Source organism: Mesocricetus auratus, unplaced genomic scaffold (assembly GCF_017639785.1).
Source record: "Mesocricetus auratus isolate SY011 unplaced genomic scaffold, BCM_Maur_2.0 Super-Scaffold_100003, whole genome shotgun sequence".
Classification (NCBI taxonomy): domain Eukaryota; kingdom Metazoa; phylum Chordata; class Mammalia; order Rodentia; family Cricetidae; genus Mesocricetus; species Mesocricetus auratus.
Genome location: NW_024429188.1, coordinates 42,193,137 through 42,337,315, shown reverse-complemented (window position 1 = coordinate 42,337,315; position 144,179 = coordinate 42,193,137). Strand labels below are relative to the sequence as shown.

The following is a 144,179-nucleotide window of genomic DNA, read 5'->3' as shown; positions in this document are numbered from 1 at the left end:
GAGATATCTATAGAACATTTTACCCAAACACACACAAATGTGTTTCTTCTCAGCACCTCATGTAACTTTCTTCAAAATTGGCCACATACTGGTCCACAAAGCAAGTATCAACACATACAAAAAAATCAATACAACCCCCTCAAATAATCTTATCAGATCACCACAGAGTAGAGCTGGATTTCAAAAACAACAGAAAGCCTACAAATCATGGAAACTGAACAACTCTCTACTGAATGACTACTACTAGGTCAAGGCAGAAATAAAGAAATTAAAGACTTCCTATAATTCCATGAAAATGAATGTACAACATACCCAAACTTAAGGAACACAATGAAAGCAGTGAATATGTAAATTATCGAAATCAGAAACAAAAAGGGGGGCATAATAACAGACACCAAGGACATCCAGAGAATCATAGGATATACTTTAAAAAGCTGTAATCCATAAAATTGGAAGATCTAAATAAATGGATTATTTTTTCAATAGATACCACTTACAAAAGTTAAATCAAGATCTGATGGGAGATGTCATTCTGTAAATATGCCTCTCTTATTGGTTGTTGAATAAAGCACTGTTGGCCAATAGGGACTAGGAGTCGAGGAGGGTTCTGGGAAACAGAGGCATAGTCAGTCACCATGTAGGACACAAGAGAAATAACATGTCCGTACCCTTCCTCTGGTAAGAGTAGACCACATGGAAATACTTAGATTAGTAATTATGGGTTAAATACTTAAGTCAGAGCTAGCCAGTAAGAAACCAAACAAATGGCCAACAGCTTATAATTAATATAGTGTCCTGTATGTATGTAATTTCGGGGCTCAGACAGCTTGGCAGGGGCCCAGGCAGTTGGCGGGAAGACTATACGTTACAAAGATCAGATAAACAACTTAAATAAACTCATAACAACAAAGGAAATAGAAGCATTCATTAAAGTCTCCCAACCAAAAAGTCCCAGAGCCAGAGAGTTTTGGAGTTGAATACTATCAGACTTTCAAAGAAGAGCTATTGCCAATACTCTTCGATATATTCCACAAAATAGAAACAAAAGAACATTACCAAATTTATTTTATGATCACCCTGATACCTAAGCCACACAAATAGCCAACAAAGAAAGAATTACAGACCAATTTCCTTCATGGAAATAGATGCAAAAATACTCAAAAAATACAAGAACACATCAAAAAGACCATTCACCGTGATCAAGTAGATTTCAAGCCAGAAATGTAGACCTTGTTCAACATACAAAAAACAGCAAATGTAATCCACCATATAAATAAACTAAAAGAAAAAAACCACAACTATCTCATCAGATGCTGAAAAAGCCTTCGACAAATTCTAAAATCCCTGAATAATAAAAGCCCTGCAGAAATTCGGGATACAAGGAACATACCCAAACACAATGAAAGCAATATACAGCAAACCAACAGCCAACATCAAATTAAATGGAGTGAAACTCAGAGCAATTCCACTAAAATCAGGAACAAGGCAAGATGTACACTCCATTTCTATTCAATATAGTACTTGAAAATCTAGCTAGAGCAATAAGACAACAAAAGTAGATCAAGTGGATACAAATTTGAAAGGAAGAAGTCAAAGTATCACTTTGTAGACGACATGACAGTACACATAAGTGACTCCAAAAATTTACCAGAGAACTCCTACAGCTGATAGACAATTTTAGCAAAGTGGCTGGATACAAGATTAATTAAAAAAATCAGTAGCCCTCCTCTATTAAAATGACAAATGGACTGAGAAAGAAGTCAGAAAATCAACACCTGAGAGGGGGGAGAAGAGGAAGAGAGAGTAGGTCATGGGGGAACAGGAAGGTTGATTGGGGGGTAGAATAGGGGGAAGAGGGAATCATAGGTTAGAAGACAGATCAGGCACCAGTGTGACCCCTAATGATCTAAAGGGATGACACCAACTGACAAGCTAAGCAATAGTGGAGAGACCACCTCGAATGCCCATTCCTGATAATGAACTTCATGTCTGTAAACATCCTGGAGCCTTCATCCAGTGACCGATGGAAGCAGAGGCAAACACCCACAGTTAAACACTGAACTGAACTCATGGAACCCAGTGACAGAGAGAGAGGAGCGATGAGCAAATTGGCAAAAAAATAGGCTAGCAAAACCAGCAGAGACAGCTGATCTGAACAGGGGGAGAGCTCTTGGACCCCAGACCAACATCTGGGAGGCCAGCATGGGACTGATCCAGACCCCCTGAATGTGAAAGTCAGTGAGGAGGCCTGGGCAACCTATGGGGCCCTGGGCAGTGGATCAGTGTTTATCCCTGGCATACAAATAGACATCGTGTGTCCATAACACAAAGAGGGATACTGTCTCAGCCTGGACTCTTAGGGAAGTGCCTGGACCCTGCCCTGAGTGAAATGACAGACTCTAGATATCCCCTATGTGGAAGGAAATGGTGATAGGGTGGGAGGCTGGGGGGGATTGTAGGGGGTGTGTGGGAGGAGGGGATGGAGAGGGAACCAGGATTGACATGTAAAACAAGATATTTAAAATTAAAATAATAATAAAAAATATTGCCCCCCCAAAAATGACAAATGGACTGAGAAAGAAATCATAAAATCAACACCCTTCACAATAGTCACAAACAATATAAAAATACCTTGGGGTAGCCTTAGCAAAGCAAGTGAAAGACTTGTTTGACCAAAATGTCAAGAATTAGAAGGAATAAATTGAAGTAGATCTCAGAAGATGAAAATATCTTCCATGCTCATGGATCAGTAGGCTCAACATAGTAAAAGTGGCCATTATACCATAAGCAATCTACAGATTCAATACAATTCCCATCAAAATTCCAATGGAATACTTTACAGACATTGAAATGACAATATTCAACTTCATATTAAACAATATTCAGGATAGCTAAAACAATCCTGAAGAACTAAAGAACTTCTGGAGATATCACCATCCCTGATATTAATCTCTAAAATAGAGCTATATTAATAAAAACTGTACAGTATTTGAATACAAACAGACAGGTGGATCAGTAGAATTGAGTTGAAGACCCAGAAGTACATTTACACATCATGGATACTTGATTTGTGACAAAGAAGCCAAAATTATACAATAGAAAAAAGAAAGCATCTTCAAATGGTGCTGGTCTAACTGAATGTCTGCATGTAGAAGAATACGAATAAACCCATATCTATCACCCTACATAAAACTCAAGTCAAAGTGGATAAAAGACCTCAATATTAAACCAGATATACTGAACCTGATAGAAGAGAACATGGAGAATAGCCTTGAACTCATTGGCACAGGAAACAACTTCCTGAAGAGAACATCATGACACAGGCACTAAGATTGACAATTAATAATGGGACATCATGAAACTGAGAACCTTCTCTAAGACAAAGGATACCATAAATAGGACCAAATGGCAGCCTACAGAATGGTAAAGAATTTCTACCAACTCTACATCTGACAGAGGGCTAATCTCCAAAATATGAAAAATCTCAAGAAATTAGAAATCAGCACACCATATTATCCAACACACCAAATAATTTAAAAATGGGGTACAGATCTAAACAGAGAATTCTAAATAAAGGAATCTCAAATGGCAGAGGAACACTGAAAGAAATGTTCAACATCCTTAGCCATCAGGGAAATCAAAACAACTCTTGACGGTCCATCTTCCACCTAACAGAATGACTAATATCAAAAGCACAAGTGACAGTTTATGCTGGAGAGGATGTGGAGCAAGGGAACATTTCTGCATTGCTGGTGGGAGTGTGAACTTGTACAACCATATGGAAATCAACAGGGCAGTTCCTCAGAAAGTTAGGAATCTATCTACCTTAAGACTTACCTATACCTAGGCAGTGATGGTGCATGCCTCTAATCCCAGTACACAGGAGGCAGAGGGAAGCCAGCCTAGTCTGCAAGAACTAATTTCAGGACAGCTAGGGCTACATGGACAAACTATGGTTCCAAACAAAAAACAAACAAACAAAAAAGACTCACCTATACCACTCCTGGGCATATCCCCCAAAGAATATTCCATCCTGCCACAAGGACACTTGCTCAATGATGTTCACAGTGACTTTATTAATAATATTCAGAAACTGGAAACAACCTAGATCTCCCTCAACAGAAGAATAAATAAATAAAAAGTACATTTACACAATGGAGTATTACTCAGTTGTTAGAAAATGCCATCATGAAATTTGTAGGCAAATCAATGGAACTAGAAAAAAAATCATCCTGAGTAAGGTAGCCCAGACACAGAAAAACATTCATGGTATATATTCACTTATAAGTGAATATTAGCTGTAAAGTAAAAGATAAACATGCTACAATCCACAGACCCAGAGAGGTTAAGTAATGCTAAGGGCTAAAGTGGGGGATACATGATGAGGAAATAGAGTAGATTTTTTTGGGTAGATTAGGGGCAGGTGGGATGGGAACAGGCAGGAACAGTTGGTGGGGTGATGAATGGAGGGAGAGAGTACAGGGAGAGGCAACTTGGATTGGGGAGCATTGTTGAGGAGCAATGTGGAAACCTAGTGTATTGGAAACTTCCTGGAATTCACAAAGGTGACCCTAGTGAAGACTACTAGTAATGAGGGATATGGAGCCTGAACTTGACATCTTCTGTAACTAGACAAACTTTTATTGGTGGGATTGGGACTCACCACAAAACCTTTGACTTATAATTCATTTCTGTCTGCAAGATATGCCTGAGTAAAGGTGGCACAGAACTTTTGGAGTGGCAAACCAATGACTGGTCCAACTTGAGGTCCACACCATGTGAGGGAGCCTATGCCTGACACTGCCTGGATGGCCAGGAACCAGAGCCTGGATAGCCCTGAGACCTAGGAAAGAATCAAATAGGACTGTTCAAAAGTCAATGAAATGAGTCCTAATGATAGTCTGCTATACTCATAGATCGTGCCTAGCCCAGTCATCATCAGAGAGGTGTCATCTAGCAACTCATGGAATCAAATACAGATACCCACTGCCAAATATTATGTAGTACTCAGGAAACCCGTAGAAAAGTGGGGAAGGATTGTAAAAGTCAGAGGGGTCAAGGATACCACAAGAACACAGTCCATAGCATTGACTAAGCATGGCTCATAGGGACTCACAGACATTGAAGGGACAATCAGAGAGCTTATACATATCTGATCTATGTATTCTGTATATGTGTTATGGGTGTTAGCCTGGTGTTTTTCAGAAAATACCCATAGTGGTAGTGGGAGGTGTCTGACTCTTTTGCCTGCTCTTGGGACCCTTTTCTTCTTACTGGGTTGATGCACCCATTGTTAATATGGGTATTTGTGCCTAGTCTTATTGTACCTTACCAGGCCACATTTGGTTTATGGCCCTGAGAAGCCTGCTCTTCTCTGAAGGAAAATGGAGGGGGGTTGGATCTTGGGGAGGAACTTGGAGGAGTGGAAGTTGGGGAGGCTATGATAGGGTTGTAATGCATGAGAGAAAAATTTTAAAAGGGCTTAGTTATTTGCATGAATGACTTTGGCCTTTTTGTCTTAAATCACCATTCATATTAGAAATAGAAGCAGATGGGTTTTATTCCTTTGGAATTAGTGAACGAGGAAAAGTCTTATTACTTGTGAAATTATCTCCCTCCCTGTGGAGATAAGATTGTCTAGTCAGTGAGCATCAAAAAAATGGAAAGAATTATGATATAATAGAGCAGAAGTAAATAAAATATGCAGTACAACTAAATTAGTATATTTGAAAAAAAATTCATTTTCGCCTGACTTGAATCTCAGGGAGAAGCATTTAACTTTCAGTCAGAAGAACAAGACAGCACTGGCTTTTGTCATGCAAAAGTGTGCCTATGTGTGCCTTTTGTCTTTGTGTCTTGTATGATTGAGCTCCAAATCCTTTTCTCCATTAAGAGATGTTCTTGTGGAGAAAAGAAATGTCAGCTGGCAGGCAATGAGAAGTATCAGCTTTCAAAGATATGGGCAGTAAGTTTCTGAAGGGAATGAACTCAAGATTTACTTTAAAAACATACTCACCCACCTCAATCTCGGAATCATTCAAGCAGAAACAGAGTACTGTAAAGGCTGTTTCAGGTGTGAGAGTAGGAAATTTCAGCAACATATTATTGTGAAAATACCTCTTACATTCTAAGAGACTAGAACTTCTGATGGGCCTCACAATAATGACACACCTTGAGGTATACGTATAATGAGGACACTTAAAACTTAAACTGATATCCTACTGTGTACTTAGCCTGTTTGTTTAACCTGCCTTTAAAAGAATAATCATTTGCTTTGTTTGAGAATTTTAATCTAACTGGTCTTTTGCTGTTATATAACAATTTCTGATTTTGTATTTTTAGGGGTTTTGTTTGTGTTTCTTGTGGAGTTTTTGCAGGTTTTGTTTTGTTTTAAATTCTGGTTTCTTTGCTTTTCTTATTTACCTGCTTGTTTTCTAAAGAGAGAGAAAGAAGGACATAGAGTTGTGTGGATAGGAAGGTGGCAATGAAATGGGGGAGGGGAAACTGTGATTAGAATATAGTAAATAAATTTTCAATTAAAAAGAGAGAGAGGGGGGAGGGTCTAGGCCCTGCCCTGGATTGACACCCCCATGGAGGGCCTCACCCTCCCTGGGGAAATGAGGGGATATTGGGGGATTGGGGGGAGGGCACAGGAGGAGGGCAGGGAAACGGAGAGGGACCTGGAATTGACATGTGAAGCAACCTTGTTTCTAATTTAAATTTAAATTGAAAAATAAATAATAATAAAAAAAGCATCTCATATGTATGGGCTTCCACATCATAATGTATCTGCAGCTAACAGAAAAAAAGACCTCTACTTGTCTATAATTAAACCATACTTAATGATGCAAATGTATGTCTTACCTAAATAAATAAATAGATAAATAAAAATTTTAAAAAAGACAGAGAGAATAATGTGTGGAGAAGCAATGTAACAACCAAAGTTACTTGCTTTGTTTACAACCTAATGCACAAATTTTATCTTAAGATGTGTACTCTTCTGTGACCCTAACCCAAAGAGCAAATCTATATGTCTCTGTTTGCCTGCTAGGATAATCATTTACTGAAAACAATAAATGGGGTAAAACAAATATCTAGTATAAATGTTGAAAGTAACATAGCTTGACAGTGTTATCTGTGTCAGTTGGAGTCCCTGGCTTAATCCATTGTTAAACTTTGTTAATGATTTCTCTAAAGTATCCTTCATTTCTTCCTCATCTGGTTCTTTCTGTACTGTTCGACAAATAAAGAGTCTTTTGCGAGGGATGGACACAGGGACAGGGATCGGAACAGACACAGACAGCGTTCTGGTAGACAAAGGGAAACAGATCGAGACCCATAAGAAACAGATGAAAAACACATGGAGAAAAGTAGAGAATTCAAACTATGGCTCACTCTTGGTTAAACTACCCCAAGGGTAAGTGCTTTGATTCCTTTCTTTAATGTGATGCTAATGTATACTGGTGACTGATTTTCACTAATATATTTAACAGAAGGAAAAGGCTGCTATGTTATGTTAGAGTCCATTCTATGCCTTCTATTACTGTGATTCTAAGAGGTGTCTAGGAAAGTGAAAGATAGGAAGAAATTGGGAGAAGAGGTTGAGATGTTCAAATCAGTGGGTCTTTTATATACTACCTGCCGCTCTCAAGTTTATGTTATGCAGAATTGTTTGGGAGTTTAGTTTGTAGCATGCTCCCTTGGTGGAATAAGTCCAGGTGGGTTTAAGGTCCCAGTTTTATTCTGGCAATGCCTTTCATTTGTTAATCACTGGCATCTCCTTCACCACCCTAATTGTTATTCTCATGCCTCTGAGTGATATCACACCACAAATCAATCAGAAAGGGCTTTACTGATTTCCATGGGTAAGATATTTGTTCATCAGATGGGCATAAGGAGCTGGTTTGTGGTAGCTCTGTCAGAAAAGGACAGGCTGGAACAGGAATGCATTTGTCAGAGACATGGACAAATAGCTATACAAACAAAGCCAGTGTGCCAGAGAATAAAAGACTACAAAGTTTAAGATACAAAATACCTCAATTGCAGCTTATATAATGGGAAAACATCTTCACCAATCCCACATCTGACAGAGGGCTAATATCCAAAATATATAAAGAACTCAATAAACTACAAATCAACAAATCAAATAATCCAGTTAAAAATGGAGGTATAGATTTAAACAGAGAATTCTCAACAGAGGAATCTCAAATGACTGAGAAGTACTTAAAGAAATGTTCAACATCCTTAGCCATCAGAGAAATGCAAATAAAAATGTCTCTGACATTCCGTCTCACATCTGTCAGAAGGGTTAAGAACAATAACACAAGTGGCAGGTGATGCTCATGAGGATGTGGAGTAAGGGGAACACTCCTCCGTTATTGGTAAGAGTACAAACTTGTACAGCCACTTTGGAAATTAATATGGTGGTTTCTCGAAAACTTGGGAATCAATTTACCTGAAGACCCAGCTATACCACTCCTGAATATATACCCAAAGGATGCTCAATCATTACACAAGGACATTTGCTTAAGTATATTCATATAAGTTTTATTAATAATATCCAGAAACTAGAAACAACTTAGATATCCCTCAAATGAAGAATAGATAAAGAAAATGTGGTACATTTATACAATGGAGTATTACTCAGGTGTTAAAAAATAACATGAAGTTTGCAGGCAATGGATGGAACTAGAAAAATTATTATGAATGAGGGAACCCAGACCCAGAAAGACAAACATGGTATGTACTCATTTGTAAGTGGATATTAACTGTAAAGTAAAGGATAATCATGCTCCATTTCACAGACCCAGATAGCCTAAGAAATTAGGAGGGCTCACAATAGGAGAGATTCCATAGGTATACTGGGGGCAGATAAAGATATCAACTGGATGTATTTGGTAGGGGTGGGGTGTGAAAGAATAGAGTACTGGAGAGATTACTGGAATTGGGGGGCATTTCAGAGGTGAAGTAGAAACATAGTGTGATGGAAGTTCCAAGGAACCCATGAGGGTGACCCTATTGAAGACTCCTAGTAATGTGTAATAAGGAATCTGAACTAGCCATCTTCTGTAACCAGGCAAGGCTTCCAGTAGAGGGACTTGAACACCAACCCCAGCCACAAAACCTTCAGCCTACAAGATGTGCTGGGGTAAAGTTTGCACAGAATTTGCTGGAATGGGAAGCTAATGACTGGTCCAAATTGAGACCCATGCCACAAGAGGGAGCCTATGTCAGTCTCTACCTGGAGGGCCAGTAACCAGAACCTGGATAGCCCAGAGAGGTAGGATAGAAACAAACATGACTGGCAAGAAAAAGCAAACAAGCAAGCAAGAAATAAACAAAGAAGCAAAGAAAGAAAGAGAGAGAGAGAGAGAGAGAGAAAGAAAGAAAGAAAGAAAGAAAGAAAGAAAGAAAGAAAGAAAGAAAGGGAAGGACAGAGGGAGGGAGAGAGGGAGGGAGGAAGGAAGGAAGGAAGGAAAAGAAAAAGTCAATGAAATGATTCTTACTGATGCTTGGCTACACTTGTAGACTGGAGTGTAGCAACTAATAGGAGCAGATACAGACAGAGCTTAGGGAATCAAGGGAGAGGAAGGATTGTAGGAGCCAGAGGGGTCAAGGTACCACAAGAAAATGGCCCATAGAATCAACTAAGTGGGATCATAGGTGCTCACAGAGACTAAACTGACAACTAGGAAGCCTGTATGTGTCTGACCCACATCCTCTGCATATATGTCATGGCTGCATATTTTGGTGTTCCTGTGTGACTCCTAACAGTGGGAGCGTGGACTATCTCTGACTCTTTTTCCTGCTTTACAAAACCGTTTCCTCCTAATGGCTTGCCTTTTCCAGCCATAATATGAGGGTAAGTGCCTAGTTTTATTATAACTTGACATGCTATATTTGATTGATATTCCTAGGCGGCCTTCCCTTTTCTGATGGAATAGGTGGAGTCACTCTTGGGGGCAAGGGAAATGGTGAGTGTAAGGAGAGGAGGGAAGGGAAACTGTGGTCTGGATGCAATATATGGGGGAGGAATAAATTAAAATAAATAAATGAATGAGTTCATCTTTCTTTTAAAGAAAAAAAGCCATTCCTGGTAAGGTGGCTTCAGGAAAAGTAATTAATCTTTGTGTGTTTCTTGTACTTTCTTATCACACAAAAGGTTTTTTTTTTTTTTCGAGACAGGGTTTCTCTGTATTGATTTGGAGCCTGTCCTGGAACTTGCTCTGTAGACCAGGATGGCCTCGAACTCACAGAGATCCGAATGCCTTTGCCTCCTGAGTGCTGGGATTAAAGGCATACAACTCCAATGACCATGTCATACAGAGATTATTTTCATTAGATTTTTTCAACTTAATACAAACTAGAGTTTCATGAGAAGATGGAGTCTAAAATTAGGAAATATATCTGCTGGATTGAACTGTGGGAATGTCTATGGGAGCATTTTCTTTATTAATGATTGATGTGGGAAGTTTCAGCAAGCTATGGGCAGCAACACAAATCAGTGGTCCTGGGTTGTATAAGAAAGCAAACTTGGAAAGCATGAAAATCAGCATTCCTCCATGATCGCTGTTTCAGTTTCTGTCTACATGTCACAGTTTCAGCTCCTTCCATGACTTTCCTCAGTGACAGAGTATGATGTGGAAGTGTAAGTCAAATAAACCTTTTCCTTCCATAAGTTGGTTTGTCCAGTGTTTATCACAACAATGGAAAGCAAACTACAACAGAAATTGATACCAGAGGGTGGGATATTGTTGTAATGGACCTGACCGTATTTAGGGGGGAAGGATTGATTGTACATGTGTTTGGAACTTTGGGCTGGAAAAGTCATTGAGTGCTCAGAGCTAAGTATGCTGCTTTACAGGGATATGGAAGATTATGTGGAAAACCAGAGATGATGGAAATCTGGCTCCTTAAGCTCCAGAACGAAATTTAAGCATCTCTCTAAAACAATCAGATCTGTCCATTTGCTAATTTGTGTTAAGAGATTGCAGAAGCAAAACCTATGCTTTACTGAGAAAATACATACTGATTTGTTAGGGCCCAAAATTCAGCTATGACTGATAAGGGATCAGCATCATTGAGGTGAAATCTTCTGAGAATTATTTCCTTAGGGTCAGCACAAAGAAGCTGTAGTTGAGGGGATCCACTTTTCAAGCTGTCAGCCAAATTTGCTAATGTGTAACAGTCTCCCATGCTGCACTGGTTTGGGTGACATGAAAGATTGAAGGAGTGAGGGCTCATGGAGAGAAGCTGAATCCTGGAACTATGTGGTAAGGCTGGAGTTCTAACAGAAAGGCCATGTGGTAAGGCTGGAGTTCTTACAGAAAGGCCAGGAGGCCGTTGGTCAAGGTTCGACCTCAGTTGAAGTGGAAACCCCAAGAGTGAAGTGGTCATCCAGAGAAGCTGAGGCTTGGAATAATGTACGAGGGCCAAAATTCCTGAAGAGAGACTAGCAGGGCATTGGTGAAGGTACAGGTTCCAGGTTAGCCAAGGCTACATAATGTGACCATGTCTAATTAAAAAAATAAAAGAAGAATCTTTGTTGTAATTCAGCCTTGCAAGCCCTCACCCTCACAGCAGCAAGATAAATTTACGGTTCAATCCAGTACCTGGAACCTCATCAGTTAGGCTAAACCAGACTAAATCATGTGATTTGGTAGTTCCAGCCACACCCCAACATGTAAAGAAATCAGAAAACCCCTTTCTTCAATGAGTTCCTAGGACCCCTACCATGTTGTACATGACTACTATCTCTCCTACTCCACTAATTTTCTTGTTGTTGTTGTTAAAATAAGTAAATCATTAAATCATTTTATTTCTTTTTTGTTGCATTCTTTTTTAGATTGTTTAAATTAAATTAGAAACAAGGTTGCTTCACATGTCAATCCCAGCTCCCTCTCCCTCCCGTCCTCCCTCGCCCCCCCCAACAATCCCCCAGACTCTCACCTAATCCCCACACTTCCACTAATTTAAGTGAACTCTTCTAATAAAACTCTTCTCCAGGTTTCTAAGGGAAGGATTTCTCTCCCATCAAGGCCTCCACATGCTGCCTTGGGTATAATAGTTTGTCTCTACTAATCCTCTTACAATGTTCTTCCACCTCAAGGTCAGATTGTGCCCCACAATGATTGCAAGGATTTCTCTTTTAATAAAGCTCACTCTGAATGATAATTTCATGTCAGCTCCTTTACCAACCCCCCCCCACACACACCACAGCACCACAGAGAAAGTGGAACTTGAACTTCAAAAAGGGTGAGTGATCTCCACAGGCTACAAAGAAATATGAATTATTCACAAATCCAATGACCAAGGAATTGCTAATTGTCTGTAGAAATAATATTTGTAAGGAAATAGTGGAAAGAATTTGAACTTTTAGAACAGATCAGGTGACATAAAATATTCTATCCAGAAAGGATGGGACTACTTTAGATCAATGCAGATTTTGTCATAATCCTCATGACATGAAACTCTGACATGGGAGGCTTGACTATTAGTCAGATTTTGTGGATAACCTACAGAAAATCCCCACTTGAGGTACTTGAATGTGAAGCTAAATGTGGTTTTGCCATTCTTTAATTTTTTTCTTCGGGACTGACTATCCTGAATTGCCCCATCAATTAATGCAGGATGTGTTACAGTTGCCAGCTGGCTGTCTTGGCTAAAAATCCTCTTCCTCTGCATAGTCCTAATTCCAATACTTCTCTGGATATGATAGTCATAAAAATATTCCAAGGTTATTACTTAAACTAGCTGATTAATGTATTAGTCTATTATATTTTCTATATTAATATCTTTCATTTTGTAATGTGTTATGCAAGGTAATTAATTTATATACAGAACCATAGGAAGCTTGTTGAACATGCAGATTTCCAATAAAATTTCCCTAAAAGCTCTGATTTAGTAGATGATTCTAGTAGTCCATACTCCATATTTGAAAAAAACTTTTTTTCTTTTCTGGAATATTTATTAATAAAAAAACCTGAATTCCTTGTATAACCTGACCCTATTTGACAAGAAAACTACTTTTTAAACAAACTTTTAAATATATACTACAATTTATAAACATAAGCACAATGTTATACAGCAGTGCTCCAAAATGTATTATTCATCTCACATAGTCGTAAAATGACACAGCATTGTTTAGGTAGTGAAGAAGGGTTGATCTGGGGGAAATTGAGAGGTGGAGAGTAAATATGGCCAAAATGTAGTGTACAACTCACCCAAACGCATACTTTAAAGAGGGAATGGAGTTGGATGCATGATATGGTGGGGAGATCTGGGAGGCATTGAGGGAAGGAAAACTATGATTAGAATATAGTGTATGAAAATTTTCTTTTTCAATTCAGAAAAAAATAAAATAGAATACTGACCATTATTTAAAAACAACTAATTCTGAGGTAAGATAGAAAACATAGTTTGCCTTCCTAAGACAAAAATTGGATTGTATCAACTTGTTTTCTTGGTGCTACTTTTTTGAGAGTGACAACTAGAAATTGTTTATCTTATATAGTCAAGTACTGGCTGTGCCACAGTAGGCCAAATGTCATCAACATGAAGATAAGATTGTTGGCTGCTATAACTGTGACAAAGATCCATTATAACCTGACTATTTTTATTTATTTCCTAATGATTTAATATGAACATTTGAGAAACAGAGGTAGAAGAAACATAAGTTTGAGTTCAACTAGACTACACAAAATAAAGAATTAAACACAAACACACATCAGTGCAGTATCATGTGCTTAATTACAACACCCCAGAAGCAAAGGCAGGAGGATTTCTATTACTTCAAGACAAATCTGGGATACTTAGTGAGTTCTTGGTCACCCTGGGCTAGGGCAGGGCAAGACAGTTCCTGTCTCAAAAAAACTAAAACAGCAAGCAAACAAAAAAAAAACACAATTACTGTGCTATTTCTTGTGAAATTTACATTAACATGCTGAAATGGGGAAGGATTACAAAATAAGCAGGATGTAATAGAAAGTTTTCTTCCTTTTATAACCTGTGTGTGTGTGTGTGTGTGTGTGTATGTATGTAGTCATTGATCTATACTTCAATATATAAGTGGTGCCAATATAGTTTCTTTCTATTATATAATTCAGACTTACCTTATTGTAATGTGTAGGCTTCCCACCAACCACCTGGGTCACATTGCTGCTTTAGCCCCCAAATAACCCACGATACACTATATTAATTATGAAGCTGTTAGCTGTTTCCCTGGTTTCTTATGGGCTAGCTCTGACTTAATTATTAACCCATAATTACTAATATATATTTTTATAAGGCCTTATCTTATCAAGGAGGCAGCCTCATGCATCCTATCCCTGCTATCACATGGTGATAACTCTCTTCATTACATTTCCTAGACTCTTCCTAGAATCCTAGTCCCACCTATCTTGCTTCCCTATTGGCCAACAGTGCTTTATTTACATATACACAGAAGGACGTCCCACATCATCTCCTCTTTTCTGTCTAAATACAAAGAAAGGTTTCAACTTTAAAATAGTAAAATATATAACAAGGTAGTTATTAAGCAGGAACTATAAATGCCATATTTATTCCATTAATATTTAGCAAGATTTAAAGAAAATATCATCTATCCTATCTTTTTGAGTCTAAAATCTTATATGTAACTTATCTTTTATCATAACTAAGGAAAAATATAATTATAACTATCTGTCTTTAACTCCATCAAAGACCACAGAAGGATAATATATAAACACTAGAATTGACAGACATCTCGCTACCTGGACAATCACCCGAAGTTCCTCTGTAATGTTGAGGCATCCATCTTCAGCCCATAGGCCACAGTGTGTCTGCCAGACTTCTCAGCAAAGCAGGAAATTTTAAACTGTCCATCTGCATTGGCAGTTTGTCAGTCATTTTTCTGTGTCCTGTAGAACATCTGGCAGACTCATTCATGAAGCAGAAATCCTTCAGGACTGTCCATCTTGTTTTTGAAGTTCAGCAGACACTTTCTTGTGGGTCCTGCTTGTCCAGATTATACAGCAACAGTCAAACAGTTCGGGAGTGCCAGGAGCAGACATTTGTTATATTGTTATAACTATTTAGCTTTCTCTAATCAATACAACCCATAGCAGAAGTTTCAGCTTTGATTGCGAAATCTATGGAGGATATTCTTACTATGGCCTATTAGAAGACAAAGTGAGGAAGATGACTAGGGTTCAAAAATGATAAGCACAAAGGTTGCAGAGCAGGAAACTAAAGACTCAAAGTGCCTCTAGTTTTTTGGGGTTGGGGAAATAGAGAAAAACAGAGGATTGAAATTCTTCAACTTTGTACTAATTACTTCTCTATTACTGAGATAAAAACACAATGACTAAGGCAACTGAAAGAAAGAAGAGTTTATTTGAGGTATGGTTCTATCTTCACAAGAGTTCATTATCATCACAATGGGGAAGCATGGTAACAGACAGACAGGCAGTGCAGTTGGAGCAGAATATGAGAGCTCACAACTTAAAGCATAAGAACAAAGCAAAGAAAGTGAACTGGAAATGGCATGAGGCTTCGAATGTCAAACCCAGTCACCAGTGGCATGCCTTCTCCAGCGAGAACACACCTGCAAAATCTACACCAACTGTCATCACCTGGAGGCCAAGTACTCAAATGATATAGAGGATAGCTCATTCAAACTACTACAGCTTCAAACTGCAAACTTCCTTTAATCAATTGCTTTTGATAAACCTGATGCCTGTTTAACAAACAAACGAAAGAGTAACTCCCTTTAAAAAATCAATTCAGAATGAAAGAGGAGGGCACTGAAAAAGTAGAAAATTTATGGAGAATATCTTGAACAGGTTTTAAAGGTATATGGAAAGATAGAATACAGTTGTAAAAGATACAAATATTCTATGGCTCTGTCTAACTTTTACCATATAGTAGATGCACAACCAGTATCTCTTAAGAGAACAGAAGGATCTAAAGAGTTCCCTATCAGCCCTCCTTTATTGGGAGGCTCTATTTTGCAGATAAGGCTGGAAAGAAGTTTAACAATTCTCTTCTGAATCCACAGAGACAAAAACAATCTAAAGACGAAGGCATATGGATCTAGAGGTTTCAAGTCCAAAGAGTAACTAAGAAGATTGTCACACTCTTCTTCTTTATGATAAGTTGTAGAGGAAGAAAACAGAATGAATCCAACTGCTTTAATTAAGACTCAGGTAAGGTGAGGTCACTCTCAGAGATCAGAACTCCTTTTTCTTTTTCCCAAAGCCTGGGCTCGGTAAATCTTGGAAGCATCTATGTAGACTAGGGGATAGACACTCTCCCCTGATTCCACATTCCTTAACCAGGAAGGAGAGGGTAAAGGACAATCACTTCCCACCAAAGACACGTCCACTTACACTAATGTAAGCATGGCAGGAGGATTATGACTCACATATTGTACATGTTCACTCCTGGAACTTCTAGGCTGAAAAAACACCAACTCTGAAAAATCTATTAGGGCCCTAAAATGAGCTGTGGAATTTTGCCGCTCATGTTATGAGTTAGGAGGGCCTTTTGTTCCAGACATATTGCACAAATATTTTAATCTAGTATCAACTGTGATCATCTTGGGCCCCAAAGAGAAAATGTTCCAGTTTTCTCCTTCCCTCTTTAGTACCAAGGCTCCATGTGTTCATGGAGGTCTGAATCTACAGATGAGAAAAGGTCCTGATGCTGTGGACAGATACAGGGTCCAGTAACCCCACTTCTTAATGGGTTTCTCTATTAATTACTTATAAGTAATGCCAATGAAGGCATTCTGCAAAAGGGCAGGAGAGCCTTCCACACCATCTCACAAAGTAAACAGAGACACTCACACCAGGCCTACACCTCCCGTCTGTAGTGCTTGGCTCATGGTACTCCAGCTTCTATAGCATACTGCTGCTCTAGCATAAGACATTTAGCATAGAAGGAGCTCATCACGAACTATCATGCCCAGTATGTGAGCTCCACTAGTCAGGAAATTCCATATGGAAGATGACATGGCTTCTCCAGATTTCCTGTTGTATTCTATTCAGCTCTTCCTCCAGTCTGCAATTCACACTGTCCATGAAATGACCTGAATGCCTAGGAACTCATTATAGTACATTAGAATTGGCACAGTAGCATAGCTACATGTGTCAAAAGAACATCTGGACAACTGGGGTCCAGCAAGTATAGCAGCATATAAGATAAGCACCACCATTCAGGCACCAGTCAGAACCTCCACTGAGGACATTTTCAGAAACAAGGATTTAGGTCTAGAATTTCTGATTCAGAACATTTAGGATTAAGAAGAATTAGAAGCAAGAATGGGAGAAAGTTAGTGCTATTCATCTGGGAATTCAAATTCCTGTTAGCAAAGGAATAATGTGGTAAAGAGTTATTTGCAATGCAAAAATGTAAAAATTATTGAGGTGAAAATTCATTGGTGGTGCAATTTGTTTTGTTGGAACTAAATTCTTTAGATTATGCTGATGCTTTTATCTGGCACAGTGCAACTGAGCATGATGAGTGTAGGGAATAAAATAAATGACTTTTTGGCATTATCCACAGTGTAGCTTTGGACATTAAGTGAAATAATGTGCTGATGCATTTAAGCAGTCTCTGAGGACAATTTTGGAGAGACATTCATTGGAGGCCATCAAGAACTGATCTAACCACCCAACCACATAATTGGTCTGAGGCATACTGCCAATTACTGATGAGGAAGTAAATTTTCTGATGTTCTGGTGTCTCTCACCTTGTGGAAAGAAATTAAAGCCTAGTTGACAGCAGGCTCTGCTGACATACCATTTTGCTTAACTACAGGGAGAATAAACTGTAGAGGCTTGGCTGCTATATATGTTAGCATGCAGGGAGTGGTCAAAATTGTCACTACCATAGTCATCACTGTAGAGGGGTAGCTAGGGATTGGGGGTACTGTACAATAGGATATTGCTTCTAGTCACTGTGCCTTTCCATAGTTTTCATTTTGTTCTCTCTTTCCACTGTCATGTAAACAATGTGCTGAGCTCATTGGGCATGATATTTTCCCAGATGTGGGATTTCCAGAAGTCTTGACAGTATCTAGAATACTGCCTTATTTGTTTTAGTATCTAGGCGATATAAAATTTCTTTGTACAGTATCCTAGGAATCTTGATGTTTCCCACTGGCTGATTTTCCACATGTTACAAGCTTTGGTAACGTATTATATGCTTATTTCAGCATTGATTCATTGTTTGACTTTAGTAATTTACTGTCTAATCTCTTCTTTGCACATCTTCATGATTCATCCCAATTTTGCCTTTGTAAATGTCAATCTCTTTAAGAAGAGCAGGAAAGAAAAAGAGAAAAATAAAAAAAAAAGAGAAGTGGTATAAATTGTCTGGGTATCTGAGAATTTTCAACTAGTGACAAATAGGATTTGGAAGACTCAGTATTTGTGGTTTAGGCCCTCATATTTTCTATCCTAGCAAAAGTCAGGCAAGTGACTGATGAGCTTCCATGTACCACTACAAATGTCACAGGATTCAGGCCTTTTAAAATGTCTAATTTCACCCCAGATCTTATTTGTCACAGTAAACCAAGCAGTTCCCTTTTTTCTTTCTCACAAAGTGGACATTTGCTGGCTTGCTTCCTTCCATCATCATAGTTTTGCTGCCTTGAATACTAAATTTCCATGAGGCTCACCTTGTCAAGGCCCAGGACAAAGAGAATAGGACCTAATTCCACATTTCAGTCTCTGTGTTAGCTCTCTTAGTTTATCAAATGTAGGAAGTCATGCCTGATAAAAAAGAAATAATAGCATTCTACCAGAGCCTTGCTGAGCAGTGCACAGTTACCATTCCACAGTGGGTGAAAAAAGTGTTTTCTGAACTTTACTATGAAATTTTGTCTCTAGTTTATTTTGCACATAAAATCTATGTGCAAAGAGAAATCCCAATACACACTTTTGTGCCCACATTATGTTTTTTTAAATCTTAGGTGTAAAAGTTAAGTAGTAACCACAAGCATATCCTTTAAAGAATAATTTCTGCAATGGTCATGAGTGGTGCCGTTCTGTAGATGATGTCTTGTGATGTTTATGGGGAAAACCTTTATTTATTAATGAAAAGGTGACTTTTCTTTAATGAGAGCCTATGGAGGAAGTTTGTAAATTACATCATTCACTTATCTCTAGGGTTTTCATGTAATAGTCTCAGACCTCATTCCTTTTGAATTACAGAAGAACAAGCTGAATCAAACTAGTGTAGGATGTAAATACACATGAATAGGATTTTTTTATTATTTTATTTTATGTGAATTGGTGTTTTTCCTGCATGCATATCTGTGTGAGGGTGTCATATCCCCTGGAACTGGAGTTCAGATTGTTTTGAGATGTGAGGTGGGTGCTGGAAATTAAACCTGGGTCCTCTGGAATGGCAACCAGTGCTCTTAACTCCAGTCCCCATGAATATGATTTTAATCTTCACATGGCCTTCATTTTTATCATTTATGATGATTGTGGATACAAAGAAAATGCAATCAATAATGAAAATAATTGGTTCACATAGTGAAATCGAGAAATGGGGAGAATCTTTCAGGGTGATCTTGTGGCATAAATTTCATTTCTCTATAAACTTATCATATTGTCTCTTCCATGACTTATAATCTATCATTAAAAAAGTATTATGTCAATTCTGTACTGTTATATAATTTTTTTTAATTCAGATGTCCTCACCATCCTGTTTCTGAGCTGGCTGCCATTAATTCTCAACCTTGGCCAGGGGACCTGTCACCAGATGCAAGCTCTTGGCCTCTCTGTTTTCCAGTAAATCTTGGGTGTGTCAAGTGCTGTACCTGCCACCCCATAGCCTAACTCTGTTCTTTTTTAAGTTGGCCACACAACAAAAAAACTGTCCACTTATTTGGAAAATGGAAAGAACCATGTAGAATGTCAACACCCAAACACATATTAAGACTGTATCTGGTCAGAGTGGCATGTTTTCTTTTTTGCCATTTTTTACTGAGCTATACATTTTCCCCATCTCCTTACCTCCTAAGGAAATAGAAGTAGTCATTAAAAGTCTCCCAACCAAAAAAAAGCTCAGGTCCAAATGGTTTCATCACAGACTTCTGCCAGAATTTCAAAGAAGAGCTAATACCAATACTCTTTAAATTGTTCTACACAATAGATAGAAACAGAAGGAACATTGAAAAATCTTTTTATGAGTCTATGGTTATCTTGATACCTAAACCATACAAAGATGTAACAAAAAGAGAATTACAGACCAATCTCCCTCATGATCATTGATGCAAAACTATTCAGTAAAACACTGACAAATCCAAACCAAGAATGCATAAAAAATCACCCAACATGGCTAAATAGGTTTCATTCAACAGATGCAGGGATGTTTCAACATATGAGAATCCATGAATGTAATCTACCATATAAACAAACTGAAAGGAAAAAACTACATGATCATCTCATTAGATGCTGGAAAGACCTTGGACAAAATCTGCCACCTATTCGTGATAAAATTCTTGGAGAGATCAGGGATACAAAGAACATATCTAAATATAATAAAGGCAACATACAGCAAGCCAACAGTCAACATCAAACTAAATGAAGAGAAACTCAAAGCAATACCAATGAAATCAGGAACAAAACAACTCTCTATATCTATTCAATATAGCATTCAAAGTTCTAGCTAGAGCAGTAAGAAAATGAAAGGAGATCAGGGGGATACAAACCGGAAACGAAGAAATCAAACTGTCATTATTTGCCAATGATGTGATAGTTTACATAAGTGACCCCCAAAATTCTATCAGAGCACTCCTACAGCTGATAAACACCTTCAGTAATGTAGCAGGATACAAGATTAACTAAAAAAAACAGTAGCCCTCTTATTTACAGAAGATAAACGGGCTGAGAAAGAAATCAGAGAAGCATCACCCTTTACAATAACCACAAATAATATAGCCTATCTTGGGGTAACTCTAGCCAAACAAGTGAAAGTCCTGTGTAACAATAGGTTTAAGTCTTTGAAGAAAGAAATTGAAGAAGATATCAGAAAATGGAAAAGATCTCCCATGCTCTTGGATAAACAGGATTAACATAGTAAGAATGACAATCTTATGAAAAGCAATCTACAGATTCAATGCAATATACATCAAAATCCCAGCAAAATTCTTCACAGACCTTGAAATGACAATACTCATTTTTATATGGAAAAAAAATAAACCAGGATAGCCAAAAGAAACCACCCTGTACAATAAAGGAACTTCCAGAAGCATCACCATCCCTGGCTTCAAGCTCTATTATGGAGCCATAGTCCTGAAAACAGCTTGGTATTGGCACTAAAATAGACAGGTAGACCAATGAAATAGAATTGAAAACCCTGATATTAACCGGCACACCTACAAACATCTGAGTTTTGACGAAGAAGCTAAAGTTATACAATGGAAAAAAGAAAGTATCTTCAACAAATGGTGCTGGCACAACTGGATGCTGACAAGTAGAAGACTGCAAATAGATGTGTATCTATCACCATGTACAACAGTTAAATCAAAATGGATCAAAGACCTCAACATAAATCCAGCCACAATGAACCTCTTAGAAGAGAAACTGGGAGGCACCCTTGAACAAATTGGTACAGGACAATGCTTCCTGAATATAACACAAGTAGCACAGACATTGAGATCGATAATTAATAAATGGGACTTACTGAAACTGAGAAGCTTCTGTAAAGCAAAGAACATAGTCCGCAAAACAAAATGGCAGCTGACAGAATAGGAAAAGATCTTCTCCAACCCCACATCTGACAGAGGGCTGATTTCCAAAATATACAATGAACTCAAGAAGCTAGGCACCAAAACACCAAAAAAATTCAATTAAAAAATGGGGTGCAGAACTAAATAGAGAATTCTCAATAGAGGAATCTAAAATGGCCAAAAGACACTTAGGAAAGTGCTCAACATCCTTAGCCATCTGGGAAATACAACTCAAAACAACTCTGAGATATCATCTTGCACCAGCCAGAATGGCTAAAATCAATAATACCAATGACAGTCTGTAGCTGTAACAATAAACGGCACACTTGAGATAGGGTTCCAATCCCTAAGAGTTAAACATTTACGTCTTTCTGATTTATGATAGTGACGTCATCTTCAGTATCTAAAATGTTGTTAATCACCATATTATTTACTTTAACTGGTAACTTGTGTCTATGATCTTGTATAGAAGTTTGCCAAAATATAAGTTTTGTATTTCCTCCTGATATAATTGATTCATTCTCTGGAGCTAATGTATTATCCAGCGCTGTATTATTTACAATGGGCAGTGGATCTTCTAATTGTCCTGGGAGAGGCTGTCCTCCACTGTTACTGGGAAAGGCCAGACCACCTTGGATCTTGGGGCCTTCAAGAGGCTTCTGGACCTATTTCCTGGCTGTAAAGGTTTACCTTGTCTGTCTGTGGTCGACCAGCATTCCTTGGTCCAGTGTCTGTCTTTGCCACACCTCCTGCAGAGACCAGAAGGTTGAGGCCTTCTGTCCGAAGAATTCCTGGTAGAAGCATTATTTCTAGGAATGCTTCATCTACAGTTACTGCTCAGATGTCCTATTCTACCACAGTTAAAGCACTTAGCATCTTCATGTCTGTTGAAATTTTTGGAGATCATCTACCCTACCCAGGCCTCTATATCATCACAGGTAAGGCATTTGGCATCCTGGTGCCTCCTCAAACTGTATCCTGACTTTTATATTCAAGGTTAGCCAGATATAGGACCCATTCCTCCAATGGCGCTGATCTTATTTTTAATGGCCAAAGTACCTGCTTGCATTGTGGATTTGTATTCTCCTATACCAAAGATTCTATAAAGAGTCGCCTAGATTCTGGAATTGTTACTTGTACTTCTATTGCTCTGGACTATCTTTCTAAAAATTCAATGAACCTTTCCCTTGGACCCTGTACTACTTTGGTATCGGGTTGCATTGTCTCTCCTGTTTCATAAACATTATTCAAAGCATTCAAAGCAGCTGTATGGCATAAAGACAACATGTGCTAGTCATATGCAGCCTGAACTTGTGGGTCAGCATAAGCACCCTCCCCAAGAATCTTGTCTTGGGGCACTTCATAGCCGTTCTTTAATCCCTGAATCTCTAGGGCTTTTGCCTCTTGCCTCCATAAAGCTCTCCATTAAATTTGACATGAATATTCAAGCACTGCTAAGGCAAATTGGCTCCAATCTCTAGGGGTTACTCTATTAGCAATGGCCCATGAGGTCAGGAGCTCTCTGACATAGAGAGAATGAAGACCATATGAAACAATGGCCTCATTGATTCCCTTTAGGTCCTTCATTTGCTCTCAGACATGGAACAAATCTTTTCTGTTAGCATTTCAGACTTATGTTCCATTCTTTGTAGTTTGCTAGTGAAATCATCAAACATGGAACAGTTTTTTGGTTAAACGTTTCAACATTATGTTCCACGTTTTCTGTTTTGTCTGTTGAATCAATAGATATGGAACACATTTTTCCTGAAAGCAAAGTGAGATTGATGACTACCTTGGTTACCATTCCTAGAGCTTTGACCCAGTAGCTGAACAAAGCAGAAACAGGAACCCATAGCTGAGCACTGACCCATACTCCCAGAATCCAGTTGCAGAGAGGGAGGAGAGATGACCAAATGAACCTAGACAGAACTGGAGATACTTGAAGAAACAGTTGACCTGACGTAACGAGAGCACGCAGACCCTACTTGTAAAGTGGGGGAATCAGCATTGAACAAACAAAGCCCTCTGAATGTGGGTACCAGATAGGAGGCCAAGACAGTCTATGTAATCTCTAACAGTGGAGCCAGGGTTTATTCCTAGGCCACAAATGAACTTAGGGAGCCCATTCCCAATGGAGGGATACTATTGAAGGCCAAATATGGAAATGGGGGCCTGCTTCACCCCAATGATGTGATGGACTTTGACGATCCCCCATGGAGGGTCTAACTATTCCTGGGGAATGGGTGGTGGGTGCGTTGGGGGATCATTGTGGAAGTATGGGAGGATGACAGGGTGAGGGAATGGGGGGGACTGATATGTAACTGAGAGTGTTTCTAAAAATAAATCAATATATATATAAAAAGAAAGTGCAGAACATCCTTAGCCATCAGGGAAATGCAAATCAAAACAACTCTGAGATACCATCTTGCTCCTGTCAGAATGGGTAAAATAGAAAACCCCAATGACAGCTTATGCTGGAGAGGATGTGGGACTGCTGGTGGGTGTGCAAACTTGTGCAGCCACTTTGGAAATCAGTATGGTGGTATCTCAGGAAAATGGGAATCAGTCTACCACAAGACCAAGCAATTCCACTCTTAGGCATAGACCCAAAAGATGCACTTTCATATAATAAGGACTTATGTTCCAATATGTTCATAGCCACATTATTTGTAATAGCCAGAACCTGGAAGCAACCTAGATGCCCCTCAACTGAAGAGGGGATAGAAAAAATATGGTACATTTACACAATGGAATACTTCTCAATGGAAAAAAAAACAATGGAATCTTGAAATTTGTAGGCAAATGGATCAAACTAGAAGAACCCATCCTGAGTGAGGTAACCCAGTCACAAAAAGACAAACATGGTATGTACTCACTCATATATGGATTTTAGATATAGAGCGAAGGAATACCAGCCTACAATCTACTGCCACAGAAGCTAGGAAACAAGGAGGACCCTAAGGGAGACATAAATGGTCCCCAGGAGCAGAGGAAATGGACAAGATCTCCTGAGTTTATTAGGAGCACGGGGGGGAGGGGAGATGGAGTTAGGAGAAAGAGAAGGGGAGAAAAGGAAGGGAGCGGAGGACACTAGAGAGCAAGAAGATAAAATCAGGGGAAGAATAGAGGAGAGCAAAAAAAGAGAAACCATCACAGCTGAAAGCTCTAGAACACAAAGAAGCACACTCCCCCAGGAGGAGTAGACGCCAGGAAATAATCAAATTGAGGGCTGAAATCAATAAAGTAGAAACCAGGAAAACAATACAAAGAATCAATGCAACGAAGAGTTGGTTCTTTGAGAAAATCAACAAGATAGACAAACCTTTGTCCAAACTTACCAAACAGCAGAAAGTGAACACGCAAATTAACAAAATTAGAAATGAAAAGGGGGACATAACAACAGACTCTGAGGAAATCCAGAGAATCATTAGGTCATACTTTGAAAACCTGTACTCCACAAAATTTGAAAATTTATAGGAAATGGATGACTTCCTGGACAGCTATCAATTGCCAAAATTAAATCAAGAACAGATAAGCAATTTAAATAGACCTATAACCCCTATGGAAATAGAAGCTGTCATCAAAAGTCTCCCAACCAAAAAAAGCCTAGGTCCAGATGGCCTCACTGCAGAATTCTACCAGAAATTCAAAGAACAGCTTATACCAATTCTTCTCAAAGTGTTCCACACAATAGAAGCAGAAGGGTCTTTGCCAAACTCTTTCTATGAGGCTTCAATAACCTTGATCCCCAAGCCACACAAAGATACAACTAAGAAAGAGAACTTCAGACCAATATCCCTCATGAACATTGATGCAAAAATACTCAATAAAATACTAGCAAATCGGATCCAAGAACACATCAAAACAATCATTCATCACGATCAAGTAGGTTTCATCCCAGGGATGCAGGGATGGTTCAACATACGAAAATCCATCAACGTAATCCACCATATAAACAAGCTGAAAAACAAAAATCACATGATCATCTCACTAGATGCTGAAAAAGCCTTTGACAAAATCCAACACCCCTTCATGATAAAGGTCTTGGAGAGATCTGGGATAACAGGGACATACTTAAACATAATAAAAGCTATATACAGTAAGCCAACAGCCAACATCAAACTAAATGGACAGAAACTCAACGCAATTCCTCTAAAATCAGGAACAAAACAAGGTTGTCCACTCTCTCCATACCTTTTCAACATGGTACTTGAAGTTCTAGCTATTGCCATACGACAACAAAGGGGGATCAAGGGGATACAAATTGGGAAGGAAGAGGTCAAACTTTCACTGTTTGCAGACGATATGATAGTTTACATCAATGACCCAAAGAACTCTACCAGGGAACTCTTACAGCTGATTAACACCTTCAGCAAAGTGGCAGGCTACAAGATCAACTCAAGAAAATCAGTAGCCCTACTATATACAGATGATAAAAGGGCTGAAAGAGAAATCAGAGAAACATCACCCTTTACAATTGCCACGAACAACATAAAATACCTTGGGGTAACGCTAACCAAACAAGTGTCGTAAGAACTTTGGATCTTTAAAGAAAGAAATTAAAGAAGCCCTCAGAAAATGGAAAGATCTCCCATGCTCTTGGATAGGTAGGATCAATGTAGTAAAAATGGCAATCCTGCCAAAAGCAATCTACAGATTCAATGCAATCCCCATTAAAATCCCAGCACAATTCTTCACAGACCTTGAAAGAACAATAATCAATTTTGTATGGAAAAACAAAAGACCCAGGATAGCCAAAACAACCCTGTTCAACAAGGCAACGTCCGGAGGCATCACCATCCCTGACCTCAAGCTCTATTATAGAGCTATAGTCCTGAAAACAGCTTGGTATTGGCACAAAAATAGACAGGTAGACCAATGGAATCGAATTGAAAATCCGGGTATTAACCCACACACGTACGAACATCTGATCTTTGACAAAGAAGCTAAAAATATACAATGGAATAAAGAAAGCATCTTCAACAAATGGTGCTGGCATAATTGGAGACTGGCATGTAGAAGAATGCAGATCGATCCATGTTTATCGCCATGCACAAAACTTAAGTCCAAATGGATCAAAGACCTCAACATAAATCCAGCCACACTGAACCTCTTAGAAGAAAGTGGGTGGTACCCTTGAACGAATTGGTACAGGAGACAGCTTCCTGAACATAACACCAGTAGCACAGACAGTGAGATCAACAATTAATAAATGGGACCTCCTGAAACTGAGAAGCTTCTGTAAGGCAAAGGACACAGTCAGCAAGACAAAAAGGCAGCCCACAGAATGGGAAAAAATATTCACTAATCCCACATCTGACAGAGGGTTGATCTCCAAAATTTACAAAGAACTCAAGAAGCAAGTCTCCAAAACACCAAAGGACCCTATTAAAAAGTGGGCTGCAGAACTAAATAGAGAGTTTTCAATAGAGGAGTCTAAAATGGCTGAGAGGCACTTGAGAAAGTGCTCAACATCCTTAGCCATCCGGGAAATGCAAATCAAAACAACTCTCAGATACCATCTCACTCCTGTCAGAATGGCTAAAATCAAAAACACCAATGACAATTTATGCTGGAGAGGATGTGGTGAAAGGGGGACACTCCTCCATTGCTGGTGGGAGTGCCAACTGGTTCAGCCACTTTGGAAATCAGTATGGAGATTCCTCAGAAAAATGGGAATAAACCTACCACAAGACCCAGCAACTCCACTCTTAGGCATATATCCAAAAGATGCCCATTCATACAACAAAGATGTCTGTTCCACTATGTTCATAGCAGCTTTATTTGTAATTGCCAGAACTTGGAAGCAACCTAGATGTCCCTCACCCGAAGAGTGGATAGAGAAAATGTGGTACATCTACACAATGGAGTACTATTCAGCAGAAAAATAATGGAATCATGAGATTCGCAGGCAAATGGACGACACTAGAAGAAACCATCCTGAGTGAGGTAACCCAGTCACAAAAAGAGAAACATGGCATGTACTCTCTCATATATGGATTTTAGACATAGATCTGGGGAGTGCCAGCCTTCAATCCTATGGCCAGTGAGTCTGGGAAACAGAACTTCATTCAGTGGCTGATGGAAGAAGAGGCAGACTCCCACAGTTAAGTACTGAGCTGAACTCAAGAAAGCCAGTAACAGAGAGGGAGGACTGATGATCAAAGGGATTAAGACTGGGCTGGTTTAACCCCCAGAAACAGCTGACCAGACAAAGGTTAACTCTTGAATCCCAGGCATCAGCCTGGGAAGCCAGCATGGGACTGATCAAGACCCCCTGAATCTGGGTGTCAGTGAGGAGGCCTAGGGAATCTATTGAGCCTTGGGCAGCAGATCAGTACCCATCCCAAGTATACACACAGACTTTGGACTCCCATAGAACAATGTGAGGTGCACTCTCACCCGAACTCTTGGGGAAGGGTCTAGGCCCTGCCCTATATGAAATGACAGACTATGCACACCCCCATGGAGGGCCTCACCCTCCCTGGGGAAATGAGGGGATAACGGGGGGGGGGGAGGGCTCGGGAGGAAGGGAGGGAATGGAAGAGGGACCTGGAACTGACTTGTGAAGCAACCTTGTTTCTTATCCAAATTTAAACTGGAAAATAAAATTTAAAAAAAGAAAAAAGAAAAAAAAAAGAATAATTCTGTGGTAAATGTCCATATAAATGTTTTTCTGGGAACATTTGTTGCGTTTTTCTTTGTTATATACCTAGAAGCAGAATTTTTAGATCATATGGTAATTCAGCATTTAGCCATTTAAGAAATTGCTAGAATGTTTTCCAAAGTGACTGAACCATCCATATTATAGTCAAAGACTTTCAACACTTGTTTGTTTGATTTTTATAATTTTCATCTGTTTTCACTGTGGAGTGAGTGGGCAATGTTCCTTACATTATTATAAACAGGGTTTGTTCCAGGAATACAAGAAAGTTTAGATAGATTTTTAGAGAAAAAATTCCATTAATGTAATGATGTGTCTTAATATAGGTTCAAGTATGTTATTATCATAGACATTAAATAAGCATCTATGATCAAAATTCTTTCTTATAACATCATTTAATTGGTAGTAGTCTTTCTTATCATGATGAAATAAAATTAAATGAAGCAAGCCTCTTAATAGGGATTGTATTACAAGTACACCCACTCCTGCTGAAACTGGTTCTGTGAACATCATGCTGGAAGGATTAGACAAAACAATTAGACAAAAACAAACTATTTGACAGAAAAAAAGATTTTGGAAGGAAAATCACAGCAGTGTGTTTTAAATTGTATGAACACAACTGGAGGAAAAATGTCAATGTAATGATGTCTAACTCAACTGTCATCACAGAGGCTTCATTCAGTATCTGATGGAAATAGATGTAGAGACCCACAGCCAAACATTAGGTCAAGTTCAGGGAATCCTGCTGATAAGAGGGAAGAAGGATTGTAGGAGCCAGAGAGGTCAAGGACACCACAACAAAACCTATAGAATCAAGCAATCTAGACTCATAGGAGCTCACAGAAATTGTACCAACCCTGCATGGGACTAACCTAGGACCTCTGCATAAATCACTATTTTAAAGGATAGAGGGGAAGGCCTCTATGAATTAAGTAGAATAAACTCCAGAATATATTAGGATGAAGGAAATGATGGCAGCAGTATATACAATACATATAGTATGTACAGTAGGCTAACACATAGGTAAGAATGAGGAAAAATAAAAATACTTGTGCAAAAACAATCACCAGAAATGTAAATTAGGACATTTAAAGGGTCAAATTCCTCTTCATATTTTTATATAAGTTTTGATAAATGAACTGTGTGCTTTACTGTATCCAAAAATAAAGAAGTTTCTCAAGCGGAAAAAAAAGAGAGACCATAATAGAGGGCCCATCATAGGTTTAAAGAGAAATCTGAAGCTAGGGAAATGTCCAGAGATCAACAAGGTTGACTCCAACTAACAATCTCAAGGTTGATCCCAACAAATAATCTATACAATATTTGAGAGGCTACCTTAAATGCCCTTCTCCAGGAATGAAATTGATGACTACTTTATATGCCATCCTAGATCCTTCATCCAGTAGCTGATGGAAGCAGAAGCAGACAACCACAATTAAACAATGATCTGAACTCTGGAATCCAGTAGCAGAGAGGGAGGAGTGATGAGCAAAGGGGTCAAGGCCCGACTGGATAATCCCACAGAAACAGCTGATCTGACCAAGCGTGAGCTCATGAACCCCAGGCTGCTGGGAAACCAGCATAGCACTGTTTCAGACCCCCTGAGCATGGATGTCAGTTTGGAGGTTTGGATAATCTATGAGGCTTCTGATAGTGGGTCAGTATTTATCCCTAGTACACAAATGGACTCTGGGAGCCCACTCCACAAAGAGGGATATTCTCTCAGCCTGATCACACGTGTGAGAGTCTAGGCCCTGCTCTAAATTATGACAGACTTTGAAGATCCCCATGGAAGGCCTCTCCCTCCCTGGGGAGCAGAAAGTGGATGGGATGGGAGTTGTGGGGGGCAGAGGAGGAGGGGAGGGAGAGGGAACTGCAATTGACATGTAAAACAAGCTTGTTTTTAATTTAAATAAAAATAAAAATAAGCTGGGCGTTGGTGGCACACACCTTTAAAACCATCACTTGGGAGGCAGAGACAGGCAGACCTCTGTGAGTTCGAGACCAGCCTGTTCTAAAAGAGTGAGTTCCAGGACAACTTTCAAAGCAATACAGAGAAACCCTATCTCAAAAAAAAACCCAAATGTTACTCATTGCACGAATGAGACAGATCTTGGAAGAGATGGGGAGGGATGTAAATATTACCAAATTCAATATATGAAATTATGAAAGAATTGATAAAATATTTAAAAAGAATGAGACAGAATTTGGCATCAATCATATAGCTAGTTTTCATTTCTTGCATAACTGAGCTCTGAGTAAACTCTTTATATAAACAAAATTGGAAATGGGGGGCGTTGACTAGAGAAATGGCTCAGGTTAATAGCACATATTTTCCTTGCAGAAGACCTGAGTTTGGTTCCCAGAACCCACATCAGACAGCTCACAACTGCCATGACCTCCAACTTCAGGGAGCCAACACCTCTCTGACCTCCCGGGGCATATGTACAGACACACATATATGCACATAAATAATAAGTATTAAAGAACAAATGGGCATTTTTTTTCTTGAGCCGAGCTGGGTCAAGGTTGATGTTGGCAGGCGATTGAGATATAAGAGCCTGTGTGGTGGGGGAAGAGCTTGTTTGGGCCCACACATTTCTAAAGGTTTGTAGACAGTTCACTGTTGTCAGGGGCGGGGGACCATGATGCACCAGTCTCCCTGAGAATCTCTATACAGCTAATGATTGCTGAGGGAGGGAGAGAAATTTCCTTTAGTGGTATACCATGAGTCCCAGCACTTGTGAAGCAGAAGCAGAAGGATCTCTGTGAATCTGAGGTCAGCTTGCAGTACACAGCAAGTTTCAGGCCAGCTAAGGCTACATAGTGAGACCCTGTCTTTAAAACAGTGAAAAAGGGCTAGAATACAGTTTAGTAATAGAGTTCTTGTCTGGCTTCCACAAGGCGCTGTAATCAATACCAGCCCTGCAAACAAAAAAAGAAGCTAAGAAACATCGAATCACTGACAACTCAATTTATGATTTTCATTTATTTTTGCTGAAAACAAAGACTTGAATTAACTTCACATGTAAAACAATATGTTACTGTGCTTTTAAGGTCTGTTACTTTCCATTCATTAGTGTCAATGTGCACTGTATGTGCACTGTATTTGAAATTGTCCCATCTATTTGACTGCAAATTTCATTATGGGGTTGAGGGGCACCTACGTTGTTTCCAGGTTCTGGCTATTATGAATAACGCTGCTGTGAACATAGTTCAGCAAGTGTCCCTGTGGTATGATTGAGCATCCTTTGGGTATATTCCCAAGATTCTTGATGTATACTGATTCTCAGTTTTCTGAGAAACTGCCATACTGATTTCCAAAGTGGCTATGCAAGCTTGCACTCCCACCAGCAGAGGAGGAGGGTTCGCCTAACTCCACATCCTCTCCAACAAAAGATATCCTTAATAGTTTTAATCTTAGCCATTCAGACAGGCATGAGATGGTATCTCAGTGTTTTTTTTATTTGAGTGAGTAACCCAGACCCAGAAAGGCAAACATGGTATGTGCTCACTCATAATTGAATATTAGTTGTAAAGTGAAGGAGAACCAGCTACAGTACACAGCCCCAGTGACAAGGAGAGGACAAAGAGGGACTCATAGATCTCCCTGGTAAGGGAAAATAGAAGAGACCTCTGGAGTAAACTGGGGCTGGAGGATTTGGGGGATGAGAGCATAAGGAATCAGGTTGGGCTGATTGAGGCTGGGATGGACAGGGAGAGTAATGGAAGAGATATCTTGATGGGGGGCATTTGGAGGTTAGGGAGATACCTGATGCCAGGGAAACTCCCAGGAGTCCACAAGGAATCCAGCTAAGACTCCTGGCAATAGTGGAGAGGATGCCTGAACTGGCCATCTACTGTACTCAGATTGGTGACTACCCCAATTGTCATCAGAGAACCTTCATCCAGTAACTGATGGAAGCAGATGCAGAGATCCACAGCCAAACACTGGGCTGAGCTCCAGGAGTTCTGTTGAAGAGAGGGAGGAGGGCTTGTAGGAACCAGGAGGGGGCCAAGGTCATCACAGGGGAACCCACAGAGGCAGCTGACATGAGCACATGGGAGCTCATAGGCTCTGGGCCAACAGCTAGTGAGTTTGCAGGGGACTGACCTAGGCCCTCTGCATGTGTGTGACAGTTGTGTGGCTTGTTTGTGGGGCTCCTAGCAGTGGGATCAGGACCTGTTCCATGCACTTGACCTAGCTTTGGTAACCTCTTCCCCATGCTGCTTTACTTTGTCCAGCCTTGATGCAGGGGGATGAACTTGGTCCCGCCTCAACTCCATGTGCAGTCTTTGTTGAGTCCCATGGGAGGCTGGGCCCCTTCCTGAACAGACAGAGAATTGGATGGGGTGGTGTAGATGGGGGGTGGGGGTGGCAGGGGGAGGGAACAGGAGGAGAGAGGGAGGGGAAACTGTGGTTGGCATGTAAAACAAATGAAAACATTTAATAAAAAGAAAGCAACTAGAAAATTTGTCCTTTTTTGGTTTTTACTTTGGGGTAACTTCTAGTGAATTTAGAAAGGGAAAACTGTGAAAGGTCAAGCAGACATGGGAGCCTGGTCCTTTATCACAGATGTGCTTTGGGAAGGTTAATTTTAGAAAAGTGGAAAATTAGGGATTCCTTTCCATTTGCCTTCATGAACTGCTTGGGCAGTCCTTACATTATCACACACACACATACACACACACAGATGCACACAGACACATACACACACAGAGGGATAGAGAGACACACACATGTACACAGACACAAATACAGACACACACACAGATACACACACAGACACACACACACAGATGCATACAGACACACACAGACACATACACACAGACACACAGACACATACACACATAGAGGGAGAGAGACACACACACAGACACAAATACAGACACACACATACACACACACACACACACACACACACACACACACACACACCACTTGTCTTGAGATTTTATGCTCTATTATCTTGAATCTCAACTCCAGAATCTCACTGTGAGAAGACCCAAAATATCATTCTGGTGGTCACAAGCACAGGAAGGAAGAGAGCAAAAATTTTTATGCAAAATTGAGAAGGGAAAAAAGGCAGAATTTACTATTTAATATTTAGCTTACAATTTGTGTGATATTAAACACAAATATATAACTAAATAATTAAATACTGTAACTTGATATTTTACTGTGTTATCAACATCTATCTTGGATGTCTTAGGGTTTCTCTTAGTGCAATAAAACACCATGAACATAAGCAACCTGGAGAGGGGAGGGTTTATTTTCCTTACTTCGATATCATAGTTCACTGTCACAGGAAGTCAGTGCTGGAGCTCAAAGCAGGATACTGGAGGCAGGGAATGATGCAGAGGAAATCTCAATTGAGAAAATGCAGAAAAAAACAATGGAATCCTGAGATTTGCAGGCAAATGGATGACACTAGAAGAAACCATCCTGAGTGAGGTAACGCAGTCACAAAAAGATAAACATGGCAAGTACTCTCTCATATATGGATTTTAGACATAGATCTGGGGAGTGCCAGCCTACAATCCCATGGCCAGAGAGTCTGGGAAACAGAAACTTCATTCAGTGGCTGATCGAAAAAGAGGCAGACTCCCTAGGTTAAGTACTGAGCTGAACTCAAGAAAGCCAGTAACAGAGAGGGAGGACTGATGACCAAAGGGATTAAGACTGGGCTGGTTTAACTCCCAGAAACAGCTGACCTGACAAAGGTTAACTCTTGAATCCCAGGCTGATGCCTGGGAATCCAGCATGGGACTGATCAAGACCCCCTGAATGGGGGTGTCAGTGAAGAGGCCTAGGTAATCTATTGAGCCTTGGGCAGTAGATCAGTGTTTATCCCGAGTTTACAAATGGACTTCGAACTCCCATCCAACAATGTGAGATGCACTCTCACCCTGAACTCTTGGGGGAGGGTCTAGGCCCTGCCCTGGATGAAATGACAGACTATGAACACTCCCAAGGAGGGCCTCACCCTCCCTGGGGAAATGAGGGGATGTTGGGGGGTTGGGGAGAGGGCATGGGAGGAGGGGAGGGAAAGGGAGAGGGACCTGGAACTGACTTGTGAAGCAACCTTGTTTCTAATTTAAATTTAAATTTAAAAATAAATAATAAGAAAAGAAAAAAGTTCCATCTTCTCCCTATTTTCCTGAAGAATCCTAATACAGTGTCCTTGAATGAATAATGGGGTTGGGTGTGATGATAAATGTTTAAAATTCCAAATCTTAGGAGGCAGGGACAGGAAGGTTATGAGTCCTGGCTGTCCTGGTCTGGCTACATAGCAAGACCCTGTCTCAGACAAACAAAGAACAATGTTAAACTGTGCTGCATCCATACCTTGAACTACTGCTCAAAAGCCAAACACATACCCCTGCCCACAACTACTGTTATGTACAGCTTAAGCGAGTCTCAGAGGACTTGTACTGAGTAAAAAGACTGATCTTGGGATGGAAAAGCAGCCGTTCCAGGTGTGTAACAGTTTGGTAATGCCACAATTGCAGTGATAAATAAGAGTTTCCAAAATTCCAGGAGTTGAGAAGAGGTGTCACTGTGGTTGCAATGGATAGCACAAGGGACTCTTTGTGATGGACTTTTAAAAAGGAAGAGAGCAATTTTAGGTTCTTTACACACTCTCATTTTTCTTCTTTATGGGCAACTAATTTATACTTAGGCCTAAATCAGTGAAACAAAATATAAATAGAAGACATAAATATTTGAGGAGTTCCACATTCTATTTAATTTGCTGAAATTGAACTCTATATTTTTAAAGAAAATATTCACACTTATTCTTTTAGGGAGGTTTTCTTAAATATGTACGTGTGGCAAAATGCATCAAACACTGCAATTTTAGCATGCACATATTTGGTTTCTTTTCAAAGATGACACTACCTTCATGAATGAAAAAATTGTAGAAAAGTAAAGGTTGGATAGGCAGATGTATTATTTTAAAATTCCCTATAGAGTGTAGACCATGTTCCTTGCTTTATTTATTGTATTAGAGGCAAACCTGCAGCCTAACCCCACCTTAAAGTCCAAAGATTTGAAGGAGTGACTATTTAAACACTATTTTCCTGGAGGGGGTGCTATTAGTCCTCTATTTATTTAGACAGGTTCTCATGTGTCAAGGCTGTCCTGAAACTTGCTATGTAGCCAAAAATGACCTTGAACCTTTGATCCCACTGTTTCTACTTTCCAAGTGTATTTCTTGAATCCTAGACATGCAACTAGTTTATGCAGTGCAGGGGTTCAAACCAAGAGCTTCATGCATGTTAGGCAAGCTATGTTCCCAGCATTTACTGATATTTTTAATTAGGGTGATGCGTTTGGCCCTTCTGAGGGTTTTTAAAATGATTAATATAGGGCAGGGTATAAAAAGGTATCTTTGATACTGACAACCCCATGTCTCTCATTCTGTAGGTTCTACACTTCATATCCTGAAGCAGTGTTCCTGCCTCCTGCCAGAAGACATAGAAACACCCAGTCCTGAGGTCTGGGAAAATGGCTCAGTGGTAAAAAAACATTTGCTCTACATACATAAGGACCTGAGTTTGGATCCCCAACACCCACAAGTAGCCTGTAACCTAGCATTGTGGGGTGGAGACAGGTGAACCCCAAAGGTTGCAGGCCTAGATGAATTGGCTATGGTCTACTCATGCAAGGGCATAGACGAATGCACCTGCATATTCAAATGCATGTAACCTCCCCAACCCAAGAAATGCACAACACTTTTCATCCCTGGCCTGTGGGATAAAGCAGCAGGAAGAACTGTGTCTCCATCGCGAAATGCTGGTTGAGTTTCAACCCTCCAGTGTCTGTCAGACATGGGATTTGCTTGGGTGGCCCTCACCCCTGCAGGTCCCAATATTCCCGGCTTCTTTTTCTCCTTTCTTCCTCCCCACGCCTCCTCCCTTCCCCACCCCTCCTCCCTCCCCCACCCCTCCTCCCTCCCCACTCCTTTTCCTTCCCCACCCCTTCTTCCTTTCCCATCCCTCCTCCCTCCCCATCCCTCCTCCCTCCCCATCACTCCTTCCTCCCATCCCTCCTCCTCCCCACCCCTCCTCCCTCCCCACCTCTTCTTCCTTCCCATATCCCCTTCCCATCCCTCCCTCCTCCCTCCTACCTCTCCTCCCTCCCACCCCTCCTCCCTTCAATCCCTCCTCCTTCCCCACCCCTCCTCCTCACCAGCCCTCCTCCCTCCCATCCCTCTTCCCTCCCACCCCTCCTCCCTTCCTACCCCTTCTTCCCTACCCCTTCTTCCCTCCCATCCCTCTTCCATCCCATCCCTCCCATCCCCCTCCTTCCCATCCCTCCTCCCTCCCATCCCCCTCCCTCCCATCCCTCCTCCCTCCCATCCCTCCTCCCATCCCTCCTCCTTCCCATCCCTCCTCCTTCCCACCCTCATCCTTCCCATCCCTCATCCTCCCCATCCCTCCTCCCTCCCATCCCTCCTCCTTCCCACCCTCATCCTTCCCATCCTTCCTCCCTCCCATCCCTCCTCCCTCCCATCTCTCTTCCCTCCCATCCCTCCTCCCTCTCATCCCTCCTCCTTCCCCACCCCTCCTCCCTCCCATCCCTCCTCCCTCCCATCCCGCCTCCTTCCCCACCCCTCCTCCCTCCCATCCCCCTCCCTCCCATCCCTCATCCTTCCCATCCCTCCTCCCATCCCTCCTCCTTCCCATCCCTCCTCCTTCCCACCCTCATCCTTCCCATCCCTCCTCCCATCCCTCCTCCCATCCCTCCTCCTTCCCATCCCTCCTCCTCCCCACCCCTCATCCTCCCCACCCCTCCTCCTTCCCATCCCTCCTTCCCATCCCTCCTCCCATCCCTCCTCCCATCCCTTCTCCCTCCCATCCCTCTAACCTCCCATCCCTCCTCCTTCCCACCCTCATCCTTCCCATCCCTCCTCCCACCCCTCCTCCCTCCCATCTCTCTTCCCTTCCATCCCTCCTCCTCCCCACCCCTCATCCTCCCCACCCCTCCTCCTTCCCATCCCTTCCTCCCCATCCCTTCCTTCCATGCTTCATCATTAGAAATTCTCAGGGATATATTGATTTCATAACAGATTGTTTTTATTTTCGTTGAACTACTGTGTAGTAAACATTCAGTCTACACAGTTTGACATTTTTCGGATGCCCGACCTTTTCTAGGTGTCTGGTGGCATTCTGAAGCTACTGGCTTTCCTGATCACATGTTGAGGTGCTCGAACTCCCTAAGTAGCTTTGTTCTGGCTCAGTCTCAGTACTTGTCTCCTCTTCCATCAGGCGGTGGTAGTGCCCAAACAGTGGGTTCTCGTTAGCCTTTTTGGTGTTTTCTGTAGGGATTACGGTGTTCTCAGACGCTCCTCTCTTTGTGCTCCGTGGTGGGGCTTTCTTGTCCTTCTTGGATGTCTTTTGCTCCTGGAAGGACAACAGAGTACAGTGACAAGGCATATGGGTCTTCAAAAAGATAGAATACACGAAGGAGGCTGAAGGAGAAGGGCTATGGGTTGAGGAGGGGCTAATGTCAGGTCAAGAAAGGTTAGGAGTGCTAGGGGAGGGGAAATCACCAGGAAAGGAGTAGCTTACCTTGGCCGGTCTTATCTTTCCACTGTTTCTGGAACAGGGCGCAACATGAACCTTTCTAGAAGTTCTGGTTTTGGGCTCACGACGAATCTTGGCTTTCTTGTACTTGGTACTTGATGTTGATGGTTTTGTGTTTGTGATAGGCTGCTGCGATTTCTTGCTTGTCTTTGCCATACTGAAGCCTCGGTTCGTCTGGCTCAGAGCTCAGAGGCACTTTCTTATGAAGCCACCCAGAACAATGGAAGGCCACACCCCTGAGTCCTGATAGGCCAGCAAGATTTGACATCACAAAGCCCAACTGAGGACACCTTGTAGCTGTGGTCTGAGCAGGCACTGGACTGGAGATTACGGTGGCTCAGAAATGGAAAGTACCATCCTTGACAAATCTGGTTGGGAAAGATGCTATGAAGGCAATAGTGCCTGCATCCAGACAGGAGGCCAGACTCATGCCACCTTTTTTTCGTATTCCCATGTTGTGATAGAACATGTGGCAGAGGGTTTGCTCCAGGGAACTCTTCCTGAAATCTCCCTCCACTCAATGGTTCATTCCTCCATGCCCCTTCCGTAGTTATTAAGTTTGGTGTTTTTTACTTTAAGCCCTTCCAAAATTAATATCGAAGTATCAGTGCATATGTCAATCACCCCATAAGTAAGGACAAAAATAATCTATGCATGAATGAATATCTCCCTGGTGAATTTGGCATTAAAAACGGACAGTTTTGGTTACATGGTATGCTGGCTAGTTTTATGTTAACTTGACATAAGCTATAGTTACCTGAGAGGAGAGAGTCTCAATTAAGAACATGTTTCCATAAGATAGGGGTAAAGACAAGACTGTAAGGCATTTTCTTAATTAGTGACTGATGGGAGGGTGCAGTCCATGGTAGGTGGTGCCATTCCTGGGCAGATGGTACAGGATTCTATGAGAAAGCAGGCTGAGCAAGCCAGTAAGCAGCATCCTCCATGGCCTCATCAGCTCCTGCCTCCAGGTTCCTGCCCTGCTTGAGTTCCTGTCTTGACTTCCTTTCACGATGAATGAACTGTGATGTGGAAGAGTAAACCAAACATACCTTTTCCTCCCCAAATTGCGTTGGCTACAGTGTCTCACCACAACAGTAGTAACCGGACTGAGACACATGGTTCTCCAATTATAGGCAGGGATTGCAACACTGTATGTTTACAAGGAAACCCAGTGTGAGGGGTAGGGTCCCAAAAGCCAGCAAAAGAGCCAGAGGCAGCCCCTGAAACCTCTGCTATGAGTCCCACAAGAAGACCAAGCTACACAGCCATCACATAAATGCAGAGGGCCTAGGTCAGTACCATGAAGGCTCCCTGGTTGTCAATTCAGTCTCTGTGAGCTCCTATGAGCCCAGGTTAGTTGATTCTGTGGGTTTTATTGTAGTGCCCTTAACCTCTTTGCCTCCTACAATTCTTCCTTCCCCTCTTTTGCAGGGTTCCCTGTGATCCATTTAATGTTTGGCTGTGGGTCTCTGTATATGCTTCCATCAGTTACTGGATGAAGCCTCTCTGGTGATGATTGTGCTAGGCACCAATCTATGAGTATTGCAGAATAACATTAGTAATAATTTCATTGAATTTTTTCCAGTTCTATTTGATTCTTTCCTAGGTCTCTGGGCTAGTCAGTCTCTGATTCCTGGCACTTCAGGCAGTGTCAGAGGTGGACTCACTCTTGTTGCATGGATCTCAGGCTGAGCGAGTCATTGGTTGGCCACTTCCACAATTTCTGCTCTGCCTGTACCCCAGCACATCTTGTAGGAAGGACAAATTGTAGGTGGAAGGTTTTGTGACTGGGTTGGTGTCCCAGTCCCTCCACTGGAAGTCTGGCATGGTCACAGGAAATGGCCAGTTCAGGCTTTGTATCCCCTATTGCTATGAGTCTTACCTGGGTTCACCCTTGTAGCTTCTTGGGATTTTCCATTGCACTAGGTTTATACCGTATCCTGAAATGCCTCCCTTTTCCGGTCTTCTCTTTCAGTTCTCTTCTCCTCCACTCCTACCTGATCCCTCATGTTCCCATCCCCACGCAGGGCCACATGCAAAATATACTCTATTTCCCCTTTCCAGAGAGATACCACTCTTGGGCATGTACCCAAATGATGCTCAATCATACCACAAAGACACTTGTTCAACTGTGTTCATAGAAGCATTATTCATAATAGCTAGAACCTGGAAACAACCTAGCTGCCCTTCATCTGAAGAATGGTAATTATTTAGGTTAAAAAAACCCAGATGATATGGGATGGAGAGATGGCTCAGAGGTTAAGAACATTGACTATTTTTCTAGAGGTCCTGAGTTCAATTCCCAGCAACCACATGGTGGCTCACAACTGTCTGTAATGAGATCTGATGCCCTCTTCTGGTGTGCAGGCACACTTGCAGGCAGAGTACTATATACATAATAAATAAATAAATAAATAAATAAATAGAAAGACTTATATATTAAAAAAGAATGATGACACCATGAAGTTTGCAGGCAAGTGGATGGAACTAGAAAAAATAAACACGGTATGCACTCACCCATAGGCAGTTATTAGGAGTACAGTATAGGATATCCAATCTACATTCCATAGCCCCAGAGAGGCTAGATAACAATAAGAGCCCAAAGAGGGATGATGAATTCCTCTTTGAAGGGGAAGTAGAAAAGATCTCCTGGGTAAACTGGGGGTAGGTGTTAGAGGAATGGAGGGATTGGAACTAGAGGGAGTATGTTGGTTGTTGGAGGCAGGATGGAGGGGGAGAGTAACTAAAGAGATGTCTTGATGTGTGGGACCATTTGGGGATTAGGGAGAAACCTGGTACCAGAGAAACCCCCAGGAACACATAAGGATGACCCCAATTAAGACTTCTAGAAATGGTAGAGGGTTCCTGAACCGACCATTTACTGTAAGGCAGATTGGTGACTTCCCTAATTGCTATCAGACATTCTCTATCCAGTAACTGATGGACGCAGAGACAGAGATCCACAGAGAAGCACTGTGCTGAGCTGAGAGTCTTATAGAAGAAAGGGAGGAAGATTGTACCAGCCAGGGGGATCATGATGAGGAAACCCACAGAGATAGCTGACCTGAGTTAATGGAAGTTCACTGATGCTGTACCAACAACAGTCAGGAGCCTGAGTGAGACCAACCTAGGCCCTCTGCATGTGTGTGATAATCATGTAGCTTAGTCTCTTAGTGAGTCTTCTACCACTGAGAGTACGACCTTTCCTTGACACTTAGCTGACTTTTGGTAACTTGTGCCCCATGATGGATTGCCTGACCCCGCCTGGAAGTGAGGGGAGGAACTCAAACCTGCCTCAACTTGATGTGCTATACTTTATGTAAACCTGCCCCTTTCTGAACATAGATGGAGAAGGAGTGGATGGGGAGGGGTGCAGACGGGAAAGGGAAAGGGACAGGAGGAGGAGGGGGAAACTGGTTGGGATGGAAAATAAATGAAAATGTTTTAAATAAAAAGAAGTCAAAACAAAAAAATAAAATCTTCAAGGGTATCTTTCATTCCACTTACTTCCTGTTTGCAAGGTAGAATTTTATCTGTAAGTGTTACTCCACCTGGTTTAGTCAATGGCTTAGATTATCACCTTGTCCTGTTTTCTTGACATAGCTATGCTGGAAGTAGGCTCAAAGGTTCAGGACTAAACAAACAACAAACTCCCCTACATCTGGATTCTCTCTCGCATCCATGGCCTTACATCCAGGAAAGAACTGTATTTCTATTCACTGTTTCAAAAACCAGACCCACCTCATTAACATGTTAAAATTTTCTCCAGTATAATTAAAAGTGTTTACCATGGTCACACAGTTACTAGACATTCATCTTTTCCCTGTCTGTAAAACTCCTTTCTCATTAACATTATCTTTTTTGATTGCTTCTTAGTAGAAAGCAAAACAAAACAAAATAAACACAAAAACACAAAGATGTGGATTTATTGTGCAGTAGATCCCAAGATAAGAGCACATACAAAGCCTGGCGGAGGTGGTGAATGCCTTTAATCCCAGCACTCAAGAGGCAGACGTAGTCAGATCTCTGTGAGTCCGAGAGCAGCCTGACTGCAAAGTGAGTTCCAGGACAGTTAGGGTTGCTACACAGGAAAACTTATCTCAAAAAACCAAAGGGGGGGAGGAATACAGCACATCCAAAACTCCACGGAGAGGGCTATTCACACACGTATTTATTATTGAACCTGCATTCTTGCTCACATATGTACTTATCATTGAACCTGTATTCTTGCTTGCTTAATGATTCAATGAAAGTTTTTGAGCCTCATTTGTGAATTAACATGAGTACAAAATATTGGCACTCGCTGTTCTAAATTAGTGAGGCCTATATTCTGCTATATTTGACCTTTTTCTGGATAGTGGTGATGGACATCTAGCCATTTCTCATCTGGAGAAGATTACAAGTTGAAACAAGTGTGTTGGTCCTCCTCCCAGCAGATGCAGTAGGTGTAGGTGGTCTTGCAAGTGTGCAAAGGCTCTCTGGATCTTTCCCTGGTACAAGAACGGAGGGTCCAAGTAATACCTTGACCTTTTTAAGTTATATGAATCAAGGGGTAACAAGAAGAGAGCTCTGAAACAACAAAATGGGATCAGACTAGGAACAACCAACAAAGACTACTCTCCATAGAGGTAAAAGTATAGCATAATAAATCTTTTTCCTCAACTCCAGTCAGTGGGATAAGTATCCACTGATCTCACAGCAAGGAGAAAGGTGAGAGCCACAGAAATAGGGGAAGGCAATGTGTAACAGAACATTTGGAGAGATGGTATTTTGCATTAAGGTCTTTAACCTTTGTTCCACCACAAAACATCATTTGATCCTCTCTATATCATCTGCCATATTGTGTCTTCTGTAGGGGTGGATTCATAAAGCCCTCCCCTTCTCCTACTAGAACAGAAACTCCATGTTCACCTATCCTTCCATCTCAACATAAAAATACAAGACCAACATCATAGGAGGCCCTTGTAACTTCATGTTCATTCATTCACTCGTGCTTTCAATTAAAACTTTTTAATCACCTGTTATGTGCTAGGCATCTTGCTAGTCACTGGAGTTAAAGCAGTCACTTTATCCATCAAATATCTATATTATCATGCCACTTACATTCTTTTAAAGGACACAGACAATGAACAAGTCGTCAATACAGGAAATATGAGGTTGTAAAACTACTATTAAATACAAAGGCAGGGTAAGAATAATAGAATGATGAGTGTCTACATTTCTATACTATGGAACAAACAATAGTAAGCTTTGTTGGAAATGATTTACATTCTAGCTGTTCTCAAGGGTGCAATTCTTTTAATGCCCTTAGTAATTTTCTGTTTTCCTTTCTGTTTGTTACAAAGTTAGGGGGCAGCTTACTCCAGGACAAGGAATCTTGGAGGACACTTGGAATAAACGTTCTGTTGCAAAGAAGTCCTTTTGGCTCCCAGAGTCTACTTTCAACAAGCTTAAATAACACATAAAATTTATCTATGTATTTTATATTGCAAAGATAATAAAGCAAAGGTTGAAAATTAATCATAGATACTATTATGATCTGCATTAATGTATTGTTTACCAATGTGGTATTCAAAAGTCTTAATGTGGTGACTTTTACATAGGGTAAGATCTCTTGAATCTAAAGGACTTCATTTGTCCTGCTGCATAAGAGGTCAACGCTGAGGTAAGACTATCTACTTGCATAGCCACTTACTGGTATTTCTCCCAGGACAACATTTCTATATATATGAGGATGATGATGACAAATGAGAATTCTCTTTCTGCTGCTTAGATAAATTAGCTACTAATGTTGGAGATGATGAAGGGAAATAAATGATCATCAATAAGTTCCCCACATTCTTTATCAGTTAAACTGTAGGAAACCAAGAAAAAAGCTTGACTGAAATATCTTTGAATCAATAATTTGTTATGCATGCCATTCATTTTAATCATCCAACTAGTTGTGTATTATTTAAGAGGTGTCTATCACAAAAACGTATTAAAATGGCATTTATTGTAAAAGAAGAATTGGGAAACTTTTGGGCTAATAAAAGAAAGGAAATATAGTAAGGACTGAAAGCTGAAAGTATTAATGTTATGAGAAAGGTATCAAGAACCAAGGCAGGTGAATCCAGGGCCTAAGGAAAACTTCTCCAAATATGAGGAAAGAGGCAATGTCCTTCAAGGCCTAGGGCTTGGTGGCTAGGACTAGAAAAAATGGGTAGGATATGTGTTAAAGATTGTTAGACACTCCTGAGAACACCATAGGATAAATTGTGAAATATATCCAGAAAACAATGAGTTCAGTGTGGCTGACCGTATAAGAGAGGGAAAGTGGATGGTATCCGACGAAGATTAAGAGTAGCTTGTTTTTTTTAGATATTTATTTATTTGTTTACTTATTTGTGTATGTGTGTACACAGATATGTAGGTGACACGGCACATGTATGAAGATCAGAGAACAACACCCAGGAGTCAGTTCTTTCCTGTCACCTATGGGATCTGGAGATTGAACTCAAGTATTTGGGTCTGTGAGCAATCACATTTACTCTCTGAGCTGTGTCATCAATCTAAGATTAGCTTCCTAAGTGACCTGAACGTCACCATGACCACCTAAAACAAGATGAGCTCACTGGGTGGACCGGGAAAAGATGATTCCTCCAAGTATAACTCAAACTTCCCTGCTCTGGTTTTGGATCTTCTATTGCTGCCTTTCCCTGATGTCTTCAGGAAATACAAGAGCTCCATCAGTTTCTTTACACTTCACTTCAGGTATATTTATACAAGTCACATTGAGATTTCAGAGGAAGACTTTACTGTATCAACAGACTAGGACCTAGCATGATCTAGCAGTTAGTGTTTCTCTGGCTGACAAGGACAAGATTTTTTACTAAGTGCACCCCTCCCAAACACACATATACCTGGGCTTCCTTCTAGTTTCCAGGCTATTTTCATTGGGACTTAGTGGTCTGAAGGTCCAATTAAGGTAGGGAATCTGGATACCGAAGACTGTCTTCTAATGATATTACAACTAATCGGCAAAGCCATTTATCTCCAGTGCCTCTACTTTCTTCCCACGAGAGATAAAGGTTGCTTTGTTAGTGACCTTATACCTGAAAAGAGGGCCTCTGTCAGATGCCCGTGCTGGGATCCCAAGAAGGCAATGGAAAATTAAAGACATTCTCATCAAGGAAATTGTAGTCAAGCTAGGAAATAAAATTAAATGTGCATGCCCAAAGTAGAAAGGAACACCAAAACTTCATCTAAGGAACATTGAATAGGGTATGATTAAGGGCAAAGAAACGACCCAGGCTGCTGTGCTTTAGTTCAACCAAGATTAGTCCAAACAGTTAAGGTGGTCAGAGAGGACACCTTTGACAAGATGACGCTTAGGCTGTTCTTGAAATTGTGTGTGTGTGTGTGTGTGTGTGTGTGTGTGTGTGTGTTGTCTGTGTGCTGTTGTTGTTGATATAAAATTCTGTTTCCAGAGCTTGAAGGACCCTGAGACTCTTGGTGTGTTTGCCATTGTATAGATAAGGAGACTGAAATCCCAAAAGAGAAATCTCAGTAAGAAAAGTTAGAACTAGATTCAAGATGTTCGTGTTCCCAGTCCACTACTCTTCACAAGGAGCTGTGAAGGGAAGGATTGTATTTTAGATGTAAAAATGCAAACAAAGTAAAAGAGAAAAGGCCTAGAAATCTGATGGAGCAAGTCAGTGGTTTTCAACCTATGAGTCACGACCCCTTTGGAAGGGTCAAACAACATGCATATCAGATATTTACATTACGACTCATAACAGTAGCAAAATTATAGTTATGAATTACCAATGAAAATAATTTTGTGGTTGGAGGTTCTCACAGCCTGAAGAACTGTATTAAAAGGTTACAACATTAGGAAGGTTGAGAACCACTGGTCATAAGGAACTCTTCAAGCTACATTCCTGTCTCCATTCTCAAAGACATTTACATGACTTAAAATCATGTATGGAGTCTTCTTAATTCCTCAAGAATAAGTTAATTTACCAGGTGAAATATATAAAACTGAATTCAAATTGCAGGTCAAACATCAGGTCATTTTATTTGCTTAGCAACGGGCAATTTGTTGAAGAATGGCCTCTCTCATGTAGCCTGCTATCTCAAAAGCTTTGAGATTGAGAGGTCCTCCTTCTGTCCCCTTCTTTCCCATCACCACGAGGTACACAGATTCCATCTGAATCACTGTTACTGCCTGGCTTCCTCTACTTTGACCTTTGGTGCGCAGGTCCATGCTGTTGTTGCCCTCAGTGAACAGGTTGTCTCTGATCAACAGGCATTTGATTCCAGCAAGGGTGACTCCGTGGAGAAACAGTTTTTCTCTCTCATCTTTTGCCAGTAAGGTCTGAACTTCTTCCTGGGTCATCTGAATAAAGTTGCCTTCTGGGGAAGAAGCTAGTATCCAGGGGGGACAATTGGTGACAACTGCTGCATCACTGCAAATCTCAGTTTGGAGGAACAATCTGATACAGTCTTGCCAGATGTCCTGGCTGGAGCCTTCTGTGCGCTCCATAATTGAAGAACGCAGTCTTTATAAGGTGAATATAGAGTTCCTAGAAGGTTGATTCTCACAGAAAGTTTGTTGATAGTTGGCTCAAGAAGTTTGACTAGCTAAGACTGACAGAAGATAAAAAAACAACCTCCACTGTTTCTTGAGTGTTCTCTGAGCAGCAGGGTAGTGGAGGTCTAGGATGAAGTTGTGCCCCAAGCTTCCTGTGCTGGTTTTGAAGGGGCGGTGATGTCACTATGGCTTTATGACTTTTATGACAGTCATCACTCACTACATCATTAGAAACCTCTGGCAGTAGCATTCTGGGGCTGCCTCTCTGGTCAGTAAGATAAGGGGATGGAGTAAACCAACTTATTCTCCCAATTACTATGGGAAGAACACCAGCTTCCAATAGGTAAGTGGAAGGCATATATGTAATAACTAAATGGTAAACTTGAGTGTAAAGCAAGACAGGTGAAATTTACTGTAATAAATAGTATTTAACATATGGTCTTATCTTTCAGGAACCTGAGCACTATGTATAAAGTGAAAAAACATTACATGCTTACCAGTTTACATCTTCTGATGGGACAACACTATCACACTCTTATCTGCTTCTTCTAGCCTTTATTTTGCCCTCTAATCTACACTAGCTATAAATTTAGGAAAGTTTATTCTCATCACTTGTTCAGCTAGTATCAAGTGTTTACTATGTGCCAAGCACTTTCCTAAGCATTCGAGTAGTGAATTAAATAGACAAACCACAGGAGTCATGTAACTGACTTTCCAAAAGAAAGAAAAGATTATCTCGTACTGGAAATATTTGAGGAACCCTGCATTTTCTTCTAAGTTTTCTCATTCATTCCCTGGATTTCCTACTCACATGAGGGGCCATTTCTGAATTTTGACTTTCCTACATTCATTGGTAAGACATTCTGCTTCAATTTGCCTTAAAGAGAACCACTATAAGGAACCACTAATAGTAACAGTTGTTGTAATTTAAGAAAAAGCACTGTACAAGAGAAAGATGTGTTGAGATAAGGTTCAAGCAGAGATATTTTTTAAATCGGGGAAAAGGATCATAAAAGGGGGAAAGGGAAGAGGGGAGACTGGCCTCTGGAGACAGGAGCAGCAGGACAGAGTAAACAAGGGGAGAGAGGGGGAGGAAGAGAGAGAACGGAACAGAGACATGGAGAGAAAGAAAGAGAGAGAAGGGTGGGGAGTGGGCAGGGCCCTTTTAAAGGGGAACACAGTGAATATGCACAGGTGGTAGTCTTAGTGTCTGCAGATGAGGGCATATCCTGTCAGAACCCCAAAGACAGGCCAGTACAGATGCCTGAATATGAACAACAATGTCAAAATCTGTGGCAGCTCTGAAAATTCATTCATTCATTTAGTAAGTACTTACTAATTACTACATGCTACTAACTACTGCAAGCCACACTTGTTCCAGACTTTGGAAAAATCCAGTTTTCATGAACATGATTTAACAGAAAGAAAAATCAGTAGCAAACGACAGATATATCTCTATTTTATCACTATTCTCTAACATTCACTATTTTCTTTGACACAAAGAAAATAGTGAATGTTAGAGAATCAGGAATGGCTTTGTTTTTTATAATATTTGGATAAGGATTCTCTGATACAGTAACATTTGGACAGAGATCTGATATAGATAAGTAAACAAATATGTACATATGAGAGGGAAGAAAAATCCTTCTCAGGAAGAAATAGCAAATGTAAAGGCCTTAGGAGAAATGGCAAGGAATTCAATATGACAACGAAAGAGAGAAAAGAGTAATGGAAGATGCAGTTGAGAGGTACTAGGTAGAACTCCTATTTATATCTTCATTGTCTGTGATTAAGCATTTTGCTTGTATATAGAGATGGGGAGCCATTATAATATTTTTTCAAAATAATAACATACTACAGAGACTAAAAGATACTGTGCAGCAAATAGATTCTATGAGGACTAGAGCCAAAGCAAAGAGACCAGCTAACATGCTCAACCCAGCTAAAAAGTCCTGAGTCCTGGGTCAGGATACAAGTTGGAAAATGATTAGATTTGGAGCACATTTCAAAGGCTGTGTCCCATATAAAACAAGAGAAAGATAATATATCTAAGGATTAGAGTCTGAACAACTGTGCTATGGATTGCATATGTGTGTTGCCTCTGAAACTATGTTAATCCTTAATCCCCAATTCCAAAATACTAAAAATTAGTTGTGATAGTGTAGGCTTATAATACCAGTACTTGGGATCTTAAGGCAAGAAAATCGAGCCTTTCAGATCCAAACAGACTACATGGTTTGAAACTGAGTAAACATATAGCAACATCAACAACAAAGCTATTCAGAGAATAAGAAGTAAATCAGCAACTCCACTCTCATGTATGGATTATTGCCCATAAAAGAGATAATTTGAACTACTTAGGCCATTTTTATTTCTATCCCCTTCTTCCACACAAGTACAAAACATTCAAGATGTCCTGTAGTACCCAAGACCCTGTCTCAAAAGCAAAAGCCCAAACGAACAAGCAAGGAAACATATCAAAAAGGGGATCTGGGGAGGTAGCTCAGTTGGCAAAGTGCTTGTAAAGCAAGTTTAGGAATGTACTTTGGTCCTCAGAACCCACATACAAAGAAGCCAGACGTGGCATTGCTCAATTGTAATCTGGGTCCAGAGACAGAGGTCCATTCCAGACCTTAAAAAAATAAAATAGGTGGCATCTGAGGTTATCTTTTGACCTCCACATACATGTACCCATTCACACATACATGATAACATGATAACACACACACACACACACACACACACACACACAACTTGAAAACACAGAAAGCAGTCTTCATATACCCTTTTCATTATATCAAACAACTCCAAAACCATTTTTTCACTGATCAACTAGAAATGTGGTGGTATGAAAAAGTTACACTTGAGGAACAGCAGATGGCAGAGGTAGGAGAATGAAGAAGTCAAAGGGGGATGTGAAGGGAAACTAGAGTTTGATGTGAGCTACCCTATCTTTAGTGAGCTACCAGGGATACATAAACAGAACTCTTAGATTGAGTTCACAGGATCTGAGATATAAATTTAGGAATTCCCTACCAAAGAATAAGAGTTGAATTTGTAGAAGAGCTGGGCAGCTGAAGGGAAGGGTCACTCGAGGATGTGCATGCACAGTGAGTCTGCTTTATGACAAAAGCTAAAGGAAGAAAGCATGTTGAATACCACTCAATCTTGCAAAAGAAAGTTAAGTACCAAGAGGAAAGTGTATTAAGAAACTAGAGTTGAATGGATACAGAAGACCGAGTAAAGAAAATGATTAGGAAAGTGAGTTTATTATTTACTAAAGATGGTAAATAGATAATTCTTTTGAGGTTTGAACAGTGAAACATGTGAGCCTCTTCTTCAGGTTTGGACTAGGGAGATGACAGCAGACATTTGAAGGTAGGAAATTGAAGAGCCCTTCCTGTCATTCAAAAATTATTCAATAGTGACTAGACCAAGGTTTCATCACAGAAAGGCTCTTTAGAAGCCCAGCTGCCAGCATAAGATGACCTGTTGCTTAGTGTCATGCACTTGTAACAACGATAGCAGTGCAAAAAGAGCTGCACCAATCAAATCCGTGGTTCCAATTCTGTTGTTTGAAACAGTCACAATTTGCTATGTGGTCAACGATGACCTGAACTATTGGTTTTACTGCTTTCACCTCCTAAGTGTTGTGGGGGAGGCAGGCATTCACCACCATGACTGGTTTTATGCAGTACTGGGGTGGAATCCAGGGCCTTGTGAATGCTGCTACATCTCCAGACTTGGAGTCTGGAGTCTTAAGAACTGTGCCAAACTTCGAGCCTGAACCAGAGTACTTAACTAGCAAAATAAAAATGCACTTGCCAGAAAGTAAGATGCTGGTATAGATGTGGACTAAGTATCTTGATAGGAGTTTTTGTTAGTATCGGGAGATGCAACTTTGATCAGGAGCAAGGCTAAGAAAGCCCTGGATAAGAGGTGGCAGCAGCTAGAGAAACAGCAGCGGGCTTCTGCTGGCAGCATTGATATTCGTGAACCCTTTATTGGTGCCCAAGGTAAGGAAAAGAATCAGCTTGGACTCCCTGCTGCTCGGGCACACTCCTCTATGCTTCTCAGGTTGCTCTCTGACTCGCACTTCCAACTCCTGCATCTGGGTTCGCTTTCTGAACCTACAGCCCCACTCAGCCAAACTGTGCTCTCCTCCTCAGGACCCACTTGGGAGCTGAGTGAAGCTGAAAAGGGTGGTTTCCTGTTCCAGTCTGTAACATACCTGGTGAGTACTTGCCACTTTACTGAAATTGCCGTCTGGCGCCTTACAAATCCAAGCTGGTATCTCTCACTATCTTCACCTTAGTTTCCTAGATTGGTAGTCGCCTTTACTAAATACCTTCCTTTTATGGTGCTGCACCACCCTGGAAAGCTTCCTTCTTCAACATTTATTTCCTTTCCCCCTCCCTCCTTTGGATACTGCCTGTCTACAAACAGGCTGCCCAGATCCCCATTCTGCCCTCAAATCAAGTGTATGGATTTGAAAATGCCTCCAGTTCTAGCCTGGCAATCAGAAAGAAAGCAGGTAAAGCTCAGTGCACCTAGCTCAGCTCAACTGAGGGAAGAAATACAAGAGGTAGCGTTACCAACTCAGTTGACACCTGTTTGAAGCCTGCTCAACCTTTAGAACTACTTATTTATTTTTAACTTTTTACACATATTACTCTCAGTTCCCTTTCCCTCCCCTTCTCCCCCGGCCTCCTATTTCTCCCAAGCCTCCATTTCACTCCATCTCCCTTCTGTTCCCCTGGGAGGGTAAGGCCTTCCATGAGGAATTTTCAGAGTCTGTTTTATAATCCTGGGAAGGACCTAGGTCCTCCACCTTGTGTCCAGGGGGATGGGAGAGCATCCTTCCATGTGGAATGGGCTCCCAGAGTCCATTTGTATGCTAAGAATAAATACTGATCTACTCTCCAAGGTCCCATAAGTTGCTGAGGCCTCTTCTCTGACACCCAGGTTTGGGGATGGGGGTGTCTGGATCAGTCCCATGCTGGTCTCTCAGTCATCAGTCTGGGGTCCATGTGTTCATCCTTGTTTAGGTCAGCTGCCTCTGTGGGTTTTGCCAGCCTGGTCTTGATTCCTTTGCTCATCACTCCTCTTTGCAACTGGGTTCCAGGAGTTCATTTCGGTTTTTTAGCTGTGGGTGTCTGCCTCTGCTTCCGCCAACCACTTGATGAGGGTTCTAGGATGGCATATAAGGTAGTCATTAATCTCAATATGAGGGAATGGCATTTAAGGTAGCCTTAATGCCAGTTGGTGTCATTTTTGTAGATTTGTGAAGATCTCACTAGTGCCAGATCTCTCCTCCAACTTAAAATGGCTCCCTCTATTATGGTATCTCTCATCCTTCTCTCCTCTGCTCTTGCCCTGGCTCAACCTTCCTGCTTTCCCGTGTCCTCCTCTCCCCTCCTCTTCTCCACCCCCTGTCTCCCTGTGCTCCCAATCTGCTCAGGAGATCTTGCCTCCTTCCACCTTCTCTGGGGTACCATGTATATCTCCCTTAGGGTCCTTCCTGTTTCTCTGCCTCTCTGGCAGTGGGATTGTAGGCTGGCACTCCCCTGATTCATGTCTAAAATCCATATGTCAGTGAGTAGGCTGCTTCCTGAGCACCAGTAGCACAGACACTGAGATTGACAATTAATAAATGGGACCTGCTGAAGTTGAGAAGCTTCTGCAAGGCAAAGGACACAGTCAACAGGACAAAAAGGCAGCCCACAGAATGGGAAAAGATATTCGCTATTCCCACGTCTGACAGAGGGCTGATCTCCAAAATCTACAAAGAATTCAAGAAGCAAGTCTCCAAATCACCAAAGGATCCAATTAAAAAGGGGGCTACAGAACTAAATAGAGAATTCTCAATAGAGGAGACTAAAATGTTTTTCTTCCATTTCTTGCATTTTTGGGTTTGTTTTTTCTTCCTTTTTTGGTTCGCTTTTTCTTCCATTTCCTGCCTTTTTTGGTTTGTTTTTTCTTCGATTTCTTGCATTTTTTGGTTTATTTTTTCTTCCATTTCTTTGAGGGATTTTCCTATATCCTCTTTTAGGGCCTCTATCATTTTCATGAAGTTGTTTTTAAGGCCATTCCCTTCTGTTTCATTTGCATTGGAATGTTGGAGTCTTGCTGGTGTGGAGTCTCTAGAATCTGGTGGTGTCATATTTGTTTTTCTGTTGCTGAGTGTGTTTTTGTTTTGTCTCTTTCCCATCTCTTTTTCTAGTGGGTGAAGAAAGAGCCCCTTACTGGTCTGGTGGTAGGGGACCAGAGTTCCCTTTCGGTGGGTGCAAGCAAGTCCAATACTCTGGTAGTTCTTCTATTCCTCGTCCCAGTTCTGGTTCTGGTCCCATTGCCGGACCCGCTGGTCCCCTGGTCTCGTTGGTGGAAGAGAAGACCTGGGATATGGGGTGCTTGGCTCCTACCGGGATGGGAAGCTCTGCGAATTTATCAATTTTTAAACATCATTTCTTTATTGATTTTTTTGGGAATTTCACATCATACACCCCAATTCTGCTCACCTCCAAGTCCTCCATGTCCATCCCTCACTCCTGTGTCACGCCTGCTGCGCGGCCTGTGTCCGAGAACGTGTGGAGGGTGTCGGGGATTGACAACACAGAGACTCGTTCAACGACATAAAGAAAACTTTAAGCAGGCCCCAAAAAGGTTCAAGAAAACTTCCTAAGAAAGGCTCCCACCAGAGAAGCTTCTGCTCTCTCCTCTTCCCTGGCTGGTTCTGCTCTGACACCAGAGGTAGATGTGTGTGGGTCTGAAGGTGCGGTTAGTCTTTGGACAAGGTGGAGGTCAGGGCGGTTTCCGTGGGCAGGCCTTTTCCAGAAACTTATTGCCCCGGGCATTGTATTGTTTTTAGTAAACATGTTTTAGTAAACATTGTCTTACAGCTGCCTACTACCAGGCCATGGGGAAGTGGGTCTCTGCTCAAGGTCTGGTGTTCCCACACTCCTGTAGTCCAAGATAATTTTAAAAAATCAAAACAAAACAAAGCAATCAAGCAAACAAAACCAAAGAATGAAAAACCTCTTCATATCCTCTTTCCCACATGTCCAACACCTCTTCATTCATCATGGTGGCACATAGTACACCTTACCTTTTTGTTCAATCAGCTTAATTATCAAATGTTCATTGCAATGAGTCACTGGTCTGGTTCAAGGCCTCTGGTTTCTGGTACACATTCATCATTGGATCCTCACTTAAACTCTTCTGGGATATCCCAAAGCTGTCCTGAGTCATGGGGATTTTGTGGGTATTTTTCCACAGGACCACTCCGTTCATGAGCTCCAGTAGGTCTTAGATAGGGTAGATGCTAGGGTGAGCTAGTCAGTACAGTCCACTGAGGCTGCCTCACTCAAGCAAATGTGAGGTGTAGCCAGCTCCCCTATGCCCATGCCATCAGGGTCAGTTCTCCCTCACCTAGGGTGAGGGGTGGGGCCAGTTCTACCAAGTATAAGGTCTAGCTCTCCAGGGAGGCCTGGGGCCTGCTCTCTTGCTGCAGTGTCTAGTGAGGGCCAGGGCCAGGTGTTCCATGGAAAAGTGCAGGACTGGCCCAGTATGACCTTCTGATTTCATCATGCATGGTTCCTATGGCCCCCTGAGGTGACACAGGCCACAGACATCAACACAGACCCCAGCTGAAGCTGTATTGTGGACCCAGATATGGTCCTCAGCAGTAGCTTAGGCCCAGATGACATCTTGGCTCTTGGTGGAACATGGAAGCACTAACCACTCAGATCAGGATGGCTCTGGTAGTGGCATGGCCCCCAGACACCAACATGGCCAAAGGTTTTGGCCCCAACACTGGGCTTCTGTGTGACCTTTGGTGGCAACATGGGCCTCAGACTTCAACACAGACCCCAGCCATGGTAGGACCATGGACCCAAACAGTCCTCGGCAGCAGCTGGGTCTGAATGTAATCATTTTCTCAGGTGGCAGTGCAGGCCTCTCAGATCAGCATGGCCCCAGCTACTGTGTGGCCCTCAGACACTAACATGTCCCCAGACCTCTGATGTCCACACGGACTTTGGTGGTAACAGGAACCTTGGACAGCTCACAGACCCCAGCTGCAATAGGTTCATGGACCCAGAAGTGGCCATCGGCTGCAGCTCTGGCCTGGACATCACCATGGCATTGAGTAGCAGCTTAGGCCACTCAGATCTGCATGGCCCTGGCTGCAGCAGTTAAACTGTTGGTTGGTAATATTTTTCATAGTGCTAATCATTCTTTATTCCAAATTTATTATATAAAATATGTTTCAAAATAAATTAAGTAGAAGACCTGATTTTAGAGATACACAGGCTAGCCTAGTCATCCTTGAGGCTTTAAGCATGCTGAACAGGCACCAGAAGCTTGTATGTTTAATTTGCTTATATTTATTTTATGTGTATGAGTGTTTTGTCTGTGTGCGTGTATGTATATGTACCATGTGTGTGCCTGGTGTCCACTGAGACTAGAAGGTGATGGATCTCCTGACCTGGAATTATAGATAGTTATGAGTTGCCATGTGGGTTCTGGGAACTGAACCCAGGTCTTCTGCAAAAAGCAACAAACATGCTAACTGAGTCACCTGTCTAGCCCCAACAGTTCGTTTTTTAAATGATCTCCTTTCTAAAATTTTAAATTGAACAGATAAAAATCTTGAGAAATTCTTCACCCCCTTTTTGCCTGAAAGAGGATAGGTCAGGTAAACAACCAATATATTTTGTATTCCAGTATCATAATTTTGAATTAAAATTTGTCTCAAAAATGTAAAATAGTATTTATTGTTATTTCAAGTCATTTTTAGTGGATGTTAACAACATAGCCATTTCTATTTCTATTATATAGAGAGTAAGCTTACCTAGATTTTGAGAATTAATGCTGTTGGTGATTATATATGCTATGAGTTTTATTATGAAAAGGAAGTTTAAAGAAAAGACCTTTGACAAAGATATGTGTAAGTTTATATGCATCACAGTCTTAAACTTACCATTTGTATATGTTTAAGTTAGGGTTTCTATTGCTGCGATGAAACACCATTACCAAAAAGCAAGTTGGGGAGGAAAAAGCTTAATTGATTTACACTTCAGCATTGCTGTTCATCACTGAAGGAAGTTGGGATAGGAATTCAAACAGGACAGGATCCTGGAGTTAGGAGCTGATGCAGAGGCTTACTGCCTTGCTCCCTATGGCTTGCTCAGTCCACCTTCTTATAGAACCCAGCAGCCCAGGGATGGCACCACCCACCATGGCCTGGGCCTCCTACACTGATCATTAAATGAGAAAATGCCTTATTGCTGGATCTCAGGGAAGCATTTCCTCAACTGAGTGGTTCCTTTCTCTGTCTCTAGCTTGTGTCAAGATGACACACATAAGCACCCAGTACAGTATATAAGAATATTCCTGAAAGGTAAATGCATAACAATCTAATAAATTTTAGTGTACATTATGACATACTTGAGATTATTATTGCAAAACATTTTAATTAATTTTCATTTATTTTATTTGATTTATTTGGGTTCTTTTTGAAAAGTATCTTTCTACATAGTCCTGACTGTCCTGGAATTCATTATGTAGGCTGGTCTTGAACACACAGAAATCTTTCTGCCTCTACCCAACGACCCAACGAGTGTTGGAATGTTGGGATTAAGGGTATATGTAACGAGTCAGCCCCCAAATAATAAAATGGAGATGTCTTATTAATTATGAAATATTGGCCTGTAACTTAGGCTTGTTCCTAACTAGTTTTTATAACTTAAATTAACCCATTCATATGAATCTACATTCTACCATGTGGTGTTACCTCTCTTCCATCTTGTACCCCCAGTTTCCTCTCGGTGTCTCTTGGCATCTCCTGCGTGCCTAGATTCCTCTTCTTCCTTTCTCTGCCCGGAAATTGCCCCTATACCTCTGCCTAGCTATTGGCTGCTCAGTTTTTTCTTGCAACATTCACAGAAATACACATTCACACGGTGTACAAATACCCCACAATAGACCTGGCTTATAATTTTATGTTATGAGTATTGTACATATTACATAATATATATTTTGTCACCCATAAAATAAAATAATTATTATTTTTTCTTTCTAGAGGAAATCTTTTCAAAATCCATTCTATCCAATCTAAAATTTCAGTTCAATTAGAATCAATTTTTATATATGAATAGTACTATTTTGAGACTATGAAAAATTACAAGAATTAAAGATACCATGTTAATAGGTTTTAAGAAGGTCAAAGTATAGTTTTACAAGGTAATATGCACTTATCAGGCCTTTTCATATATCTCCCAACACATTACATACATTGTTTCTACACATTAAAAAACCCAACATTTCTCTTTAACATTCATTTGACTGAAGTTATCACCTGTTTCTATCGTGTTTACCTGTTCCCTTGCACGATGCATCCCTGACAAGTGCTTTATATCCATGTTTCTCTTGCAGCACTACTTTGCAGCTTTTACTTTATTTTCTGCATTCCTCTAGCCTGTATCTGAATGTTAGCATGTGTTACTCCCTAACCAATTTTTTCCCTTACTCAGTTTCTAGCCCTCAATTACCTCCTGAGTCTTAGGAGTCTTTTCAGTATTTTTTAGCAGACCTTAATGGTCTTTTGTTAACTTCTTATTCCTTTGGTCTCGTCTCTCCTTTCTTCCTTCCTCTGTAATTGGCCACTTGTTATTTACTTGCTCTCTTACCTGTTATTGACCTACCTACCCTTTATCCAACTTCAATACTGATTCAGACCTGTAACCCCAAGCTCTCTGGAGGTTGAACAAGAAGACGTCAAGTTCAATGCCAGTTACCTTTTTCGGAAAAGAAAAAGTAAAACTGGATTGATGATATAAATACCTTAGTAGCCTGGCTGAGGTGATTGCAGGTTCTTTTATCCCAGTCTTAATTACTATTATTTCCTCATATCACACAGCACACAGTGAATATATCTATGTATTTATATGCATATATTCCATTTAAATGTTATATGTATCATTTGCTATATCAAAATAATGATATATGGATGTATAACATGCATATAAATAATTTTATGATATAAATATATAATACCTTAATATTATACACACACATACATATATAGGTTAAATAATACTTGTTAAAGTGGCTACAGCAGAGTTTAAGAAGTTTCAAAATTGAGCTGAGAGAGTCTGTATTGGTAAGATAATTAACCAGACCAGTTCTGGGAGAGAGCTGCTACAGGAGACATTTTAGTCCAGTTTGAGAGTGAAACTGCAGAGATTAACTGGTATATGAAGATTGAACCATTCTAGTGCAAGACAGGCTAACAGGTTAAGTGAGCAGGACGTTTTAGGCTGCATCAACATCAGGTTACCCTGTGGAGTTTTGTAAGGTTCCAGGAATTGTTGGGGAGTCCTCAGTCCTTAGTACATACTCAAGGTATCAGGAGATAGTTTGATGTTGGAGCTTTCTAGAACAGTGTTAGCTGCCCGTTACTTTATGGGATCCAGGTCAGGGAGTCATACTTTTTCCTTGATAGTCATGCTTGGTAAGTTCTTGTACCTGGTTTCTTTTCTTTAATGGTTTTTAATATACCCATATATACTATGTCCCTATAGTCTCAATTCCCCTCAGTAAACTTACAAGCTGGGTTCTGTTTCTATTCTCAGGAAAAGGTCACTTATTAGTCTGTATTAGATAGGTGATGCCCGACAGATGGTGCTGTTTCTGGGTCTGCTCAGGGGCTGCAATCACCTGCTGCTTGGAAAATAGAATCTCTTAGGGCAATGCACATCCTGAAAAAAACAAAACAGAACATTTTTCGTACAATATGCGGTAATGTAAAGTAGAGCACTGCCTGATCCCAACAAGTACAGACATTAAGAAGGGGAATTAAGAAGGGGATATGGAATTCCTGAGTCCTTCATCAGGGTACTAGCAGAGAAGTTTTGGGTTTCAATGGATGTCACGACCACCTCGACCAGCAAGGAAGACGCGACTCAGGAATCCTTCTCACAAGCAGTTTATTCAGGACCTTGAACAAATCTTCTGACCCCAGGGAGTGCCCGCCCACAGCTTAAAAAGGCCCTTGGGCGGCCAACCCCGGTAAGCCATGTGGCGACAGCAGATAGGTCCACATACGAGGAAGCAAGCCAGATATCCAGCCTTGACCAAATAAGGAGTTGTTTATCACAGAGAGCACTTGCTATCGGGCTAGCAGAGGCGGAAGCCAGCACCATCTTAAGGGTGCGGCACTTCGCAGCTCTCTACAAATGGAGAACAAGAAGTATGCATAATGAAGCCATCCTGGTCAAGGTCTACTCCTTCAAGGTGTCCCAAGGTAGTTCATGTTGATTCAGGGTATACATGGTTACCCCTCTTTTAGTTTGTGGCCTTCCCATCACAAATAATTGCCTTCATCTGGGAGACAGAGTCTAAGAGTCCTCTGTGGGGAGATTCTGCTATTCTGGGGATCCAGAGTGACTGGAAAAGAGGTTAAGGACAGTCTCTGTGCTTTCAGACAAAGGAGGCAACCACAACACAAGTGAAGAGATGTAAGCCGTTGCTGGACTTTTAGTTACATGTACTCCTCAGAATCAATTCCTTTTAGAAGACGTGCCTCCTGAGCACAATCACACCAAGCATAGATCTAATTCATGAATAGAAGAGTCTCTATTAAACAAAACAGAATAAGATCTCCCAGGCAACAAGAGGACAGAGGGCTTTGTATGATGAAAACAAAGAAACAAAGAAATGGGAGAAAAGAAAAAGAAAGAAAAACTACTCTGATGCAGGTTGACTGGAATTTTGTATTTTCAGGAAAAATTAGTTTGCTTTGCATTTTTAAAATTTGTGTTTAACTGGAATATAGCATGAAGAAGTCCATTGTGGTTTCATTAGGTTAGCTGTGCTAGCCACTGAATAGAGATGGTACCTTCAGCGGCATTGCACTTTCAAAGAACCCTTTCCTTTATTTTCAGCCAAAGTTTTATGGTGCAAGCTGAGCGAGCACATAGCCATTGCTGTCTATTACTTTAATGTTCATGTTTTTACATTTGCTTATTTACTTCGTATGTGTTTATGGGGATGCTTGTGTGCTTCAGTGTGCATGGAGAGGGCAGAGGGCAATTTGCAGGCTCGGGGGTTCTTTCCTTCTACTATGTGGATCCCAAGGTTTGCACTCAGGCCATGAGGCTTAGACACCAGTGCCTTTCCTCTGAGCCTGCTCAAAGAACGGGCTAACTCCCAAGTGAGTATATATAGACTCTAAATAAAACGCTGATGTTCTCTTGAAGTGATAAAGCCATTTTATAAAGAATTTGCCAATAGACTTGCTTAGAGAATACTAAGTTACACAAAAGTTAAAGCTTAGCTGAAGTGGTACTCTGCTTTTGTCAGGCAGTTTAGACAACCCTGCCAGACAGCCACTAATCAAGGCTGTGCGGCTTATCAGGAACAGCATTATACTGCAGGCAGGCAGGGTGAGCCTGGTTACCAGCTGCCCCAGAAGAGCAGCCCTGCTCTGTCTCAAGATAACCATGGCGATAGTTTTACATTGTAAATCTTTCCGTTTGTACAATCAACCAAACTTTGGAATTTCTGTCTCTTAAAACACGTTTAATTGCTCAAAGCATAACTTGGGGCTGTGCGGCTCTAGAAGTTGAGGGGGATTCCTGCTCAGGGTCTGTTCCCCTTTGTGGATTAGCCAGAACTGCTTGCCAACTATTATTAAAGCACTTTCCTTTTATTAGTCTGTAAATGCTTAGAGAGATTTCTCAGTGGGGAGACTAAAGATACTTTAACACTCTTTGTTCTTGGAGGGCACTGTTCTATGACCTGCTGGAGGTAATAAATCTGTCTCCACTCTGTTATCTTGTTGTGTTTGTTTCAGCTTTGTACTCACTGAGATGTGAACCCGGTGTGTCTAGTTATAAATTGGCCTTTCTGAGATCAGACCTTCCTTTTGATGGTCTATTGTTTTCCAATTTCCAGCAGGTGATGCAATAAATGAAAAAACAAATCAACAACAACAGCAAAAAAAAAAACCAGAACAAAAAGTTCATCTTCAGCCCTTCTATATTACTGGAGCTGAACCCTAAATTATTATGAAGAATAACTTCTTGAAATCCTAACTCTAGACTCTGACATGGCTACCATTGTCTTAAGAAAACTGTGACCACTTTACATCTTTGTTCAGCAGTTTTCCCAGACTGGTGAATAGTATAGGACTCTTTGTCAGCTAATAGAATTTTTGTTCTGTTTTGTTTTTTCGAGACAGGGTTTCTCTGTATTGTTTTGGAGGCTGTCCTGGAACTTGCTCTATAGACCAGGTTGGTCTCGAACTCACAGACATCCACCTGCCTCTGCCTCCCATGTGCTAGGATTAAAGGTGTGCACCACCACTGCCCAGTTTAACACGGAATAGATTAGAGAAGTATAAAAAGAGTCAGCTATAGACTTCGATTGATAGGTCTGGAAAACCGAGATTATTACCATCCAGGCTAACAAAAAGATTCAAGAGACAGCAAGTCTGTATGGAGGTAAAGAGGGTCCTGCAGGAAGTACAGGCCTATTATTGTTCGTTTGGCTTTGTTTTATATTTCATATCATATATATAGTTTCAATGGTGTAAATCACCAAAATGAGGTTTTTTGTGGGCAAAAGTATACAAATAAACAAACTAATACATTGGTATTTCAATTAACCGTTCTTTTCAAACTTCTTCTTGATCTCCTTGGTCCTTGACAGAGATCGGAGAAATTAGTGGCCATCTGAGGGTCTTTCTGAAACTTTTCCAGCATCAGAATCTGGGATTATTAATATATATGTTCAGACATCATGTTTACCTACATATCCTGTCTTAGCCATGATATTTTCTTTTGTCTAAGAATTTTCTTTATTATTTCTTCCTTTGCACTTTGGAAATCCAGTCTTCAGATTCCAAAGCTCTTCATTTTAAACACTGTGTGAGTCATGAGGAGGAGGGTATGAACTGGTTCTTCCACTTGGCCTGTCCTTGCAGTAAGTCGGCTGGCCCCTTTCAGTTTTGATAACAGGAGAGCTAAAGCTCATTTAGACTCATAGAGATAACATAGCAATCCTCCCTCCTGGCATTCCTAGCCTCAGGAAAGGCAGAACATTTCCTGCTTCTAGTCATGAGCAAGATTCAGACTATTCCTTTTTGTGGTCCCTACTCCTAAACTCCCTGACCAGTTCTTGTCTCTTGTTCTCATCACTTCTTTTTTGTATTAGAAAAAAAGGTTTTCTATTCAACAAAATCATAGAAGAAAACTTTCCCAACCTAAAGAAAGACATGCCAATGAAGGTGCAAGAAGCTTACAGAACACAAAATAGAGTGGACCACAAAAAAGTCCCATCGCCACATAAAAATTAAGACCCCAAACATACAGAATAAAGAAAGAATATTAAGAATAGCTAAGGGAAAAGGTCAAGTAACATATAAAGGCAAACCTATCAGAATTACACTGCCTTTCCATGGAAACTCTGAAAGCCAGAAGGTCCTGGATAGATATTCTACAAAAACTAAGAGACCACAGATGCCAGCCCAGACTACTATAACCAGCAAAGCTCTTAATCATTATAGACAGAGAAAACAAGATATTTCATGACAAAACCAGATTTAAAAAATACTTACCAACTAACCCAGCCCTACAGAAAGTTCTGGAAGGAAAACTCCAACCCAAAAAAGTTAACTACAACCAGAAAAACATAGGTAATAGATAATCCCACATTACCAACAGGCAAAAGAAACAACGGGTGGAAATCCACATACAGTTCCACCACCAACAACCATTCCAAAACAAATAAGAATGAGCAATCAATGGTCACTAATATCTCTCAATATTAATGATCTTAACTTGCACATAAAAAGACACAGACTAACAGAATGGATTAGAAGACAGAATCCAACCTTCTGCATGCAAAAAACACACCTCAGTTTCAAAGACAGACGCTACTTCAGAGTTAAGCTTTGGGAAAAGATTTTCCAATCAAATGAACACAAGAAACAAGCAGGGGTAGCAATCCTAATATCTAACAAACTAGACTTTAAAATGAAATCAATCAAAAGAGATGAAGGAGGTCATTTCATTTACATCACAGGAGAAATCAACCAAGATGAACTCTCAATTCTGAACATCTATGCCCCCAAATACAAAGGCATCCACGTTCGTAAAAGAAACATTACTAAAACTCAAATACACATAAAACCTCACACACTTATAGTGGGAGACTTCAACACCCCACTCTCACCACTAGACAGGACTACCAGACAGAAACTGAACAAGGAAACAAATGAACTAATATAAGTTATGACCCAATTGGGCCTAACAGACATCTATAGAACATTCCATCCAAACACAAAAGAATATACCTTTTTCTCAGTGCCACATGGAACCTTCTCAAAAATTGATCACATACTTGGCAACATAGCAAACCTCAACAGGTACAAAAAATTGGAATAACTCCATGTATCTTATCAGACCACCATGCTCTAAAGTTAGAATTCAACAACAACGCAAATTGCAGAAACCCTGCAAACTCATGGAAATTGAATAATGTGCAATTGAACCAAGCCTGGGTCAAGGAAGAAATAAAAAAGAAATTAAAGACTTACTAGAATTCAATGAGAATGAAGACACAACATACCCAAACTTATGGGACACTTTGAAAGCAGTGCTAAGAGGAAAGTTTATAGCACTTAGTGTTCACATGAAGAAACTGGAGAATACTCACACTAAAGAATTTTCAGCGCAACTGAAAGCTCTAGAAAAAAAAGAAGCAAACTCACCTCAGAGGAGTAAACACCAGGAAATAATCAGATTCAAGACTGAAAACAATAAAGTAGAAACTAGGAAAACAATACAAAGAATCAATGTAACAAAGAGTTGGTTCTTTGAGAAAACCAACAAAATAAACAAAACTTTATCCAAACTTACCAAACGGCAGAGTGTGAACATACAAATTAACAAAATCAGAAATGAAAAGGGGGACATAGCAATGAACTCTGAGTAAATTCAGAGAATCATCAGGTCATACTTTGAAAACCTGTACTCCACAAAATTCGAAAATTTAAAGGAAATGGGCAATTTTCTGGGTAGATATCACCTTCCAAAATTAAATCAAGAACAGATAAGCAATTTAAATACACCTATAACCCCTAAGGAAATAGAAACAATAATCAAAAGTCTCCCAACCAAAAAAAAGCCCAGGTCCAGATGGTTTCAGTGCAGAATTCTACCAGAAATTCAAAGAACAGCTTATACAAATTCTCCTCAAAGTATTCCATGCAATAGAAGCAGAAGGGTCTTTACCAAACTATTTTTACGAAGCTTCAACAACCTTGATACCCAAAACACACAAAGACAAAACTAAGAAAGAGAAAAATTTAGACCAATATCCCTCATGAACAATGATGAAAAAATACTCAATAAAATACTGACAAATCAGATCCAAGAACACATTAGAAAATTCATCCACCAGGATCAAGTAGATTTCATGCCAGGGATGCAGGGATGGTTCAACATACGGAAATCCATTAATATAATCCACCACATAAATAAGCTGAGAAACAAAAGTCACATGGTCATCGCACTGGATGCTGAAAAAAAACCTTTGGCAACATCCCAACACCTTCATGATAAAGGTCTTGGAGAGATCCGGGATAACAGGAACATACCTAAACATGATAAAAGGTATATACAGCAAACCAACAGCTAACATAAAACTGAATGGAGAGCAGCTCAAGGAATTTCCTCTAAAATTAGGAACAAGACAAGGCTGTCCCCTCTCCCCATATCTCTTCAAAATTTTACTCGAAGTTCTAGCTAGAGCAATATGCAAACAAAAGGAGATCAAGTTGATACAAATTGGAAAGGAAGAGGTCAAACTTTCACTATTTGCAGATGATATGATAGTTTACATAAGTGACCCAAAAAACTCTACCAGGGAACTCCTACAGCTGATAAACACCTTCAGCAAAGTGGCAGGATATAAGGTCAACTCAAGAAAATCAGTAGCCCTACTATATACAGACGATAAGAGGGCTGAAAAAGAAATCAGAGAAACATCACCCTTTACAATGGGCACAAACAACATAAAACATCTTGGGGTAATGCCAACCAAACAAGTGAAAGACCTTTGAATCATTAAATAAAGAAACTAAAGAAGACACCAGAAAATGGAAAGATCTCCCATGCTCTTGGATAGGTAAGATCAATGTAGTAAAAATGACAATCCTGCCGAAAGCAATCTACAGACTCAATGCAATCCTCATCAAAATCCCAGCACAATTCTTCACAGACCTTGAAAGAACAATTCTCAACTTTATATGGAAAAACAAAAGACCCAGAATAGCCAATACAACCCTGTACAACAAAGCAACATGAGGAGGCATCACCATCCATGGCTTAAAGCTCTATTATAGAGCTACAGTCCTGAATACAGCTTGGTATTGGCACAAAAATAGACAGGTAGACCAATGGAATCGAATTGAACACTCTGATATTAACCCACACACCTATGAACACCTGTTTTTTGACAAAGAAGCTAAAATTATACAATGGAAAAAAGATAGCATCTTCAACAAATGGTGCTGGTATGACTGTAAACTGCTATGTAGAGGACTGCAGATAGATCCATGTCTATCACCATGCACAAAACTTAAGTCCAAATGGATCAAAGACCTCAACATAAATCTAGCCACACTAAACATATTAGAAGAGAAAGTGGGAGGTACCCTTGAACAAATTGCTACAGGAGACCACTTCCTGAACATAACACCAGCAGCACAGACACTGAGATCGCCAATTAATAAATGGGACCTCCTGAAACTGAGAAGCTTCTGTAAGGCAAAGGACAAAGTCAATGAGACAAAAAGGCAGCCCACAGAATGGGAAAAGATATTCTCTAATCCCACATCTGACAGAGGGCTCATCTCCAAAATTTACAAAGAATTCAAGAAGCAAGTTTCCAAAACACCAAAGAATCCAATTAAAAAGTGGACTAGAGAACTAAATAGAGAATTTTCAAGAGGACTCTTAAATGGCTGAGAGACACTTAAGAAAGTGCCCAACATCCTTAGCCATTAGGGAAATGCAAATCAAAACAACTCTGATATATCATCTTACTCCTGTCAGAATGGCTAAACTAAAAAACTCCAATGATGGTTTATGCTGGAGAAAGGTTAACACTCTTTCTTCCATTGCTTGTGGGAGTGCCAACTGGTTCAGCCACTTTGGAAATCAGTATGGAAGTTCCTCAGGAAAATGGGACTCAGTCTACCACAAGACCCAGCAATTCCACTCTTAGGCATATACCCAAAAGATGCCTATTCATACAACAAGCATGCCTGTTCCACTATGTTCATAGCAGCACTATTTATAATAGCCAGATCCTGGAGGCAACCTAGATGCCCCATAACTGAAGAGTGAATAAGGAAAATGTGGTACAGAAAAAAACCAATGGAATCTTGAAAATTGCAGGCAAATGGATGGCACCAGAAGAAACCATCCTGATATGAGGTAACCCAGTCACAAAAAGGTAAACATGATATGTACTCACTCATATATGGACTTTAGATGTGGATCAGGGGAGTGCCCCCCTACAATCCCATTGCCAGTGAGTCTGGAAAACAGGAAGGTTTCCAAGAGAGATATGCAAGATACCCCAGAGAAGGGGAATGAAACAAGATCTCATGAGAAGAGAAAGGTAGCATGGGGGGAGGGGAGAGGGAACCAGGAAAAAGAGAGGGGGAGAAGAGGAGAAGAGAGGATCGTTGAGTTGGGGGAAGAATCGAGGAGACCAGGATAAGAGATACTATAATAGAGGGAGTCATTATAGGTTTGAGGAGAGAGATAACACTAGTGGGATTTCCATAGATCTACAAGGATGACAGCAACTGGCAGACTAATCAATAGTGTAGAGACTACCTTAATTGCCCCTCCCTGATAATGAGATTCACGACTATCTTATATGCATCCTACAACCTTCATCCAGTAACTGATGAAAGCAGAGGCAGATATCCACAGCTAAACACTGAACTGAACTCCTGGAACCCAGTGACAGAGAAGGAGGAGTGATGAGCCAAGGGGTCAAGACCATGCTGTTGAAACCCACAGAGACAGTGGACATGACAACGGGGAGTTCTTGGATCCCAGACTGATGGCTGAGAGGCCAGTATGGGACTGATCCAGACTCCCCTGAATGGGGTGTCAGTGAGAAGACCTCAGTAATCTCTGGGGCCTTGGGTAGTAGAACACTTTTACCATGGCATACAAATGAACTTTGGGAGCCTATTCCATATGGAGGGAACATCTCTCAGCCTGGACATATGTGGGAGGGCCTAGGCCCTGCCCCAGATGAAGTGACAGACTCTGGAGATCCCTCATGGAGGGCCTCACCCTCCCTGGGGAATGGTGTGGGGATTGGGTGGGGGCTAGGGGAGGCTGGTAGAGGGGCAAAGGAGGAGGGGAGGGAGAGGGAGCTGTGATCGACATGTGAAGCAAGCATGTTTCTAATTCAAATAAAAATTACATTGAGAAAAAAAGAAAAAATGGTTTTGTCTAATTTGGGGATTTCTTAAGACATTATTTCAAATAGTAAATCTTTAAAATGACTCATAGCCAGACAAAAAGGAAATATTAAGTAATGGAGATAAATATGAAATCCTTATATATTAATATATTTAATTAAATGCATTAAAATGAATTATAAAATATTTAAACTTTATTGTAAAGAACTGCCAAATAAAGAACATCACCCAATGAAATTAGCTATACCCAAAGTATCTACATTTCAATGAACTTCTGTACTATTGGGCTAGGTATCTTGAAGCTATAGAGCTTTACTTTGAATTTTATACTTATTATTTTTTATGTTTTATGCATGTATCCTGAAAATAATACTTTAAAGTGAATCTGTGTATATGAGAAGATTATGAATGAAGATAGGACAAAACTATTGATTAGGTAAATTTTTAAAAAATTGTAAAAAATGATAGCCTGTCTCATAACCTATTCCTCATGCTGGACTGCCTTGCCAGGCCAGAATACAGGGGGAGGTGCTTGGTCTTATAGCAGCTTGATATGATATCAAGCTTCCCTGATGCCCATGGGAGGTCTGTCTCTTTATGAGTAGACACAGAGGAGGGATGGATTTCAGGGGAGAGGAGGTGGGGGAGAGAGTGAAAGGAGAGGAGGTAGAGAAGGCTGCAGTTGGAATGTAAAAGTAAATAAATAAAAATTTAAAGATTGGATGCTCAACAACAACAACAATAATAACCTGTAAACCTACTTCATATCTCAGAGTTCCTAATTCCACAAAATACCCACCATCCAATAATGGGCTTTTGATTTAACACTTTAATTTTTTCTTTGGCTACATCTCTATTATTGAAAAAAACTTTATTAAAGACAATCTTTAGTTTGATAAGGGTTATTCTCTTGAATCTGTAGCCAATTCAGTAATTGTATTCCTTTGTCATAAGAGCTTCTAAAATAAGATACACAAACAAAATATAGGATTAAACATTCCTAATTTAAAGGTAGTTTTAGCTTAGTGTACAAGATGTGATGAGCAATAATTTAATCTTAACTTATTCACTAGCCAAATTTGTGCACATACCTCATTTACAACAAGTAATACATGGTTCATATGTATGGAATAGTATATTTTAAGATTGTACAGTTTAGAGCTCTATTACTAACCTGAATATTTACCTCTTTTTAAAACTTGTATAAGTTACATAACTTCTTTGTTTAACTTGCATCCCCCTTAAAATCATAACAATAATACCTTGAATTGTTTGAAAGTATAAATACTTAAGAATTATGAAGTTATTGAATATAAAATGCTTTAAATACTTGTAGCCAACATGATTACCTAAGTATGAAATAAACTGAATAAGCATGGGAGAAAGGTATCTTAGTACTTCCTTTATTTGGTATATTATTCTTCCTTAGCTGTGATGAAAAGCATTCTAAAAGAGGAGTCTGGAGAGCTGTTTCTAGCTGACTATGATGCTAACTGGCCACGTGACCTTGCACAAATGATTCTGCACTCTGAGCTTGTTTCCTCATCTGTAAAATGAAGGGATTGGTGATATAAACTGCTACTACTAGCAGTTTAGAAACTAATTCTTTAGTACTGTGTTATGAGTCTATCTCCTATATACCTTCATTATAGACTGTTACATGTGTCCTTGCTTTGTTACTGCCAGTTATTTCCAACTCTGGGTGCTGATTCTGGGAAGAAGAACTTGACTTATTTATTTTGGAGACATATTTACCTAAATCATTATATTGATGAAGTTCTTCCTCGCCTTCTTTCCTCTCTTCTAAGTTTCTTCCAAGTTTGTCATAGTTGTTTGCTTGGCCCTTGATCTTGATGATGGTGGTTTACTATCCATACTTGTATTGCTCATGCTGGCTGGTAGAGTTTTGTTTTTCTTAATACTTGATATATTAATTCTTATTATATTATTCAAGAGGTTTTAAGTTTCTTTGAAAATTATGTATAGATAAAGATATGAATTACTCTCTCCTCTCATCCTCTCTTATCTTTCTTCTATTCCTATTACACAAACACACTGCTCATCTTTACCAGCTCCTTTCCCAGATTTATGACTTCTGGTTTTATTTTATGATCCATTTAGTTTAACTAGAGCTATCTATGAGACCATTGGATTGATACTACCCACTGGAATCTATTAGAATCAATAGCAGGTATATACAGTTTGAAGGCACTGACTCACTCTCTCTATGAATCTATCAGTAGTAAGTAGTTCTGCAGTAAGAGAGGTACGACACACATGAATTTTGTTTGTTTTGCCTCTCCAAAGCCTCTACAGGAAGACATTTGAGTCTGACAAAACACTTACTCTAGAAGATTCCTTCTTGGAGACACCAAGATGGCGGCAGGCAAAGGCACTTGCTACCAACCCTGATGATTTGAGTTTCATCCTTGAGACTCGCATGGTCTAAGCACAGAATGAACTCTGCAATTGTCCTCTGATCTCTACACAAGTGCCATGATTGACAGATTCAGGGAGGGTAGAGGGACTGTTAGGGAAGAATTTTTTTTAATTTAATTTAAATTAGGAACAAGTTTGCTGTGTGCTTCATATGTCAATCCTAGCTCCCTCTTCTTCCCTTCCTCTCCTGTCCCCCTTCAACCTTCCTCCAACCCTTTCCCCAATACTCACTCCACTCTCCAAGGAGGGTGAGACCTTTCTTGTGGAATCTTGAACATCTGTTATATGATCTGAGCAGGGTCTTGGACCTCCCCCATGTGTCCAGGTGGAGACAGCATCCCTCAACGTGGATTGGGCTCCCAAGGTCCATCTGGATGACAGGGATAAATGCTGATTTATTGCCTGAGTCCCCAAAAGATTCTGAGGCCTCCTCACTGACATCCATGTTCAGGGGGTCTGGATCAGTCCCATGCTGGCCTCTCAGCTATCAGTCTGGGGTCTATGAGCTCCCCCTTGTTCAGGTCAGCTTATTCTGTGTGTTTCACCTGCCAAGTGCCAAGTTATAACCTCTTTGCTCATCACTCCTCCCTCTCTGCAACTGGGTTCCAGGGGTTCAGTTCAGTGTTTATCTGTGGTTGTCTGCCTCTGTTTCCTTCAGTCACTGATGAAGGCTCTAGGATGGCACACAAGGAAGTCATGAATCATGTTATAGGGAAGGGCATTTAAGGTAACCTCTCCACTATTGGTTAGATTGCTAGTTGTTGTCATCCTTGTAGGCCTAAGGACATCTCACTAAGAAAATCACCAGATCTCTCTTCAAACCTATAATGACTCCTATTATGGTATCTCTCATCCTTCTCTCCTCTATTCTTTCCTCTACTCAACTTTCCTGCTCCCCCATGTCCTCCTCTCTCCTCCTCTTCAACCCCTCTCTTTCTCTCAAATTCCTCACCCTTCCCCCGTGCTCCCAATCCCCTCAGAAGAATATGTCCTGTTCCCCTTCTCTGGGTTACCGTGAAAGTCTCCAAAACACCAAAGGATCCAATGAAAAGAATGGGGCACAGAACTAAATAGAGAATTCTCAATAGGGGAGTTTAAAATGGCTGAGAGACACTTGAGAAGGTGCTCAACATCCTTAGCGACCAGGGAAATGCAAATCAAAAAACTCTGAGATACCATCTTACTCCTGTCAGAATGGAAATCAAAAACACCAATGACAATTTATGCTGGAGAGGATATGGAGAAAGGGAAACACTCCTCCATTGCTGGTGGGAGTGCCAACTCGTACAGCATCTTTGGAAATCAGTATGGAGATTCTTCAGGAAAATAGCAATCAATCTACCACAAGATCCAGAAATTGCACTCTTAGACATGTAACCAAAAGATGCACATATATACAACAAGGATTATTTGTAATAGCCAGAACCTAGATGCCCACAACTGAAGAGTGAATAGGGAAAATGTGGTACATTTACACAATAGAGTACTGCTCAGTGGAAAAAAACCAATGGAATATTGAAATTTGTAGGCAAATGGATGGCACTAGAAGAAACCATCCTGAGTGAGGTAACCCAATCACAAAAGACAAGCATGGCATGTACTCACTCATATATGGATTTTAGGCCTGAAATAGGGGAGTGCCAGCCTACAATCTCCAGCAGAAATTCTGGGAAACAGGGAGGACCCTAAAAGAATGGGAGTTGATATGGATTGGAAGGAGATTAGAAAGGATGGGAGGAGAGAGTAATCATGTGTTTGCGCGCACACACACACAGAGAAATGTAATAGAGGATCATTTTTAGTATTGGGTGTTATGGTAAACATGTGCTGTCTTACCACTTGAGATGTTGAGAGAGGAGGCTTGTGATTTCCAGGACAGGCTGGATTACATAAAAATGACTGTCTTAAAAAAGAAAAGAAAATCATCCCTTATTGGGACAATATGTGAGATACCCACATCTGCCTGTTTTTTGTAGATATGATTGAAATTTTCATATATGATATTTCCAAATGTATGGAGAACTTAGACATCACAAGAAGTGAGAAGAATGACTATTAAGAGGCCATTCTAGGCACAAAACAATAAGTCTAGAAAATTTAAAGAATACCCAGGATTCATGATTGCAGGAAACATCAACAAAATTGAGTCTAAACACCAAAACAACAATTCCAAATACATTTTCTTTTATTAGTTCCATTTCTATGCCTTTCCTTCTCTTTCCCTCACTCTGGCTCAAATTCTCTCACTTTGAATCACAAATGCTCATTCTCTTAAATTTGATGTGGAGAGTAATCTTCCATTTTTCCATTTCTGTTTAAACCCTAAATCCAGATTTAGAGTTGTTAGAATTGCAAGAGAAAGAACCAGGGGTTTAGAATTGTCTTTTGGGGTCCAAATATAAACTCAGATAAGAAATTCCCTTCTCAGAACTTGGATTTCTTTATTCTTAATCTTGGATAATTATACCTGCAAACGGCTTTTACAGTGAATAAATAGCTAAAAGTTATGGACTACTTTGTTGTTAATAGACATGACATTGGTCAATAATGATTTAGAGAAGTAATTTGGTAGAGAAGGATGTTTGTTGTTGTCCTCTGTGAAAATTCTGTGGCTTTTAAACTCCATAATATTATGCTTGAAGTGGTTTATTCTGATCTGATCTACTAAAGCTATATTGTACCTCAAAAGAGAAAGGAGTACTGTTAACAGCATGTGCTGCTCCTACAGAGGATCCAGCTTCAGTTCCCAGCACCCACATTGCTTCTTATAGCTTCTCTGTAATTCCAGTTCTAGGGAATTCAATGCCCTCTTCTTGTCCCTGAGAGCACCAGGCATGCATGTGGTGCATATACATACCTGTAGGCAAAATACTCATAGACATAAAATCAAAATGAATCAATTAATAGAGGGAAAGAGACAAGGCACACAGACAGAAAACTTTCCCAACATCAACTTGCTTACCAAGGTATAACCTTTATTTTTGTTTAAGTTTGGGAGAATCCTATGGTGTCTTATCATAGGATATTTGTTGACTACAGATGTGACTATGTTTCTGATGATAACTGTGGTCATCATTGAGTCAGGTACACTGAAAGCAGTAGAGATGTGTCATTGTTCTATTTTGTGGATGGTATTCTATCATGGCTCCTGGGGAGAAGTTGCCCATCACTAGGAGGGGCTGTCCTCAGGTCCTCTACTGTAAGAATGTTCAGGTAACCTAATTTGTTTCACACTTGTGTTTATAAGGCTTACATCACTGTCAAGAAACTATGATAGAGCTCTTAAAATCTAAGTTCATTTGTTTCTCAGAAAGGCATACTGGGATGACCTTGGGTAGTAAAGTGAGAAAGTTTGACTCCGGGTTCTTCCACTTACAAGTTGGTGTGTGACAAGTTACATAATATCTGAACTCAGCTTACTCATTTGTAAAAGTGGCTGAATGTATTTTCTCCAAGAGAGTTTTTTTCAGGCTTAAATACGTCAATGCATTTTACCATGTGCTTATTAAAGAGCAAAGCGATATTTCATTGTCATGTTTTCTGTTGTCTATAACCTTTATGTTTTGCCCACCATTACTACCCCTACCACCAGTTCGTCTCTAGAAGGTTAAGGGAATGTATATGAACATTTTTTTCCTTTTTTAAAAATTTTATTATTTTAATTTTAAATAGCTTGCTTCACATGTCAATCCCAGTTCCCTCTCCCTCCCCTCCTCCCGCACACTCCCACCATCCCCCCAGCCTCCCACCCTATCCCCACTTCCTTCCACATAGGGGATATCTAGAGTCTGTAATTTCACTCAGGGCAGGGTCCAGGCACTCCCCTAAGAGTCCAGGCTGAGAGAGCATCCCTCTTTGTTTTATAGACACAGGAAGTCCATTTGTATGCCAGGCATAAACACTGATCCACTGCCCAGGGCCCCATAGGTTGCCCAGGCCTCCTCACTGACTCTCATATTCAGGGGGTCTGGATTAGTCCCATGCTGGCCTCCCAGCTGTCCGTCTGGGGTCCAAGAGCTCTCCCCTGTTCAGATCAGCTGTCTCTGCTGGTTTTGCCAGCCCATTCTTTGCCGATTTGCTCATCGCTCCTCTCTCTCTGTCACTGGGTTGCATGGGTACAGTTCAGTGTCTAACTGTGGGTGTTTGCCTCTGCTTCCATAAGTCACTGGATGAAGGCTCCAGGATGGTTATAGACATCAAGTTCATTATCAGGAATGGGCATTCGAGGTGGTCTCTCCACTATTGCTTTGCTTGCCAGTTGATGCCATCCCTTTAGATCACTAGAGGTCTCACTGCTGCCAGATCTGTCTTCTAACCTATGATTCCCTCTTCCCCCTATTCTACCCCCACTCAACCTTCCTGTTCCCCCATGACCTACTCTCCATTCCTCTTCTCCCCCTCTCTTCTTCCCAGATCACACTCTCCCCCACCCCTCGTCGTGTTCCCAATCTGTTCAGAAGATCTTGCCTCATTCCTCTTTTCTGGTGCATATCTCTCGTAGGTTCTTTCCTGTTTCCCAGACTCTCTGTCAGTGGAAGTGTAGACTGAACTATCCTGATCCATGTCTAAAATCCATATATGAGTGAGTACATACCATGTTTGTCTTTTTGTGACTGGGTTACCTCACTCAGGATGGTTTCTTCTAGTGCCATCCATTTACCTACGAATTTCAAGATTCCATTGTTATTTTCTGCTGAGTAATATTCCATGTGTAAATGTACCACATTTTCTCTATCCACTCTTCAGTTGAGGGGCATCTAGGTTGCTTCCAGGATCTGGCTATTAAAAATAGTGCTGCTATGAACATAGTGGAATAGACATGCTTGTTGTATGAATGGGCATCTTGGGTATATGCCTAAGAGTGGAATTGCTGGTTCTTGTGGTAGACTGAGTCCCATTTTCCTGAGGAATCTCCATACTGATTTCCGAAGTGGCTGTACAAGTTGGCACTCCCACCAGCAGTGGAGGAGTGTTCCCCTCTCTCCACATCCTCTCCAGCACAAATTGTCTTCGGTGTTTTTGATTTTAGCCATTCTGACAGGTGTAAGATGGTATCTTAAAATTGTTTTGATTTGCATTTCCCTGATAGCTAAGCATGTTGAGCACTTTCTTAAGCGTCTCTTAGCCATTTTAGCCTCCTCTATTGAGAATTCTCTATTTAGTTCTGTACCCAACCTTTTAATTGGATCCTTTGGTGTTTTGGAGACTTGCTTCTTGAGTTCTTTGTAAATTTTGGAGATTAGCCCTCCGTCAGATGTGGGGTTAGTGAATATCTTTTCTCATTCTGTGGGCTGCCATTTTGTCTTGTTGACTGTGTCCTTTGCCTTACAGAAGCTTCTTAGTTTTAGGCGGTCCCATTTGTTAATTGTCGATCTCAGTGTCTGTGCCCCTGGTGTTATGTTCAGGAAGTGGTCTCCTGTACCAACTCGTTGAAGAGTATCTCCCACTTTCTCTTCTAAGAGTTTCATTGTGGTTGGGTTTATGTTCAGATCTTTGATCCATTTGGACTTAAGTTTTGCGCAAGGCGATAGACAGGAATCTATCTGCAGTCTTCTGCATGCCAATACCCAGTTATCCCAGCACCATTTGTTGAAGATGCTTTCTTTTTTCCATTGCATATTTTTAGCTTTTTTGTCAAAAATCAAGTGTCCATAGGTGTGTGGGTTAAAATCAGGGTTTTCAATTCGGTTCCATTGGTCTACCTGTCTATTTTTGTGCCAATACCAAGCTGTTTTCAGGACTATAGCTCTATAATAGAGCTTGAATGCAGGGATGGTGATGCCTTCTCAAGTTCCTTTATTGTATAGGGTTGTTTTGGCTATCCTGGGCCTTTTGTTTTTCCATATAAAGTTGATTATTGTTCTTTCAAGGTCTGTGAAGAATTGTGCCAGAGTTTTGATAGGGATTGCATCGAATCTCTAGACTGCTTTTGGCAAGATTGCCATTTTTATTATGTTGATCCTACCAATCCAAGAGCATGGGAGATCTTTCCATTTTCTGGTATATTTCTGGTATCCTCTTTGATTTCTTTCTTTAAAGACTCAAAGTTCTTGATATACAGGTCTTTCACTTCCTTGGTTAACATTATCCCCAGATATTTGATGCTGTTTATGGCTATTGCAAAGGGTAATGTTTCTCTGATTTCTGTCTCAGCCACTTCATCATCTGTATATAATAGGGCCACTGATTTTTTGAGTTAACCTTGTATCCTGCCACTTTGCCGAAGATGTTTATCAGCTTTAGGAGTTCCCTTGCGGAGTTTTTTGGGTCACTTATGTAAACTATCATATCATCTGCAAATAGTGAAAGCTTGACTTCTTCTTTTCCTATTTGTATCCCCTTGATCTCCTTTTGTTGTCTTATTGCTCTAGCTAGAACTTCAAATACAATATTGAAGAGATATGGACAGAGTGGGCAGACTTGTCTTGTTCCTGATTTTAGAGGAATTGCATTTAGTTTCTCTCCATTTAGTTTGATGTTAGCTGTTGGTTTACTGTATATTGCTTTTATTATGTTCGGGTATGTTCCTGTTATCCCTGATCTCTCTAGGACCTTTATCATGAAGGGGTGCTGGATTTTGTCAAAGGCTTTTTCAGCATCTACTGAGATGATCATGTGGTTTTTCTTTTGCAGTTTGTTTATATGGTGGATTACATTGATAGATTTTCTAATGTTGAACCATCCCTGCATTCCTGGGATGAAGACTACTTGATCATGGTGGATGATTTTTCTGATGTGTTCTTGAATCCGGTTTTCTCGTATCTTATTGAGTATTTTTGCATAGATGTTCATGAGGGAAATTGGTCTATAGTTCTCTTTCTTAGTTGTGTCTTTGTGTGGCTTGGGTATCAAGGTAATGGTAGCCTCGTAAAAAGAGTTTGGCAGTGAGCTTCCTGCTTCTATTGTGTGGAATACTTTGAGGAGTATTGAAATTAGCTCTTCTTTGAATTTCTGGTAGAATTCTTCACTGAAGCCATCTGGACCTGGGCTTTTTTGGATCTTTTGTTTCTTTGTTAAGTTTCTGTCTGGAGTTCCTGTCTAGTGGTGAGAGCAGAGTGTTGAAGTCTCCTACTACTAGTGTGTGAGATTTTATGTGTGATTTGAGCTTTAGTAATGTTTCTTTCACGAATGTGGTTGCCTTTGTATTTGGGGCATAGATGTTCAAAATTGAGAACATTTAATAATACTGATATTCCTACCTTTTACAGTCTTATCTTCTTATCTCTAATCCATCACTCCTGGGTAGTAACCTACTGTGACTCAGTCTTTGTGCTTTTATAGTCTTCAGTTTTCCTTCCTTTTTATTATCTTCTTCTTCCTCAGAATAATTGCTCACTGATTGCATATGTTTTACTGGCAGAGCTACTTATCGCACCACCTATCATTTTATAAGTCTCTGATAGGGCTCATATTTGGGACAGTAATTGCTCCATAAAGGGTGACGGGTCAAAGTGTGTAGATTGCATGTTGCTTCTTGTGAAGGGAGGAAGCAGAACTGATAAAGAAGAGAAAAAAGTCTGTTAATGTTTTTCAATATCATCAGCTAAAGTTTAGATTGACCTGTCAAGAACAATGCAAAAACAGTGTTATCGTGCAGCATGTTAGAACAAGCAGCACAATTAGGAAACATGCAAGCTCAAGAAAAAAAAATTAGGCCATGATTTCCTAACATATGAAACCTGAAACCTCTGTTCAGTTTATCATCTAACACCTTCATTACAGTAGGACAGGAAGTTCTCACTTGGCGTTGGTGTCACAAAATTAAAATATTAATAAAAAAGGACTTAAAGCAATAAGCTTGTTCTTATTTCTTCTGTAAATCTAAAACTGTAGACAGATCACTGTCTTTTTCTGGATTCGTTTGGTAAGTGTTCCTTTTGAGAAAAAGTAATCCTTGTTCCCATTATTTGCTGACATTTAAGTTTCATTTGTTGCTTTGTTTCCATGGTCAACTTCTTTGGCATGCATGAAGGTCTTTATGCTTTGTCTTATAATCCCAAATCCTCAAAAGAGATGATGGAAAATGAAGGATGACATCGTCTTCCTTTCTCTCCTCCTCCTTCTACTATTTGTTGTCACAGGTTAGGGGATGTTTAAGTTGTATTGTCAAGCCTGTGTTGTTATAATATCTCATCTTTGGAAAAATGTACCTTGTCATTCCCTGACGGAGCTGAGAAATTTTGTCTACTTTCTTTCTTATGAAAGAGTCTCTAGCTCCCTGGCCTTGATTTCCCTGTGTAGCAGAAGATGAAGTCAAATTTCTGATCCTCTTGCCTCTATCTGCTAAGTGCCAAGATTACATGTGTGTAGCACTATGGGCAGTTTTATGTAGTGGTGGTGACTGGACCCAGGGCCTACTGCTTGCTAAATAAACACTCTACAAGCTGAGATAAACCCCCCATTTCTTATGCCTGTCTTTTGAGAATAAGTAATACCTAAAACCTGAGCTTCTCCACCCCTGTACTAGTATATGAAGGCACTTCAGATATGCCTACTTGGAACTCACTATATGCTTTGTGAAAGTAATTTGCCTTTTTCCTCCATTTTCAACTGCACCTGTGTTTTAATATTTGAACTTATTAATCGAGTATTACCCTATTTATTGTAAGTGATTGATAACTATAGCCTCTTTCTAACAGGAGAAATAAAAATAATAGGGAGTTTATTTTCTTTAGACATACAGTGCCTACCTTCCTTGAAATAATGTTTCCTAAATTTGTTCCCTTGGAAAAGATGGTTGGGAGTTTGAAATTCAGAAGTAAAGAAATGTGTGCCTTTACTCTTCTACCTCGCAAAAAAGTAAGATTACCTAATAAGAATTAAACTTAACTCTAGAATACTTGGGTGGAATTCCCACCTTGACACTCAGAGCTGTATGATTTAAAGAAAGCCATTTAACTTCTTTGAACTTCAGTACTTATGAGGAATTTATAGGGGATAACATGAGGGAGGGTATATATTTTATAGTATATATATACACACATATGCACATATATACATATATATTAAAATGTTATCTAGATATTGTGCGTCTTAGTGTTTCTATTGCTGTGAAGAGACACCATAACCATGGCAACTCCTATAAAGGAAAAAACATTTAATTCATTTAATTGGGGTGGCTTACATTTTCAGAGGTTTAATCCATTATCATAATGCTACAACATGGTGGCATGATGGTAGACATGGTGCTGGAGAAGTAGCTAAGAGTCCTACATCTTGACTCAAAGGAAGTGGTCTGTCTCTCTGGGCATGTCTTGAATATATATGAGACCTCAAAGCCCACCTCCACACTGACACACTTCATTCAACAAGACCAAACAAAGCCACACTTCCCAACAGTGCTACTCTCTTTTGAGGTTTGAATATGAATGATCCTCTTAGGCTTATATACCATCAGAATGATTGGTCTTTAAAGAGTGGCCTTTTTGGAGTAGATATGGCCTTGTTAGAGGAAGTTTGTCACTGTGGGTGGGCTTTGGGGTTTCGAATGCTTAAGGCAGTCCCAGTATCTTCTTTTCTTGATGCCTGCAGACCTGGATGTAGAATTCTCAGCTACCATGTCTGTCTGCATAATGCCATATGCCTTGTAATGACAATAATGGACTAAACCTCTGAAACTCTAAGCTAGCCCCAATTAAATGCTTTCCTTTACAAGAGTTGCTGTTGTCATGGTGTCTCTTTAAGGCAATAGAACTCTAACTCTAACGATTAGGCGATTTTTAGTGTGTCCATTTGTTTCTTTTTCTATGGGTTCCAGCTTAGTCTGAAATTACATATTAGAAAAGGCTTATTTTTATAAAAGCACTTTGAGAGTCTGTAGTTTTTCTCAAGGATGTCCTTGATTCTTTCTCTCTGAGTTTAATATAATTTAAGGTAATTGGATGAAAGCACTTTGTTCCTTTGTGTTTGAATTGCTGTAATTAGGAAGTGGTAGTATTTACCTCTTATGGTCAGTCTGAGCTCTGAAGTCAGAAAAATAGTCAAATCTTGAAAAGAGCAATTATTCAAGTGTTAGAAATTATAGTAATGCAATATTGTGCCTTTATCTCAAAGTAGCAAAACATGCCTGTTATATATCTATGTTAATGTGTCTTATATGTTGAAGTGTCTTGAAATATAGCAAATTTGTGATTTGGCATTAACTCCTGAAACCATTGAATCTCATTTTCGCAGTCTCTGGATCTTTCCTTTACACTGAATTATCTTGCCACTGTTTTAGGTGTATGTTATTATTACTGGGTTCATATTAATTGGGGCATTTTCAGAAAAAATGATCAGAACATCATATATCAGGAGTAGAATTTTGTTAAAGAAATATGAAGGTGCGATGTGTGGGATTTATATAGATGATGAGCTCCTGCCAGACAAACTCTGGGAGCCAATTTCTGTATGCTACAGATACTAGACCAGAGGCATCTGCTGATGACTTCTTTGTTATTATTCATTTCTGCTTTGTGAAGTTCCCCTTAGCACATGTTGAGACTTCTGGTGTTACTGAGAAAGTTGGATTTTCATATGTAAGATTATTATACCATGCATTATGTAAAATCACTTTTTAAGCGCTTTGTTGTATCTTTTATAGGCCTGTTGCTGTCCAACAAAGCTGTTAGAATGCATTTTGAACAATCTAGATTTGTTATTTCAATGTGATATCATGAGTTTATTGATATAATTTTGCTAGACAACAACAAGCTTGGATATTTCATTGCTAACTTGTGAGTGCTAGTATCAGATTTAGAGCTATACCTAAGTGAGGTGTTTATACCTTAAGAAAACTATCTGCCTCATTTTTGTGATATCTTCCTGGTTATTTCCTAGCAGTTCAGAAAATAATTTCCATTTCTGGTAAGTCACAATCCTTTATTTGCTCAAAAATGAGCTATTTTTCCAGGCACAACTGTGTCTAACATTCTGATATGGGAGTTTAGAAGCTTCTTTTTGTAGTAGATGGAGACCATTATAGAAAGCCACAACTAGTTAAAATGCAGAGCACAGCATACTGTGGGCTACTCAGCCCTAACTGATACATCTGTACACAACCCCTAAATGTAAGGCTCAGGGAATATCATGGAAGAGTACAGATTATGGAGTTCCAAAGGACCAGGATATCTGATATGAGATTGTCTTTTATAAATAACATGGAGTTACACTCATGGATTAATATTATTGTCACCTAAACAAGACCCAGCACAATGACAGCACCAATTGTTATTCCAATTATGGTGGCTTGAATTACAATAACCTCCATAGGCTCTTATATTTGAATTCTTAGTGAAACTGTTTGGAAGGATTAGGAGTTGTGGCTTTGCTGGAGGAGGTGTGTCACTGGAGGCAGTCTTTGAGGTTACAAAAGACCACACCAGCCCCAGTAAGATCTCTCTTTGCTTATGAATCCAGATGTAACCTCTCAACTCTGCTCCAGTGCTATGTCTGCCTGCCAGGCCAGCCTCCATGCTCTCTACCATGATGGTCGTGAACTTACTCTATGTAAGCTCCTAATAAATTCTTCTATAACTGGTCTTGGTCATGGTGTTTCTTCACAGCAATTGAAAAGCAACTGATGGGGGAAGTCCTTCTGTGTGTATGTTGATAAATAAAGCACTGTTGGCCATTAGGGAAGCAAGATAGGTGGGACGAGGATTCACCGAGAATTCTGGGAAATGTAGTCAAGGTTGGAGAGTCACCATTTAATCATGGGGAAGAGAGGACACTCCAGAAGGGCATCCTTGGAAAGATAAGTCCTTATAAAAATATATATTAGTAATTAAGTCAGAGTTAGCAATGAGAAACTATAGCAAAGGGCCAACAGCTTTATAATTAATATAGTGTTTCGTGTGTTATTTGGGGGCTGAGACAGTAGCGGGACCCAGGCGGCTGGTGGGAAGAATACACATTACAAGTAACCAAGATACCAATGTGGATAGGGTAAATCTTACAAGGCCCCACCACTACATGAAAATAAAGGCAACTGCTGTTAAGAGAGGGAGAATCAGTCTTCTTCAGGAATAAGCCTCTGACAGGTTATCCAATCCCAAAGGTCATTCCTAAACACATATACATACCAGCAACACTAAATGTACCCAGCAGATTATATTTATAAATACGTATGTATGAATGTGTATACATGTATAATGTCTGCATGTGTATTTTTTATTTAAATTAGAAACAAGCTTGTTTTCCATGTCAATCCCAGTTCCCTCTCCCTCCCCTCCTTCCCTGCCCTCCAGTAACCCCCTATCCTATCCCCTTTCTGCCCCTAAGGAAGGTTGAGGCCTTACATTGTATATGTAAAAATGTATATGTATATATGTATAAAGTGCATATATGTTTGTTTTTGCTTTTATAATTTACAAACTTTATGTTTTAAAGATTTATTTATTTATTTTATATATGTGAGTGCTCTATCTGCATATATACCTTTATGCCAAAAAAGGCATAGATCCCATTATAGATGGTTGTGACCCACCATGTGGTTGCTGGGAATTGAACTCAGGACCTCTGGAAGAGTAGCCACTGTTCTTAACCACTGAGCCATCTTTCCAGTCCTCCAAACTTTATTTTCAAAATATACAAATTAAAAAAATCACACAGGCAAATTAACCAGACCCAAAGTCTATACATCTCAGTGAAGCTGTGTACAGTTAGAATAGACATTCTGAAACTATGGAGCTTCACATGGATCTTACATTTTCACTACTGAACACATTTTTACCTATTTTTCCACCACCAAAACTGAAAAATCCATAACACAATTAGAGCTAGAAACTTTTATCCTCTTTTACAGCTCATATCAATTATCTCCATTCAATCCTTCCTCTTCCCCTAACATTTCTCTTCTCTTCATGTTATAAATATATTTATATGTGATAACAACAATTAAAGAGGATGAGGTCATGAAGTAGAGAGGAAGTGGGAGATACACAGGAGGAGTTCGAAGTATTTGTGAGTGAAATTATCAAAGGTAATATTATCAAAGATAAAATAAATGTTTAAAAGAGAAGAAACTAAAATGTTTTTTAATGGTATGGAGGGCCAGAGGTGGTGGCCCTTTGATCCCATACACCTTTAATCCCAATACTTTGGAGGTGGAAGCAAGCAGATCTCGGTGAGTTTAAGGCCATGTTGGTCTACATAAAAACCGCCAGGCTAATCAGAGTTATATAGTGAGAGCCTGTATCAAAAAGAAAAACAAAACACAAAAAATAAAATCAAAGAAAACAAAACAGCAAGGAGAAATACACAAAATGTTTTAAAAACTGAAACTTTGGTATATTTTGTCAAATGCAACACCAGAAAGTCTTTTAACAGTTCAGTTTTCAAATTCAAGAAAGTCAAGCTGCATGTATGTGTTGTGGGTGTGTGTTGTCTGTATGTGTGTTGTGTGTGTATGTGGTATTGGGGATTAAACTAGCATCTTGGCACACTATCTAAACACTCTGCTTACCTAGAAAAATCTACAGAAAATGCAAGCTGGTTAAAAGCTGTGGTAGCTTGAAAGAAAATAGTCCCCAGAGGGAGGGGCACTATTAAGAGGTGTGGTCTTGTTGGAGTAGGTGTGGCCTTGTTGGAGAGAGTGTGTCACTGTGGGGATTGGCTTTGAGGTCTCCTTTGCTCAGGCTTCCCTCACTAGGACAGTCAGCTGACTTTTTGTTGCCTACAAGATGTAGCACTAGCACTCTCAGTTCCAGCGCTACATGAGCCCACATGCACCATGATCTCTGTCATAATAATAATGGACTGAAGCTCTGAAACTATAAGCAAGCCAGCCACCCCAGTTAAATGTTTTATGAGGATCTTGTACAAAGTCTGGCACATACCAGAAATTCAATAAATGTTATAACTCTTCTTCATATAAATGTTTATATACATATATATGTCATATTTTCAAAGAGCATAAATGTTACTATCTTCACTAGCTACCTAACTCTTATTGAAGCTGAGAACATTAAAATTATTGATTTGTTTGCTGAAACATCACTCATATCAAACTAGTCCACTGTTGCTTGGGTTTCCATAGGTATTCCTTTGATATTTGTCATCTATTTAATGAAAGCCCAATGACATCATTAGTGTGATGAAAGAGCATAATTGTTATTACATTTCTCCTTTTTAAAACACTGACTTATTTCTACTGATTGATTTTTGCTTTGAGATTTTTGATTTTTTTCCATTAATATAAAAACTACACCCTATCCACATGTGTTCTCCTTTTGCCTTCTGAAATGTACAATACTGGGAGGTGAGAACCCTAGCACAGACAATAGAAAACCATTTTATTAATATTTCCTTTCTGTAGATCTTATTTATTCCCTACCTGCATCATTGTTTTGTGACCTAGAATGTTGTAGTCACCACAACTTTAATAGAGTGATAAAGCAGTTATTGCTATCTTCTTTTTAAGAAAAAAATCTGAAACAGGGCCTCTTCTGTAGCATAGGCGGACTTGAACCCACTCTAGCTGAAGCTGCCCTTGAATTCCTGATCTAATCCTTATACATGAAAGATATTTCCCTTTGGCTAGGTCAGAGGCTATGGTTTTCTATTATTATGTAAGCAAAAATATTTGCCTGATGAAGGATGGAGCATAAAAGCAAACAGATGTGCAGAGTCCACTGTGGTATAATGGTAAGTCTTGTTTACATAGTACTTGAATTATATCACTGTTGGCCTGGCAAGTTGATAAAAGCACTCAGTCTCATAATTTGTTGGTGTGTATCTGAGTAAAATTGTGGAAATAAATTCTCTCTATAGAATTACAGAGGTTAGTGTTCAGTAGTGGGTAGATTAACATTCAAGTATTAATGTAGCAGTTTTTCTAAAACCACTATCCAGGATTCCTTGATGTTGTATGCTAACTGACAAAAAGAAGTAAACTTTCTTCTTGTAGTGCACTCTCAAATCACTGTTCTGCGTTCTTTTCTTCACCTTCGTTTCCCAAGAACTCAAAATATTGCTCTTTGTGGCATAATCAGGGCAAAGTACACTATACTTAGTGTAAATGTTTTGAACATATTGAGGTAGCAACAGGGCTTCAGAAAGTAGATGAGGCAGAGAATAGATGAACATAAAGGGCCTAAAGAAGTTGCATCAGTGGGTGGGACTGGGAATCAAATGTGTTTTCTTTTTTTGTTTGTTTTTGTTTTTCGAGACAGGGTTTCTCTGTAACTTTTGGAGGCTGTCCTGGAACTGAACTGAGTTCAAGGAGGTTGGTCTTGAACTCACAGAGATCCACCTGCCTCTGCCTCCCTAGTACTGGGTTTAAAGGCATGTGCCACCACCGCACCCGGCTCAAATGTGTTTTCTAATTAGAGCACTTTGGAGTGTTTTTCTTCAGGGGCTGACTCAATACTTCAGCTTTCTTCATGAGACATTTTTGAGAGCTTGAGAGTAGGTCCTCCCACATGAGAAGGCAAAGATCCATGCAGGAAGTCCCAGTAGTCTTTAGTTCCACTCACTATGTTGTTTCCAGTAGTTTAACTATTTTATACTGAGTACACTCTTTTATACAAAATGAAGGGCAACTTTCTTCTTTATCTTGATGGATGGACAGGAGTGCTTGTCAGTTTCAATCTCTGCTTCCTTTCTGCCTTAGCTTGTGAATTGAAAATTCCAAGGAATGAATTTCTTAGCAGCCTAGCAAGTTCAGGCAAGTTTTAAAAAGTACAAAGGTAATAATCCAGAGTTTAAGTGTTGGGGGCCATATAAGGGGACCAAGAAGCAACACAGCTGGGTGGTTGATAAAGCTACTCCTTAGTGAGCCATGGAGAGGAAAAGCCCCAAGAACTACATGTCCTGAGGACCTCATGCTGTTGAGCGTAGCTTTGATTATTGCCTTCATGGTCCCCACATCTCTCATAATCTACGGGTTGGATGAAAACTCTCAGGGGTTTCTAGTGCCTCACTGGGCAGTGTTACTGGTACTTAAATAATAGGGACTCAAGCTTTGCTACTGGAGCAGATCAGTGACTCAGTCACCATCCTCAGAAAGAATACAGACATGTAGATTGTTAGTAAGGTTAGGTTAAGATATTTTTGTTAGTGGTTTTGAAGGAGAAAATCTTGGGGAACAATTTGAAGTTTAGAAAGGCACACATTCAGTAGTTGAACAAGGGACTCACTGAGGTCAGGAAACAGGAACAATGGCAGCCTGACTGTTGCTGGCTGACATACCTTTTTTGCTAGGATGGGTTGTTGATCAAGAGTGATGACTAATTCCTTGTACCCATTTCTGCCCTCAGCTTGCTGATTTAAAATAAACCCGTTGATGAGTGTGTATTCACCCTGAGGATTTAAAAATAGGGCTGACTGTTTGTCATATATAAAAGTCTGGATTTGTGATTTTTTTAAAGATTTCTTTTAAGATTTCCTTTTGAGATAAATAATGACGTGGTTTATCCTTTCTTTGTAACTGCAAAATGCAGCCTGCCTGCAAAAGAAGTGGCTGAGAAAAATACCTTGCTTGCTCACACTCTGTTAACCTATAACAAGTTGCTTGGGTATGAATGTATGTGGCTTCTTGGGACAATTTGTTTTTCACCTATAATATGTAAAACATTTAATCATGTAAGGGATATGGAAAATACGTTGGTTTTTTATTCGCATTTATTATACTCACTCACTTAAAAATATTGTGTAAACACATTGTAATTTTTATGCTGCTTGAAATATTATTGCTGGGGTATATAAGTTGTAAGGGCAAAATAGTTAGTTAGAAGGAAAAAATTAAGAATAGACATAAGAGAAACATCAGGGTAAGAGAACAGAACAGAAAGAGGATATAGTAGAACAAGCAACAGAAAGAACAATAAAATGAAGAACTAAACTTTGGCTCTCGGAAAAGTCCTCGTGTGTCTGTCTGCCCAGTAGTTTGTCTGCACTGCATCTTCTCTTCAGTTTCTCTGACCTGTTGAAGGCTGGCCACTCATCAGCATCCTAGGTGACACCCTGACATGCTGGAGTTGTGTGTGTGTGTGTGTGTGTGTGTGTGTGTGTGTGTGTGTGTGTGTGTTTCTCTTTTGTGCCGACCCAAGAGAGTTAAATTTTCCGTCTTTCACCAGTTCCAGAGAAAAGTCAAGTTGAGTGATTAGTTCACTGACTCTTTGGATCTCCCTTAATCCCTGAACTGCTGAAGGCTGGTCCGCATGGCAGCATTATTTAAGAACTTGCCTGATTTTAATTATAGGAGTTAGTAGTCAGCAATTGTGAAAAAATATGGAAAAAAAGTTTTTGGATTCATCTCTGCCAGGATTTCACTGTGTACTCTCAGTTTTTCCATCTGTACCGGAAAGCTGTTGGACTAGAATGAAGGATAAACATAATTCTTTAAGAATGTGATTAATTCCCCTCCTCTAAAATGCATGTAGAAAATGGATATAAATGTCAGGAGATCCACAGATCCTGAATGTCAGCTTAAAAATTCTTAGGTGATTTCTGGTGGTCCTTCAATCTCAGGTACTCTCTGATGTTTCTACGTTTGTGCATGTGTGTTTATAAAACAAATCTGGAATATGCATTTTCCTATTTTGAAGTTTTATTTTTAGGTATCCCTACGTGACAACTCTCTATTCACCCCACTCTAGTCATTCAGCTGAAAAAATTTTTAAAAAGATTGACGGTTTTCTATGACAATTGAAAGCAATAGTGTGTGTGCGTGGGGGGGGGGTGCAGAAACAAAATGCTTGAAAGTTTTCAAGGTTTGGAGAACTTAAGTGGTTAAGAGCACCTGATGCTCTTGCAGAAGACCTGGTTTACCTTCCCAGCACCCATATCACCTACCTATAAATACAGTTCAAGGAAATTTGGCATCCTCTTACAGACTCTCACACACACATAAATAGAAAATAAATCCTTTTTAAAATGTGAAAAGGGACATATGCATAGTTAACTGTTTCAAATAATCTAGCCTTAAAGTCTTTACTTTTCTAGTCTTGTGTACTGCTTTCATTGTAATTGAAGTTTCTACACCCCTTAAGCTTCTCCGCTGATGCAGCAATCTAAATGAATGAAACCAAGTTAGAAAAAGCCCACGTTTAATGGATAAACCCTCCCGGATGGCCTTCCAGGTCCCCAAAGAGGACAGAAAAGGGAAACTGTAAAAGCCACAAGTCTGTTCTCTTGGGAACAGTTTAAATACCTGTGGGAATGGTCTTGAGTATTTCTGGGGGAGGGGCCATCATTTGGTGGGTTCTGAGATACAGCAGGGTTTGGAGGGAGATGCTGGGGGGGGTGGCCTGGGTGGAACCTCCAACATAACATCCCAGACTCTTTGGGTATATGGATGCCAGGGGCTGGGGTGAAGATTCCACCTTAACACTCCCCTCCTCCCAGTCCCTTACTCCTTATCTAGTCTCTGTCATTATACTAATTGTAGCATGCCTAATGAAGGCTTAGATGCTACCTTTCCATATAAGTGAATACATACTATATTTGTCTACGGGTCTAGGTTACGCTACTCAGAATGATTTTTTTCTATTTTCATCATTTACTTGCAAATTTCATCTTTAACAGCTGTATAATATTCATTGTGTAAATGTATTGCATTTTCATTATCCATTCATCTGTTGATGGACATCTGGACTCTTTCTAATAGAGTGGCAATGAACAAGGATGAGCAAGTATCTCTGTAGTAGGATGTAGAGTCCTTTGGGTATATGCCAAAGAATGGTTTAAGTAGATTTCAAGGTAGATTGATTCCCAATTTTCTGAGAAATCACCACCACATTGATTTCCCAAGTAGCTATACAAGTTTGTACTCCCACCAGCAATGGAGGAGTATTCCCCTCACCCCACATTCTTGACAGCATAAGCTGTCATTTTTTATTGACCATGGCTATTCTGACTGATGTAAGATGAAATCTCAAAGTAGGGTTAATTTGCATTTCCCTGATGACTAAGAATGTTGAACATTTCTTTAAGTGTTCTTCAGCCATTTGTGTTTCATCTTTTGAGAACTGTTTAGTTTGGCTGGAGAGATGCCTCAGTAATTAAAAGCTAGGCTCACAACCAAAAATATAAGAGAATTATTTAGTTCTCTACCCCTTGTTTATTTGTTCACTTGGTGTCCAGTTTTTAAGTTCTTTATATATTTTAGATATTAACCCTCTATCAGATATATGTGTGATAAAGATCTTTTCCCATTCTATATGGTGTCATTTGTCTGAATGATGTTGTCCTTCGCTGTATAGGCACTTTTCAGATTTATGAGTTCCATTTAATTATTGATCTTAGTACCTGTGCTAACAGTGCTCTGTTCAGAAAGTCCTCTACTGCGCCAGAGAATTCAAGGCTATTCCCCACTTTCTCGTCTTTCAGATTCAGGGTATATTGCCTTATGTTGAGGTCCTTCATTCATTCATAATTGATTTGTGTGTATAATACATATGAATCTAGCTGGGTGTTGGTGGCCCACACCTTTAATCCCAGCACTTAGGAGGCAGAGGCAGGCGGATCTCTGTGAGTTCGAGGCCAGCCTGGTCTACAGAGTGGGTGCCAGGATAGGCTCCAAAGCAATACGGAGAAACCCTGTCTCGGAAAACCAAAAAAATATGGATCTATTTGCAATCTTCTCTGGATTTTAGGAAAGTGTGATGGCTGTGAGCTGCTTGGTAGGGAATGCTCCTGCAGGTTGGTGTGTGTCAGAGATAAATGGAGGTGGGCTAGGAGAAAAGACTGAGAGGGAAGGGCTAAGGGGATCCTGTCCATGCCAAGGGGTGGGTTCCTCAGGAAGTTGGAGATGTGATAGAAAGAGGATATCATGCAAATATGTTGCAGTAAAGCAAAGACTAAACTGGAGATATAGAATGAAAGGGTTAGAGAGATGCTGGGTTTGAATCGAGAATTGAAGTCTCCAGTAAATAGATCTCAAGAGATACACCTATAATCAGGTTGTCACTGGGCTGAGGTCTCTCTCTCTCTCTCTCTCTCTCTCTCTCTCTCTCTCTCTCTCTCTCACACACACACACACACACACACACACACACAAAGGAGAACATGCAATATGTGCAAAATTTGTCTTTCTGAGTCTGGATTATTTCTCTTAATATAATGATCTCCAGCTTTATCCAGTTTCCTACGCATTTGATAATTCCATCCTTCTGAAAGCCACGTAAAGTCTCATTGTTAGTTCTGTAGTTTAGCTATTTTGAAAAGTGCAGCAATAATCATGGATATGCAAATGTCTCTGTGGCTCCACTACTGTTTCCTTACTTCAGTTACTACTAGTATTTCCTTTACTTCTGCCTATATCCAAACTAATTTACTCTAGGTCTGTGCTCCTTACTGCTACCAAAATTTTCTTTTGAAAATGCACATCTAATCGACCCTTGGCCTCCTGGACAGTGTGTTCTCATCCACCCCCACTATGCCCGTGTTTGTGTGTATACAGTGATTTATTCCCCCCAACAGAATGTTCTTTCTCCTTTGTCCATTTGGCAAATGCTTTTTTATCTTGACAATGTTCACTTTAATTGATCTTTTTGGTTATTATTCTAGTTTAATTTTTGTTGTCACTTATTGGATGATATGATTTATTGCCTTATACTTCTAGGTCACAGTCCATCACTGAGGAATGTCAGGACAGGAACTCAGGCAGTAACTTGGAGCAGAAACCATGGAGGAACTTTCCAGCTTACTCACTCATGGGCTTCCTTTCTTAAACTGCTCAGGATCACTGTCTAAAGATGGTGCCACCCAAAGTGGGCTGGAATTTTCTACATCAATTATGATATGTTAACCTCTGACAGATATGACCACAGACCAGCCTGAGGAAACTACAATTGCTTCATTGAAACTACAATTGCTTCATTGAAACTTTTTATATTGTGGGCTCTTCAAAAGCAGAAACTGATTGTCTTTGTTGATATATATTGCTTATAGAGTGACATAAAAATGAATAAATGAATGACCAATATTTACCCTTGCCAAAACATCCAATGTTGATTTTATAAAATCAGAAAATTGTAAAAGAATTTGTTTTAGTAAGAATAAATGATTAAGGGAAATAATTTTCTAATCTGAAGGAATAGATTTATGATTTTAATCATAATTTATAATTCTTACTGGTTCCTTCCTCTAAGTATTGATCCTTGCTTATTTTAGTTTTGTGAATTTAGAACTCCACTTTTACCTTAACTCCATGTCACAGAATATTATTTTTGTTCTCTTTTCCCATTAAGTAAGCTCTACTTTTTCACTCTGTTGTTTTCTTTTTATTCCACATAAGAAAGTTCTGATGTTATGACAAGAAATTATTATAGTACATTAAGAATAGATTCTCTGTGCCACATGGACAGTATTTGGAAACCCTATTAACATAGCTTATGATGCAAAGATTGCTTATTGTACTTTTTGCCTTTTCTTAACAGGTAGCAAAGGTTGAAAAGACCAATGTCTCGGTTCACGCATCACAGATCTGCTCAGTGACCAGCATCCATCTAGACCAATCTCACAGGATATCCAGCAAATTAAAGGTAAGACAACAAGTAATATTTTCCTTTATGTGAGTAATAGATTGGGAGTGAATAAAAGAACTTTGGACAAACTTGTCATTTTACACAAAGGAGCTCTAAAACTATGAAATAGCTGGGTTTTTTTTCAACTTAGCTGCTTTGTATTAAACATGGGATGTAACTCCTTTATACTTTTTCTGGGACATTTAACATGCTTCAGTGCCTATCAGAAGGTAGGTTTCTATAAGAGTTTGTTATCCATTCTTTTACTTTCTATTGCTGTATTGAAGCACCATAATCAATAGCCACTTATGGAAGGAGGGATTTACTTTGGCTTACAGTTCCAGAGGGAAAGGAATCCTCATGATGAGAGGCATGTGAGCAAGCAGGATTGGTGACAGGAGCAGGAATCAGATAGATCATGTCACAAACCACAAGCTTAAAGCAGAGAGAACCAACTGGGAGTAGAGTAAGGCTTTAAACTTGCAAATTCCACTCCCAGTGGCCTCCAGTAAGGCTGTACCTCTTAAACTTCCCCAAACCCTGCCACCAACTGGACACCAAGTGCCTGAGTCTATATGGGACATTTTTCAGTTAAACCATCACAAGTAGGAAAGGTTCAAAAATTATTGCAAAGTTAAATAGATACCATGTATAGAGGCTAGCCTCTGGGCTTATCTGTCTGAATATTAGACTTACTACTGTTTTCTGATCCGGATTCCAAGACTTAATTTTTGTCTTTCTAAGAAACAAATCCCATAAATACTGGTTTGTCCTCACTGAAATTTCTTTATGTTCTCCATATTAATTCAAATACTGCTTTGTATTTCTGCTTTCAGAGGTTGACTTTTATATTATTCTCACCAGAATCATATTTGGTTAGTTTCATAGTTTTTCATGCTTTTATACAGAAAATTTTATTCCAAAATCATAGGAAGTTTAAAAAACATCCAGTATATATCTACTTTTGGAATCCAAGTAATTTAACTTGGTATCATTTGGAAGATGAACCTGATTAATGATTCAACCACTTCAGCAAAGTATATCAATACTCCTGTAGGGTGGGTAGTTAATTTTATGATTTTTCTAACACAAACACTTTCTTTTGTAGAAAATGAAAACCATAATTTCACTTAAATAAAGTTGCCAAAACTCAAGTGTGCATTTGCATAGAAAGAAATAGTAAGTTAATATGACCTTAAGAAACAATTGCTCTGGCTGGGTGGATAGCTTAGTGGTAAAATACTTGCCTAGGGTGCCCACTACTCTGTATTCATTCCAAATTAACAAAGGAAAATTAGTGAAACTGAGTCTAATGGTGCATGCCTATTGTCCCATCAATCAGAAGTAGTGGCAGACTGATCACATATTTAAAGCCATTGTCGGCTACACAGTGACTCTGAGGTCAGATGGTTTTACATAAAACTCTTGTCTCAAAACACCCCAAAATAAAACAAACAAAAAATAAACAAGTAAATAAATATCCAAGGACACTATAATATAATGTTTACATTGGAGGGGTACATATATTTATGTCAAATTGCTAAATAAAATACATCATAAGCCACCAAGAGAAAAAGTGCTTAACTTTGGTGACTAAAGATGACCATTCAGATAATGGACAGGGAGAAGCATAACCTCAGGGAATACAACCAGAATCAAAGCTTTTTGCAAAACTGTGACAATTTTAATAATTAAATAGGGCATTGCTTCTTTTAAAAAATCCTCCCAAGTTTATCATCTATTTTGCAGGGTAAAGGATGAGGGGCTTTCAAACCATACTAGTTTTTAATAAGAAACTGAGGCTCAAGGTGGAGAAACGATGTATTTCCCTTCTAAGTGACAATCAGCCTTTCCCTTCCTATCTGAACAGATCTGGTGAAAAATGGCCACCAATAAGTCCACCATGCATTTCACAGTTCGGAATACTTTCTTTTTTATTAATTAAATTTTCATTTATTTTGCATCCTCTCCTCCCATTGCCCCCCCACCTTCTCTCTGCTTCCCCGTGCACCCCTCCTCTGTTTCTCTTCAGGAAAGAGCAGGCCTCCCATGGGTATCATCCAAGCATGGCATATCAAGTTTGTTGGAATACGTTTTTAAAGGGATAGCATCTTCATTTAGAGTCCCGAGAAGGAATATAAACATGGCTTTATTGACCACCAACAGTGCAATGTGATTTTCTAGATTTATCTAAATATTTGCCTTTATTAAAGTTAGCAAGTCACAAACTTTCTCATGCTAGTGTGGTGCTGCTGTACCAGTCCTTCAGCTTGAAGAACTCCATGAGCCTTTTCTACAAGGCAGGTCTAGTGGTAATGAAATCCTTCAGTTTTTATCTGTCCTGGAAGCTAATTTTCTCACTTAACTTTTGAAAGACAACTTCATCTCCCATTGCATTCTTGATTGGTAAGATTCTCTTTCCACTTTTAGTAGTTTGAATCTATCATTGCAATAGAATGACCTGATTCTGGCATGTTAGGATTTTGTTGAACTCTTAGATGGAAACTTCCATTTTTATATAAATTATGTTTTCACTTGCTGCTTTCATTAGCTTCTGATAGCTTGACTATTATGTATCTCAGTGGGAATTTCTTTCAGTTCACCTTATTTGTGATTTTTTTAAAATCCAATATTGTACTGGGTATTTTTGTGTGTAACTTGACACAAGTTAACATTACCAAAGGAACCTCAGCTGAGGAAATGCCTCTTTGAGCTCTAGCTGTAAGGCATTTTCTCATTTAGTGATCAATGCAAGAGGGCTCAGCCCATGGTGGGAGGGGCCATCCTAGGCTGGTGGTCCTGGGTTCTATAAGAATTTGGCCTGAACAGCCATGGCAGCTCCCCTCCCTGTTCTCTATATAAGCTCCTGCCTCTGGGTTCTAACCCTGCTTGAGTTCTCATTCTGACTTTCTTCAGTGATGAACAGCAATATGGAAGTGGACGTCAAATAAACCCTTTCCTTCCCAACTTGCATTGTTGGTCACGGTGTTTCATAGCAGCAATAGGATTCCTAACTAAGGCAGATACCTATTTCTTTTCTTGGATTTGCAGAATTTTCAGCTTTTTTTTGAGCCAGGGTCTTATTATGCAGTTTGCTAGCTTGGAACTTTCTATGTAGACCAGGCTTGCTTGAAACTCCATAAATCTACCCGTATCTGCCTCCTGTGTACTTTGATTAAAGGTGTGTGCCACCATGTCTGGCCATTTTTGTTGTTGTTTTTGTTTTTTTGAGACAGGGTCTCCCTGTATAGCCCTGGACATCCTGGAACTCACTCTGTAGACCAGGCTGGCCTCGAACTCATGGAGATCCACCTGCACTACCTACTGAATGCTGGGATTAAACAGGTGTGTAACTACTACTTGATTTGCCTAGAAGATTTTAAAAATCATAGTCTCTTCTCCTATCTTCCCCTAAGATTCCTACCTTCAATATAATGTCTGACAACATCCCTTAAGCTGTCTTCCCTGTTTGTTTGTTTTATCTTTTTCTTTTGTTTATGCTTCTCTTTTTCTTGATTTTCCTTGACTGTGTTGGTATCCTTACATAAGCAAAAAATGGCACCTCTCTGGTCCTGTGGGTTGACTTTGTAAAGAAGACCTTTGAGCTGTCAATCTGATCAGAACTTTTGACTTGGTATTAATATATCCCAGGTATGTAGAGCATGCCCAGTTTCATGAGCACTCCTCCACAAATTCTGCAGATGACATTTTTTGGAAGCTTCCAGTGAAGTTAGAGTATTGAATGCCTGGCTTAACTCCTTCATGCCCCGGCAAGAAGGAGAGAGGTAGAATTTTCAACCACTTCTTTGTTCAGCTCAGAAAAAAGAGGTGTGTTTAATACTTGCCTGATAGTTAAAGCTGCCATTTTAAACTCCACAGTCCTTCGTAAAATACAAGGCTCTGTTAGCTCTAAGACATGGAAGGGTCCAGCTATTCAGGTTGGGACTTGGAGAAGTTGGGATATTAGATGTGTGATCCAGTTCTTTCACAGAATTGAGATTACAGCTCAGGTAGAAGCTGTGAGTGGAGGTTCCCTCCTGTCTGTAGAACCTGCTTGGAATTAACATTGTGATGGGTGGATGTTTCTACTTTTCCTATTTGTTTTAATGTGGCAAGTGTGACATTTATTATAGGAACAAGAGCCTTTCGGTTAATGTCTGAATTTCTCACGAAAGGACTGGTCCTTAGGCTGCCATTGAATTGGTGTGGCCATGTAGGGAAAGAGAAGCCATGCCTTCTGATTCTGCCATCTTGTTAATGTTATTCCTTCCACTTCAAACTACATGGAACCTACAATTTTCTCTAAAGTTTCTCTTTATTTTTAAAAGTACTTTAAGTTTATTGTGGTCCAAGTGTCTTCTTCTCCAGAGATCTTTCTTCTGGAACCTTTATTCTTCAATTATTAGTAGGTATAGTCTTTAATACCATTAAAGTTATATTACTTTGGAGACCTTCTCACCTACCAGACTAGTATTTTCTTGGCATACAAAAATACTGGTGATTAATTCCTCCAGCTAATTACTTCACTAACCCATTTTTAGCTTCTTTTTGTCTAAGATGTGGGGTATATATTTTTGACATGGGGCAGCAAGCCCAAAGAAAGAGTATATTAGGGAGCTTTCAAGAAATTAGAAAGCAAAACAATGCTTGAGATCAATGTGCATGAACTAGAAAAGGTAAGGAGGAAAGTCCCCAAAGGAGATTCCCAGCCATAGCCCTGACCAAATAGGTTAGATGTCTTGGGACCCCTAGCACTGCTATGTACTCCTGTCACTGCTGCCTGTACAGGTTAGAGATCTTAGGACCACCAGCCTTCCTTTTTGTCTGCTGTTCTCATACCAACAGGACAGATTAGAGTTCTCAGGTCTCATGTATCAGGACACCTGACCTCAGCTACACACTCTTTGCAACCAAATCAGTCATGCTGGAAATCTCAGGGATTGATTACAAATACTATGCAGTTCCACTGCCTTATCACCAGCCAATCTTGACAAGTTAGAGGTCTTTGAACCTTCTGCCTCCTATGAACACTTAAGCTGTTCTGTTTGTTCATTACCCCCCACTGCACATATCCATCTCTCCATACCCTTGGGACCTCCTTTTCCCAAGCATACTTCCACTTCTATGCGTTTTCACTATGGCCTCATAAATTAGACATCTCGGGATATCTTGCTGTGCACTCCTGCTGTGCAGTGCCCAACCTGGCCAGTAGAAAGAACAATTTGCCACGTATAAATAATAGAAGCAGGATCCCTGTAGGCTACTTTCTTCTCTTTAGTTCTTTTATATGTCATTCTTTGTTCTGGAGACAGAAACTAGAAACCTGTAATGAGTCACTAGAAGAGATGTCAATTAAGGAATGCATCGTCCTTGAACTTGGGAAGTTATTTAATCCTCTAAGCTTCCTGTCAGTGGAGGTCTAAATGGCACCCTGTCCAGAGGAAGCCTTTGCTCAGATAGATCAAACAAAAATCCAGTATACATACCTCTATCACGACTGCTGTAGCATCATAAATAAACCTACTGTGACCATAAATGAACTTCTCTGGGAGTGTGGATATCTTCAAAGTCATGGGAATCTCTGGGAATACAGACATATCGGAGGCTTTGATAATCTCTAAACACTTGGCATCCCTGGGAGCATGGCTATTTCTGATGCCAGAGGCTTTTCTGGAATCCCAGATTTCTTTGAGGTTATGGACATTATGGGTGACATGGTTATCTTTGAAAACAGTTATCCCCAAGGGCAGCAAGAAGAAGATAGGCTACAAAGGCCACAGTTAGCCTTGTGCCAAGCAGGGTTATGCTGCTCTTTCAGTTGGTTTAAACTGGTATGACTAGGGCACTCCTCCCTTCTAGAAGAAGATTTATAGCCCTTTCTGATGTAGTGGCCAGTATAAACAGTCCAGAATGTAATTAAGAAAATAACATGTTATTAATTTCTAAGGTGGGATATAAGTTTAGAAACATTGCCTTTCTGTTGAGATGCCTCCTTACACTGCCTGTTTCCTTAATGATTATGATTACACGTCCCTGCCTTTCTACCCTCATTGCTCTAGCCTGAGGTTAAAGTAAAAATATCACAGGGGAAAATTACGACCTTGTTGCAAAGGTGGAGAAGTGTTATGCAGCAGGTATCCATGAATTGCAGACTATTTTAAGAGAAAATTTACTTTCAGATATATTTGAATCATGGCTATGTTAGCATGAGTTCATGAGGTGCTTGGTTTATAACATACAAGGAATATTTTCTTATTTACGGCAGTCATTCTCCCCAACCCATATTAAAGCTCTGTCTTGTTATAATATTCTTTTAGCTAATTCTCCTTTTTGTAAATAGCCCACAGGTCTAACTCAGTGTAGTATAAAATCATCAATTTCAAATCATTGAGGTCTATGTTAATATTGATTAATAGAATTCCTTTTTGATAAAATTTTATTATATCTGTATATTTGTGTGTATATGAGTATGAGTGTGAATGCCACAGTGTAAATACAGATGTCAAAGGACAACTCATAGGAGTCTCTCCTTTTACCATATGGATCCCAAGAGTCAAACTCATAAGACTTGGTGACAAATGTCTTTAACCTTTGAGCCATCTTGTCAGCCCCAAAGGTAATTTTTTATAGTAAGTTTTCTCTGTATCTAGATTAACTCTATGATACTATGGGTAAAACATGCTAGTTAAAAATATGGTTCTTGTCATTTTTGACCAACCAATATTCTTGTTATTCTTGACATAATTATACAAGCAACTGAACATCTTAGTGCTTTATCCCTTGTTGAAACATAATTTGTATGTTTATCTATTATTTTACAAAACAAGCCTTTTGAGGACCTCTTATTTTACTTATATAGGTATCATATACTTTGTGGATTTTGATACAGTAGACATGACTTTTAAAATCTAATGGGTTTTCTTTGCATGGCAACACATACTTATAATCCCAGCAATTTGGAAAGGAAAAAAACAGATTTCAATGGCCAGCACCCACAGCTGCATAATTCAAGGCCAAATGAGGCTTAATGGTATCTAATTTGTATATACATATATCATATATAAGATATATATACATATATATATGTATATATATATATGTGTGTGTGTGTGTGTGTGTGTGTGTGTGTGTGTGTATTACTTTTGAAAAGAACCCTTCTGTGTGAAAAAATGTGCTCGTCTTTATACAAGATCCTCCACTTGGGGTTAATACTTTTGCTAGGTTTTCATTTTTCAGACTGTGTTTTCAGTCATGGTTTTTGCCAGTTCCCTCTTCAGAAAAGAGCAGGCCTCTGAGAGAAGAGAAGACAACTACACAGGCCAAAACAAGGAACAATTAAGACAAGGCAAAAGCTGGACGTGGCAACCAGATAGGAGGAAGCGTCTCAAGAACAGGCAAAAAGAGAGATATACACACTGCCACTGTTAGCAATCTCACAAGTACATCAAGCTAACAGCTATAACATACATGCAGAGGACCTGATGCAGACTCATGCAGGCCCATCTGATGCCTATGATGTTTCCTCTCCTCCCTCTTCCGAGAGGTTTCTCAGTCTCTGAAGAGAGGGACCCAATAGAGACCTTCAATTTAGACCCTCTCTGCATGTCTGGTTGTGGGTAAAGCTCCAAGCCCACACCAGCTGAGTGGAGGTTGTCTTCAGCAATGGTGCCCAACTGACAGTTTTCAGAGAATGACTCTCTGTCCTAGCATCAGCCAGAGATGTTTAGGGATTTCCACAGGACCTTCTGGGCAAACAGTGTAACTAAATGTAACCTAGTCCCACCACTGGAAGCCTTGTCTGGCTACAAAAGATGGCCACTTCAAACTCTGTATCTTCCACTATTAGGAGTCCTCACTAAAGTCACCCTCATATATTCCAGGAAATTTCCACTGTACTAGGTTTCCACTTCACTCCTCAAGTGCACCCCAATTCCATCTTATCTTTCTGCACTCTCTCCCTCTTTCCCTACCCCACTCTTACCTGGTCCCTCCTGTTCTCATCCTCACCTGTCCCCAGTCCATCTACAGAATCTATTTTATTTCCCCTTCCCAGGGAGATACATGCTTCCCAATAGAGCCCTCATCTTTACCTAATCTCTCTGGTCTGTGGAATGTAGCTCAGTTATCATTCACTTAATAGATAATATCCACTTATAAGTGAATACATACCGTATTTGTCTTTCTGGGTCTGGATTAGCTCAGTCAGGATTTTTTTTCTAATTGCATCCACTTGACTTCAAATGTCACACTGTCAGTTTTTTAACCACTGAGTAAAGCATCATTGTGTAAATGTGCCACATTTTCTTCATACATTCTTCTGTTGAGGGACATCTAGGTTGTTTCTAGTTTCTGGCTATTATAAATAAACCACTGTGAACATAGTTGAACAAGTGTCCTTGTGGTAGGAAGGACCATCCTTTGGGTACCTGTCCAGCAGTGGTATAGCTGGGTTTTGAGTATTTTGATTCCCAACTTTCTGAGGAACTGTCGTATTGAGTTCTATAGTGGCTGTTCAAGTTCGTACTTGAAGAGTGTTCACCTTGCTCTACATCCTTACCAGCATGAGCTGCCACTTGTGTTATTGGCCTTAGCCATTCTGACAGGTGTAAGATGGAATTTCAAAATACTTTTGATTTGCATTTTCCTGATGGATTAGGATGTTGAACATTTCTTTGTTTTTCAGCCAGTAATTTTTACTTGAAATCTATTTTGCTAGAAATTAAAATAGCTGCAACCAGCTTGCATCTTAGATCCCTTTGCTTGGAGTATCCTTTTCCAACTCTTTACACTGATGTAATATTTATCCTTGATGTTAAGGTGTCTGGAAAAGGATGTGTCCTGCTTTCATATCCATTCTTTTAATCTGTGTCTTTTTATTGGGGGAATTGAGTCCATTGATAAAGCTAATTCCTATTATTTTTGTTGGTGGTGGTGGCGGCGTGTGTGTGTGTGTGTGTGTGTGTGTGTGTGTGTGTGTGTGTGTTTCCCTTCTTTTGGTTTTACATATGTGAGATTATTATTTACTTCCTGTGTTTTCATGTGTGTAGCTAACCTCCTTAGCTTGGATTTTATTGCTAGTACCTTCTGTAGTATTGAATTTGTAGATATATATTGTTCACATTTGGTTTTATCACGGAATATCTTATTTTCTGCGTTTATGGTATTGAAAATTTTGCTGGGTATAGTAGTTTTGGTTGGCATTTGTAGTGTCCTAGAGTCTGCAAGACATCTGTCCAAGCCTTTCTGATTTTTGGAATCTCCACTGTGCAGTCAGGTGTAATTCTGATAGGTCTGCCTTTATATGTTACTTGGTCCCTTTCCTATGCTGATTTTAATATTCTTTCTTTGTTCTCTGTGTTTAGTGTTTCGATTATTATGTGGTGAGGGGATTTTCTATTCTGATCCAATCTACTAGATGTTCTGTATGTTTCTTGTACTTTTATAGGCATCTCTTTCTTTAGGTTAGGGAATTTTTTTCTTCTAAGATTTTGTTGAAAGCATTTTCTGGGCCTTTGAGATGGATTTTTTCTTCCTCTATTCCTATTCTTAAGTTTTGTCTTTTCATAGTGTCCTTGATTTCCTGGATATTTTGTGTCAGGACAATTTTGGCTTTAATATTTTCTTTGACTAATATATGCATTTGTTCTATCGTATCTTCAATGCCTGAGATTATCTCTTGTACTCTGTTGGTGAGCTTGTCTCTGTAGTTTCTGTCTTGTTTCCCTAATTTTTCATTTCCAGGATTCCCTCAGTTTGTGTTTTCTTTATTGCTTCTGTTTCCATTTTCAGGTCTTGAATAGTTTTACTTGTTTCCTTCAATTGATTTATTCTTGACTTTCTTTAAAGGATTTATTCATTTCCTCCATTTGATTGTTTTTTCCTGGATTGCTTTAAGGGATATATCAATTTCCTGTTTATGAACCTCTATCATCTTCATGTAGTTGTTTTTAAGGTCTTTTTCTTATTATTCAGCTGTGTTGGAATATTCAGGACCCACTGTGGTAGAATAGCTGGGCTGTGGTAGAGACATGAGGCCCTGGCTGTTATTGATTGTATTCTTAAACTGGCATCTAGGCATCTGGTTTGGGAATGGTTATAGGTCTAGTTGCTGATTTCTGGGTTTGTCTCGGTTGGTTGGGTGTTTTGTTCCTTGGTTTCTGTTTCCTCTCTAGATAATCAGATAGTGTATTGGTGGAGTGTTGCCTATTTTATGGGTCTGTTCTGCTGCTGTGTTCACTGGGGATTGGAGGCTGAGGGAAGTAGAGGCCAGGGAAAGATAGTCTGAGGAATCCACAGGCATCATGAGTGGGGGGGGACTGCCCCTGGTGTTCTGTTGCAGCACTAAGTGTGACCATGAGAATTGGGTCTGGGGTAATGGAGAGAGTGGGGGAGGTCTGGGGGAGCCTACCTGGGCTTCTGGCAGGTGTGATCTATGGTTGAACAAGGCGTGTCCATATTTTCAAATTTACTATTTCTCCTCTAGCTTTCTATACAGTATTCCTTTGCTTCCTACTCTACCTCACACTCCCCTTGCTATGAACCACAGGACAAACTTGAAATCATCCTTCCTCATCCTCTCCAGGACTGAGATTACATGTATGTGCCAACATGTCCAGTGAGCCTAGAATTTTTAAGTTTCAAGACAATTATCTAATAAATCTCTGATCCTCATCTACAATTTGTTCCCTGTATAACTGAAATAATCAGATGCTGCTATTTGTGTACTTGACTTCTGGTTAAAAAAAAGTATTTCTTTTCATAGATTTAATTGGTAACTCTGGATGTAAGGAAGCTATAAAATACAAGTAATTTATAAAAAAGGTAAGAACCAGTACCAATGAATACAGCTACAAAACACTACTGTACTTATGGCTCAAAGAACATTGTGGAAGAGGGGGCAGAATGATTGTAAGAGTCAGATGATCAGGGAGTTTGCCATGAGATTGCATTTCCTAGGAATGATGGAAGCTACATCCTTAAAGTCTCATCAATACATCTACCTTAGCATGATCTGAACAAGAACAATATTAGGTATGCCAAAGTGGATGGAGAAAAGACTAGGACACTCCACCCTACCCATAGAACTACAGGCTAGGAGTGGGAAATAATTGGTTATCTAATACCAAATGGTCAGTCCTGAAAACATACACACAAGTAACATTACACAGACTGAGCAGGATATGTTTCAGAATACACATGCATATACATATAATGTATGCAATAACAATTGATGAAAAAGAGGCCATGAATTTGAAAAGAAAGAATAAACAGAATTTGTAACAGTAATCCAACATAGATGAAATATACTTTGTGCAGTTGTTCAGTTACCAAACTTCCAGAGGCTTCTTTAATAGCAAGTTGATATCAATAGCTGAGGGAAGACAGCCTGAATGCCTGCTCTCTCTCTCTCTCTGCATACCATATTTATATAGTGTAAGAAAACAAAGAAAGAAAATTAAAATACCTGGAAGGCTAATGGGGTCACTTAAAATTAAGTAAATTGTAAGAATTGTACAATAATTTTGATCATGTTTTCCCCTTCCCCAAACTCCTCTTAGATTCTCCTGACCTCCCTATAAATTCAGCTTCATTCTTTATCTGTCTCTCCCAATCAAAAATCAAAAAATAAAGGAAAATAAAAACAAACTACCAGAGAAGAGAAAGGTAATCATTAGTATTATCCAACTACAGATCTATGAACTACAACAGCAACAAGAGTGCAAGATATACTTGTGCAATAGTGACACAAATGTTATGAGAATAACCAACCAATTTGGATTAAATTTTAAGTCTACTTCATGACATGGAATTTGTACCTGACACTGCTAAAACAGCCAAGAACCTGAAGCTAGATAGGTCATGGGCCTAGGGGAAAACCTACTACTACCTTACTAAAGGAAAATAGCAATAAAAATGACCCTGATAACATACTGATATACCCATAGAACAGCGTTGTATTCAACACACATCAAAGAAGCTTCTTGTAGTAGATGGGCATTAATATAGAAACCCATGACTAGACAATGTGAAGAGAGTCAAGGACTTTGGGGCACTTAGTCCTAAATTGAATGTCTTCACCAAACTTCTCCCCTCAGGTTTCAGGGATTTATGTGGAAGAGGAGGCAGAAAGATTTTAAGAGTCAGAGATGATGGATGACTCCAAGGAAACTGTATCTTTCAGACATAACAGGACTGATTCTACATATGCACTCACAGAGATTGTGACAACAGCCATAAGGTTTGTAAATGTTCAAGTCAGTCTAATCACTGCTCTGAAAAGGGAAAGTACACACAAAGTACCACCATTAACCAAGAAACTATTTGCAATTGATTCTTGATGGGAAATGGAAAAATACCTTGTCTCCAAAGAAGTATCACTAGGTATATCAACTACACTCCAGAGCAGGCCCCATGCCCAAGAGTAGTTGGAGAACACAAACTGGACCCTATGTGTTTTGTGTGTGCCAAGAGTAGTTGGAGAACACAAACTGGACCCTATGTGTTTTGTGTGTGGTGGAGAGATTTTTGTTTCATTTTGTTCTGTTTTGGCATTTTTAAAATCTGGCATTTTCAAACCAAATTAAGCTTGGCCTGAATTTAACAGAAAGAGATGTTTTTAAGGAAATTTGTATAAAATGTTTGCTATCTGCTGGCTTTCATTAAATATATGACACATTTATGTTACCATTAGGTTTTATGTACTATTTTAAAATATTTCTATAAGGCTATTTTGTAAAGTGACCTCTTTCAGTTATTCTGAAAAATGTAAATAACCTTTAATAAAATACTCTGAAAAGGAGTTTATTGTGTTCTACAAAGGCCATACCTGGTTAGATTTTTCTCTCTTTAGATCTCAAATATTTTATAATAATTATAACAACACTTAAGTCTATGTGTGATGCAAAAAAGTATGAATGCAACTAACTACTTCAGGTTTCCTCCTAGCCAAATACAGAACAGATTTTCAATATAAACATTTTAAAATGAAGTAAAAGTAGACATGGCTTAACCTCCGAATTTTTTTATGAAATTGTTTTTATATAACCTGAAAAAAAATGGCTGACCAGTTAAGTGACACCAAAGAGACAAATGACAAGGGAAAGATTAGGGGTCATAAAGGATTCTTGCTTTATTATCTTTTAAAGGAAATCTGTTTTCAAAGTCTCTGGTAGCAGCATAGAATGTTGCCTATCTAAAAGCAAAAATGTTCCTTTTGAAGTCCTTTAGAAGTTGTGTTACGTTATCCTCCAGCTGTGAAAGTAAGAGTCTGTGTCTCCCTCTCAAACAGAAAGTATCTGTTATCCCACTTCTTCTTTAGATGCCGATGCAAGTAAAAGATGTTACATGCTCTGTGAGTTTTCTTTTTTCTTCACAGAAGATGAGCGTGCTTTGAAACCAGCTGTCTAATTTATCCTATGCATCTTGCACCTGCTGAACAAAACATACTCATAACTTGGCATGTGAGAGAGCAGTGGTTTTCATATTAAGACGAGTACCCTGCCCCTTAGTGTTTCTAAAAGAGTGTGAGTGTACTAAAAGCCTAATAGTCTTCCAAAGCTTTGCTGCCTTTTCACTATTTTCATGGCTGTTTTTCATGTATCCTCTATAGAGGACCACACATCTGCCTTTACGGAGTCCTAGTTGTGGTTAAGGTCACAGGAAAGAAGAAAGGGTGATAGATAAAAACCCTTGGCCAGTTAAATTTTCATTCGTGCTTGAAAGCTAAATTGGTTGCAATAAAGTTCAAAACAGGTATTCTCTGAGAAGTACTGTAGTTGAAATATTTTCCCCCAAGACCATCATTTATACTGATAAAAATTTTTCTCAAAAATACTTTGAGCTCTCGGATCTCCTTGCCTGGGGACCTCAGCCAGGTCGACTTGACACAGGACAGACAACCAAGCGACCAGGTGACTGCAGAGAGAGCTGGTCCACTTCAACCCACACTCAGGGCAGAGGGCATAGGTGAGCTCCTGGTCCCCATCTTAGACGCGAATTCCTCCCACTCGCCCTCTCTTGGATCTCCTGGCCTGGGGACTGCAACCAGGTCGACATGCCCCCGGATGGATGACCAAGTGACCAGGAGCCTACAGAGAGAGCCAGTTTACTCCTGCCTGCACTCAGAGCAGAGGGCAGAGGACAGAGAGTATTGGATTTGCTTGCACCCACCGAAAGGGAACCCTGGTCACCTACCCACCAGGAGAAGAAGAGACTCTTTCTACACCCACTGGCAGAAGTGATGGGAAGGAGGCAATATAAGAACACACTCAGCAACAGAAAAACAAAATTTTTGTTTTGTCTAGAGATTCTACACCAGCAAGACCTGACCACCCCAATGCAAATGAAGCAGAAGGGAATGACCTTAAAAACACCTTCATGAAAATGATAGAGACCCTCAAAGAGGATGTGAGAAAATCCCTTAAAGAAATAGAAGAAAAAACAATCCAAAAAAATCCAACAAATGCAAGAAAGGGAGGAAAACATGAAGCAAAACTTACAAGAAACAATTCAAAAAGTGCAAGGGTTGAGAGCTGACATGGAGACAATAAAAAACACAGTCTGAAGGAATGCTGGAAATAGAAAAACTGGGGAAAGCATAACCAACAGAATACAAGAGATGGAAGAGAGAATCTCAGGTGTTGAAGATACACTAGGAAAAATAGATTCATCAACCAAAGAAAATCTTAAGTCCAACAAATCCCTAACAAAAAATATCCAGGAAATATGGGACACCGTGAAAAGACCAAACCTAAGAGTAATAGGTATAGAAGAAGGTGAAGAAACCCAACTCACAGGGACAGAACACATATTCAACAAAAATCATAGAAGAAAACTTTCCCAACCCAAAGAAAGACATGCAAATGAAGGTACAAGAAGCTTACAGAGCACCAAATAAAGTGGACCACAAAATAGTCCCCTCACCACATAATAATCAAGACCCCAAGCATACAGAATAAAGAAAGAATACTTAGAGCAGCTAAGGGAAAAGGTCAAATAACATATAAAGGCAAACCTATCAGAATGACAACTGACTTCTTTATGGAAACTATGAAGGCCAGAAGTTCCTGGATAGATATTCTATCAACACTAAGAGACCACAGACGCCAGCCAAGACTACTATATCCAGCAAAAACTTACAATCAATATAGATAGGGAAAACAAGATATTCCAAGACAAAACCAGATTTAAACAATACATATCCACCAACACAGCGCTACAGAAAGTTCTGGAAGGAAAACTCCAATCCAAGGAAGTTAACTACAACCAGAAAAACAAAGGCAATAGATAATCTCACTTTACCAACAGCCAAAAGAGAAAAGGGGTGGAAATCCACATAGAATTCCAGCAACAACAACCATTCCAAAGCAAACAAGAATGAGCAATAAAAAGTCATTAGTATTCCTCAATATTAATGGTCCTAATTCGCCCATAAAAAGGCACAGGCTAACAGAATGGATTAGAAGACAGAATCCATCCTTCTGCTGCATGCAAGAAACATACCTCAGCTTCAAAGACAGATGTTACCTCAGAGGTATGGGTCAGAAAAAGATTTTCCAATCAAATAGCCCTAAGAAACAAATGAGGGTAGCAATCCTAGTATCTAACAAACTAGACTTTAAACTGAAATCAATCAAAAGAGATGAAGGAGGCCATTTCATATTCATCACAGGAGAAATACACCACGATGAAGTCTCGATTCTAAACATCTATTCCCCAAACACAAAGGCAGCCACATTTGTAAAAGAAGCATTAATAAAACTCAAACCACACGTAAAACCTCACACACTTATAGTGGGAGACTTCAACACCCCACTCTCACCACTAGACACGACTACCAGACAGAAACTTAACAAAGAAACAGAGGAACTAATAGGAGTTATGACCCAATTGGGTTTGGCAGACATCTATAGAACATTCCATCCAAACACAAAAGAATATACCTTCTTCTAAGTGCCACATGGAACCTTCTCAAAAATTGACCACATACTTGGCAACATAACAAACCTCAACAGGTCTGAAAAAATTGGAATAACTCCATGTATCTTATCATACCACCATGCTTTAGAGTTCAACAGCAACACAAATTGCAGAAACCCTGCCACTCATGGAAATTGAATAATGTACAATTGCACCACTCCTGGGTCAAATAAGAAATAAAAAAGAAATTAAAGACTTCCTAGAATTCAATGAGAATGAAGACAAAACATACCCAAACTTATGGGACACTTTGAACGCAGTGCTAAGAAGAAAGTTCATAGCACTAAGTGCCCACATGAAGAAACTGGAGAACAGTCACACAAGAGAATTAACAGCACAATTGAAAGTTCTAGAACAAAAAGAAGCAAGGAGACCCTGGAGGAGTAGATTCTAGGAAATAATCAAATTGAGGGCTGAACTCAATAAAATAGAGACTAGGAAAACGATACCAAGAATCAATGTAACAAACAGTTGTTCTTTGAAAAAGTCAACATAATAGACAAACCTTTATCCAAACTTACCAAACGGCAGAATGTGAACATGCAAATTAACAAAATCAGAAATGAAAAGGGGAACATAAGAACGGACACTGAGGAAATCCAGAGAATCAGCAGGTCATACTTTAAAAACCTGTACTCCAGAAAATTAGAAAATTTAAAGGAAATGGACAATTTTCTGGATAGCCATCACTTGCCAAATTTAAATCAAGAAAAGATAAGCAATTTAAATAGACCCACAGCACTGAAGAAAATAGAAGCAGTCATCAAAAGTCTCCTGGTTTTAGTGCAGAATTTTATCAGAAATTCAAAGAATAGCTTATACAAATTCTACTGAAAATATTCTATGACATAGAAGCAGAAGGGTCTTTGCCAAACTATTTTTACGAGGCTTCAATAACATTGATGCCCAAGCCACACAAAGACACAACTAAGAAAGAGAACTACAGACCAGTCTCACTCATGAACATTGATAAGAGGAGGGGAGAAGACATGAGGGAGCAGGAAGGCTGAGTTGGCGTAAGAATAGAGGAGATCAGGAAGAGAGATACTATAATAGATGGAGTAATTATAGTTTTTAGGAGAGAGCTGACACTAGTGAGATTTCCAGAGGTCTACAAGGATAACACTAACTGGCAAACTAAGTAATAGCGGAGAGACTACATTAATAGGCCCTCTCTGATGGTAAGGTTGATGACTACCTTATATGCCATCCTAGAACCTTCATCCAGTGGTGTCTGCAAAGGCAGACACTCACAGCTAAACACTGAACTTAACCCTTGGAACCCAGTGACAGAGATGGAGGAGTAATGAGCACAGGGGTCAAGACCATGCTTGTGAAACCATACAGACAGTTGACCGGACAAGGGGGAGCTCTTGAACCCCAGACTGATGGCTGAGAGGCCAACAGGGAACTGATCCAGACTCCACGAATGCAGTGTTAGTGAGGGGGCCTCAGAAATCTCTGGGGCCTTGAGTAGTAAATCAGGGTTCACCATGGCATACAAATGAACTTTGGGAGCCCATTCCACATGGAGGAATCCTCTCTCAGCCTGGACACATGGGGAAGGGCCTAGGTCCTGCCCTGGATGAAATGACAGACTCTGGAGATCCCCCAAGTAGGGCCTCACCCTCACTGGGGAATGATGTGGGGATTGGGCCAGGGGCTGGGGAGGCTGGCGGAGGGACAAGGGAGAAGGGGAGGGAGAGGGAGCTGGAATTGACATGTGAAGCATGCATGCTTCTAATAAAAACATATATTGAGAAAAAAACAAAAATAAAAAATAAATGAATCTCAAAAACAAAACAAAAAAGAATGCTTTGAAATATATTGTATGCTCTTATGCTTTCTTTTTAATTTAATTAATGTATTAATTTACATCCCAACAATTTTCCTTCTGACCTTTCCTCCCATTCCCTCCTCCTGCCTTTCCTCTGCACCCCCAATCTACCCCTCCTCTCTTTCTGTTGAAAAGGGGCAGGCCTCCCATGGTTATCAACAACACATTGTATATCAAGTTGTAGTAAGACTAAACACCTCCCTTTGTATTAAGACTGGGCAAGGTGATCCAATAGGAGGAATAGTTCCCCAAGAGCCAGCCAAAGCATTAGGGATAGACCCTGATTCCATGGTTAGAAGTCTCACAATTACACCAAGCTATACAACTGTTACATATATGTAGAGGGCCTAGGTCAGTCCTATGCAGGCTTCCTGATTCTTGGTTCAGACTCTGAGTTTCCGTGAGCTAGTTTACTTGTTTCTGTGGGTTTCCCTGTGATGTCCTTGACTCCTCTGGCTCCTCCAATTCCTCTTTTCAGCAGGATTCCCTGAGCTTAGATCAATGTTTCACTGTGTGTCTCTGCATCTGTTTCCATCAGTCCTGGATGAAGACTCTCTGATGACAATTGGACATTATAGGAGATGGCAAGTTCAGGCCACATAGTCACTATTTCTGGAAGTCTTATCTGTGGTTATCCTTGTAGATTTGTGGGAGTTTCCCTTGCATCAGGTTTCTCCCAGACCCTGAAATGCCCCCCTCTTTCCAGTCATCTCTTTTAGTACCTCACCCCTTACCCACCTCCAACCCAGCTCCACAAGTTCCTATCAATACCCATACCCAGTTCACACAGGAGATCTTTTTTTCTATTTCCCCTACCCAAGGAGATCTGTGGGTCCTCCCCTTTGGCCCTCATTTTTACCTAGCCTCTATGGGTCTGTGGGTTGTAGCATGGGTATCCTATACTTTACACCAAATTTCCAATTATTAATGAGTACATACTGTGTTGGCCTTTCTGGATCTGGGCTGCCTCACTCAGGATGATGTTTTTCTTTTTTTTATATTTTATTTTCCAGTTTAAATTTAGATAAGAAATGAGGTTGCTTCACAAGTCAGTTCCAGGTCCCTCTCCCATTCCCTCCCCTCCTCCCATGCCCTCCCCCCACCCCCCCGTTATCCCCTCATTCCCCCAGGGAGGGTGAGGCCCTCCATTGGGGTGTCCATAGTCTGTCATTTCATATAGGGCAGGGCCTAGACCCTTCCCCAAGAGTTCAGGGTGCCAGTGCACCTCACATTGTTCTATGGGAGTCCAAAGTCCGTGTGTATACTTGGGATGAGTACTGATCTGCTGCCCAAGGCTCAATAGATTACCTAGGCCTCCTCACTGACACCCAGATTCAGGGGGTCTTGATCAGTCCCATGCTGGATTCCCAGGCTGATGCCTGGGATTCAAGAGTTAACCTTTGTCTGGTCAGCTGTTTCTGGGGGTTAAACCAGCCCAGTCTTAATACCTTTGATCATCAGTCCTCCCTCTCTGTTACTGGCTTTCTTGAGTTCAGCTCAGTACTTAACCAAGGGAGTCTGCCTCTTCTTCAATCAGCCACTAAATGAAGTTTCTGTTTCCCAGACTCTCTGGCCATAGGATTGTAGGCTGTCACTCCCCAGATCTATGTCTAAAATCCATATATGAGAAAGTACATGCCATGTTTCTCTTTTTGTGACTGGGTTACCTCACTCAGGATGGTTTCCTCTAGTGTCATCCATTTGCCTGCGAATCTCATGATTCCATTATTTTTTTCTGCTGAATAGTGCTCCATTGTGTAGATGTACCACATTTTCTCTATCCACTCTTCTGGTGAGGGACATCTAGGTTGCTTCCAAGTTCTGGCTATTACAAATAATGCTGCTATGAACATAGTGGAACAGACATCTTTGTTGTATGAATGGGCATCTTTTGGATATATGCCTAAGAGTGGAGTTGCTGGGTCTTGTGGTAGGTTTATTCCCATTTTTCTGAGGAATCTCCATACTGATTTCCAAAGTGGCTGAACCAGTTGGCACTCCCACCAGCAATGGAGGAGTGTCCCCCTTTCACCACATCCTCTCCAGCATAAATTGTCATTGGTGTTTTTGATTTTAGCCATTCTGACAGGAGTAGCTTTGACAAAGAAGCTAAAAATATATAATGGAATAAAGAAAGCATCTTCAACAAATGGTGCTGGCATAATTGGAGACTGGCATGTAGAATAATGCGGATTGATCCATGTTTATCGCCATGCACAAAACTTAAGTCCAAATGGATCAAAGACCTCAACATAAATCCAGCCACACTGAACCTCTTAGAAGAGAAAGTGGGTGGTACCCTTGAACGAATTGGTACAGGAGACAGCTTCCTGAACATAACACCAGTAGCACAGACAGTGAGATCAACAATTAATAAATGGGACCTCCTGAAACTGAGAAGCTTCTGTAAGGCAAAGGACACAGTCAGCAAGACAAAAAGGCAGCCCACAGAATGGGAAAAAATATTCACTAATCCCACATCTGACAGAGGGTTGATCTCCAAAATTTACAAAGAACTCAAGAAGCAAGTCTCCAAAACACCAAAGGACCCTATTAAAAAGTGGGCTGCAGAACTAAATAGAGAGTTTTCAATAGAGGAGTCTAAAATGGCTGAGAGGCACTTGAGAAAGTGCTCAACATCCTTAGCCATCCGGGAAATGCAAATCAAAACAACTCTTAGGATGATGTTTTTCTAATTCCATCCATTTGCCTTCTAATTTCCTGGTGTCCTTGTTTTTAACAGCCAAGTAATACTCTCTTGTGTAAATGTGCCACACATATTTTTCCATTTCTTGATGGAGGGACATCTAGGTTGTTTCCAGGTTCTGGCTATTATGAATAAAGCTACAATGCACATGATAGAGCAAGTGTCCTTGTGGTATGATTGAGCATCCTTTGGGTGGCCAAGGTATAGCTGGATCTTGAGATAGTTTGATTCCCAATTTTCTGAGAAACTCCCATAGTGATTTCCAAAGTGGCTGTATAAGCATGCACTCCCACCATCAATGGAGGAATGTTCTCCTTGATCTATATCCTCTGCAGCATAGGCTGTATCTCTGCTTTTGATCTTAGCCATCCTGACAGGTGGAAAATGTACTCAGAGTCATTTTGATTTGCAGTACCCTAATGGCAAAGGATGTTGAAATTTTCTTTCAGTGTTTCTCTGCCATTTGAGATTCTTTTGTTAAAAATTCTTTAAGTCTGTACCCCATTTTTTAATTGGATTATTTGGTTTCTTTAATGTCTTTATATATTTTGGATGCCAATCTTCTGTCAAATGTGGGGTTGGCGAAGATCTTTTCTCAATCTGTAGGCTGCCGTTTTGTCCTATTGACAGTGTCATTTGTCTTACAGAAGCTTCTCAGTTTCAGGAGGTCCCATTTATTGTCAATCTCAGTGCCTGTGCTACTAATGGTTTGTTCAGTAAGTTGTCTCCTGTTCCAATGTGTTCAAGGTTACTTCCCACTTTCTCTTCTGTCAGGTTCAGTGTATCTGGTTTCATGTTGAGGTCTCTGATCTACTTTGACTTGAGTGTTGTGCAGGATGATAGATATGTATCTATTTGCATTCTTCTGCATGTCAACATTCAGTTGTGTCAGTACCATGTGTTGAAGATGCTTTGTGTTTTCCATTGTATAAATTTGGTTTCTTTGTCAAAAATCAGATGTCCCTAGGTGTGTGGTTTTATGTCTGGGTCTTCAATTCAATTCCATTGATCCACCTGTCTGTTTTATACCTATAACCCCTAAGAAAATAGAAGCAGTCATTAAAAGTCTTACAACCTTGTGGATTCTTAGTAATAGAGAGGATGTCTGCACTGGCCTACCCCCTAAAATCAAATTGATGAATGCCCCAACTATCATCATAGAGCCCTCATCCAGTAATTATTGGAACCAGACACAGAGATCCACAACCAAGAACCAGGCCAAGCTCCAGGAATCCAGGCAAAGAAAGGTAGGATCAAGATCATGATGGAGAAATCTACAGAGATGATTGAACCAAACTTGTGGAAACTCATGGCCTCTAGACCTACAATTGTGGAGACTACAGGGGATCAAACTAGGCCCTCCATATGTGGGAGACAGTTGTGAAACTTGGACTATCAGTGGTGTCCCTGGCAGTAGGACCACAATACAAACCTGATACATGAGCTAGCTTGTTGAGGCCCATTCCTTAGGGTGATACACCATGCTCAAACACAGTAGGGCTACAATATAATTCCAGTATATGAGCTAGCTTATTGGAGCCCATTCCCTATGGTGGGATGCCATGCTCAGTCTTAATGCATGGGAGAGGGGTCGAGTCATGCCCCAACCTATTGTACCAGACTATGCTGCTTCCTCATGGGAGCCCTTACTCATGAGGAGGAGTGGACTAGGGGTAGGCTAGGGAGGAAGAGAGACAGTGTTGGAGAAGGTAAGGGAGGGGGAGGAGGCAAGGGAGGGTGGGAGGAGGTGAGGGAGTGGGACTGAGAACTATTGTTGCAATGAAATAAAAAATGAAAAAAAAGAATCATAAAAAAATCTCACAACCAAAACCAAAAACAAAACAAAGCAAACAACAATACAGGCCAAGATGGCTTCAGCACAGAATTCTATCAAAACTTCAAAGAAGAGCTAATACTAGTACTCCTCAAATTATTCCACAAAATGGAAACACAAGGAAAATTGCCAAATTCTTTTTATGAGGTCACAGTTAACACAGATACCCGAAGAATCAACAAAGAAAGAGAATTTCAGACCAATTTCCCTCATGAACTTTGATGCAAAAAAATACTGGCACGTGGAATCCAAGAACACATCAAAAATTTCATTCACCATGTTCAATTAGGTTGCATCACAGAGATGTAAGGTTGGTTCAACATACAAAATCTGTAAGCGTAATCTAACATGTAAACAGAGAAAAAACATGATCATCTCATTAGATGCTGAAAGTCTTTGACAAAATCAAACACTCACTCTTTCATGGTAAAAGTCTTGGAATGATCAGCAAGCAATACAAGGAACATACCTAAACATAAAAAAGCAATGTACAGCAAGCCAACAGCCAAAATCAAATTAAATGAAGAGAAACTCAAAGCAATTCCACTAAAATGGGGAACAAGAGAAGGCAGTCCATTCTCTCCGTATCTACTCAATATAGTACTTGAAGTTTTAGCTAGAGCAATAAGACAACAAAAGGATACAAGAGGATGTAAACTGGAAAATAAGAAGTCAAAATATCACTCTTTGCAGATGACATGATAGTACACATAAGTGACCTCAAAATTTCTACCAGGGAACTCCTACAGTTGATAAACCCCTTTAGTGAAGTACCTAGATACAAGATTAGCTATAAAAAAGTAGTACTCATATATAAATGATAAAAGGGCTGAGGATTAAATCAGGGATACAATACCCTTCACAATAGCCACAAATAATATGAAATATCTTGGGGTAATTCTTACCAAGAAAGTGAAAGACCTGTATGACTAGAAATTCAAATCTTTGATGAAAGAAATTGAAGAAGATATCAGAAGATTGAAAGATCTCTATGCTTATGGATTGGTAGGATTAACATAGCACAAATATGGCTATCTTACCAAAAGTAATCTACAGATTCAGTGAAATTCCCATCAAAATTCCAACACAATTCTTTATAGGTCTTGAAAGAATAATTCTCAATTTCTTAGGCAAAACCAAAAACCTCAGGATATATAAAACAATCCTGTAAAATAAAAGAACATATGGAGTTATCACCACCCCTGATCTCAAATTCTACTACAGAGCTATAGTAATAAAAACTGTACAGTATTTGGCATAAAAACAAACTTGTGTTTTCTTTTAGCGCAGTGGCTCTCAACCTGTGGATCACAAACCCTTTGGCATACATATATCTCCAAAAATATTTACATTACAATTCACAACAGTAGCAATATTGCAGTTATGAAGTAGCCGTGAAATAATTTTATGGTTGTGGGTCAGCACAACATGAGGAACTGTATTAAAGGGTTGCAGCATTAAGTAGGTTGATAACCACTATTTTAGAGAATCAATGAAGTTGGATGGTATTATTTCTTCTTAAAATATCTTCAAGGCAGATGACTTCTGAGCCCCTTATTTGCTTCTATCAGTGAAGTATCATTGGATAACTCACCTATAAAGCAAAACTATGTACACCCATACCTCTAGATGATTAATGTTTAATGGCATATATCTAACCCCACCTCACATGTAATTTACCATACAGGAGTTAACATAAAGTACTTTCAAGTCTACATCTTAGCCATATTTGCAGATACCATGGTTTCTCTGTTTTGTGAGCACTGGAGGGAAAGGAAAGCACATATTATATTTCCAAAACAGAGCATGTTCTATACTACAAGTTATCAGTTTTAACATAGAACTATAAGGTTTAGTCCTTTTAGAATAACACATAATAATACTAGTTGTATATATTTTGTCATTTAGCATTCAGATAAAGAAAATTTGTTCACTAATTAAGGATTTTTAGTGCTAAATCATTAGCTGATAATGTACAGGAAAATGTCCTGAGTACTTTTGCACATGGTAAACTAGAGATATAACCCAAAGTTTATAAACAGCCAACCTTTTTTTCTAGTCAGTGTTGTAATGAATTAATGTCAGCCACATACCATCATGGACATGCAACTAATGCATGCCTCAGAATCTTACTAAGAAGCTGACTTTTCATTAGCTCTATGTTTACAGCATGATACTGTCACAGCAGCTCAAACTGAATTAACAAAAATACAGAAGTGTGATTTACTTTAAACTTCATGTTTTCTGCTATCTTGAAACAATCTAGATGTATGATGGAGTCAGGGTATTCACCATCATTGTTTTATTCAGTGCCTCAGAAATCATCCACCCCCTCTTGCATTTGAGTTTTAAACTTTTAAAGTCCTCCCAGGTTGTGTGCATGTGATGTAATTATCTTTGTCGGGTTAATCTGTGGACATGTCTCTGAAGGATGGTCTTGATTGTCTTAATTGATGGAGGAGGACTCAAGCCACAGTAAGTGGCACCATTCTTGGGCAGGCAGTCCTGACCTGTATAAGAAAGGTAGCTAAACCATGAGCTCATTAGTAAGTGAGATAGATTAGGGTTAGAGTTAGGGATTAGTGTTAAGGTCTCAGGTTTAAAGTCAAGATAGGATTAGGATTAAGTGTTACAGCTTAAGAGTTCATGTTATAGATACTGGTAAATTGTTGATTTTGGAGTTTAGAATTTGAGTAGGGATAGAGTTAGTTTAACTGAAATAATGTTATTGCAAGTGCTATGGTTAATATTAAGCTAGGTGTGAGTTAATTTAACTCAAATAAGGTTATTGCAAGTAGTATGGTTAATATTAAGCTAGGTGTAGGACTAGTTCGAGAGTTAGTTTTAGGCTTCAGGATCGGTCTATGGCTAGTCTTAGGTTTAAGGCTAGGTAAAGGACTGGATTAACATTTAATGCTAGAGATAAACCTAGGTTAAAGGACATGTTAGAGCTATAGCTTGGGTTAGGTTTCATGTAAGATTTAAGGCTAGGGCAAGGGTTGTTGTTAGTGTTGTTTTTAGGTTATAATTAGGTTTAGGGATAGAACTAATGGTAGTTCAACAGTCAGACTTAACAATAAAAATCCAATCCTTAGCATTAGGTCTAGATCTAGATTTTTTAATTGGAAGGCTAACGTTAGGATTGGGGTTATGGTTTTGTCTAGTGCTTATTTTGGGGGTAGGGTGAGGTCTAGTACCACAACTATGACTGTGAAATCTATAGCTAAGGTCTAGGGTTAGGGTAGGATAGGACTAAGGCTAGGTCTAGGGTTAGTATAGAGACAAGATAAGGTTAGAGCCAGGACTAAATTTAGGGTTCAATTTAATGCTAGTGTTCAGGCTTGATATTTTGTTAGGGATCCCATTAGGTTTATAGTTAGATATAGAGTGAGTTGTTGTTAGGCTTCAGTTTAGTGCTATGGTTAGTGGTAGGACTGGATAAAATGTTAGGCTAAGGTCTGGCTTAATGTAAGGGATAGGTGTTTGTCTTGTTAGTGATTCTACTATTCTGATAAAAATAACATAACTGAAAACAATGTGAAGAAAAAAGGGTTTATTTCATCCTAAAGTTTTCAGGTTATACTCCATCACTGAGGAAAGTTAGGTTATACTCCATCACTGAGGAAAGTTAGGTTAGTCACCTGGAAGCAGGAAATGAAGCAGAGGTCTTAGAGGAGCACTTATTACCTGTTTACTGACTTTCTTTTCATGACTTTCTCAGCCTGCTTTCTTACATAACTCAGGAACACCTGCCCAGGGGTTGTAACCCCCAAACATAGGCTGACACCTGCCTAACCACATTAATCATTAATCAATACAATACCCAGCAGAGACTTTGCTGCAGGCCACTTTTATGGAGGCATTTTATCAATCATGATTGCTTCCTCTGGATATGTGTCAAGTTGGCAAAAACCAACCAACACAATAAGTATAAGATTTCATTAGAACCAAGGTTTTGGTTAAGGTGAGGATACAGGTAGGTCTAGAGTTAGGCCATGGTTAAGTTTTTGGTTAGAACTGAGGCTAGGGTCGGGTTTAGGACTTTGATGACTGTTAGTTCTATACCAGGAATAGAGTAATTCTAGGGTTAGGTGTAGTATTAGTGTTAAGACTCATGCTATGGCTGTGGCTAAAGTATGACTATAGCTGAGGTTGTGTTTACAGCAAGAACTATGATTCAGAGCATGATTACTGTTTGGTGTAGAGTTAGGGTTAGGTCTATGTCTATGACTAGTGTTGTGATCAGTGCTAGGAATAGGGTTAGGTTAAGAGTTTGGAGCTGTGGCTATGACAAGGGTTTGACTTTTATAAAGTTTAGGATGCTAGGATTTGGATTATTGCTAGGAATAAGGTTAGGTTAAGAGTTTGGGCTAGGGCCTAGATAGATGGCTCAGCGATCAGAGCAATTGCTGCTCTTCCAGAGGACCAATATTCAGTTCCATGCACCCACGTGATGACTTGCAACCATCAGTAAGTTTAGTTTTTGTGTGTACGACACTCTCTTTTGGCAGGTAAAACACTTATACACATATGAAAACAAATCCTTTAAGAATGAATATGGGTTATGCTTCATGCTATGGCCAGGGTTTGGGTGTGGTAACATTTATGTCTAGGGTTGTTAGGGCTTTGATTAGGTCTAAAGTTAATGCTAGTATTAAAATTAGTTCTAGCATTAGGGTTAGTTCTAGCATTATGTTTAGGACTAATATCATGGCTGTAGATAGGGTAAGGGCTAGGGTTAGAGTTGGGGCAATGGCTAGGGTTCATGTTATGACAAATTTTATGGTTAAGTCGAGGGCTATAGTCAAGGGTTAAGCTTTGATGTAGGACTAAGGATAGGTTTAGCTTTAGAATAAGGATAGGCCTAGTTAGAGTTAGTTTCATCATAATATTTAGGATTGAAGTGAATTTTGCCTTTTATCTATTTTGAGAGGAGTTTTCTGTTTGTTTGAAACACAGTCTTAGTGTATAACCCAAAATAAACTTTAGGCCTATGACCAGGATTAGGGTTATGGTTAGGGATAGGATTAGGATTAGTGCTAAAGTCTTGGTTAGGATTCAGATTTGAGCTATAGCCAGTGTTAGGGTGAGGAATCGGTCTAGGCTAAGGTGAGGTTTAATATTATGAATAGGTATATGGTAGAGCTATGGGCAAAGGTTATCCTCTTGGGTTAGGATTAGGGCTTTGGCTTTGATTCATATTAGGCTAAGGTTAGCTTCAGGGCTAAGGCTAAGGTTAGGGCTAATGATAGTGATAGATATTAGGATTTTGCTTAGGACTAGACTGGGATAGTTTTACGGTTAGATTTAGGTATGGAGACATGGTTAGGGTTAGGTCTAAATTTAAGATTAGGATTGGAGGAAGGTTAGTTATAGTGTTATGACTAGGGCTGGGCTAATATTAAATTTGAGGTTCATGTTGGAATAAGACTGGTATTTGGGTTAGGGTTATAATTAGAGCTTGGGCTAGGGAAAATATTTGATGTAGAGTTTGGACTATTGTGCTGCCTTGGGCTAGTATTCATATTAACACTAGGGAAAGGGCTACTTTAAGGGTTAGGGTTGGGTTTATTCTTATGGCTGTGGCTAGGCCATAGGTTTAGGTCATCTAGTTTCCTTTCAGCTACTTTGATTAAACACTGGAATCAAAGGGAAGTTTGAGAAGAAAATATTTATTTGGCTTCCACTTGGAGACTCTGGTGACCATTTCATACTCCAACTAAATAAGCACCAACTTAAGCACATTTATCTCTAACTTCTACCTATAGACATTGGTCAGCCAGAATATAGCCACAATAAGCAGTGATCCAAGAAGTTCTGCCCACCTCCACAGCACGTAAAAATAGAGGAACTGCAGGGAAGCCCCTTTGTTCATCAGTACCTTTGTTCCCAGGCATGGTTAAGACACAGTGTAACATAGGGAAAATTCTTTCATTCATAAAAAGCAGTGCAAAGAAAACAGGAGGTAATTCTAGTAGTATCACATAAACGAGTGGTATAAAACAACATCAGAAAGGAGTCAAAGATTAAAAAATTCCTTTGGGAAATGAAAGTGGTTTTATAAATCATATTTGATAACTGAAATAAAAGCTGTAACTGTAAGAAGTAAGTCATCATAGGAAAATGAACAACAGACTCAATTCAGTCTCAAAATGTTAAGAGCAGACTTGGACTGGGAGGCTGGCACCTCCAAATGCCTTGGCTCATTTTCCAATGGTACAGGAGAACACATCACACAGTTTTTATAGTAGAGAGTAGGGAGTGGGGAGCAACTGGCTTCTGCAGTCCCAGAAACTGACCTTTTTTGGATAAACTGCAGAGTGAGAGATAAGTCAGATTGCTTGTTTTGTGACCTTCTGATTCCAGGGCATGTGATGAGGGTTAACTGTTTTCCAGAATTCCTTGGGCATCAGGCTTCTTAAGGCCTTTGGCCTGTAGCATGGCCCTGGATTAGGTGTGAATGATTTCCTTTATTTCATACCCTTTACATATAAAAGATAGAATGAAATGTTTTATGTCCAACTACTTTGTGCTGGCAGAAGGTGCTTCCTTCAGAAGTTCGTTGGTCTGGAGTGACTTTATAAGAACATTTTTTTATTTTGTTCTGTGTGGTGGACCTAGCGATAGCAGGGATTTGATCCAGGAACTTCTGAAAAAGTTTATTGACAGGGTAAAAACGAATGTATGAAAATAATAAGGAGGAAAGGAGTGGTGGCGGGGGAAGGATTCAAGGGAACCAAAATCCCATCCAGAGGAGGAAGCTTGTTGATTTTTTTTTGGAGGGGGTCTGGTCCTGAGACTTTGGGTTCTGTCCTGAACCCGTTTTAGTCTGCTGGTGTAGAAGCAACATTGTACTTGGAAGAGAACACAAATCTGTTTGCAATAGTCAGGAAATACAATCTTTTTCAGTTTTGGAGAACAATAGCAGGTAATGAATCAATTTTGTCCTGACGGATGTCAAACTGATCTGAGATTTCTTTAAGGTTTTCTGAGAGATGGAAAGACAGAGAGATTAATGAGTCAAAGAGATTTCCAGCTCTAGTGTTTCAGTTCTGAGTCTTGAAAGAAAAGCAAAAAGTATAAAGTAGCAAGAAGAGGGATGAATTATATGGCACTTTAGCAATGCAAAAGATATTAGTGACAAGAAAAAAAACTGTGAGAGGGATTTTTAGGATACCATGGGTCACAACAGAGGTAAGGTTTCAATAGGAACAGACAGTTAGTATTTGCCTGTGGCAGGGAAGTTAGGTCCCCAGCAATATATTGAGAACCAGAAGACCCAGAAAGATTGAACATGGTAAGTCCAGTGAGACAGATAATGCCAGAAGGGCCCTGAATCCGCTTTGTGGAGCAAAGATGGTGTTGGTGAGATTGTGTTGATAAGGTTGGAAGGAACTGACAGGAAGGACACAGGGAAGTGGGGTCTATGAACACATAACAGGGCCTTGTGAGGTGTGCTTCTTCTGAACTGGTATGGTCTCTTGGTTTACAAACTTTTGCCAAGCAATGGGAAGCACATCTTTTTAAAGAAAACTCCCCTCACAGTTTCAAAGGACCCTCAGGATCTTTACAGGTTAAGTGAAAGCTGGGAGTGAGGTAGGGAACACTTGGCTAACAATTTGAGACAAGTGAAAACACACACCCAGAAAGACAACTGAGAGGAAGAAAGTAGTGGGAGAGGGGATGGACTCAGGAGCCTGAAAACCCTAATCTTTCCTTGACGGCTTGGAAGGGCCTGCTCTTCTAATTTTGGGTTGGTCAGATTGACCAAGAACAGGATGTCTGCTTGGCTTGCAGCTGTGGCTTCATGATCATCCAGTCCATCAACTAGGAGCATTCTGGTGGGAGAAAAACCTTCCAGGCCTTTATTTTAGGTTGTCAGGCTTTTGTATTGGGTGAGGAAGAAGCCAGCCACTTTGGAAGTTTGCCATCTTTAGTACTTAGTCCTGGCCTATCTGTTTGCCTATCAAGGAATCTGTCCAACTCCTAGTCCTTCAGTCTCAGAGGTCACCCTAACTGCTTTTAGAGATTTCAGGGCACAGACTGCTTTAACTGCTTCATAGCTAGCAAAAGGGGGTGCAGAAGGAGCGGCAGTTAGAGTGCATCAGGAGGGTCCACTTTAGGGATCCTTGGAGACTGCTATGTAAGAGAGGGAGCATCTGTGACATACAAAAAGTGACACTATTAGTACTATTATAATTCTTACTGAGAATATACTTAAGCAAATACTTGGGACAGTCTTTTCCTTATTAGAGGATGAAATCGGGCAAGAAAAACCACTTTAAAACCCCTTAGTAGGATTTGCCATGGGTGTTATCAAGACTTATTTTGCTTTGTTTTGTTTGTTTTGTATCAGATCCCTGATGAATGATTAGGTCACCATGTAATCAGCTGTTTATTATGGTGAACTTCCATATAAGGAATGGGTGTCTAAAAACTGTGAAAGAAATCAGTTAAAATCAGCATCTAGTTGACAACTTGAGAGAAATAGAATCCTGTTGGATCCTTTTTATGAAGACACCCATCAGATATCTTGAATAATTTTCCCAAACCTATGAGTTTGAGGACATGGTATCTGGTAGGTCTCCTTTAATTAGGGAACATAGAAAGAAATACTGACATTTAAAAAGTTAGGCTTTGTGGTTACTTTTTAATCAAGAAGAGACTTCTGTGAAAAATGGTTGTCAAAATAATATCTCATATGGCTAAGTATAATGTTTGAGGACTGATTAACCTACTAAAAGATTAGCAATTTTAATCTTGGTTATACTTTCCTGCTGCATATTGAAGACTATGTAGGTGGCTGAAATTAAACACTCCTTTTGCAAAGACATTTGAAGATGAGTGTGAAGGGACCTCTGGCTCCTCTAGTCTTTCTTTTACCAGTTAGTCTACCTATGTGAGAATAAATAAAAGGCCTTGCTTGACCATTGTCTCAGAAGTGTGGCGGCAAGTTTTCCTCTGTGTCGACTCTCCTCTTTATAGACTGGACACCAGTTAGAATTCACTAGATCAATCTCCATGGTCTCACCAAACAGAACGGGTGCCCCCATGCATAGTTACACAACATTTCAAGGGATGCTCCACAGTCCTCTGGGACTCAGTTGACCTTGGAGGGCAAGGTGGAAATATTCTCCTTTATCCCTTCTGTAAACATTAGTATAGGCCTCCAAATATGGTTATTGAACACCCAGAAGTTCAGTAAAAACCAGAAACTTTGAAATAAAATTTGGTTCTGCATATACATTTCATCCAATTCTTATAATTGTTGATGTTTGACCATAGAAACTTTAATGCCACATACATTATCCCTAAGTCTCAATGTTTATGTACCTTAAATGTCTTACTCAGATTTTCATAACATGCATAAGCTTTCTAGTCTTCCATTCTGGAAATACCTAGCCATCTTAATTTCCATGTATAGAAACTGTTCTTTACTAAGACAAAGTCCATGTTTATATTCTAGCATTTCATTTACTGGTTTCCTTTCTTAATAAGACACAATAATATTTATAAAAATTTGCTATCTATGTGAGATTGTTTTTTCCTGGGTCGTAGTAGGAAGAGTACCCATTGGTCAGATCAAAATGTGTGAGAGAGTTTTGGGAAAACTGGGCTTAGAAGTTTAATAGATAGAAATGTTAGAACAAAGGGAATGACATGAATGAAGACAAAACTCTCTCCATTCATGTGGTAAAAAGACTGCTGGAAATCCCAGCAGTCTGCTCCCAGACGGGGTGAGGTCATCAGGTTGCAGAGCAACCACAGTTCAGCCACAATGAGCTTGGAGAGTGGAGTGACTCTTAGAAGGTAAGAGAAATGGTAAGTGAAAAAAGGCTCCTGGCAAAGGATCCAACCTGATCAGGCTGGATCCACCAGAAAGAAATGAGTCAGGAGAGGAAAATGAAAGAATAGACTCAGTTCAACCTCTAAACAAGAGCAGATTTTATTTGCCTGAAAGGTTGATGCCTCCAAACCCTGCAACTTAGTATCCAAGGGTTTGGGAGAATTCACCTTGCAGAACCCAAGCAAGTCTTTGTAGTGGAGAGTAGGGGATATAGAGGGCCTGGCTTCAGCCCAGAAACTGCCTTTTTAAAAAATGTAGACTTCAGGGTGGGTCAAAAATCAGGTTGCCTATGCCTGAACCTCTTGGTTTCAGGGAATGTGAATAGAGTTTGGATACTTTCCAGGTTTCTTTAAGTCTTGGGCCTATTTTATGACCCTGTTTTGGAGGTGGGAGATTTTTTTAGACCATATTATCTTAAGGGGCTAATAGGATCTAAATGGATGCTATGTTTCTATACTTTAAAGAGTAGTAAAACATTAATACTAATTGGCTGTGATTAGACACATATCATACCAAGTACAGACATATTTTAATATTGTTTTCAACCTCTACAAAAAATGATGCAAGGACGTAATACTAAAAATACTATGTCAGGTAATTACGTGAAGACACAATGAGAATCAATATAAATAATATCTAGATGAAAATACTTTACATATAACACAAGAGAATATCAGAGACTATTAAATCAAAAACTTACCAGATGTTCTATATAAGTAACTCATTTGACATTCAACAACAACATAGGTAGATTGGCAATAAATTGAAATAGAAAGTCAGATTTAGTGGCACATGTAATTCCAGCACTCAGTAGGTAGAAACAGAAGAATCACCATAGCTTTTATGCCAGCCTGCTTTATATAGCAAGTTCCAGTTCAACTATGGCCAAATAGTGAAATCTTGACTCAAATAAATGAATTAAATTTAAAAATAAATGATAAAGAGAATTTCAAGTTCAAGGCCAGGGTGGGCTACAAAATAAGATCTGATCTGTGTCAAAAAAAGATAGGGGGATATAGTGAACATTTATAACCAGCACTCAGGAGGCCTAGTCAAGACAATGGCAAATGAAACATAGTATTGAAAACTAACCAAAGAAACAGAGAGACAGTATGACCCAAAATGAGTACAGATCCAACAACTGAAACTCAAAATACATGAAAAAGTTAAATGAGAAATAGACAAACATCTAACTATAGGTGAGGACTTTAGCATCCATCTTTCAGCAACTGATAAAAACAATAGAAAATAAAAATATAGGAATGAAAAAAAAACCAAGCCAACTAAATTGGTTATATATCTCCAACAACAGCAGAATACATGTTTTCAACCTCTGGTATATTATGACAAAATAAGCCACATCCTTATCCCCAAAAACAAGCTTCAACAACATTAAAGGAACATTCTGACCACAGTGTCGTAAAACTAGGAATTTACAGGAGAAAGATAACAGCAAAAGGCTCTAGGCAGTTTGTTACCAAAACATTTCTACATAATCTATGAGGCCTCAAAGGAAATGTAAAACCATAAAAGGCTTTCTTGTTTGTAAGTTAACATGGGAAAATCTTGAAAATTGTCATACCAACTCATATAAGAAGAGGCAAGCAAACAAAATTAATAACTTTTCTTAAATACATTGAAGAACTGAGTTGACATTAAGCTTGGCTTGGGTCATATTTCTGTGCCCCAGGGCCAAGTTTAATTACCCATCCTCAATAAGCCAATTAGAATAATCATATTAATAGTGGAAAGCAGAAAAAGGAAATTTATTCATTGTGACCACACTGGGAAGAGTGACAAAGAGATCCATTGAGTTCCTCAAGACCATCTTGAGGTCCTGAAATGAGATTAAAATCTAAGTAGAGGGCCAGAGATATCCACATCAGAGCTGTTCTGGACAAGGGGTGGCCCTGTCCACCTCTGACCCATCACTGTCTGGGCTTTGCTCTTGTCCTGTAAAGTGGCCTGACAAGTTGTTAGGTCTGTGTGAAATCTCTTTTTTGTGAGATACATTTGCCACCTGGCTTGAACCTCTTCCTTCTACTAACATGAAATTCCTAGTGCAATTCCTATTTTGGGGGGTCCATTGTTTGATGGTCAGATTGAGAGACAAAGGTATTTCTTTAGAATATCTTCATTTTTGCTAGGCTAGTAACAAGACCATGGAACAGAACACTATTTCCTAATTTAGAGGGATATACATAAATATGCAAAGGAATCGCAGTTTATCAAAGCACAAATTGAAGATCACAATCTTCTAAGGAACTAGTACAACAGTAGAAAACTTTGATCTTGAATTAAAGAATTGCCGGAGCCTGAGTGTAGACGAATTTAGTAGTTAGAAAAAATATTTTGAGACCTGTTGTGCTATATGTGACTATAGCAGGTTCTGACAATGTATTCTTTTTTTGTACACTATCTTGTTATGTCTTTTATTAATAACAGACTTACTTTCCTCACATCTCCCACCCTCCTTCTGGTTACCTACCCATCAAATACTGTCACCTTCTTCTGTCCTATCATATACATGTACATGCATATATTGTTAATCTAGTATGAGAACACTTTTTCTTTCCACCATTACTCTCTCTTGTTCCAGTCTGTGAACAACCATTAGACCCTGTGCTCCCCCTTCCTAGTATCATCTCTGCTTACACACACACACACACACACACACACACACATACACACACACACATGCTTAAATATAGGTTCTACATATTTAAAAATATAATATTTCTTTATGTATCTGGGTTATTTATTTTGCCTAATTACACAATGATCTTCAGCTTTTTTGTATTTTCCTGAAAGCTACATCATTTTGATCCTCTTTAAACTTGATAAAACTCTATTGTGTGTGCCACGTTTTCTTTTTTTGATTTTTTAAATTTAGAGATAATCTTATTTTACATATCAATCCCAGTTTCCCTCTCCCTTCCATCCTCCCATGCCCCCCACTTACCTCCCCACCCGTTCCACTCCCCAGGGAGGATGAGGCCTTCCATGGGGGATCTTCAAAGTCTGTCATATCATTTTGGGGAGGCCTAGGCCCTGCCCCATGTATCTAGGCTGAGAGAGTTGCCTTCCATGGGGAATGGATTCCCAAAGTCCATTTGTACTCTAGAGATAAATACTGGCTCCACTGTCAGGAGCACCATAGACTGTCCAGGCCTCCTAACAGAAACCCACATTCAGAAGGCTTAGTTTGGTCCAATGCTGGTTCCCCAGTTTTATGACTGAAGTCTGTGTGCTCCCACTTGGTCAGGTCAGCTGTTTTGTGGGTTTCCCCAGCATGGTCTTGACCCATTTGCTCAACCCTCCTCCCTCTCTGCAACTGGATTCCAGGAGTTCAGCTCAGTGTTTAGCTGTGGGTGTCTGTTTCTGCTTCCATCAGCCACTGGATGAAGTGCCACATTTTCCATAGCCATTAATCTCTTGATAAACATAAAGACTAGCTTCATATCATACTATTGTGAATAGTGTAGAAATGAACATGTTTGTTCAGGTATCTCTAGCATACTGACTTAGAATCTGAGTTTATACCCAAGGGTAACGTAATTGGATCATATGGTGGTTCTGTTAGTGTTTCAAGGGCATGGCAGCTTACACTCCCACCATCAGTGTATAAGAATCACCTTTCTCCACATCTTCACTAGCATTCATTAGGATTTGTAGCCTTGGTAGCCATTATGACTGAGGTAAGATGAAATTTCAAAGTAGTTTTGATTTACATTTTTCCTTTGTCTAAAGGTCTTAAATATTTCTCAAGTGTTTATTGGCCATTTATCTTTCTCTAGATCTCTGTTCAGTTCATTCACACATGTTTTTTATTTTAAATATTTTTGAGATTATAATATCATTACATAATTTCTCACAAAAGACACTAGATGGCCAAAACAATCCTGGACAAACAGAACAATGCTTGAGGGATTACAATTCCAAATTTCAAGTTATATTACAGAGCCATAGTAATAAACTAATTTGATACTAGTACTAAGACAAACATGTGGATCAATGGAGCAAAATAAAATCCCAAACAAGAACACACATAACTTTATCCCACTTGATATTTGACAAATATGCCAAAAAGAAGCTGCAACAAAGAAAGCATGTTAAACACATGCTGCTGGGAAAACTGATGTCCACATGCAGAAGAATGATATTAGAACCCTATCTATCACTTTGCATAAAATTAACTCCAAATGAATCAAAGACCTAAACATGAAACCTGAAACTGTTAGAAGGAAACATAGGCAGTACCCTATATGGTATTGGTGTAGGAAAGGACTGCCTGGTAGGAATCCATTTCCCCAAGAATCAAGGCCAACAACTGACAAGTGAGATCTCATGAAACTAAAAAGCTTCTGCACAGCTAAAGAAACAATCAAGTAAAGAGGATGGCTACAGAATGGTAGACTCTTTGCCAGCTGAACACTGACAAGATTAATATCCAGAATATATAGAGGACTCAAAAAACAAAGAATAAAAAAGACCCATTTAAAAATGGGCTAAGGATCTGAACAGAGAGTTCTCAAAGAAGCAATACAAATGATTAAGAAATAAATTAGCATATATCAATTATGTACAGCAATAGGTTTCATTATTTTCTTATTTCATTTTTATACATGTACATTTTCATAATGCATCTCAGTCACCTTCACCTCCTATTATCGTCTCATCCTCCTCCCATTCCTGCTGACCTTCTTTCACTTCCCAGCAAGTATCTCCTTTTACTTTCTTGCCTTTTCTCCTTTCTTCTCCCTATCCCCCCCAGACCCGTGTGTGTGTGAGAGAGAGAGAGAGACAGACAGACAGACAGACAGACAGAGACAGACAGACAGAGACAAAGAGACAGAGATGGAGAGACAGAGAGAGAGTCCCAATCTCTGGAATTTAATTAGAGTTGCTTACCTAGGAACATGGATAAGAGTATGTTTACAGGAACATGGGAACCTTACTACTCAAAGAAAATGTCTTTCCCTTCCCTAGCAACCATTAACGATGTGCAAATCCTTCCATGAGCTCCTTCTGCTATAAGACAGGCTCTTGATGGAGACCAATGTTGTGCATGTAATCACAGCTGCCGTGAATTTTAGAGTGCTACATCCAAATCTGTGTCATGCCCATTAGTCAGACTTATCCACCATTCTCCCTTCTTCCTCAGACTCTTGCATTTTTCTGACCTTTCTTTCATATTTCCTAAGCTTTGGAGAAAGTGATATTGGTGCTTCATTTGGGGCTCAGCATTCAACAATTACTTATTCTTAGTACTTTGACCAATTAAGTTTGTGCAGTTGCTTATGGCCACTGCAAAGAAAAAAGAAAAAAAAGCTTCCCTGACAAAAGCTCACAGTGGCATAAACAGTTGTTTAGAAGATAATGTGATAGGCATGTTATGTCCATTTATAAAACAGCAGAAGCTTTCCAACTAGGGTCTATGAACTCCTTTACCACAGGTTTTTGGCCATCTCTATAGTACCATATATGAATTCCCATCCATGATACGGTCCTCAAATCCAAACAGAAAGGCTGGTTTTTATCCAAGTGGGAGACAGGATGCTGGTTCCACTTTTGTTTGCAACATCTAAAATCGATGATGTAGTTATTTATAAAATTGGTTTGTACCATTTTCATCATTTAAAGGTAATCAGAGAGAGGAAAATGACACACTTAACAACATTTTGTCTATGTTCCTAATGGACATACGTTAATCTGGAGGTGTTATGTCTAACTCCCGATGTATGAGTAGATGAGGAGGTTCCTTTATAAGACACAAGATTTGCTTAAGCTTTAGAAAAGATGACAGAGAGCTCATTCCAGTATGACAATTCCCCCTAGGCATCCTCCTCTTCAGTCAATAGAAAATGGGGTGATACACTGTAAAGCCCTAAAGAAGGGAAAATACAGAGAGTTTCATTTGGGAAGAGAAAGTAAAACGTGACAGCCCAGAGGAAGGTGAGCTAGTTAGGTGAAGCTGGGACTTTTCTGGCCCCTTTGTGGTAAGTAGCAATGTCTACACTCAGCACCCTTATCTCAGTGTGCTAGTGAGCACTGTACCAGAATATGTGAGGACATACTGAGAGCATGTTTTAGCCTGACCAGATGCCTATCTGTCAAACAGCCCTTCTAGGACTTCCCTGTGGCAGCCCCCCTCCTCTTGCTGGGATCACTCCCAGAATGTCACTGGTAAGATAACACAGTCAAGGGAGGGAGAAGGAGGGCTAACTAAAAATAGCCACCTAGAATAAATCAGCCCAGGGACCAATGCCTAGTCTTTCCACTGGGAACAGAGGGCCCAAACAGCTCCAGCCTAGGGTGATAGTGGCTCTCTGTAGAGGGCCAACTAGGGCCTTTGCCCTTCATAGAGGGGCTAGGACTATGACTTCTGTTCAGAACAATCCCAAGCTGAAGTCCTGTAAGTATCTATCTGAAACTTAACTTTCAGCTCTGTCTGGGAGGTGTAAGTTCTGCTCTTTTTGTTGGGGCCAGCATCTGGAAGGGCTTAGAAAGTAGAGGGGAAGAGCCTTTGGAGGGAGAATATCATGGAAGCTTCTTGCTTTATGTGACCTAAAGTGTGTCTGTGGTTTTCGTTACTTTGTTTTGTATTGGCTTAGTTTTAATTTTTAAATTTTTATTTCAAAAATGTTTTCTGTCTCATTTTGGTTGTGGTAGTGTTTTTTGATACAGGACCTCACTCTGCCACATAGCCTGGCCCTGAACATCTTCAAAGTGGAAATCCTGCCTCAGGCTTCCTAGTGCTAGGATTACAGCATGGATCACTATGTGTGAATGCATTTATTTATTCAGGAATATGTGTGGTTATATGCCACAGAGATAAGGTTAAAAGTTTTGTTGTCTGTCCCTACATGGCATTTGCATTACTGGGAGTATGCAGTAGAGTGGTCTTAAGGCCATAAGGACAGAGTTCTCAAGATGAAATAAAAAGGGTGAAGCACAAAAATGGCCCACTAATGTCTTAAGGAATGTTCTAGCTTCCATGAAACCATCTACTCTCCCTACAAGAGTTCTTACTCTGGGTACATGAATTCTAAAAGGGCCTTAGCTAAGATACAAAGGGTTTCAAAATCTTGGGAAAATAAGTAATTGCCTTTTTCTCCTAATGCCTAACTTCTGACTGAAACTCAGCACATTTTTCTGAGATGAAGGTAAGCAGCAAATGGTGGTAGTGTCACAAGTTTGTATGACTTGGTAACCAGAATAAATCACAAGCATATAGTATTACAGCGTGGCAGAGGTCCTGGAATTACGTTGACCGTCAAGCACTACTTACAAATTATTAATAGATCTTGTTGTTTACAATATCATAGTGTTAAAAATGATTTGATAGCAACATTTCAAGATATTTGATTCTTTTGTATGTAGTACTTTATATACTAGAAGCATAACAGAAAGGACTCACAACTTCGATTTTACTTCTATCGGGGTCACAAAGGAAATGTTTAAAATAGCTGCACTACAGGGGCAAAAAAGAAGTTCTTTGTTTACAGTATACATATGCTAACTGTTTATAATAATCTAGAGCAAGGTAAAGCTACACAACAGACTAGCTGGATTTTCTAGTTCTTATCTAATTAAGACACAGTTTACTTAAATGCAAGCAGCCATGGTTTCTTCTGCTCTGGGGCTCATTATAATATAAACTGTACTGTGAACTCATTGTGTGACCTAGGTGAGAATCTCAGCATTCCCTCCACCAGACATGAGTCCCCAAAATGAAATAGTAAGAAGGAAATCCTCATGGACTACCAGGAGAAAGAATATGTAAATGAAACTCTCATTGCAAAAGTTCTTGGAATTAAATATGATGCTCAAAAGCTAAAAGCCACAATGTTACTAAACATAAAGCAAGGGAGAGAAGGGTATGTATGTTTCATGTTATAATCCAAAAAAGGGGGACGAAAAGCAAGGAAATATAGGTTGTTTTTCTAACTCTTGTAGAATGCATCTGGCTGACATAAGGCACTTCACAAATGTGCTAACTTCCAAGTTCTAGTTTCTACCATCTTCAAAATGAGAGCATTATTTATGCCACATGTGCAACACCTTTGAAAAGTACCAGTTTATAGATATATTGTGGGTTCATGATAACAAGATAATTCACAATAACAATCATATGATATTAGAAAAGTCCCTGGAACCTGTTAAGCTTTGAATTCCCCATCTCTAGAGTGAAGAAATTAACTAATCAATAAGATCCATTCCAGCTGTGAGTTTTAAAAATATTATGTAGGAAGCAATAATCATAGAAAAACACAATGTACATACTAAAGTTGTTTTTCTAATGTGTTCCCTAAAGTAGTTGATAAAAATTTATTGTGAAGAAATAGGTATAGAAGGAAAATAATACTACAGGAGTAATTATTTCTCTCATGAAGCATGAGCTATAATTTGTACTTATCGATAAGGAAACTTAACCACAAAGTAGAGAATAGCCATAGAAATCAATAATCAATGCCAGGTATTGTAGTGCACCTCTTTAAACCCAGCATTGGTGAGGCAGAGACAGATAGATCTCTGTGGGTTCTGGGCCAGCATGGTATACATAACAGGTTCCAGGACAGCCAGGGCTCTGGAGAGACCTTTTCTCAAATTTTTTAAAAAGGAAAGAAAAGAAATCAGTAATGATTATAATTTCAAGCTAATTTAGATTTGTCATCATTAACACATGGTGATTGCATCTATAGTGCTTGGTTTCATAAAAACATTTATGTTCAAATGTGTCATGTCCTTTGACCATATTTGCCCCAGTATCCTCTCTACCTCTCACTACCTTTTTCTCCATTCCACTTCATTCTCCCAGAAAGTCTAATTCTACTTTGACATGCAGACCTAGGTGATTTAAGCATTATATAAATCTCTAGGATCCATGCCTGAGAGAAAACTTATTTCTCTGAATCTGACTTACTTTACAAAATATGATGTCCAGTTATATCCATTTTCTTGAAAGTGACACAATCTCGTTTTTTCCTTATTGCTAAATAAAGCTCCATTGTTTGCACACAGCAGTTTCCTTACCATTTATCTATTGTTGGATACCTAGGTTGATTCCACAACTTGGCTATTATGAATAGTACTATTATTAACATAGATGTGTAAATAACTCTGGTATGTTCACTTAGAGTCTTTCAGGTATGTACTCAAGAGTATTACTGGGTCACATAGAAGTCCTATTTTGAGTTTCTTTTTATTCTAAATATTTATACACTGTTAGGTGTATAGCTAGAAAATATTTACTCCCATTCTGTAAACTGTGTCATCATTCTATTAACAGTTTCTTTCACTGTGAGAAAAAAATTACTTTTATATAATTACAGTTGTCAATTCGTTGTAGTTATTTCTTGTGCTATTGAAGTCCTTTTCAGAAAATCATTATCAATGCTGATCTATTGTGGTGTTTGTCTTATTTTTCTTCCAGTAGTTTGAGAGTTTCAAATCTTACATTAATGTCTTTGATACATTTTGAATTGATTTTTCTGTAGGCTGAGAGATAAGGATCTAGCTTCATTCTGCTACATGTGGATATCTAGTTTTACCATCACCAAATGTTGAACAGGTTGTATTTTCTGTGATTTAGTTTTTTTACACCTTTCTTAAGAATCAGATTGCTGACACTGTGTGGATTTATCCCTAGGTCTTGATTTCTGTTGGATTATGTGTCTGCTTTTGTGCTAGTGTCATCTAGATATTGTTCTTGTGGCTTTGCATTGTAATTCAAAATAAGTCTTTGATAGCTGTAGTATAGGTGGTTTTACTCAGGACTAGTTTGGCTATTTGGAGTCTATTATTCTTCAGTATGAAATTTAGGGTTCTAGTCTTTGTTTCTGTGAAGAACATTGTTGGAAATTTTATTTGTATTGAATTAAGTCTGTAGATTGTTATTGATAATATGGACATTTTCACAATATTAATTCTTCCAATCCATTATAACTTGAGGTATTTCTATCTTCTGTCTTAGTCAGTTTCTTTGTTTAATTATAGAATTTTCACTAAAAAGGACTCTTCTTTCAGAGTTCATTCCAAGATATACTTCTGTCTTAGGTTTTCTATTGCAGGGAAGAAACACCATGACCATGGCACCTCTCACAAAGGAAAAACATTTAATTGGGGTGGCTTTCATTTTCAGAGATTTAGTCCATTATTATAATGGGGGACATGGTGGCATGCAGGCAGACATGGTGCTGGAGAAGTAGCTGAGAGTTCTACATCTGGATAGGCAGGCAACAGGAAGTGGACTATGGCACTGGGTGTGGCTTTATCATATGTGAGACTTCAAAGCTTGCCTCCATAGTGACAGACTTCATCCAACAAGAACACACCTATTCCAACAAGGCCACATCTCATGGGGGCATTTTCTTTCAAATCACCACACCTTTGAAGCCATTGTGAATGGGTAGTTTTATAGTTTCTACTGTGTTCATTATCAGGATATAGGAAGGCTGTTGAGTTTTATATGTCAATATTTTATCTTGCTATTTCACTGAACAAGATCATCAACCCTGAGATGGCTTTGTTTCTTTCAGTAAAGTCTTAAGGGTTTCTTAAGTATAACATTATATGAAAATATGCAATATGGGTAAGTTGACTTCTGCCTGTACAGATAAGTTGATTTCTGCCTCTTTTTCTTTTAAAACAATATTTTATCATTTTGCATACCAATCTCAGTTCCCACTCCTTCCTCTACTCCTGTGGCCCCCACCTTCCCCCAAACCCACGCCCATCCACTCCTCAGAGAGGGTAAGGCTTCCCACAGGGAGTCAACAAAGTCTGGATTCTTTGCCTTTCTGTGTTCCTTTTATTTCTTTGTGTTATTGGTCAAGCTAAGACTTCAAGGACTACATTTATCTTTTTTCCTGCATTTTTTAAATTTCTTATTTATTCTTTGTGTCATTTACATCATGCATCTTGATCCCATTCATTTCCGGTCCCTTCATATCTGCCCTCTAGCCCTGCAACCTCCCTCCCACCAATAAAATACAATGAAATTTAAGAGAAAAAAAGAAAAAAGGGAAAATCTTGTTATGTAAGCTGTAGAATGGCATAGTGAGTCATGAACCGTTAAATATGTATATCTTTACATACAAGTATTCTTTGCAAGGAGACATTGGTCTGGTTTGAGGTCTCTGGTTTCTGTTACACTATCCGTGCTGGGCCCTCACTGCAGCTCCTCTTGGATATCCTGTTGTTGCCATGTGTTGTGGAGATCCCTCAGGTTTGGGTCTGCAGGTGGCCCGGTCTCCTGCTCCAGCAGATCATAGATGGGGTGGATGTTGGGGTGGGCCAACTCAAACCCCAGTTCTTGCCAGTTCTCCCCAATCTTCAACACCAGGGTGAGCTCTCCAACATTACCCCAGTTAGTTCACCCTTTGCAGGGATGAGCAAGGGGTGGATCCAGTTCTTCTGCTTTTACACCCTCATGGTAGGCTCTCCAATACCTACACCTCTACTGTGTCAGGTAAGGTACAGGGGCCACTCTGCTGAGTGCTGCAGCTGGTAAGGGGCAGTGACAGCTCTCTTGCTCATAAGACCTCAGGGCCAGCTCTCCCATCTGCCACAGGCAGTGAGGGGCAGGGCAGGGAGTCTTTCCCCCACCCCCACCACCATATAGCAGATGAGAGGTGGGGCCAGATCCTTCATGCTCACATTATAGGGGCAGGTTCATCTGCACCCTATTCCCCATTCCCACCAATAGGGTCAGCTGTACTGTTCTGCCCAGGTGATGTCTTACTGCTCAAGCAAAGACTTCATTGACTATATTTATTAAAAACAGGAAAACCAGCCCTTTATCTCCTTTCTGTTTTTAATGGAAATGCTTTGAAATTACATTGTTATACAATGTTTCCATTAATATAACATTGACTATAGGTTTGTCGTATATCCTTTATTTTGCTGAGTTATATTTTCTATGCCTGGTCTTTTTGGGGTATTTATCATAAAGGAATGTAAGAATTTGTCTGAGATGATGGTAAAAATTGTATTTCCTTTATGCCTCTAACACTCAACATTTCTATATTTTTCCACTCACTGAGTCCACTCTTCAGTATGGTACTCTCTTGCCTTTCCATGGTTTTCTTACCTCTTTTTTTGAGTCAGGAATGAAATGTTTTCTTTCAGATTCCTGAAGACTTAGGAGAGTGCTATTGTATCCTATTCTGCCATCTTCCAATTCAATCTGACCTATATGCCATTAAAATAATAAAAGTGGAACTTGATTATTAGCTATGGAGAACCATGTTCAGGCACATTTTTTACCAGCTACCCCAATTATTATCATTATCTTCTCTGTAGTGATAAAGAAGTTCATACAGAGAAATCAAAACTGACCTAGACCACAAAGTTACATGATTGAAACTTAACTCCAGACCTGCATTTTACCCCTACCCCCACATGACCTCATCATCTGCAATAGGGGCAAAACAGATCCCTATAGAAGTCACAGTGCATTGTGATGACCATTTGAATTATGTGAACATAAATTATAGAGGAACTAACTCAAAAATGTATAGTGGCAGAAAGAAGGATAACGCACATGGAGAAGTAGCATTTTCATCCTTTATCACTCTATTTCAGAGTATAATTAGAAAAGCACTGTAAATGAGGTTAATAAAGCTTTTCATATACAACTTGAACAAAAGAAAAAGTATTGTTTGGAACTTGAGGCACAATCATTAAAGAGCTTAGGCATGAGGATTGCAAGTTCAATGCCAACTTTGCCTCAGTAATAGAGTGATAGGTTGCAAAGCTGTATAATCAATCCCTATTACTGAAAAGAATAAAGTAAAGCAAAAAGGCAAACTTACGGATTTAGAAGAGATCACACTTGTATTAACCCGATACAGGAAAGATATTGAAAAAGGACGCTATAGGAGCTGGAAAGATAGCTCAGCAGTTAAGAGCACTGACTGTTCTTCCAGAGGTCTTGAGTTCAATTCCCAGCAACCATATGGTGGCTCACAACCACTCTGAATAAGATCTGCTGGCATGCAGGCAGAAAACTGTATACACAATAAATAAATAAAATATTTTAAAATAAAGAAAAAGAAAAAGGACACTATAGTTAGCAATTACTGTAAACACTGAGGCAAAAGACAGTGGAAGCCTAGATAAAGTGTTAGAATAGGTATGAAACTCTGAAAAAGATAGATGGTCTGGAGAAGTCTCTTGGTTATAAAATCCATCAGACTTGATGAGACTGAATGGAAGTGGTAAGAGGTAAGGAACTAAGTAAGATATGTCTTGGAAATTTTGTTGGGGAACTGTGTAACACAAAATAAAAAAGACTCAGAGACTGATATTGGTGTTCAATCTTCAAGCTGAAGATCAGAAAAGCAAAGTAGCCAGCAACTAACTCTTACCTCAAGCTCAGGCTGAAAGAGCTGATCCATGCACAAGTTCTTCATCAAGTCTCAAACTGCAGCCTCTCTTCAGCACGCCTGGAGAATTAATAATCCTATCTTGAGTGTGACTAGAGAATGAATCCATGAACCTTAAGACCCTACTTCTATCTTTTATACCCCTCTAGTGCTGGGATTAAAAGCATGCAATCGGTTAGTCTTTTAGACTGATTCAATCTCATGTCCCCTGGGTGGCCTTGAACTCAGAGGGATCTGTCAACCTCTTAATCCTGAGTCCTAGGATTAAATGTGTGTACCACCACCTCCTCACTTCTGGCTGCTGGGATTAAAGGTGTGTGCCTGATTTATATGGCTTGTGGCTGACTTTGCTTTCTAAATCTTCAGGCAAGCTTTATTAAACCATAAATAATATATCACCACAGAACTGATATATGGATTAAGTCTCATGGTAGTAATTGTCCTAGTAATTGCTGACAATTGCTGACTTAGAAGTATCTGTAGAGTCTCAAGAAAATACGCCTGCAACAAAAAAGAGACCTGAGGGTGGGATGGTGGTGTAATAGACTAGAAATCACAAGAATAAAGGCGAGTGGTGTAATAGACTAGAAATCACTACAATAAAGGTGAGGGCTAAAGCTAAGATCTGGGACTGAAATGAAGAGGATGGAGGAGAAAACAGAGGATATAAATATTCCAGTGAAGAACTGTGAGGAGAAAAAAAATCAGGGGATTATGCTCCTTAAGAAGCCGATAGGGTTTGTAGAATGGAACATTCAGTAGGGACAGATACTTCAGAAAAGTCTGCAAAGTGAGCAGATGGTGGTAAAGTGCTTGACTGGCATACTTGAAGCCCTGGGTTCAATCCTAATACCACAAAAAAAAGAGAGAAAAGAAAAAATCTTCAAAACACCCAATAGATTCAGTCACAAAGATTTATCCTTTTAAAAGCTTTCTTAGATTCTTAGAGTAGATGGAGACAAACTTGTTTCACATGTCAGTCCCAGCACCTTCTGCCCCCCTCCTCGCCCGCCTGCCCCCAGCCCCCCCCGCCCCCCACCCAATCCCCACTCAGTTCCCCAGGGAGAGTAAGGCCCTCCATGGGGTATCTCCTGAGTCTGTCATTTCATTCAGGGCAGGGCCCAGGCCCTCCCCCAAGTGTCAAGGTTGAGAAAACATCCCTCATTGTGGGATGGGCAAGCAAAGGATGGAGCCACACTGCATAGTGTAGAGAAATAAATATGAGATGGGTATGTAAATAGTAGATATCTGTTTGGTAAAGAAAAGTGGTGGATAAAGGGGTTTCATTTCCTATGTTAGTTGATTAGAGGAACTAGTAGAAAGAGGTTGAAAATGTAAAGCAGCTCTTATGTATGTAGAGGTAGTTATCTTTTTTTTTTTGAGACAGGGTTTCTCTGTGGCTTTGGAGGCTATCCTAGAACTAGCTCTTGCAGACCAAGCTGGTCTCGAACTCACAGAGATCCTCCTGCCTCTGCCTCCCGAGTGCTGGGATTAAAGGCATGTGCCACCACCCCGTGGCTCAAGGTAGTTATCTTTATCCTGGAAGCCCACAAAGCATTTCTACAGACACCGTTTCTGTCTTGTAGCTCAATAAATTAAATCACAAAAGGAGACTTTCCCAAGGCACCTTGTTAGGGTCTTGAAGAGCTGAGTTACAAATCTAGGTCTGTCTGATTCTCCAAATTCTACTTACATTGCACACCAAGAATTTGAACAGATGGGGAACATGGCGAGGGGTGGGGGGGAGTGGGAGCTGGGAAGAAGAGAGGGGGAGAAGAGGAAGAGAGAGTAGGTCATGGGGGAACAGGAAGGTTGAGTGGGGGGGTAGAATAGGGGGAAGAGGGAGTCATAGGTTAGAAGACAGATCAGGCACCAGTGTGACCTCGAGTGATCTAAAGGGATGACACCAACTGACAAGCTAAGCAATAGTGGAGAGACCACCTTAAATGCCCATTCCTGATAATGAACTTGATGTCTATAACCATCCTGGAGCCTTCATCCAGTGACTGATGGAAGCAGAAGCAAACACCCACAGTTAAACACTGAACTGAACTCATGGAACCCAGTGACAGAGAGAGAGGAGCAATGAGCAAATTGGCAAAGAATGGGCTGGCAAAACCAGCAGAGACAGCTGATCTGAACAGGGGAGAGCTCTTGGACCCCAGATCGACAGCTGGGAGGCCAGCATGGGACTGATCCAGACCCCCTGAATGTGAGAGTCAGTGAGGAGGCCTGGGCAACCTTAGGGGCCATGAGCAGTGGATCAGTGTTTATCCCTGGCATACAAATAGACATCGTGTGTCCATAACACAAAGAGGGATACTGTCTCAGCCTGGACTCTTAGGGGAGTGCCTGGACCCTGCCCTGAGTGAAATGACAGACTCTAGATATCCCCTATGTGGAAGGAATTGGCGATAGGGTGAGAGGCTGGGTGGGGGATGGTGGGGGGTGCAGGAGGAGGGGAGGGAGAGGGAACTGGGATTGACATGTGAAACAAGCTATTTAAAATTAAAATAAAAAAGAATGAATAAATAATAAGGCCATATGCATAGCTGATGCTGGCAGGTGAGAATAAGGCTGAAGTTGAGGGTGGCTTCACTCATCCACATCATAATATGCTTTAAAGAGGCATTTACCTGAGGCTTCTATCTGTTAAGAGAAGCTTTCCTTGAGAGGAGCCTTCCCGCCAACCTGGTTCCAGAGCCGCTTCAATCCCAAATAAACACACAAGAGGCTATATTCATTATGAAGCTGTTGGCCTTGCTTGTCTCTTACTGGCTAGCTCTGCTTTAAGTAATTACCCCATAATTGTTAATCTAAGTATGTCTCTTACCGGAGAATAGTTCTGGGCTCCTACCCCCATGGCGGTTACATGTTGACTCTCTTGTCTTTCTCTTTCCCAGAATCCTCCTCGACTCCTAGTCCCTCCTATCTAGGTTTTCTATAGGCTCAACAGTACTTTATTGACAAATAACAGGACTTCCCCAACATCTATCAAACAAAGAGGTGGGATAGATAGTGAATAAATGGAGCTGTGAGGCCACCCTGAGACCTAGACTGAAGACTATGGGAAAGTATGGAGACCTGAGCTCTGAAAACCCTACCCTGATGACATTACAACTAAAGTGAGAAAACTTGACTTAGCGAAACTAAAGACAGACTAGCATAGTCTGAGTTTAAGCTAAGTCCATTATTGAGTCATAGATGACTTATTGAGGCCTAAAAAATGTATTGAGGGAAAAAGAGTTGAGGTTTGAGTCAAAGCTCTAGACTATATTTGACAGAGAATGGGATAAGGCTTGAGTCAAAAAATGGAGAAGCAGAAGGTCCTGAGGAAGTGCGAGCAAAGAAAGGCACTCTTGGTTGGGAGCAGTCCTGAGGGAGAAACTATTCATCACCATAAAGAACTTGCTCTGGAGACCTGTTGCTTCTGCCACTTACTTGCCTTCATTTTAATTATATTCTTTTAATGCCTCTTCTTCATTTAAACAGCCAATACACTTGGCACCTATTTCTTAGGCACCTCTCTTCCTGAAACCCATGGGATCTTTGTCTGAGAGGTTACAGAAAGCTTAGGAGAGGGATTTTTTGCCATGGATGATGGGATGTGAATCCGTTGAAATTCATCTAAAATGCCAAGAGGTGGAGTTGAGACTGTTATTAGAGTAACCATGAATGGCAACCTGATACCACAAATTCTTATTCTTTTGAGCTGCACACTGCAAGGCCTAAGCTAACTCATTAATGTCACATTCTCAACTGAGGAAGACACATCTCCCAAGTCTCTAGCCACTATTACCAATAGTGAAATACCAGATGAATATAGGGTCCTTGCAATACACTTGAGTCACTAATGGAGCATGGATAAGTACAAATGTGTCTGGAGATGAATTCTAATTGCAATCTTTTTGAAATCTCCAAGAACTCAGGGAAATCTTCTCAGAAGTAGGAGTTTCAAGGGCAGGCAGAACAGTACATGCTAAGTCACCAAGCTGTGAAAAGACCTGACTATTTTGACAGCCATCTTGAGTCCTAAAAAAAATTGAAACTGAGAAATAGGACACCCATGTATGAGTACCCTAATGGTGAAGGTAAGAGAGCAAACATAGAGTCTGGCATTCCAGATTTTTGATAGGGATGCTTAGTCTGTCTCCTTTTGTTACCCACAGATCTGTAATTGCCACTTCCTCACAATGAAAACAGTACTATTGCAATAAACCAGAATGAACCTCATGGACATCGCCAAGATCTTCTCTCTTCTGCAGCCTGAAAAGGAGGAGGAGGACACAGACACGGGAGAGAAGCAGGCTCTCAATCAAGCTGTTTATGACAATGACTCCTGTACCCTCGACCACCTTCTACACCAGGAACGCTATAAACGGTTCATCAACAGCAGGAGTGGTTGGGGAATACCTGGAACACCCTTACGTTTGGCAGCTTCTTATGGTCACTTAAACTGCGTGAAGGTTCTCCTGGAACATGGTGCTGATGTTGATAGCTTGGATGTCAAAGCACAAACACCACTTTTTACTGCTGTTAGTCATGGTCATCTAGAATGTGTGCGCATGCTTCTAGAAGCTGGTGCCTGTCCTAGTGGTAGCATCTACAACAATTGCTCTCCTGTTCTCACTGCCTCGCGTGATGGTGCTGTTGCCATCTTACAGGAGCTCCTAGGGCATGGTGCAGAGGCCAACGTCAAAGCTAAACTACCTGTCTGGGCATCAAACATAGCTTCATGTTCTGGCCCCCTCTATTTGGCTGCAGTCTATGGGCATCTTGACTGTTTCCGCCTGCTTTTGCTCTATGGGGCAGATCCTGATTACAACTGCACTGACCAGAGCCTCTTAGGTCGTGTTCCACAGCCCCGCACACTTCTTGAAATATGCCTTCATCATAACTGTGAGCCAGAGTACATCCAGCTTTTAATAGATTTTGGAGCTAACATCTACCTTCCATCTCTCCCCTTGGACCTGACCTCTCAGGATGATAAAGGCGTAAAATTGCTGCTACAAGCCCGAGGTGAGTGGTGATCATCCATACCTTGTAGATTTCTTTATTGTAGGTCTCAGGGTTCCAAATAGTCTGCTAAGACCTTCTTCCCTCTGGGTTGAACTAAAGACAGTTCCCTCTTCTTCATTCTCCTGGGCTCTTGTGAAGAAAAGGTTAAAGGTTCCACATTGTTATCATTCATTGGGAGACAGTTGGGACAATTCTTAGAAGGGACATGGCATTAGGACTGTAGCAGCCACAGCAGAGCAGATGTAGGCTTGGAGAGGATAAGTATACTGAGAATTAATGCTCATAATCTGTTTCTCATTGCTGTAGCCAATCCACGGTCGCTCCTGTCTCAGGCCCGTTTAGTTATCCACAGAGCCCTGCTCCAGGCCAAGCAGCCACAAGCCATCGACCAGCTGGATATCCCCCCTGTGTTGATTAGCTACCTCAAACATCAATGATAAGTTTTCAACCTTTCAAGGAACCCTCGATACCTCCCAAAGACATCTGGTAAATCAGGAAGCTTGAGTATAATACTCCACACGACCTCTCTGGTGTGTTATCTTCCACAATAAAGTCCTCAGCAAAGTAAGTCCTGGTGTCTATGGTGTCTGCTGTTTGTGTGTGTGAATGGGGGAGGGCCACTGGGGAAAGGGTTTGGTCTGCCATAGGGAAGGATGGCCAGAAATCTCTTCCTGACAAGCACAGGGATCTTGAGTGCTGAAAAATGAAGAGAGCCTTCTCAACAAGGCTCTTGGTAATAGTTTGCTGACCTGGTATAAAGGTTTTTGAAAAAAATCCAATTATATGGAAAACTCCAAGTGGACTTGAATTCCAAATGGTTTTTCTAGTATCTACTCTAGCCCATGTTAACTATTCTCAAAGTCAATGTCAGTAACTCCATCTGGGTTAAGGGCTAGAAATTTACACCCATTGGAATAGAGTTCAATCTTCTATGGTATGTGAAACACAGATTCTCTGGTTGCCCCATAAAACATATGGGCACTGGGCATTTCAAAAGACTTGCAATTGAGACTATTACTGGTATATACAAAATACCAGACAATGAGGAGGGGCTGAAACAGCCCCATTTTCTATATGCGGTTACTGAGATACTGGCAAAATTAAGTATCTGTGTTTTGGTAAAGCAGCCTCCAGACTACTTCTAGGTGTTCTTTTTCTAGTTGCCAGTACTTCCACTGTGTATGAAAAACTTAGTGCCTCAGTCCTTTCCTCTCCCAAAACCTCACTATTCCCTTCTAAACAGGGTTGGAATAGATCATCTCAAATTCTAATACCTCTTCCAAGAGTATTTTCCCTATGAGGTGTGACAAGTAAATAGAGGAAGCATTACTAAATTCAATCTTTCCTTGGCCTTTTGTTTCTTGTCACTGACCTCAGTGAGAATCTAACAGCACCATTTCCCAAACTACTGCTGCCAACTTCTAGGAAGGTCGAGTCTTAAGTACTTTAAATTTCAGCTGAGCTCTAGATCCTTCCCTCTGGAAAAGGACTCTTAACAAAGTCTAGCTTCTAGCTTTCTAGCCTGCTTGCTAGCTCCTTGTTAGCCCGTCCAATAAGGAGACTTTCTTTATTCAGTACAAAAGCAGTGCACTTGGGAAAGAGTAGTATCAGGTCAAATGACCCCCTTTCAGTGCTCCAGCTTGGAGAGAAACTACTTCAAAACTACCACTTACTCTGTTTTAGCATCCTTGACCTCACTTAAAAATGAGTCATTCTTTCTAATCAAAATTGCCCTCTTTTCCAGAAATTATATTCCTAGAAATGTATGGGTTGGCTCCACAGAATCTCCCTATTTTGGGCTAAGTATAAATACTCAGGATTCCATCCATCACCAGCCACCACCCTGAGCCAGATTATCTTTTCTTTTTCTTTTTAATTTTAAATTAAATATATTTGATTTATTTGTTGAGTGTATGCCACAGCACATATGTGGAAAACAGAGGATAACTTTGTGGAGTCCTATCTCCTCTCACCTTTAAGTGGGTCCTGAGAATGGAATTCAGGTAGTCAGGATTAGAGGCAAGCACATTTACCCACTGAGCCAAATTCTTTGTCTTCTATGTAATTGATCTCTTTTTCTCAGCATACAAACAAGCTCACATCCTTCTAACATGTAAAAACAAACATGCACCTCAGGGCCCGCTGTAGTCACTACCTTCTGTAGCTAAAGTTCTGTAAACAAGGAAACTATTTTCCATTTCTTTTCCTTTTCCTTTTTCTTTTTTTATGCAAAAGCAAAAAGCCTTTATTACAGTTAAAATGAGCTTGGGCCCTCCATGTGCCTGATACAATGGTACAAGATTGGAGGGCCTCGAGCTCAGTTGGGGTGAGGTTTTTATCATAGCAGAGGTTGGAGTGAAGGGATTTTAAAGATTCAGGACCCCTGATTGACTAACATTCATCTAGGGGTGTCTTGGCAAAAGGGCATAGGTGTAGTCTGGGCTAAGGATGGAACATTAGGTAGGAAACTATTTTCTTGATCCATATGGTTGGTGTATATCCCACTTCTGCTTCCAGCTGGCATTGCCCATATCACCAATGAATTTCTAGGTCCATACACCAGGGTACATTTTCTGCTTTACCTCGGAGTCTTGTAGGATTTT

The 144,179-nt window shown here is 39.9% G+C and overlaps 2 protein-coding genes across 4 annotated transcripts; one reads left to right on the top strand and one right to left on the bottom strand.

Annotated features, from left to right (window-relative positions):
• Positions 1 to 46,050: 46,050 nt before the first annotated feature.
• On the bottom strand, positions 46,051 to 46,512 carry LOC101832130 (profilin-2-like). The gene has a single exon (XM_005081217.1). The coding sequence runs from the start codon at positions 46,510 to 46,512 to the stop codon at positions 46,051 to 46,053; it is 462 nt and encodes a 153-aa protein (XP_005081274.1).
• A 307-nt stretch (positions 46,513 to 46,819) lies between these two features.
• On the top strand, positions 46,820 to 142,144 carry Asb12 (ankyrin repeat and SOCS box containing 12). Of its 3 annotated transcripts, XM_040744215.1 has the most exons (5): positions 46,820 to 46,903; positions 50,730 to 50,794; positions 90,877 to 90,981; positions 140,727 to 141,576; positions 141,883 to 142,144. In XM_040744215.1, the coding sequence occupies exons 4-5, from the start codon at positions 140,781 to 140,783 to the stop codon at positions 142,011 to 142,013; spliced, it is 927 nt and encodes a 308-aa protein (XP_040600149.1). In that variant the 5' UTR covers positions 46,820 to 46,903; positions 50,730 to 50,794; positions 90,877 to 90,981; positions 140,727 to 140,780; the 3' UTR covers positions 142,014 to 142,144. The 3 variants fall into 3 exon arrangements, with proteins under 3 accessions (XP_040600149.1, XP_040600148.1, XP_012976784.1); XM_040744214.1 differs by lacking the exons at positions 46,820 to 46,903; positions 50,730 to 50,794; positions 90,877 to 90,981 and adding an exon at positions 103,063 to 103,201; XM_013121330.3 differs by lacking the exons at positions 46,820 to 46,903; positions 50,730 to 50,794; positions 90,877 to 90,981 and adding an exon at positions 129,444 to 129,581.
• Positions 142,145 to 144,179: the final 2,035 nt, after the last annotated feature.

Bases quoted from the DNA above. Each gene is read 5' to 3' on its own strand.
- LOC101832130 (XM_005081217.1), bottom strand. From the start codon at position 46,512: ATGGAGCGCACAGAAGGCTCCAGCCAGGACATCTGGCAAGACTGTATC.
- Asb12 (XM_040744215.1), top strand. From the start codon at position 140,781: ATGAACCTCATGGACATCGCCAAGATCTTCTCTCTTCTGCAGCCTGAA. The intron at 141,577-141,882 runs GTGAGTGGTGAT...TCATTGCTGTAG, and splicing joins ATTGCTGCTACAAGCCCGAG to CCAATCCACGGTCGCTCCTG.